Source organism: Bufo bufo, chromosome 2, assembly GCF_905171765.1.
Source record: "Bufo bufo chromosome 2, aBufBuf1.1, whole genome shotgun sequence".
NCBI classification, from domain to species: Eukaryota; Metazoa; Chordata; class Amphibia; order Anura; family Bufonidae; genus Bufo; species Bufo bufo.
In genome coordinates this window covers 723,688,502-723,822,323 of record NC_053390.1, presented here as the reverse complement: position 1 = coordinate 723,822,323, position 133,822 = coordinate 723,688,502, and the positions used below count along the sequence as shown (strand labels likewise).

General features: G+C 45.2%; 1 protein-coding gene across 3 annotated transcripts; it reads left to right on the top strand.

The window, feature by feature from the left end:
* Positions 1–15,059: 15,059 nt before the first annotated feature.
* Positions 15,060–111,830, top strand: CEP135 (centrosomal protein 135). Of its 3 annotated transcripts, XM_040418827.1 has the most exons (26): positions 15,060–15,323; positions 30,903–31,055; positions 34,058–34,248; positions 35,707–35,874; positions 48,095–48,236; positions 48,388–48,472; positions 48,663–48,791; positions 50,171–50,386; positions 50,912–50,977; positions 58,309–58,459; positions 58,997–59,220; positions 59,563–59,718; positions 61,160–61,321; positions 63,295–63,372; positions 73,605–73,756; positions 84,215–84,330; positions 84,883–85,037; positions 85,132–85,187; positions 87,452–87,620; positions 88,365–88,475; positions 88,770–88,955; positions 90,060–90,269; positions 93,281–93,483; positions 102,246–102,350; positions 107,109–107,264; positions 111,572–111,830. In XM_040418827.1, exons 2-26 carry the CDS (start codon positions 30,943–30,945, stop codon positions 111,591–111,593), a joined length of 3,522 nt encoding a protein of 1,173 aa, XP_040274761.1. In that variant the 5' UTR covers positions 15,060–15,323; positions 30,903–30,942; the 3' UTR covers positions 111,594–111,830. The 3 variants fall into 3 exon arrangements, with proteins under 3 accessions (XP_040274761.1, XP_040274762.1, XP_040274763.1); XM_040418828.1 differs by lacking the exon at positions 50,912–50,977; XM_040418829.1 differs by lacking the exons at positions 15,060–15,323; positions 30,903–31,055 and having other exon boundaries at positions 34,141–34,265.
* Positions 111,831–133,822: the final 21,992 nt, after the last annotated feature.

Here is a 133,822-nt window from a genome sequence, read left to right as displayed (position 1 = left end):
TAGCCACTGTGATAAATTTGGCAGATCTTTAGGATAAGTTCTCACGGCTGATTAATGTGTGGTGAATGGGGACCTATGGTGCCGTCAGTGCTGCCACGTGGATTTCCAGACCGCACCAAGAAAGGATATGTCCGTTCTTGGCGTGGTGTCCGCCTGCGGATTTGCCTCATCGAATGGGTCTGAAGCCACAAGTGGATCTGCTGCATTCAGATTGCAAAACTGCCATTTAATTTTTCCATTGGGAAAAATCCCCCATGTGAACTTACCTATGGCCTCTAGTCCCATGCCGCTCTTGCACACATGACCAATGAGGCAAGTGAGTGGCTGTAACGGTCCCAGGTGAACATTATGTGTAACACCTTGACCGTATATATGATGACTCCGCTTAGGCTGGGTTCACATCACATTTCTGTCATATGTTTAAAAAAAAGTATACGTTAATGGATGCCTCAGACAGATGCCATAGAGTGGCATCCGTCACCATTGAGATCCACTTTAAAGTCCATTGCTGATCCATCAGAAGAAAGGGAAAAAAAAAAAAAAAGGATCTGTTATTTTGAGCATCCGTTATGCTTATTTTGCATCAGTTTTAGCCATTTCTGTGTGAAGATCCGTTATATTTGACAGAAGGAAAAGTCCTCCACAAGGGACTTTTTTTAGTAACATAGTACATAAGGCCGAAAAAAGACATTTGTCCATCCAGTTCGGCCAGTCATCCTGCAAGTTGATCCAGAGGAAGGCAAAAAAAAACTGTGAGGTAGAAGCCAATTTTCCCCACTTTAGGGGAATAAAAAATTCCTTCCCGACTCCAATCAGGCAATCAGAATAACTCCCTGGATCAACAACCCCTCTCTAGTAGCTATAGCATGTAATATTATTACACTCCAGAAATACGTCCAGGCCCCTCTTGAATTCCTTTATTGTACTCACCATCACCACCTCTTCAGGCAGAGAGTTCCATAGTCTCACTGCTCTTACCGTAAAGAATCCTCTTCTATGTTTGTGTACAAACCTTCTTTCCTCCAGACGCAGAGGATGTCCCCTCATCACAGTCACAGTCCTGGGGATAAATAGATGATGGGAGAGATCTCTGTACTGACCCCTGATATATTTATACATAGTAATTAGATCTTGTGCGGAATTGGCTAAATTGGACGCAAAATGAACATGACTGATGCTCAAAATAAAGGATCTGTATTTTTTTCTCTTCTGATGACTCATAAGAATGAAGACAAACGGTGATGGGGAAACTACAGAGAGTCCAGGAAAAAAAACCTTATATGGTGATGGATCCCACCGTATGGCATCTGTCTGAGGCATCCGACAGACACGTGATATGAACCCAGCCTTATTCACACCTCAGTGATTTCCATCAGTAATTGTGAGCCCAAACCAGGATTGGAGCCTCCACAGAGATAAGGTATAAGGGAAAGATCTGCACTTGTTCTGTGTTTAGAGCCGCACCTGGTTTTGGCTCAAAATCACTGATGGAAATCACTGACCAAACACTGACGTGTGACTGAGGCATAACTTTTACTGGTTTTCAGCAATACACTCCTGATGTACATCTTTCTGAAACAGAATTTAAAGGTTCCTCTTGTAAATTGAACTACACTGCCAAGGATCTTTCACTGAGTGTATAAGGAAGGAGCTTTGGATATTATTCTTTTTATTGATGTAAATGTTCTCAAACACTGGTTAATGTCGTAGCTGTTTTCTTTATTTTCTTTTGGCCAAAATTAAATTATTTGGTTTAAGTGTCTGTTTTGCATTTCAGGTTACTTTCATTTATTTAGTTATTGCCTACCTCTAGTTTGCACCCATACACTGTAATGGGAGTGACGGATCCGTAAACATGGACAAAAGAGAGCAGGCACCCGTGCTAAAAACATGGACCCACGGACCGTGCTAAAACCCTGATGTGTGAATACACACATTGAAATGAATGAGTATGTGTGATGTCCGTGAAGAACATGTACAGCACACGTCCATGGAACACGGACGTGTGAATGAGGCTTTAGGCCAGTTTCAGAGGAGCGTGCTTGCGCGAAACACTTTTTTGGGTGCTTTTTTTTATGGAGAAAGAGATGTCAAAATGCCCAAAAAAAAAGAAAAAAAAAAGATTCAACAAGCTTAAAAAAAATTCCAGCGATCCAAAAAACACATAATTAACAATAATGCCTGCAGAAAAAAACCGCTTGTGTGTCCCGTGTGTCATATTTCCCATAGACTTTCAGCTAACATCTCGAGCTGCTGTTTGAACCCACACTAAGGCCTATTGCACACGACCGTATGGCTTTTTCAGTGTTTTGCGGTCCGTTTTTCACGGATCCGTTGTTCCGTTTTTTGTTTCCGTTGTGCTTCCGTTTCTGTTCCGTTTTTCCGTATGGCATATACAGTATACAGTAATTACATAGATAAAATTGGGCTGGGCATAACATTTTCAATAGATGGTTCAGCAAAAAACGGAACGGAAACGGAAGATATATACGGATGCATTTCCGTATGTGTTCCGTTTTTTTTTTGCGGACCCATTGACTTGAATGGAGCCATGGAACGTGATTTGCGGGCAATAATAGGACATGTTCTATGTTAGAACGGAATACATACGGAGTACATTCCGTTTTTTTTTGCGGAACCATTGAAATGAATGGTTCCGTATACGGAACGCAAAAAACAGCCAGTAAACGGGGAAAAAAAACGGCCGTGTGCAGGGGGCTTAAGGCTGGATTCACACAGTTTTTTTGTGGAGTTTTTTCAGTCTGACTGCAAACTCTTAGTCATCATTCTCATTCTTCCCAAAGAGTTCTGATGTGGTTGAGGTTAGGACTTTGTGTGGGAAGTCAAGTTCTTCCACACCAAACTCGCCCAACCAAGCCTTTATGGACCATGGTGGAACAGAAAAGGGCCTTCCCCAAACTGGTCCCACGAAGTTGAAAGGATACAATTGTCCAAATTGTCTTCGTATGCTGAAGTATTAAAGGGGTTTCCAGTTACACAAAGAACCATCACAGCAGCATTCAACCTTTCTCCAGAAGCCAGTGGTGGCATGCTTCACACCACTCCATCCAGTCCTTGGCATCATGCTTGGAGATGTAGAGCTCATGGACCCCCGTGCCATGCAGTTCCCAGAACAGCACAGTTTTTGTTTTGGACTATGCTCCTCAGCACTCGACTTTACCTGGTCTCCACTTTGTGGCCGAGTTGCTGTAACCCCTAATCGCTTCCATTTTACAATAATACCACTTACAGTTGATGATGGAATATCTAGAGTAGTGATGAGTGAAGCGAGCTTCGGACGCTACGTCCAAAATCGCTTTATTCAAAACTTCGGAATAATACAGTACGGAGTATTATAATGTATGGTCTCTGATGAGCCAATGTTAGTTATTCTCGAAGTCGCGCGTAACTTTGTTGAATTACTTGAGTAGTTGATTTTTAAAGTGGAAAACCACTAAAACTTGGAACCGAACTCTGCTTCAGTTCAATCTGGTACCTCGGAACCGAAGCTGAGTTCACTTTCAAGTATTTTTTTTTCTTCGGATCAGTTTTCTTTGCAATGGATCAGTAAAAAGTGGACCACACATGGATGGTATCTGTATGCTGTCCATGGTTTTCCTGACATATTAGGATAGCCACGTTCTGTCCTCAAAACTGACCAAACTAGTGCGTCCTGTGTGTGAATGCACAAATATGAATTCAGCTTTACCGCAGGTTGCTGCAGTATTTGACCGCACTGCTTGTACAGGTGGAGCACAGTGAACTTATGATGGTTTTCCATGGTTCCCATGGTTTTCGATTCAGGTTTTTTACCTGTCAGGTGTAAATACCCCCTTAGGTGCCAGAAGTGCAGCAGAGCAGGCAGCTGGACCAGCAGTGAGCGACCTGCGCCGCCAGGCTTTCTGCATGCATCACATTATGGGGCTGTATACAGAACGAGGGTTTAAATCTCACACGCACTACAACATAACTGGGCATCGTCGGTGCAGTGTGGAGCAAGCAATGACCGCTCCTGGTCATTTATGTTTCAAATGCTTTATTGAAAAGTGAAATGCCATCGAGTAAAAGCATCTTGACATAGCAATATGTTATACATTTTGGACATACATAAAGTATAGAAAAATAAAACAATAGTAACAATATCAATCATCAAATGGAGATCCAATAGCAATTATAGCTAGGAAAAAAAAGAGCAAGTCAAAAGCGTCTGACATACGAACACACATAATCAGCATGCCTGGAATATCCTTATACAATATTGCCATCATTATAATGACAGACTTCGTTGTACGTTGGCGGAGTAGGAGGAAGAAACCCAGGGTTCCCAAAGCTTTTTAAATGCTTCAAAAGTATCCATACGAATGGCTGAAAGCTTCTCATATAACAGAATCCTATTAATTCTATCCAAGACTGCTTGATAGCTTAATATACTAGTCTTCCATTTGAACGCTATATGGATTCTGGCGGCCATTAAGATATATTGAGACAGTCTGAACTTGGCAAATGTCAACCAAGGGGGCTTATCCCCTAAGAGACAGTAAGTGGGAGTTGATTGGTAATTACAATCTAGAACTGAAGAAGGCAATCTACATACTTTAGACCATAATAGCTGGACATGAGGGCACGTCCACCAGATATGATAGACTGTTCCGTTCTCGGCACATCCCCTAAAGCAGAGTGGTGATACCTCTGGATAAATGTGATGTAACCTGTAGGGTACTAAATGGGTTCTATGGAGAACTTTCACAGAGGTCTCTGCCAGTGTGGTTTGCCAAGAACTTTTAGTTATAGTTTGGGAACGGAAGAACCAATCTGAAAGGGGGTATTCTACCTGTGTATCCTTCTCCCACTCCACCATATACGGGAGGCGAACCCCATCTGGCGAGGGATCTAGCATTCCGTATAGTCTAGACAATAGTCCTTGCCTACACAGAGAAAAGTTAGCATAACGTTCAAAGGGAGTGAAGTCTAGATTCACATTATTGATCCTTAAAGAGTGGAAGAATGAGAATATTTGATTGGCCCTGAATGATTCGCTCCTAGGGAGGACAGTTTTATCTTTAAAATCTTTCAAGGCAATCAATTTCCCTCTGACCAAGAATCTGTGTAGAGTCACATATTTGTTGTCAATCCACCAGCTAAAATCAGAGGCTTTCAATCCCGGAGGGAAGGCGGGATTACCTATAAGGTGAAGAAGGGGAGAGATTTTCGATTGTAGGGCCAGCTTAAACCTAACAGATCTCCACAGTAATAGGGCCTGGTAGGACAGTGGTGAATTGGAGCTTACCCTAATCTGTAGGGATAGTGAGGTCCATAGTAGGGCTCTCCACGACCAAGGCGAGAGGAGGGACTGTTCTATTGACACCCATAAGGGGTGTGTCTCCGACTTAGTATGTGTCAAAAAAAGCTGGGCCAGTCTAGCAGCTTTATAATACTTTATGAAATCAGGAACAGAGAGACCCCCTTGTGTTTTATGTCGACACATGGTAGTCCGAGCTATGCGGGCACGTTTATTGCCCCAAATAAACTTCAGTACATGTCTCTGCAGGTCGCGGAGATCTCCACCCGGGACTCGTAAAGGTATAGTACGAAATAAGTATAATAGCCTGGGCAGAACTACCATTCTAATAACATGTATCCGACCTATCCATGATATGGGTAATGAACTCCAGGTCTTAAGGTCCTCTCTGATAGCCCGATATAAGGGGGCATCGTTCAGCCTGTACATCATTTGGAGGTGAGTGGGGACTACCGTACCCAAGTATGGAATATGATTAGGCAAGTGGTGAAACAGAAAATCTTGCTTTAAGAGTGACTGCAAAGTGGGGGGAGTGTTACATAACATGAGCTCAGATTTTTGGTGGTTAACACGAAGCCCAGAAATTTCTGTAAAGGACTTTAGCAACTTAAGGAGGTTCGGCAGGGAAATGAGGGGATTAGTAAGTGAAAGGAGGAGGTCATCTGCAAACAAGCTTAGCTTATGCTCGGTGTCGCCTACTTTGACTCCTGAGATATTTAGGTCATTTCTGATAGCAATGGCCAGAGGTTCCATCGCCAGGGCAAAAAGCTCCGGAGATAGAGGATATCCTTGACGAGTACCCCTAAGGATTTGGATGGGGGCAGGGTTCATGGACGGAAGCTTAAGATATGCAACTGGAGAGGAGTAAAGAGCCTTGACGGCCTGTACAAATGGACCCCAAATACCCATAGAATGAAGGACCAGGTGCAGATAATCCCATGTGACAGAGTCAAAAGCTTTTTCTATGTCAAGGGCTAGGACAGCTAACGGTGTGTTCTTAGTATTTGCAACCTGGATCAGATTAAGAATTTTACGTATGTTGTCCGGAGCTTCCCTACCCGGAATGAACCCTACTTGATCCTTGCCAATAAGGGTGGGAAGTAGAATGTTTAACCGACGCGCAAGAGTGGACGTGAGAATTTTCGTATCCAGGTTCAATAGCGAAATTGGTCTATAGTTGGATGGGGACAAATGATCCTTTTTGGGTTTGGGAATGACGGTTATGTTGGCCTCCAAGAAGTCAGGGTGGGGAGTATTGCCTTGCATTATGTGATTACAGAATTTGGTGATATGAGGAGTTAACAGGGGGGCAAATTTTTTATAGTACAGGGCTGTCAGACCATCTGGACCCGGCGCTTTGCCTAATTTTAATGTTTTAATGGACAGCTCCACCTCCTTGCCTACAATTGCTTTACCAAGATCACACACTGCTTCATGAGAGGCCTGTGGTAATCTTACAGAGTCCATAAAGCTGCTATGTACTTGTTCCTGATTACCTGACACTTTGGTATAAAGTTTTTGATAGAATGTATGAAAGGTCTGATATATGGTTTCTGGGTTGGAGGAAACTTGGCCTGCGCTAGTTCGAATCTGGAACACCTGATTGATTTTTTGCTTAGCTTTAAGTTGACGGGCCAGCATCTTATCGGGTTTGTTAGCATATTTATAGTAATAGGACGCAGTCCAGCGCAGTGCTTTTTCTGTTTGATTCGAGAGAATCATGTTAATTTGAAGTTTGGCGGTTTTAATCTCTTTAAGTAGGTATAGTGAGGGTGATCTTTGATGAGCTTTAACCAATCTGCTAAGTTTAGATTCAATATCTAGTAGGGTAGTATGTCTCTCTTTTTTTAGGCGTGAGGCCTCTCTGATAATTTGACCTCTCATGTAGGCCTTGTGAGAGAGCCAGACTAATACAGGATCTATATCTGGGTCGGAGTTATCCAGAAAGAATTGTTCTAACTCGTCCTGAAGTCGGTCGCGAATTACAGGTCTGGTCAATAATGACTCGTTAAGCCTCCATGTAAATAGTCGGGTGGTTGGGGTAATATCCACAATAACCATGTCATGGTCAGACCATGACGCAATTTGGTGTCTACAATAGGCTAGGTGTGGAAGAAGGGATGTGGAGATTAAAATCCTATCTATGCGCGAGTACAGACCGTGGGCAGGGGAGTAATAGGTATAACCCCTCTGAGTACCATTATATTCCCTCCAAGAATCAGCTAGAGAGAGAGACTTTATAACCCTCGAAATCTGATGTCTCAAGGCGGTTGGGCGTGGCGTATTAGGCTGTGAGGAGCGGTCTAACAAAGGGTTCATTACAAAATTGAAGTCTCCTGCCCAAGCTATTTCATCATATTGTAATGCCTCAAGCTTCTGATATATATAAGTGAAGAAGACAATTGGATCCTCGGTTGGGGCATACACGTTCACTATACACAGAACCTTCCCTTTATGTTCCCCCATTAATATAACATAACGTCCCTCTTGGTCAATGATTTGGTCATTAACCTGAAATGGGAATGAGTTCCGTAGGAGAGTGATGACCCCCCTGCATTTAGAGCGGAAGGTGGAGGAGAAGAATCTGGAATATCGGGGATGGAAATATTTGGGGTGGGAAGAAGGTGTGAAATGCGACTCCTGAATACATATTACATCTGGGTCATGTCTAACATAAAATGTGAATGCTGTTTTACGTTTGCCTGGGGAGTTCAGGCCTCGTACATTGTGTGACAATATCTTACACATTATCCCAACAATATAAGGTAAAGCTTAGTATGTCAGTCCGTCTAGACCGCCTAGCATAGATAGTAGTGAAAGCATAGATCTCCATATAGACAATAAAATTGAATAACATAAACAAAAACAAATCCAACATTACTGTTAGACAGCATAACTGGCTGGGCCTAACATGGCCCGCAGTAATTAGTGGGTCTAGTGTGGAAGTCAAGGACGCAATAATCATCCCTGGATCCACAATCGGTAACCCATTAGTGAAGGGCAACAATGACATCCGATTCGCTGTATCCCTAGCGAAAGTCCTGAACTGAACCCGTACAGATAGACACATGTAACCAGCCCCAACATCAAACTGGATCCTGGAAATAAAGAATAAACATTCTCAAGGACTTTTTAGGAAACTATTCTGAACATCACCGTCCGTGGGTGTGCAAAACAAGACTGTGTTTTCAATGTCCCGGGGACTTGGAGGTGGTGGGTACCTGCGACCAGACTCTGGCAGGGCGCTGAGGCCTAGGAGGCGCAGCAGATTTCTCCAGGCGGTCCACCTTTAAACCGGCTTGTCGCAGTTTCTCAATCCCCTCATCAGGTGTATGGACCGTATACAGTCGCGAATTAAGTTGGAATGAAAGGGCGAAGGGGAATCCCCATCTGTAGCGCACCTGAGCTTGCTGTAGTGCCTGAGTCACAGGCTTCATCTCCCTACGCTTCCGGAGCGTCGTGGGAGCCAGGTCCGTGTAAATGTGTACCTCAGGTGGAAGATCCGGCATGGCCGTCAAATTTCGCGCAGCATTGAGGATCAAGTCTCTCATCTCTGGGTAATGTAGTTTTAGGACCACATCCCTAGGAGTATCAGGGATGCGCGGTTTCCCCAGGGCTCTGTGGATTCTGTCCATCCGTAATTGAGACAGTTGGGCCTGTGGGAGCAAGGCGCTAAACAGCGCGCCAATTGTGGCTGAGAGGTCTTGGAAGGATTCAGGTAAGCCCTTTATGCGCAGATTCCCTCTTCTAGACCTGTTCTCCAGGTCTTCAATTTTCGTCTCTAGAGCTTGTAGCTGAAGGGAGTGTGCGTCAATGTCCGCCCTATCAGTCCCAATGGCGTCAGCTAATTCATCTGTCCTGGTCTCCAGGTCAGATACTCTGTTCCCCAGCTCGTTAATCTGGCGGGAGAATTCTGCGACCGCCTGTGACAGCTCTGATTTGAAAAGGGCTGCTATATTGGTATATAGTTCTGCCTGACCTGCTTGCGGTGGTGCCGCTTCCACGCGGAGTTCACTTTCAATAGATGAGGCCGGGCTCGCCAGGGAAGCTGCCTTGTCGGCCATGATGGAGTGCCTCGTGGTCCGGAAGATCTCCGGTATTGTCTGTGAAGCGGTCGGCGTTCCCGGGATTTTCGTTCCCCTTTTGCCTCGGGCAGTCTTCTGTGACCCCTGCATGAGTGTTCAGTGCTTGTGGAGCCGAATGAACAGCGCTAATGAAGGGAAAATGCCAGCGGTCGGAACAGAGCTCACAAAGACATGTCTGCCCTGCAAGCCGCGCGCATGCGCCCCGCTCCTGGTCATTTAACCCCTCAGCTTCCACAGTCAATAACCACCATGGAATCTGAGGGGTTAAACAGAGGGAGGGGGGAGCCTTTTTGTCCTGACTGGAGCCCCTACAGCAAAATCAGGAGATCACATTTACAAGTCCCCTAAGGGGACTAAAAAGTACAATGAAAAGTAAAAAAAAAATATTATTCAAATCATAGCAAAACAGGATGGGGCCCACACCACCTACTGTAAGATAATTAAAATGGCAGCATAAATAATGGTAATAATTAGGGATGAGTGAAGTTCATATTTTGAAATTCGTTTGCAATTCGTTGGAACTTGGAATTGGCTTTTCACATCCAAATCACAACTCTAAAATGGGTCACACAATAGTAAGCTAAAGGCAAGTTGCACCTAGTTTTCTGTTGGGCAACTTTTCTGCATCTTTCTAACATGCAGCACATGTTGCCATTTAGCTCCCCCCTAACCCAATACTTACAGTCATGTGAAAAAATTAGGACACCCTTTGAAAGCATGTGGTTTTTTGTAACATTTTTAATAAATGGTTATTTCATCTCCGTTTCAACAATACAGAGAGATTAAAGTAATCCGACTAAACAAAGAAAACTGAAGAAAAGTCTTTTCAAGATCTTCTGTAAATGTCATTCTACAAAAATGCCTATTCTAACTGAGGAAAAAGATAGGACACCCTTGCCCCTAATAGCGAGTGTTACCTCCTTTGGCTGAAATAACTGCAGTGAGACGGTTCTTGTAGCCATCTACCAGTCTTCGACATCGGTCTGAGGAAATTTTACCCCACTCCTCAATGCAGAACTTTTTCAGCTGTGAGATGTTTGAGGGGTTTCTTGCACGTACAGCCCTTTTCAAGTCACCCCAGAGCATCTCAATGGGATTCAAATCTGGACTTTGACTTGGCCATTCCAGGACTCTCCATTTCTTCTTTTTCAGCCAATCTTTGGTTGATTTACTAGTATGTTTTGGGTCATTGTCATGTTGCATGGTCCAGTTCCGCTTCAGCTTTAATTTTCTAACTGATGGTCTCACATGTTCTTCAAGCACCTTCTGATACACAGTAGAATTCATCGTGGATTCTATGATGGTGAGCTGACCAGGTCCTGCTGCAGCAAAGCAGCCCCAAACCATGACACTTCCACCTCCATGCTTCACAGTTGGTATGAGGTTCTTTTCTTGGAATGCTGTGTTTGGTTTACGCCAAACATGTCCTCTGCTGTTGTGTCCAAATAATTCAATTTTGGACTCATCTGTCCAAAGAACATTATTCCAGAAGTCCTGGTCTTTGTCAACTTTATCTCTGGCAAATGTCAGTCTGGCCTCGATGTTTCTCTTGGAAAGCAAAGGTTTCCTCCTTGCACACCTCCCATGCAAGTTAAACTTGTACAGTCTCTTTCTGATTGTAGAGGCATGTACTTCTACATCAACAGTAGCCAGAGCCTGCTGTAGTTCTCGAGATGACACTTTAGGGTTTTTGGAGACCTCTTTTAGCATCTTGCAGTCTGCTCTTGGGGTGAACTTGCTGGGGCGACCAGTCCTGGTCATGTTGGCAGTTGTTTTGAAAGCCCTCCACTTGTAGACTATCTTCCGGACAGTGGAATGGCTGATTTCAAAATCTTTTGAGATCTTTTTAAATCCCTTCCCAGACTCATAGGCTGCTACAATCTTTTTTCTGAAGTCCTCTGACAGCTCTTTTGCTCTCACCATGGTGCTCACTCTCACTTCAACAGTCAGGAGCACACCAAACTAAATGTCTGAGGTTTAAATAGGGCAAGCCTCATTCAACATGCAGAGTAACGATCTACTAATTATGTGCACCTGGTGTGATATACCTGTGTGAGATCTGAGCCAATTTAAGAGGGAATACATGTGAGGGTGTCCTATCTTTTTCCTCAGTTAGAATAGGCATTTTTGTAGAATGACATTTACAGAAGATCTTGAAAAGACTTTTCTTCAGTTTTCTTTGTTTAGTTGGATTACTTTAATCTCTCTGTATTGTTGAAACGGAGATGAAATAACCATTTATTAAAAATGTTACAAAAAAACACATGCTTTCAAAAGGTGTCCTAATTTTTTCACATGACTGTATCTGTACCTGCCCCATCCTGTCCAGTCCCCTGTGTGCCCCCACACAGTAGAACACCCCCTTAGTGCCCCCCTCCTCCTTACCTACCCCCATCCCCCCACATCCAGCCCCTCCCAGCAGCAGGTGTGATGCAGTGACATCATCGCGCCTGCTGAGCAGGAGAGCGCACAAGCTGGGGGATGATCCCTGGGCTGCGCACGTTCCTGCTCAGCTGGAGCGATTACATCACTGCAACAGCAGGGAAATGGCCTCAGCCCTCCCTGAACCACAGGAACGCAGCTGAAATCTGGGACTGCCCCGCAAGATCTGGAATTGTTGGGAGGTGTGCATTTCCTGACATGTCGAGACAGTAGCCAGAAGTGGGGACCGGGCACCGGCAGGACTGCAGCAGCAGGGGACTGGTAAGGGGAGTATAAATTCAGCTATTTTTTTTTTTATTGAAAACTCCTTTAAGGCCTCTTGCACACGACCGTATGGCTTTTTCAGTATTTTGTGGTCCGCAAAAAATACGGATGACGTCCGTGTGCATTCCGTTTTTTTGTGGAACAGAACAGCTGACCCATGATAGAACAGTCCTATCCTTGACAATAATAGGACATGTTCTATCTTTGAACGGAAATACGGAAACGAAATGCATACGGAGTACATTGTGTTTTTTTGGGCGGACCCATTGAAATGAATGGTTCTGTATGCGGAACGTAAACAGAAAAAAAATTGTGCCAAATAATAATACACAAGCTGCAGTATTATATTAGAGAGGCAAAGGTTTAAAAGTAATATCAGGAAGTATTACTTTACTGAGAGAGTAGTGGATGCATGGAATAGCCTTCCTGCAGAAGTGGTAGCTGCAAATACAGTGAAGGAGTTTAAGCACGCATGGGATAGGCATAAGGCCATCCTTCATATAAGATAGGGCCAGGGGCTATTCATAGTATTTAGTATATTGGGCAGACTAGATGGGCCAAATGGTTCTTATCTGCCGACACATTCTATGTTTCTATATACAGGTAGTTTAGTAAGTTTACTAATACAAATTTACTTTCCAGGTCGAAAAGAGGGACATTTAAGGGTCCATTCACACGTCCGTGGTGTATTGCGGATCCGCAATACACCCGGCCGGCACCCCCATAGAACTGCCTATTCTAGTCCGCAATTGCAGACAAGAATTGGACATGTTCTATTTTTTTCGGGAGCCGTGGACCGGAAGATCGGGGGCGTGCTCCGGAAATGCGGATGCGGAGAGCACATAGAGAATGAATGGGTCCGCACAATTGCAGAACGGTTGCGGATGTGTGAATGGAGCCTTAAGGGGTTATCTGGGCCCCTCACACTCATTCTACTTATATGGCTCCCCGTGCTGCACCTGGTCCCCGCACCGCCGCCACTGCTTCTCCACATGCGCAGTTGAAAACATCCGGTGTTGTGAAAGCAGCCAATGGCAGACAGGGACGAACCTCCCTAGTGGCACCTGCGATGCTAGGGAGGCTTGTCACCGCCTGCCATTGGCTAGACCCCCTTCACCAGCTGCGGCGGTGGAGAGACCAGGTAACAGGGGCGGACTTACCGCCTGTGCAGCTGGTTCAGCTGCACAGGGGCCCAGCGTGCGAGGGGGCCCATACAGCTTGGACTGGTCCACTAGTGAGTGGGCTCCCTCCCCCTCCCGCCCTCCCCACCTTGTGTATGTGACAGTGCCTGCATGTGTACAAGTGTGTATGTGACAGGGCCTGCATGTGTGAGGATGTATGACGGTGTGTATGTGACAGTGCCTGCATGTGTGAGGATGTATGTGACAGTGCCTGCATGTGTGAGGATGTATGACGGTGTGTATGTGACAGTGCCTGCATGTGTGAGGATGTATGACTGTGTGTATGTGAGTGCGCCTGCATGTGTACAAGTGTGTATGTGACAGTGCCTGCATGTGTATGTGACAGTGCCTGCATGTATGACAGTGTGTGTGTGTGTGTGTCAGTGCCTGCATGTGTACAAGTGTGTATGTGACAGTGCCTGTATGTGACAGTGCCTGCATGTATGACAGTGTGTGTGTGTGTGTGGCAGTGCCTGCATGTGTACAAGTGTGTATGTGACAGTGCCTGCATGTGTATGTGACAGTGCCTGCATGTATGACAGTGTGTGTGTGTGTGTGTGTGTGTGTGTGTGTGTGTGGCAGTGCCTGCATGTGTACAAGTGTGTATGTGGCAGTGCCTGCATGTGTGAGGATGTGTGGAGAAGAGCGGTTGCATGTATGACAGTCCAGTATGTGTGTTAGGGCTCATTCAGAGGGCCGTATGAAGGAGTTTGCATCTGTTCTGCAATTTTGCAGAATGGGTGTGGATCCAATCATTTCAACGGTTATGCAGAAGATGCGTGCGTCAGATTGTGTGTTGTCCACATCCATGTCCTTTCCGCAGCCCTGCAAAAACGATACAACATGTCCTATTCTTGTCTGCAATTGCAGACAAGAATAGGCGTTTTCTATCATAGGACGCACATGGCCGGTCTCCGTGTTTTGTGGATTTGCAATTTGCGGACTGTAAAGCACAGACGTCGAAATGGGCCCTTAGGCTGGCACCACAAGGTGGCCGTGGCTGCAACACGCACTATGCAGCGATGCTACCGTACATCACAACTAGTAAGAGTAAAGGAGGTCTTGACCTGACGGTCACAAAAAGATCCAAACTGCTGAAATTCTTGCAACTTTTCAATTGTGATTTTAAGATACTTCAAGTTCACAATGCGACCCCGATGCATTGCAGCGTTGTGTCTGCTGTGATCCTTGGCTGCACCACACATTGTTGGCCAAAAGCCCTGTGCAGCCTTAAAGGGGTCCCTGTATCTATTGTCTGTATGTGTGGTTTGGGGAGGGGGGGCCAAGGGGCGCTCTGCTGTCTGTGTCCGCCCCTGCCAGGTAAGTATATTCAGTGTGAGGGGCCCAGGCGTATGGGGGACACTTTTTAGTCTCGGATAACCCCTTTAAGGAGCAAAGAGAGACTTGGGTCAAAAAGAGGGAAGTATACTATTAGCTGACAGTCCTGCTCTCCCCAGTGCAATCACTGAGGGGCGTGGCTTCACCCTAGTTTTCACCACCTCCTATCTCAGTCACATGACCTAAACCTCTCCAGAGCTCATACACTCTAGGTCTATGGTGGTTGTGGCTAGATTGTATGCGCTGCTAGGAGAATCAAGCCCCGCCTCCAACTAATTCAATTTCTCACGTCTACTTTTCAGGCAAGAGCGACACGTGGGCGGGGCTTTGTCGTTCCCCTTTTCTCATCCACGTGGGCGGGGTTAAGCGCTGTCACTGCAGCCCTCATCCACGTGGGCGGGGTTACGCCCTGTCACTGGCTGCTGTCTCTAGTGCAGCCAGTAAGGAGCGCGTGAGAGACGTTAGGTGACGTCACACGGCTTGGAGGGCGGACAGGGAAGCGTTGCTATGAGTAACGGGTAGCACTCTCCGCAGGCTCTGGCCGGGCTTCCTGCGCGCCATTTTCAAACCGCGTCTCTACCCGCCGTCTACATCCTAAACAAACCCCATAGTCCGTCCCTGTGGCCTCCGGCGTCTATGTCCGTCCCAGTACAGCAGCAGCCGGCATGAGGCCTTAGAGTCCGCTGTGGCCATAGACGTCCCTGTCCTGAGCCGGTAGGTCATATTCATTATTACATCATCGCCCTGTTATATTCCGCAGCGGTTTCATTACGTCCTAGAGGCGTGCGGGAGCGGATCTTTCCTCTCAAGCTGCCCCTATAGAAACATTGGTCGTAATGGCCGATTTGAACGATTTCTGTCTTCTTGTTTTGTATGCACATGATCGTTTACGATGGCCGACATGTGTAAGATAATCGGCCGATCGTTGGTCCTCCTGCTGAAGTACATGATGTGATTGATCTGCCAGTGTAGCCAGTCTTATTGCTGGTGAGATCGTTCCTACAATCTGATGGTAGTGTTCTGTATGTGGCAGCTTTCCTGTGCAGGGACATATATCAGCCCTATGCTGCCGGGGGGCCTCATCCCTGTGTACTGGTCTGCCCCAGGGGTGGGATTCCCTACTCAATGGTGGACACGCGGTGTCACGACACATCTACATGGTACACATAAATACACCATATACATGGTACACATACATATATACACTACACACACATACCACCCAACTAAGGAGCTAAACTATCAGCGGTGCGCGAAGCAATGGAAGCGAACATCTCCAGCTGCTCTGCCTCCGCCAGAGCACCGGATCGGGACTCAGCCGGTAACAGGGTTCTCTGATCCAGTTGTAATCTTAACAACCGGATCTGGAGAACTGGAGGGAACTGGCTGAATCCCATGCCTGGTCTGGAGGGTTAATTTTAGGGGTCTGCAGAGGATTGAATAAAACATCGTAACTTGCCAGAGCTGCCTATACATAAAAGGGGTTCTGCAGTTATTTTAAACTGATGATCTATCCTCTGGATAGATCATCAGCATCTGATCGGCGGGGGTCCGACACCCAGGATCCCCGCTGATCAGCTGTTTGAGAAGGCGGCAGCGCTGGCAGTAGCGCCGCAGCCTTGTCGCTGTTTACCGCAGGCGCAGTGATGTCACGACTAATATCCAATGGCCTGGGCGGGGTTAAGCTCCATTCAAGTGAACAGAGCTTGGCTCCGCCCAGGCCAGTGATACTAGTCGTGACGTCACTGGACCTGCGGTAAACAGCGAGAAGGCCGCGGCACTACTGCCAGCGCCGCTGTCTTCTCAAACAGCTGATCGACAGAGGTCCCGGGTGTCGGACCCCCGCCAGTCAGATGCTGATGAGCTATCCAGAGGATAGATCATCAGTTTAAAATAACTGTAGAACCCCTTTAAACAGAACCTGTCACCACTCCTGACATGTCTGTTGTAGTGACTACCGTATTTTTCGCCCTATAAGACGCACCTAGGAAAATAAGAAAAAAAATATTTTGAACCAAAAGGTGTGCTTTTGGTGGGCTTTGAACAAATGGTAGCCTGTTAATGACACTATTATGGGCGTCTGTGGATGATGCCCTGTTATGGGGGGGGGTCTGTGGATGATGCCCTGTTATGGGGGGGGGGGGGTCTGTGGATGATGCCCTGTTATGGGGGGGGGGGGGGTCTGTGGATGATGCCCTGTTATGGGGGGGGGGGGGGGTCTGTGGATGATGCCCTGTTATGGGGGGGGGGGTCTGTGGCTGACCCTGTTATGGGGGGGGGGTCTGTGGCTGACACTGTTATGGGGGGGGGGGTCTGTGGCTGACACTGTTATGGGGGGGGGGTCTGTGGCTGACACTGTTATGGGGGGGGGGTCTGTGGCTGACACTGTTATGGGGGGGGGTCTGTGGCTGACACTGTTATGGGGGGGGGTCTGTGGCTGACACTGTTATGGGGGGGGGTCTGTGGCTGACACTTATGGGGGGGGGGGGTCTGTGGCTGACACTTATGGGGGGGGGGGTCTGTGGCTGACACTTATGGGGGGGGGGGTCTGTGGCTGACACTGTTATGGGGGGGGGGGGGGTCTGTGGCTGACACTTATGGGGGGGGGTCTGTGGCTGACACTTATGGGGGGGGGGTCTGTGGCTGACACTGTTATGGGGGGGGGGGTCTGTGGCTGACACTGTTATGGGGGGGGGGGTCTGTGGCTGACACTGTTATGGGGGGGGGGGTCTGTGGCTGACACTGTTATGGGGGGGGGTCTGTGGCTGACACTGTTATGGGGGGGGGGTCTGTGGCTGACACTGTTATGGGGGGGGGGGTCTGTGGCTGACACTGTTATGGGGGGGATCTGTGGATGACAGATAAATAGCATCTTATGCTATTTGATATCCACAGACCCCCCCCCATAAGTGTCAGCCACTGTGAATGACCCCCAATACAGGGGGTGGGTGCTGGCATCTACACTAGTTTTTAAATGGCAGCGGGGGCCCAGTGCAGTCATTGTATTCCATTGCATCGGGCCCCGCTCACTGTACTAATGGTATCTACTGTAACTGCAGACATGCAATGGTTAACTACACTCACCTAAAGAATTATTAGGAACACCTGTTCTATTTCTCATTAATAGAGATGAGCGAACTTCTGTTTTAAGTTCGGCGTCTAAAGTTCGGCTTCCGGTTAGCGGAGGATCCCGATATGGATTCCGAATTCCGTTGTGGTCCGTGGTAGCGGAATCAATAATGGTCATTATTGATTCCGCTACCACGGACCACAACGGAATTTGGAATCCATATCGGGATCCTCCGCTAACCGGAAGCCGAACTTTAGACGCCGAACTTAAAACAGAAGTTCGCTCATCTCTACTCATTAATGCAATTATCTAGTCAACCAATCACATGGCAGTTGCTTCAATGCATTTAGGGGGGTGGTCCTGGTCAAGACAATCTCCTGAACTCCAAACTGAATGTCAGAATGGGAAAGAAAGGTGATTTAAGCAATTTTGAGCGTGGCATGATTGTTGGTGCCAGACGGGCCGGTCTGAGTATTTCACAATCTGCTCAGTTACTGGGATTTTCACGCACAACCATTTCTAGGGTTTACAAAGAATGGTGTGAAAAGGGAAAAACATCCAGTATGCGGCAGTCCTGTGGGCAAAAATGCCTTGTGGATGCTAGAGGTCAGAGGAGAATGGGCCGACTGATTCAAGCTGATAGAAGAGCAACGTTGACTGAAATAACCACTCGTTACAACCGAGGTATGCAGCAAAGCATTTGTGAAGCCACAACACGCACAACCTTGAGGCGGATGGGCTACAACAGCAGAAGACCCCACCGGGTACCACTCATCTCCACTACAAATAGGAAAAAGAGGCTACAATTTGCACGAGCTCACCAAAATTGGACTGTTGAAGACTGGAAAAATGTTGCCTGGTCTGATGAGTCTCGATTTCTGTTGAGACATTCAAATGGTAGAGTCCGAATTTGGCGTAAACAGAATGAGAACATGTATCCATCCTCTGATGGCTACTTCCAGCAGGATAATGCACCATGTCACAAAGCTCGAATCATTTCAAATTGGTTTCTTGAACATGACAATGAGTTCACTGTACTAAAATGGCCCCCACAGTCACCAGATCTCAACCCAATAGAGCATCTTTGGGATGTGGTGGAACGGGAGCTTCGTGCCCTGGATGTGCATCCCTCAAATCTCCATCAACTGCAAGATGCTATCCTATCAATATGGGCCAACATTTCTAAAGAATGCTATCAGCACCTTGTTGAATCAATGCCACGTAGAATTAAAACGCAGTTCTGACGGCAAAAGGGGGTCCAACACCGTATTAGTATGGTGTTCCTAATAATTCTTCAGGTGAGTGTATATATGTTCGATCCAGCGCTGAGCAGCCTATACTTACGATCATAGCGGGCACTGGCAGCGTAACTTCCTACGTCACGTGCCTGCGCTGCCTGCTTCATTCATAAAGTGGGCGGAGCAGGCACGTGACGTAGGAAGTTACGCTGCCAGTGCCCACCTGCCCGCTATGAGTATAGGCTGCTCAGCGCTGGATCGAACATATCTATAGTTAACCATTGCATGTCTGCAGTTACAGTAGATAGCATTAGTACAGTGAGCGGGCCTGATGTAATAGAATACAGTGACTGCACCGGGCCCCCGCTACCATTACAAAACTAAAGGCCGGCCCCCAGCCCCTCCTCGCTGACCGCGCTGTGCAGCTTGCGGTCGGCGGTGTATCAGTGTAAAAATGGCAGCCTTCGCCCCATAAGACGCACTGCCGTTTTCCTTCTACTTTTGGGGGGGAAAAAAGTGTCATATAGGGCGAAAAATACGGTACTTGTATTCCCCTTGTTATAATTCTGGAGCGTTTTTTCTTATCGCTTTGTTGTGCGGTTCCTCTATTATTCCTGCTACATGGTATGAATGAACAGTTTACAGTTGGGTTGGGGGGTGTCCTTACACAGTGTGAGTCTGCAGGGACACCCCTCCCCCCATCTGGTAACACCCTGCTGGACACTGCTAGTAATTCATTCAGCAGGTCTGTCGCTACACAGTGCAGTCCTCAGTGAGAGCGGCATAGTACAGATCACAGGTTCCCTTTAAACGTTTTCTCCATGTTTTAATAATTGATGAACTATCCGTAGAAGAGGTCATGATTGTCAGATCACTGGGGTCCAGCTTGCAGCGCCCCCTCCAGTCAGCTGTTCTGCAGTAGCTCTGGCATCGGACAGTACAGATTTTCCAGTAACCAGCTCCATCCACTAGACAATGGGGGGGGGGGGGGGGGGGGCTGTGGAGTTCCCAAGTTACACTTGTAAAGCTGATCGGTGGGGTGTCCGACTCGGGTCACCAATAGCTGATCGTGGGGTGTCAGACTCGGGTCACCAATAGCTGATCGTGGGGTGTCAGACTCGGGTCACCAATAGCTGATCGGTGGGGTGTCAGACTCGGGTCACCAATAGCTGATCGTGGGGTGTCAGACTCGGGTCACCAATAGCTGATCGGTGGCGGTCCGATTCCTGGCACCAGCCACTGATCAGCTGTATAAGGGCCACATCCCTCTGCTGAGCACCATGCCCTCTTCCTAGGCCAGTGACATCATTAATGCCACTTGTCACCCTACCGTCGTGCTGGGCAGGTCAGACAGTTCACAGTTCTGGTGGCATCCTATGGAAGAAGAACATCCAAAATATCGGGCCCAAATAATTTTAAACAAAATGTATTTGCCAAGAATCTCAAATTTACTAAATAAGCGTAGCATTAGCACTAGAATATTTTCTATTACTGTGGCATTATTGTACTTTATTTGGTTTGCAGAGTGCTGTTGCATTGTGTTTCTAGCCATGGCAGCGTGCACCTGTGCATTGGGATGTGCTGACTGACCCCCTTTTTCTTTGCAGTTTGTGCTGGAGGTGTGGCTGACTCCATTTAGTCTTGCACCCCTGACCAGCCTGTCTGCCCCATAGGCTGATTTTAATTAGTGTAAGTATGAGGCCTCATGCACACGACCGTTTTTGTGGTCCGCACCCGAGCCGCATTTTTTGCGGCTCGAGTGCGGACCCATTCACATCAATGGGGCCGCGAAAGATGTGCTGTCCGCATCTGTTGCCCCGCAAAAAAAATATAGCATGTCCTGCTCTTGTTCGTTTTGCGGACAAGAATAGGCATTTCTACAATGGGCCGCCCCCGTTCCGCAAATTGCGGAAGCCACAAGGACGGCTTCCGTTTTTTGCGGACCGTAAAAAACGGCACGGTCGTGTGCATGAGGCCTAAAGCTCTCCCTGCATTCACTGGAAGCCTTTTGGCACCAGGAGAGGTATAGAGTGTACCCAGCATGCATGTAGAACCTGCACTCCCTGAATTTTATGGTGGCCGTTATGGCACATAACAGGTAGCATTTAGTGTTAGGTTCCCGTCTTACAGAGATCGCCTTGACGTTTGGCAGACGTGCCAAAATAATTTTGTACAGAATGTATTTGCCAAGAATCTCAAATTTACAAAATAAGCGTAGCATTACCACCAGAATATTTTCTCCTAGGGCACTTTAACACTTGCGTTTTTCTTTTCCGGCATAGACTTCCATCCTAAAGGCTCTGTACTGGAAAAGAACTGATCAGGCATATCCCCATGCATTCTGAATGGAGAGCAATCCGATCAGGATGTCTTCAGCTCAGTCTGACTGATCAGGTAAAAGATAATACCGCAGCATGCTACGGTTTTATCTCCGGCCCAAAAAACTGCAGACTTGCCGGAATGCCGGCATTTTTTTCCATAGGAATGTATTAGTGCCGGATTCGTCCTTCCAGTCTGCTTGCCGGATCACTCTGCCGCAAGTGTGAAAGTCGCCTAAATATGGCATTATTGTACTTTATTTCGTTAGCAGACTGCTGTTGCATTATGTTTTTTATTTTTTTGAGTTTCTAGCCATGGCGGCGTGCGCCTGCGCATTGGGATGTGCTGACTGACCCCCTTTTCGTTGCATCATCCAAAATATCGTCGTGAAGAATCTTATTATTTATGGGATGTCCCACACGACTAAAATACTATGTTTTTCCCTGTTTTTGTCAAGCTTTTTATACTTAACCATTAAAGGACACCTGTCAGCCGCGTCAGCCCATATAATACCCGATGGGGCTGATCCTGCTGAGAAATACAGTGCCTTATTTATGTTCCTCTGTTGCACTATTCCTGAGAAAAATAACTTATTAAAATGTGAATGAGGTATTCTGTGCTCTTGATAGGAAGGACCACACATCTCGCCTTCCTTGTAGTCTACAATATCAGCATTTGTGCATCGGCCTCAGCTTCCCCAGTAGCGCTGATGACATCACCCTCCACACAGAAGGGAGATGTTCAGCTTCTTTCAGGTGAAGGATGACATCATCTGCACTGCTGGGGAAGGCCGATAGTGCAGACTGTGGAGCTGGTGTGAGATTAGAGGGCTAGTCGAGATGCAAGGCCCTGTCAAGTGGGTCGGGGACATGGTCTAAATGCAGAGCGAAGGGGCTAGGGCCCACCCCACTGTGCACCAAAGACCTAATTCACATTCACAATGGCGGAACATAGATGAGGTCAGAGGTCGCGCTACATTTTTTCTGGAAGAGTAAAAATACTCCTCTTACCATTATTGAGGAGTATTTTCAGCCGATGAGGAGTACGAAAGTTACAGTAATTCAGATAGTTAATACGAAGGCCTGTATAACATTAAGGGGTTTCCATTTATGCAGGGAAACCATTACTAGTATCCAGAACTGTCTTCCATGCATAAATGGCAAATTTAGACAATTTTTTATTTAGCTGAGGTCACTGTTGCTCTGGAGGGTCGGTACCACTGAGGACACTGTTGCTCTGAGGGGTCGGTACCACTGAGGACACTGTTGCTCTGAGGGGTCGGTACCACTGAGGACACTGTTGCTCTGAGGGGTCGGTACCACTGAGGACACTGTTGCTCTGAGGGGTCGGTACCACTGAGGACACTGTTGCGCTGAAGGGTCAGCACCATTGAGGTCACTGTTGCAGTGATTTTATGAGGTTTAATGGGTTTGTCCTAAGATCGCTATTTATCACATATCGTTAAAGAGGACCCCTCACCTCTCCTGACTTGTCTGTTTTGGTAACAACTTGCACCACTCCATGTAATAACAATCCTGGAGGATCTATTCTTATGACCTTATGTTGCACCAATCCTCTGTTATTCCTGTTATTAGTTATGAATGACTTGCTGGCAGTTTGCAGTGAATGTCCAGATGGGGGTGTCCCTGTATAGCTTGACATTATTCAATCAGTGCTGTCAACTGGTAACATCCAGCTGGACCCTTATTGCAGACTACAAGCAACTCGTTCATAAGTTCTAGTAGGAATAATAGAGTAATGGTACAATATAGAGTCACAAGAATTGACTCCCCAGAATTGTTATTGCATGGGAAATGCAAGTCGTTACTAAAACAGACATGTCCCCTTCAAGTACATGATCGCTGGGGGTCCCACCATCGGGTCTTACCATGTTCTAGTGTTCTCTGGTTCAAGTATGGACAGGTAAATAGTGTTGATCTTGGGACAATCTCTTTTAATTTTTGCTGCTGTTTCTGTGCCGCTGGTCACGTGGCCATTGCTGCCCACCAAAGTTACGCCCTTGTAGATGAGCTCTCAGGTGGGTATGTCGGTGCCACCGGGGCTGTTGGTAGACTCTGAAGAGACCTGAGGCACTGGCGGAGCAGGACACAGGCACAATGGATGGTGGTGCATGCTGGTGCCAAGGACACAAGCGAAAGACCCGGGCACATACCTTGCAGGGCCACAGTCACATGTTGTGGATCTGGATGATGTCATCACGCAGTGATAACCACTGATCTAGGGTGCAGCAACCTTTGGCATTCCAGCGCTGCTGTGAAACTACAACTCCCAGCATGCACACTTGCTCAGCTGTTCTTGTAACTCCCAAAGAAGTGAAAGGAGGATACTGGGAGTTGTAGTTTCAGAACAGCTGGAGGGCCAGAGGTTGCTGATCCCTGATCTAGAGGCTGTCATTTTGTCTTATGCTTGATCTCGCTATAAGGAGTTTGTCTTCCATGGCCAGGTTGCCCTATCTCATGCCACAAAAGTGCCACCACCGCTGTGGTTATTGCATTATACAGTCTTACAGCAAAGACTTCATGCGCTTGGCATGTCCTGGAGGCTGCAAATGGCCACATGCAGTCCTTGTAGCACCATGTGCCGCCGCATTACAGAAGAAATCCTTATAGCAGCGTCTGGTGGAACATGCAGCAATGAATCCTTGATGGATTCATAAGAAAGTTGACAGGTCTGTTGTAATGGAGGTCTCCTGTTGGCGTGTCCAGCGCTAGGACCCCCGCTGACTTCTATAAGCAGGAGTCTGAAGCGCTCAGCCACTTGTCCTCACTGCTGAGCGCGGTAGTGAAGACGGTCCCGTAGACCTTCTATTGAGGCCGTCTTCAGTACCGCGCTCAGCAGGGAGGAGAGACCGCGCTCGGCTGAGCGCTTCAGACTCATCATTCTAGGGGAAAAACAAGGCGCTCAGATCCCCACAAAATCTCACAGATCACCACTTACCCCGCCAGTGAGGATCGCGCGCGTCCTTCCTCCCTTCAGAGCGGTGTGCCATAAGCTCCAGCAGCCGCTCAACCTGACCAATCACAAAGCTCCTCACTGTAAGGAGCCTTGTATTGGTTGTTTCAGGCAGCAGCAGCATCGCTGCGCTGCCTGCGCCGTTCACAGCATTCACTGCGCTGTTGAATGGCAGGGAAAAGTCTAAGGCGTATTGGTACGCCTTAGACTTTTTCCAGGGAGTAAAATGGCCTGAACAGGCGTCTATAATGCTTGTACAGGCGTTATTGCGACCACTGGATGAGGTATTGATTTACTCAGCAGGATCAACCCCACAGGGCACTGTGTCTGATTTAATACGGTGGATCCTCTTGAAATTATTATATACACTCTTCAACATTGACGTTGCATCACCAAGAAGAACAATCCATAAGATTATGCAAATCATAGAAGTAGCAGGAGTTGCTAAGATCTGCAGAAGATCGCTTTTTCAAAAATTGCTTAAAAAATTCTAAACCTTCTAACATCCTAAAAATAAATTACATTACCAAAATAAGGCCCACATAAGTAGATATATGGCTAATGATTATTAATGAATATTTTATGAGGCATCACTATCTGTCTTAAAGGCAGAGAGATTCAAATTTAGAAAAATTTTCGTTAACTTTTGGATTTTTTTTTATAAATAAAGGTAAAACAATATTGACTTAAATTAACCATTAACATGAAGTACAATCTCAGAACGGCTTGGATAAGTGAAAGCGTTCCAAAGTTATTACCACATAAAGGGACACATGTCAGATTTGCAAAACTTGGCCTGGTCAGGAAGGGGGTAAATGGCCCGGTCTGGAAGTGGTTAATTACACTTGATTTGTGTGTAGAATAAAAATAGTTTTTTTCTTGTTGGGCTCTAAGTACCTGTGAATTTGTGAAGAATAAAGTGACTTAGGGCTCTTTCACACTTGCGTTTTTCTGTTCCGGCATAGAGTTCCGTCGTCGGGGCTCTATGCCGGAAGAATCCTGATCAGTTTTATCCTAATGCATTCTGAATGGAGAGAAATCCGTTCAGGATGCATCAGGATGTCTTCAGTTCAGGACCGGAACGTTTTTTGGCCGGAGAAAATACCGCAGCATGCTGCGCTTTTTGCTCCGGCCAAAAATCCGGAATGAATGCCGCAAGGCCGGATCCGGAATGAATGCCCATTGAAAGGCATTAATCCGGATCTGGCCTTAAGCTAAATGTCGTTTCGGCACATTGCCGGATCCGACGTTTAGCTTTTTCTGAATGGTTACCATGGCTGCCAGGACGCTAAAGTCCTGTTTGCCATGGTAAAGTGTAGTGGGGAGCGGGGGAGCAGTATACTTACCGTCCGTGTGGCTCCCGGGGCGCTTCAGAGTGACGTCAGGGCGCCCCACGCGCATGGATGACGTGTCGCATGGATCACGTCATCCATGCGCATGGGGCGCTCTGACGTCATTCTGGAGCGCTCGGGGAGCCGCACGGACTGTAAGTATACTGCTCCCCACTACTACTATGGCAACCAGGACTTTAATAGCGTCCTGGCTGCCATAGTAACACTGAACGCATTTTGAAGACGGATCCGTCTTCAAATGCTTTCAGTTCACTTGCGGTTTTCCGGATCCGGCGGGCACCTCCGGCAAATGGAGTACACGACGGATCCGGACAACGCAAGTGTGAAAGAGGCCTAAGTCGGCACGAATGCTGGCTGTCAGACAAATAACCATTGCATGCAGCAGTTTGTGTCTGGCCAAAACCCGCAATTTATGCCGGGAAGCGGCTGGATCACCACCGCACCTTATTACAGTAAGTGAGGATTCGGCAGTACACTACAGAAAATCTGGCAGGTATTCTGTGCCTTAGTCAGTATTTGTTGACTATAGAAGAAATTGTCGCCAACTGACGTTTGCCCTCATACGGCTTTACACCCTCGGAAGAAGATTTAGGAATAAAAATATGCCTGAATTCTGTAATTTGCCCACATTTATTAAGTGTTCTAGATGCCTTTTGTTAGATTTGTCCGACCAGGAGGGGGCGGTATAGCAGAAAGGGGCGTGGCCTACAATTTCACTATGCTTCAAAAACGTGCCAACATTTTGGCGCATGATTCTGGTGTAAAGTAAGCCAACCAATAGGTGGTGCGCCAGATCATCATCCAGAATCAGCCACTTTGATAAGTCTTGCACATTTAAAGGGCCTCTGTCAGCAGATCTGTACCTATGACACCGGCTGACCTGTTGCATGTGTGAAGACATCTGTGTTGGCCCCATGTTCATATGTGTCCACATTGCTGAGAAATATTATGTTTTAATATATTCAAATCAGTCTCTAGGAGCAATGGGGGCGTTGCCATTACTCTTAGAAGTTCAGCTTTCTCTGAAACTGTGGCACCTTCTGAACTTTGCCAGGGCCAGACATGATGATCTTTTCACTGCTAATCAAAGTAGAGAGGGCGCGGCAGTTGCAGAGAGAGCTGAGTCTCTCGGTGTAACGGAAATGCCCCCATTGCTCCTAGAGGCTCATTTGCACATGTTAAAACATAATATTTCTCAGCAATGTGGGCACATATGAACCTGGGACCAACACAGATGCCTTCAGCTGCCAAGCGCACATGTAACAGGTCAGCCAGTGTCATAGGGACAAATCTGCTGACAGAGGCCCTTTAAGCTGGCCATACACACAGGGCTGTGGAGTCGGTAGATAAATGTTCTGACTCCGACTCCTCTGTATTAATATGCGAATGTATTTTATACATTCCTTGAGGGAAAGAAACGCAACCTACCATTTATTCTAAAACATGATTTCCCTAGTAGAATCCCATAGTCATGTTTAAAGTTTAAGCTAACAATCGGAGTTTACAAGTTTTATAGCCTTAGCTAAATTAGAGCAGTTTTTCCAATGGTTTACAGCTTCAGTCTTGAAGTATTGGCCCTCCATTCCCTTCACTTATACAAGTGTCTCACTCTCTAGTCCTGCAAAAAACATATTTATTGAATCCCTTATCAGTGAGAGGCGAGGTTACACATGGACGCTGCGTTCCCTGTAAAAGCAGAACACAACACTATGGAAAGTATAAGTATTGCAGCTCCTAATTGTGCGTTGCGTGCCATATAGTTAGGGATGTCCCGATACCATTTTTTTAAGACCGAGTACGAGTACTGATACTTTTATTTAAGTACTCACCGATACCAATTACCGATACTAATTTTAACAATAAAATACACACACATGTATTTTCTGACCACTGACCAACCAAAAGGCCCAAAAACAGAACTATAACATTCCAAGGAGACATTATACTGTATGGGGGCCACAAGGAGACGTTATACTGTATGGGGGCCACAAGGAGACGTTATACTGTATGGGGGCAGCCACAAGGAGACGTTATACTGTATGGGGGCAGCCACAAGGAGACGTTATACTGTATGGGGGCAGCTACAAGGAGACGTTATACTGTATGGGGCAGCTACAAGGAGACGTTATACTGTATGGGGGCAGCCACAAGGAGACGTTATACTGTATGGGGGCAGCCACAAGGAGACGTTATACTGTATGGGGGCAGCCACAAGGAGACGTTATACTGTATGGGGGCAGCTACAAGGAGACGTTATACTGTATGGGGCAGCCACAAGGAGACGTTATACTGTATGGGGCAGCTACAAGGAGACATTACACTGTATGGGGGGCAGCTACAAGGAGACGTTATACTGTATGGGGCAGCTACAAGGAGACGTTATACTGTATGGGGGCAGCCACAAGGAGACGTTATACTGTATGGGGGCCACAAGGAGACGTTATACTGTATGGGGGCAGCCACAAGGAGATGTTATACTGTATGGGGGCAGCCACAAGGAGATGTTATACTGTATGGGGGCAGCTACTAGGAGACGTTATACTGTATGGGGCAGCTACAAGGAGATGTTATACTGTATGGGGGCAGCTACTAGGAGACGTTATACTGTATGGGGGCAGCTACAAGGAGACGTTATACCGTATGGGGGCAGCTACAAGGAGACGTTATACCGTATGGGGGCAGCTACTAGGAGACGTTATACTGTATGGGGCAGCTACAAGGAGACGTTATACTGTATGGGGCAGCTACAAGGAGATGTTATACTGTATGGGGGCAGCTACAAGGAGACGTTATACTGTATGGGGGCAGCCACAAGGAGACGTTATACTGTATGGGGGCAGCCACAAGGAGACGTTATACTGTATGGGGGCATCCACAAGGAGACGTTATACTGTATGGGGGCAGCCACAAGGAGACGTTATACTGTATGGGGGCAGCCACAAGGAGACGTTATACTGTATGGGGGCAGCTACAAGGAGACGTTATACTGTATGGGGGCAGCTACAAGGAGACGTTATACTGTATGGGGGCAGCCACAAGGAGACGTTATACTGTATGGGGGCAGCCACAAGGAGACGTTACACTGTATGGGGGCAGCCACAAGGAGACGTTAGGCTACTTTCACACCTGCGTTCAGGTGTCCGCTCGTGCGCACCGTTTGAAGGGGCTCACGATCGGCCCCGAACGCATCCGTCTGGCCCCAATGCATTCTCAGTGGAGGCGGATCCACTGAGAATGCATCCGCCTGCCAGCGCTCAGCCTCCGCTCCGCTCAGTGAGCGGACACCTGAACGCTGCTTGCAGCGTTCGGGTGTCCGCCTGGCCGTGCGGAGGCGAGCGGATCCGTCCAGACTTACAATGTAAGTCAATGGGGACGGATCCGGCTGAAGATGACACCATATGGCTCAATCTTCAAGCGGATCCGTTCCCCATTGACTTACAATGTAAAGTCTGAACGGATCCGCTCAGACAACTTTCACACTTAGAAAATTTTCTAAGTTTTAATGCAGACGCATCCGTTCTGAACGGATGCGAACGTCTGCATTATCGGAGCGGATCCGTCTGATGAAACATCAGACGGATCCGCTCCGAACGCTAGTGTGAAAGTAGCCTAATACTGTATGGGGGGGCCACAAGGAGAGGTTATACTGTATGGGGGCAGCCACAAGGAGACGTTATACTGTATGGGACGGCCACAAGGAGACGTTATTGTAAGGAGTCAGGACAACAATTTTTGAAGCCCCCCTCCTCAGTATAATAGTCTTGTGGCCATCATACAGTAATGTATATTTCTTCTTGCCCTAATGCCTACTTTTAGAGATCAATGTGCAGCTTGCAGGCAGGAAGGGAAGGACCAGGGCCATAGAAGACAGACACAACACCTTTAGAGGGACTCGCTCCTGGCAAACACAGCTCTGCTGCAGTGAATGCAGTGGAGCAGACTGTGATGTAATTATAGTTATTGCAGGGACTCAGAATCGTCTGAGAGTTTATTAGTTAAAACGAATCGAATGAGTCAGAGACTGTGTCACCCCAGACTTCCTGCTCTGCTACATGCACCCTGTACACACACAGCCCCACTACATGCTATGCTAATAATGCCCCCCCCCCTTCCCCCGGACGGACTTACAGGGAGCCGCAGAGCAGGAAGCCTGGCAGGGACTCGGTGACACGGTCTGTGACTCATTAGATTCTTTTAACTAATAAACTGTCAGACGATTCTCTGAGTCCCTGCACTGTGAGTCAGTGCTGGTTGCCTCTGATTGGTTGGAGGGCGGGGAGGGGCGGGGCGGGCCTAGCTTCCACTCTAGGCTCCAATTACACTGCCTGCTGCTGCCTGTGAAGCTGTTAGCTGTGGGAGATGCAGGGGCCGCGGACGGACACATAGAAGCGGTGCACAGGTATCGGCAGTGGTATCGGGGACATTTACACGAGTACATGTACTCGTGCAAATGCCCGGTATCGGTACCGATACTGGTATCGGGACATCCCTACATATAGTGAAGCACATGAAAAGCACGCTTCTTCACGGTCACTTAACGTGTTCGTTTTGCGGTTACGTGAGGCACTGCATGCATTGGTCTTTATTCTTACAGTAGAGAAGTCATTAATTATAACTTTTTGTGAATTGGGACATTTAAACTTGCTTTTTTTTTTAATTCCAATCTAAATTTAGTAGGAGTCGGAGTCGGTGCATTGTTTGCCAACTCCGACTCCAGGTACCCAAAATTTCCCCCGACTCCTTGACTCCGACTCCACAGCCCTGCATACACATTAGACTTGCATTTCATCTCATTTGTATGACATCCTCCCGACTTTCCCCAATGGCTTATGTTGGGGGGGTAAGGATCAGGCATGTTGGATTTCAACAGTATTAGTGAATCTGCCCTTCAGTGTCTTTACTGCTTTAGGATTCATGCACACAGCCGTGTTTATATTTTTAGTCCGCATAGAAAGCAATGGATCTGCAAAATACGGATATTCTGTATCCTTGGAAAGGACTATACTCCTCAGCAATACAGACAAGAATAGGACATGTTCTATAATATATAACGCCCACACAGATCCACAAAAACACGGATGTGTGCAAGACCCCATAGAAATGAACGGGTCAATGTCGGATGAAAAATACATGATTGTGCATGAGGTATTAGCGGGAGGGATAGTCGCAGTCATGTGAAGGGGCACTTCGTCATCTAGCAAACAGAGCATTTCTTATCCCACTCCTTTTTTATAGAATTCTGCAAACAGTATCGGCCATTGTGTGTTCTGGTAACTGGTAACAGGCATGAATCTGAAACCCCAGTAACTAATACCGGTATCATCCTAACATTTCTGCCTAGACACTGAACTCGGGATCATAGACGCCTGAGGATCGCTACAATGAGTACTGCCGCAGAAAGGAAGTTCATCAACCTCCGCAAGCGTCTGGACCAACTGGGCTACAAGCAGCCGCTGGGCATCGAGTCCTTACCACTTGTTGAGAAACTTTTCAGGTATCTCGGAGCTGGGGATGTAATTGTCAGAATATTTATATTGCTCTGAAAAACCGTTTCATTTACTTATGGAAAAACAAGCTAGAATCTATAATAGAGGAGATTCCGACTTATTTCCACAAATAAAACGAGAGCTAACGAGAGCTCATGATCTGCGCTAAGTTGAAGACAAAAGGAAGACCATTTTGTACAAAATATATATATATAGATTTATTAATAATATTTCAGTGCAATAAAAAAATGTAACATATAAGACGATATAAAATTGGTGACAATTCAAGAATAATAATCAATTATATGCAATAAAAAAGAGAAGATAACCTATAGGATATAGATATAATCAAACGGGTATCTTAGTAATAACAGAAAACTAAATTTACACTTGATTTTCCTAATTTAAAATGTAACCGTGCATGATAACATCATTTCCTCATGCATGAGTTTTGTTATAACTCTAGATTATAATCCAAAATAAAATTAGACCTCCACCATGTTAAGTAATATATATAATAATTCAATTAGACCATCTGACTAGAAATAAAATCGGTTCTTTGGAGATCATACAATTGTAGATACAACACGTCAGAAGTTTTGAACAGTAAGGGGGGCTGCACAAAAAACCCCACATATAAATCCCATTATTCATTGCGTTTTTGTGCTTTTTTTATGCTGTATTTGATAGATTTTGCACAGATCTCACCCTTCCATTGAAAAGGGCGAAATCCGCAAAAGATAAACGCAACAACAATTGACATGCTGTAGATTTCAAAATCCGCACAGTAGGTCGTTTTTCGCACCTAAGAAAGAAAAAGCAAAATGTACGTGCGATTTGTCTAATATCATACAATTTCCTGGTACTGGATTATGCTGTTTTTCCGCACGTAATCCAGACCATGTGCAGACACCCAAAGGGACTGGATGCTGAGACCCCCACCCATAGCAGAAGTGCACATCATAGTGCTTTGCCCCTTCGTCTGTGTCAGGCTCTGCGCGGAGATGTGAGCAGGGCAGTGTGCCAATTTATGGATCAGTACACTGCTAACCCCACAACTGCTGGGATCCTATGTGCAGAACCAAACATGCCGGGAGCACTGCGCTCTGATGAGGGTGCTTCTTCCCCTTTGTTTCAGCAGTTGGTGGGAGTCTTGGTGCTTGAACCCTCACAGAGCAACACATATTGGTATGAAACTACTTCAATTCACTAGCGAGATCACCGGCGCGATCACGAAAGCAGCTCACAAGCCAGTACCACCCGCCGGCTCAATGAAAACTAACAGCGTACTGTCACTGCGCTATCAATGTCCAGAATCCAACTAGCATACCCGACCGCTGCTCCCTATACTACTTGTGGCGAAGAGGAAGAAGTCCTCTGTATGTGGCGCCCTCTTGGATAGGCATTGTTTAATTCTGTAAATGCCTATATAATTAGGAGAAGAACAAGGATCTTTATCCCCAAGGAAAGAAAAACGTGACCATTTTCCGAAACTCATTGGATTAAGTTTGATCCCTTGAAGATTCTGCAGCTTAAGTGACGTCACTGTGTGCTCTGTACGGAGCGCGAGCTATGAGGAGGATAAGTGTCCTTCCGGCCAGGACACTCTTCAAGCATCGTCCAGAATTGCACTGACGTCACCAGTGCTGTGGATTTTTGTCTATACAAGAGGACGCCGCATACATAGGGCTTCTTCTTCCTCTCTGGTGCCACCAGTCCTGGTAGATGCCTGATGGGCTTCTTTATGTGGGAAATATCCTGGGTGTATTGTTTGGACACACCTTCTCATTCAAAGAGTTTTTTCTTTATTTTCATGACTATGAAGGCATCAAAACTATGAATTAACACATGTGGAATTATATACATAACAAACAAGTGTGAAATAACTGAAAATGTCATATTCTAGGTTCTTCAAAGTAGCCACCTTTTGCTTTGATTACTGCTTTGCACACTCTTGGCATTCTCTTGATGAGCTTCAAGAGGTAGTCCCCTGAAATGGTCTTCCAACAGTCTTGAAGGAGTTCCCAGAGATGCTTAGCACTTGTTGGCCCTTTTGCCTTCACTCTGCGGTTCCAGCTCACCCCAAACCATCTCGATTGGGTTCAGGTCCGGTGACTGTGGAGGCCAGGTCATCTGGCGCAGCACCCCATCACTCTCCTTCATGGTCAAATAGCCCTTACTTTCAAAGTTTTCCCAATTTTTCGGCTGACTGACTGACCTTCATTTCTTAAAGTAATGATGGCCACTCGTTTTTCTTTACTTAACTCCTTTTTTTCTTGCCATAATACAAATTTTAACAGTCTATTCAGTAGGACTATCAGCTGTGTATCCACCTGACTTCTCCTCAACGCCACTGATGGTCCCAACCCCATTTATAAGGCAAGAAATCCCACTTATTAAACCTGACAGGGCACACCTGTGAAGTGAAAACCATTTCAGGGGACTACCTCTTGAAGCTCATCAAGAGAATGCCAAGAGTGTGCAAAGCAATAATCAAAGCAAAAGGTGGCTACTTTGAAGAACCTAGAATATGACATATTTTCAGTTGTTTCACACTTGTTTGTTATGTATATAATTCCACATGTGTTAATTCATAGTTTTGATGCCTTCAGTGTGAATCTACAATTTTCATAGTCATGAAAATAAAGAAAACTCTTTGAATGAGAAGGTTTGTCCAAACTTTTGGTCTGTACTGTGTGTGTGTGTGTGTGTGTGTATATGTATGTATGTGTGTGTATATATATATATATATATATATATATATATATATATATATATATATATATATATATATGAGAGCAGCGGTCGGTAATACTGGGTGGATTCTGGACATTGATAACTGGCACAGTCACAATATACACTTTATCCATGAAAATACTTCAGTAGTGCAGCCTCCCATTACAAGTTACAGTAGACAGCGCCTTAACACACACTTCTGCTCCAGGATATGGAGTTCTGTGTAGACTATTTCAGGTACGTTGTATCATTCTGCTTTTTCTGCACTTTACAGTGACCTGGTTCATACTACAGAAAGTCTTCGCAACGCAAAGTTAAACGCTGGCAAAACTGAGAAGGAGACCAAGAATTTTGATTCAGTGATAGAACCTTACAAGGCAGAAAATGCCAGGCTGGTCAGAGAAAACAATGAACTCCACTTAGAGCTCCTGAAGATCAAAGAAGAATCTGATCGACACATTAAAGGTCGGCCACCGCCCCAGGTTGTCTGATAGTAACTACTTTGGTGAACAGCCCAGCAGCTTTCACAAAAAGAACTATGAAATAACGGATCAGCTCACTAGAAGGGCTCATGCACACAAACGTATTTTCTTTCCGTGTCCGTTCAGTTTTTTGCGGACTGTATGGAGAACCATTCACTTCAATGGGTCCGCAAAAAAAATGGAAGTTACTCCGTGTGCATTGAGTTTCTGTTCCACAAAAAATAGAACATGTCCTATTATTGTCCGCATTACGGAGAAGGATAGTACTGTTCTATGAAGGGACAGCTGTTCCGTAAAATACGGAATGCACACAGATGTCATCTGTATTTTTTGCAGACCGCAAAATACATACGGTTGTGTACATGAGCCCTAAGGGTACATTCACACAACTGTGTGTAATGATTAATCCGCAAATAATGGAACCGTGCGTCCGTAATTTTTTTCCGCCTCCGTTCCGTGTGTCCGCATTTTACAATGGTAATATCAGAATATTTAGCACCAAGGTCAGGGAGCAGGGACTTCAATTACACGGAAACGGATCTGCAAAAAACGGATGACATACAGAATGGTTTCCGTATGTCTTCCGCAATTTGCGGCTCTATTAACTTCCATGGGGTTTCAGACCGATCTCTGCGGACAATACTAGAACAAGCTTCATATTTTTGCGTATGAGAAATGTGGAAACACTGATGCGGACAACATACTGAATGTTGTCCGCACATTTTATTCACCCATAGGAATGAATCGATCCACATCTATTCCGCAAAATGTGTACTGGATGCGGATCGGACGCGGATAATATTATACGGTCGTGTGAATGTACCCTTAGGGTCCATTCTCACGTCCGTAGTGTATACCGGATCCGCAATACACCCGACTGGCACCCCCATAGAACTGTCTATTCTTGTCCGCAATTGCGGACAAGAATAGGACATGTTATATATTTTGTGGACCGGAAGATCGGCGGTGCGCTCCGAAAATGCGGACAGCACACTGTGCTGTCCGCATCCATTCCTGCCTCATAGAGAATGAATGGGTCCGCACCTGTTCCGCAATTTGCGTAATGGATGCGGACCCATTCTACGGACGTGTGAATGGACTCTTGGGGTCTTCACACACGGCAGGTTTTGTGGCAGGAATTTCTGCGACTGAAAATCAGTTCCATTATTTAGAATGGGGCAGAAAGCACATGGATTTCTGCAAGCCCCGTTAAGGTGAATGGAACTGATTTTCAGTCGCTGAATTTTCTGTGAAGGTACCTTAAAAGATCCATATTTTTTCCCCCTGTTCTTCTGATGGAGAGAGAGGAGCTCCCCATACACTTTAGATTATTGGTGGCTCCTGCTGAAAATGGCAACTTCATCCAACAATAGTCTATTGTGAGATTCTGTGGATTCTTCATTTCATATAGTCTCTTTGAATTTACTATTCTTCCTTTAAGATTTGAAAGCCTCTCTGAGAAAACTTGAACACCAAACCGCTGACCTGAAATTTTTAAATAACCAATATGTCCATAAAATTCGATCAATGGAGAAAGAAAGCAAAGCAAAGGCTGAAAGGATTCAGCAACTTCAGGAGAAGAACCTGCAAGCTGTGGTGCAGACACCAGGTTAGTTGTGGATTACAGCACTGCTCCGATCTTTGTGCTGCTCGGACAGCCCCTTGAAGGAACCCTGTTACATGAAGGCTGCAGGAGCTGAGCAGATTGATATATAGTTTTTGGGAAAATATTCAGTAATACATATAATTTATTCATTTCTATCTGTCCTCATGCGGGGCTTTGAAGTCCAGGAGGCGGTCCTATCAGTGATTGACAGCTATCTGTGTATACACAGTCATAGAGGGAAGGTTGTCAATCAGTGATAGGACCGCCTCCTGGACGTTAAAGCCCCGAATGAGCAGGAATTTAAATAAATTAAACACAAGTTTAACTAAATCTTTTCCCATAAAACTATACATCGATCTGCTCTGCTCCTCCTGCTCTATAACCTGCTGCCTGCAGATTGCTTCTCATTTTCATGGTAACAGGTTCCCTTTAAAAGCGGTTGCTCAGCTGATTTTATTTTCTTTCAAATGGTCAGAATAGCATAACAAAATAAAAAAAAATGCTATCCTGGGTTCGGTCCTAGGATATTTGCGGGGACCTGCCTCAGACCTAGATTGGGAATTTCCTGCATGTTGAGAGAAACCAGCATGGCCCATGTAAGTGTCAGAATGGGAACACTGGGGGATTGGTTAGGTGAGGACTCCTTTATCTTGTTGTGCCATTCTGACCCTTCAGAAGAAGAAAAAAATCTTAGTCAGTCAACCCCTTTTAAATTGTCGGTTAGGTTTGTGGGAAATAAAAGGAATACCTGTTTAAAAATTAAAAAACCCACAAACATGCAGAGGACATACAAACTTTAAATGGATGTTTCTCATGGCTGATCCCAGTAGCTCCTGTGCTGCAGGGCAACATTGCTAAACACTAAGCCACCGTGCTACCATAACTCATTCAGGGGCGGATTGGCCATAGACCTTACAGGGAAATTTCCAGACGGACCGATGTCCAGGAGGCCACCTGAGCCCTCCTCACGGCTGGCCAGTGGGAGTTTTTGGGGATGTATTTTGTGATGGACATTTGGCTCTGTTGGGGTGGTATAATGTGCCACAATATAGTATTTTTGGACCTGAATACAAAATGGGGCCACTTTGTAGTATTTTTTTCCAGGGCCAATTTGAGTTCCCAGTCCGCCCCTGAACTCATTGGTTGGGTGTCCTCCGTCCTCCACCTCAAGTGACTCACAACATGTAAGGCAATGCTGACATCTGTGTCACAGATTCCCTCATTTATGACCAGAAGAATAGTGCTGCTCGCAGTGTTATTATTCCCGTTGAACTGACGGACGCCGTGAAGAACCCAACAGACACCCGTATAAGGCCTCTTGCACACGACCGTATGCCCTCCGAGACATATGATCTTATGAGTGCGGGACAACGTGCACAGCATCATTGTAATCTATGGTGCTGTGCGCACAATTAATGCCGCTCCGGGACATATGGCCGCTCAAGGACAGTATGTCTCGGAGAGCAGACGGTCGTGTGCAAGAGGCCTAAGTCATGGATCCAGCACTGCTGTGGTTTTATGATGGAAACCGTGCTAGAAGTGTGAGCAGAACCATCAGAAACCAAAGAGTTACTTTTCCTGTTTTCCATGTTGTACGGATGGTGTAAATGTGCAGATACTTGTTCCTAATGGGGGATTATAACTCCACTCCGCGTGCAATGCAACTGCTATTTTCCTATCATTCCGGGGCAGCTACCATGTAAAGCATTCTTAAAGTGGTTGTGTCACAGCTAAGGCTACTTTCACATTCGCGTTTGGTGCGGATCCGTCATGGTTCTGCACAGACGCATCCGTTCGGATAATACAACCGTCTGCATCCGTTCAGAACGGATCCGTTTGTATTATCTTTAACATAGCCAAGACGGATCCGTCTTGAACACTATTGAAAGTCCATGGGTGACTGATCCGTTTTCTATTGTGTCAGTGAAAACGGATCCGTCCCCATTGACTTACATTGTGTGCCAGGACGGATCAGTTTCATCAGACGGACACCAAAACGCTGCAAGCAGCATTTTGGTGTCCGCCTCCAGAGCGGAATGGTGACTGAACGGAGGCAAACTGATGTATTCTGTGCAGATCCTTTTCCTGTAAATTCTTTTTATTTTGATAAGTTTTAAGATTACAAACATGAAAGCATTAGGGCAAAACTGATCCGTTTTGGACCGCTTGTGAGAGCCCTGAACGGATCTCCCAAACGGAAAGCCAAAACACGAGTGTGAAAGTAGCCTTAAAAATCTCTTAATTAAATGCAAAATCTACTCTAGGAACAGTTTTCTAATGTAAGTACTGGAAGAACTCCATGCTATGGAGACTTATTGGCAATGCTCGATGGGAAACAAATATGTAAAGAGGTATCTCCCAAGGAAGAGAACCATCTTGCTAGTGCCACCTTGTGGAAGTGGCTCCCTACGTGCCAGAATCCATCTTTTTAACAAGGCTTGGGACATGATGAGGATAGGTCATCAATATAAACTGGCTGCACAACCCCTTTAACAGCTCATATCATTGGGGGACACAGGACCGTGGGTATAGCTTGCTGCTGCCACTAGTAGGCGACACTAGGCTAAAAAAAAACTGTTAGCTCCTCCCCTGCCAGCTATACCCCCTCCAGCCTGGAGAGAGCATATCAGTTTTTAGCTTAGTGTCGTAGGAGGCAGACCTCCCTGCTTAGCAGGGTGGCTCTTGTGATTTATTTTATTTTTATCTGTTTCTCACAGGTTTCTGGAGGGGACATAGTCGCAGGGCTTCTCTGTCTCCCTGGGAGTCTGGCCGGTATCTGTTGTCCCACCGCCTTGCCTCCCCCAAGAAGACAAGTGGATCAGGGCAGCCTAGCTCCCCTGCTTCCCGCCAGCAAGAGGGCCACCTGCTCCAAACCCTTTACTGCCCTGTCCCCTGCCACTTCGGTGCCAGCGGCCGTAGAGGTGGCACTGCTGGTCTGACAAGGAAGTGTGAAGATCACAGATGAAGGCAGGTGAGTATGTTACCACCGGCAGCCCTTTCTACTCCTCGCAAGTCCCAGAACAGGCCTGGAAAGGCGGTGGCGTTCCTGGCCACATTTCGCTGGACATGTGGGGGTTAACTGCTGCTGCGCATCTTGCGTCGTCAATTCTCGCCCGTGGCATGCTTGGACGCAGGCGTCCCCTTCTGCGTTCCTCCTGCAGGCATGGCAGCACTCCTTTTTATTTCCTACGGGTGCATAGGAGCTTCCATGCGCAACAGAGTGGACATTCAGGGGGCATGGCTTGAAGAAACTCACTCCAGTCATGCTCCTCAGCGCCCAGAGGGGGAGGAGCCATCTTTCCAGCCGCAACAGTGTTCCCCCCTTCTTCTGCTCTGCTCTCCTCAGCATGGTGAGATACAGGACCTGCTTTACCATTTCTGGTAGGACTATCGCTACCCCCTCCAGGGTAGAGTAGCTGTGGCACACATGTCTGAACCAGCCAATACCTCCCCTCAGGCCCCCTGCAGGGCCACCTGCTATGCCTGCACTTCGCGCAGGGTAAAATTCCCTCGTGGACAGGCGACATCTCTATGTTCTGCATGCCATGCTCCCGCACAGAGCCATCCCTTCCCTCTACAGCCCACAGAAGTACAGGACCATTCTGGCTGTGTGGAACCTGACTGGGCAAAGGACCTGTCCCGGGCAGTGGAAGACCTTTCTAAAATCTCCCACTCCACCCTTTCTCTAATGGGTCGTTTGGTTGAGAAATCGCCACCGGTAGAGTCTACACTGTCTCAGGGCGTACAATCCAGGAGCAGGCTTCTTAGCAAGCGTCCTAGAGAAGGTCACCATTCCTCCTCTGACTCCTCAACATCCCCCCTCCTCCTGGTTCCCAATCACAGGCGTCCTCCCTCTTAGGTGACACGCTGTTGGAGGGGGAGATTATGGATTCGGATGCTGAGATAGATCCGGTGCAATCTTCCCAGATTGCATCCATGGTCGATAGTCTAGTATCTGCTATCCGTGACACTTTCCAGGTACAAGAGGACCTTCCCGCCACCAGGGGGTGTCATTTTTGCGTGCGGAGCAGACCCCTAAATCTTTCCCCTTACACGACGATTTTTCTGTGGTTGTAGCAAAAGCTGGACCTGCTCTATCCTTTTTCCAGCTGAGCTCTGGCTTACAGTTTGGGTGGCAGATTCCTCCTCTAAGTGCTCGCTTTCGAGCCTCCCTTTTACCGGGTCTCGACAATTTTGGTTCCTGGAATATATATATCGGAAGCGACTGGTGGGAAGAGCACACATCTTCCACAACCCAAGGCGAAACGTTATTTTCGTCCTAGAGCTTCTTCCTCCTGTTATCCGTCCTTTCTGCGGTTCTCTGGCACCCGTCCAGCAGCTACCTCGGCAGCCAGACCGCCTACACAGGACCAGCGTAAAAAGCCATCCTTTAAGCCCCAGCCGGCCTGGCATCCGCGGACTCAGCCACCACGTTCTTCTTCTGGAAAACAGTCTTCTGCACGAAGGTGTGCCGCCTTCCCCCCCGTCTCCTCCTCTTTCAGGAGATCTGGCGAGCTCACATCTCTGACGCATGGACACTTAAGGTCGTCACCTCGGGTTACAAAATAGAATTCGAGTCCATCCCTTCCAGCCGTTTTTTCCTCTCACAACCCCCCAGGGATCCAGTTCGGGCTGCGGCATTCTTTCAGGCAGTCCAATCCCTTCTCACATGGGGGGGGTGATAACTCCGGTGCCCCTAGAGGAAAGGTTTACGTTTTTTTGGGGAACTACAAACAGGTTTAAATAAAAAGAGGGCGAGGTCCATCGGGTGCTGGACCTCAAGGTGGTAAACCGCTTCCTCCGGATTCAACGGTTCAGGATGGAGTCCCTTCGCTCCGTGGTTGCTTCATTGGTCCAAGAATAATTCATGGCGTCCATCGCAGTTGTTCATCAACATTTTCTTCGTTTCGCTGTTCAGATGTGCCATTCGGGCGCGGCATTGGTACGCCTACCACAGGACAAGAGACTAGACATCCAGCAGGTCGGTGCGTCTGCTACTCCGGCGCCGCAGTACGTCAATCCGTAATTTCTCGCCCATATTCCTTGGGGGACACAGGAAACCATGGGTATAGCTCTGCTCCCTAGGAGGCGTGACACTAAGTGAAAGCTGTAAGCCCCTCCTCCATCAGCTATACCCTTCAGCCTGGAGAAGAGACTGCCAGTTTTTGCTTAGTGTCCAAGGAGGCAAGACACCTCCTGCTTATGCAGGGTTGTTTTCCTATGATTTTTTTTTTATTTTTTGCGTTATTTGTTGTTTTTTAATTCGATTTTTTTCTACCTACAGGGACAACAGAGGCGCATTAGACCCCTCTGTTTCTCCCGGGGTTGAGTTGCGCCAGTGCCGGTAATTCCGCACTGCCGCCTCCCCCACAGAAGACAAGGTGGACCAGGGCAGCCTCGCTCCCCTGCGTCCCGCCAGCTCAGGGCGAAGACAGCGTATGGTGAGAGTGGCTGCTCCAGCCTCCCCTTCCTCCCTCCCACCGCTGCTACATCCCCCATGGCCGCTGCTACATCCCCCATGGCCGCTGCTACATCCCCCATGGCCACTGCTACATTCCCCATGGCCACTGCTACATCCCCCATGGCCACTGCTACATGGCCACTGCTACATCGACCGCCCCCCCCCCCCCCCCCCCCCCCCCCCCCCCGGGCATATCGGGACCGTTACCGGGCAGGGGAGTTTATCTGGGCAAGTCCTTGGCAGGGACGCTGCCTTCAGGGGACGGCTGCAGGCAAAAGCAAGCCGTCTGCCACATCCAGGCGCGGCGGGGGCCGCTTACTTGGCGTGAACGGCGCCATTTCATCTTGGCCGGCACTTCATCACCTTGGGGGTTAAAATCATTTTGCCGCGCGCGCGCGGCTCTGCTTCTTCTTCAGCGCGGCAAAGGGGGGGTGGAGCTTCCTACATGCGCTCCGCTACTTCCGGTTTCATCGGGCTCCACTTCTCAGTGCTGCGTGGAATCCTCTCTGCCGTGCGATCCTGAAGCCAGTCATCTCCGTGCTGCTGCCTCTCCTCCACAGCCTCCTCAGTCTGTTCCCCTTACCGCTGCCGCTTGCATCATCCGGGTCTGGTAGGACTGTTAACCCCCTCTGTGCCACCACTTTTCTTTGGGGTCTCCCACTTTAAGTGCAGCATCTTTTTTCACCATGTCAGACCCTTCTGCAGCCGCCAAGCCTTGGTACCATGCCTGTACTGCTTGTAGGGAACCCTTTCCCCGGGGGCAGTCTGATCCGCACTGTACTGCATGCCGAGCTCCACCGCAGCCTCAGTCGCCCGCTGTGTCGCTCCCTGCTTCCTCTGACCCGCCTGACTGGGCTAGATCCCTGTCCCAGGCCGTGGAAAGCCTCACTCATGTTGTGGGCCGCCTAATAGACAGGCCACCTACCCCGCTGACTGTCGCGCCCTCCGGGTCCACTGCTTCTGCCGCTGCAGCGGGTTCACTCTCTCTTAGTGACCCCTCCCGAGCTAGGCACTCTCAGAAGCGTATTAGAGTAGAGCGAGCCTCCTCCTCTGAGGCCTCACTCTCCCCGCCACGCGTGCGCACCCAGACGAGCCTCTCCTCTCCAAAGGATTCGCTCTCTGAAGGTGAATTGGCGGTTTCAGATTTGGAAATGGACTCGGCCCTGCCGTCCAAGCTAGCCTCAGCGATGGGTCAACTCATCTCTGATATTCGTGACACCTTTAAGGTGCAGGATGATCCCCCTAGCTCTGACGCAGCTAGCGTCTCCTTTATCAGACCCACGCAGGCCTCAAAAGTCTTTCCAATCCACTCTGATTTCTCCTCTGTGGTGTCTAAGGCTTGGGCTCGCCCGGACGCCCGTTTTGTCAACCCCAAGAAGCTGGACATTTGCTATCCTTTTCCAGCCGATGTCGTGGCCACATGGTCTTCCCCACCCAAGGTGGACCCCCCTGTGGCCCGGCTGTCAAAGAACACGGCCATCCCTGTTCCCGACGGGTCCTCTCTTCAGTCAGCGGAGAACCGTCGCATGGAGACCCTTTCCAAGGGCATTTTTGCTGCCTCCGGTTCTGCTCTCAGACCGGTTTTTGCCTCTGCTTGGGCAGGGAAAGCAATCTCTGCTTGGGGTGCGCAGCTGGAACAGGAGTTGGACTCGGACGTCCCCATCCAGGACCTACGTTCCTTGGCCCAACTTATTATTCGGGCCGGGAATTTTGTTTGTGAGGCCTCCCTTGATGCGGGAGCCCTTATTGCACGCTCCTCCGCCCTGGCAGTTTCCGTCAGGAGGGAGCTCTGGCTGAAGGTTTGGAAAGCGGACGCTGCCTCCAAACGTTCCTTGGCGGGGCTACCGTTTGCGGGTTCCCGCCTTTTCGGGGTCCGCCTAGACGAACTTATTTCGGAGGCCACGGGTGGTAAAAGCACCCATCTTCCTCAACCCCAAGCCAGGGGCGCCCCCCGCGGACGCCCTGGTGCGTCTCGTTTTCGGTCCTCCCGCAGGGCCTCTGGGGCTCCCACCACAGCTGCCGCTTCGGCTCCTCCCCAGGACAAGCGCAGGAAGCCGTTTTTTCGGGCGCAGCCCTCCTGGCGCAAGCCGCAGGCTGCCCGCACACCCGCAGCAAAGCAGTCCTCTGCCTGAAGGCGCGCCCCCACCCACCCGGGTGGGGGGCCGGCTCCTCCTTTTCAGGGACGTCTGGATGGCTCACGTCTCCGACGCCTGGGCCCTCGAAATTGTGTCCTCCGGATACAAAATCGAATTTGCATCCTTCCCTCCAGATCGGTTCTTTCGCTCCCGCCCGCCGCGGGACCCGAAAAGCGCGGCTGCGTTCTCCGCGGCCGTTCAAGCCTTACTGGACAGGGGGGTGATTACCCCCGTTCCTCTAGAGGAAAGGTTCCAAGGATTCTACTCGAACCTCTTTGTAGTTCCCAAGAAGGGAGGTTCGGTGCGGCCCATTTTGGACCTCAAAAAGCTCAACCGTTTTCTCCTCCTTCGACGGTTTCGGATGGAGTCCCTCCGTTCCGTGGTGGCTTCCCAGGAGCAGGGAGATTTCATGTCTTCCATCGATATACAGGATGCCTACCTCCATGTTCCGGTAGCCCGGTGTCACCATCGCTTCCTCCGATTCGCCGTGGGGGACCTCCACTTCCAGTTTGTCGCCCTTCCCTTTGGGCTGGCAACAGCCCCCCGGGTGTTCACCAAGGTCCTGGCCCCGGTTTTGGCCTTACTCCGTTCCAGGGGTGTTTTTCTGCTACCGTACTTGGACGATATCCTCATCAAGGCTCCGTCCCTTTCTCAAGCGGTTGCCAGCGTGGATCTCACTCTAGAGACTCTGGTGAGGTTCGGTTGGGTCATCAACTTCCCCAAGTCCTCCCTTCCCCCCTCCAGACAACTAGTCTTCCTGGGAATGCTTTTAGACACAGGAGCGGCGGAGGTACGTCTTCCCTCGGAAAAACGTCTGATCCTCCGTGGGGCGGTTCGGGGTCTCCTTCTCCACCGTCGACCGTCCTTCCGCTTCTGCATGCGGGTCTTGGGGCAGATGGTTGCCTGCTTCGAGGCGATCCCATTTGCGCAGTTTCACTCCCGCCCTCTCCAACGGGCGATCATCTCCTCCTGGGACAAATCGCCGGAGTCTCTGGATCATCCCTTCCATCTATCGCCTCCGGTGCGGTCATCTCTCCACTGGTGGTTACAGTCCCCTCTTCTGGGCAGGTCCTTTCTGCCACTCAACTGGTTGGTGGTTACAACCGATGCCAGTCTCTTGGGCTGGGGAGGCGTGTTTCCTCCCCGATCCGTCCAGGGCATTTGGTCTCCATCGGAGTCCAAACTCTCGATCAATGTTTTGGAGCTGAGAGCGGCCCTTCTGTCTCTAGGACACTGGACTCATCTGCTGAAGGGTCATCCTGTTCGTGTACAATCGGACAACGCCACGGCTGTGGCGTACATAAACCACCAGGGGGGCACTCGCAGCGCTGCTGCAATGCGGGAGGTCACCAGCATTCTCCGTTGGGCGGAAGCCCACGTCCCGGCTCTATCTGCAATTTTTATTCCAGGGGTGGACAATTGGGCGGCGGACTTCCTCAGTCGCACCACCGTCGACCCCGGCGAGTGGTCTCTTCACCCGGAGGTATTCGAGGCCATTTGCCTTCGTTGGGGCATTCCGGACGTGGACCTCATGGCCTCAAAATTCAATCACAAGGTCCCCGCCTATCTGTCCAGGGCCAGGGATCCGGGAGCTTGCGGAGCCGACGCCCTCATTCTTCCTTGGCGAGGCTTCGCGCGCCCATACATATTCCCTCCCATCCCTCTCCTGCCCAAGGTCCTTCGGAAGATCGCGGCGGAAGGCGTCTCGGTGATTCTGGTCGCTCCGGACTGGCCCCGCCGGTCTTGGTATGCCGACCTCATGCTGCTCCTGGCAGACGCGCCCTGGCCGCTGCCCGCCAGGGAAGATCTTCTCTCTCAGGGACCGATCTTCCACCCGCGTTTAGGGTCCCTACGTTTGACGGCGTGGTTGTTGAGACCACCGTCCTGACACGTAGGGTTTTTTCTGCGGACGTCGTCCGCACCATGATCCGCGCCCGTAAGCCGTCCTCTTCTAGGATCTATTATAGGACCTGGAGGACCTTTTTGGGGTTCTGTGCCGATCTGGGGATTCCTCCGCTCCGCTTTTCTCTCCCCACCGTTTTGTCCTTCCTGCAGAGCGGACTGGCCCAAGGTCTGGGCCTTAGTTCTTTGAAGGGTCAGGTGTCTGCGCTGTCCATTTTGTTTCAGCGCCCACTGGCCCCCCTTGGTCCTGTCAAGACCTTCCTTCAGGGCGTGGCTCACGCGGTTCCCCCGTACCGTCCTCCGGTACCGCCCTGGGACCTGAACCTGGTTCTCTCAGCGCTCCAGGCTTCCCCTTTCGAGCCTCTGCGGACGGTTTCCTTGCGACTTCTGTCCTGCAAGGTTATTTTCCTTGTAGCCGTCACCTCTCTTCGGAGGGTGTCCGAATTGGCTGCACTCTCCTGTCTGGAACCTTTCCTAGTGTTCCACCAGGACAAGGTGGTTCTTCGTCCGGTCCCTTCCTTCCTTCCTAAGGTGGTCTCCGCCTTTCATCTGAACGAGGACATCGTTCTCCCCTCTTTGTGTCCTTCCCCTTCCCACCCGCGGGAGAGGAAGCTTCAACGCCTGGACGTTGTCAGGGCGCTCAAGATTTACCTGGAAGTAACCAGCTCTTTCAGGCTTACTGACTCGCTCTTTGTGGTCCCGGAGGGGTCGCGCAGAGGGATGGCGGCATCCAAAATTGCTATCGCCCGTTTTGTCAAGATGGCTGTTACTGAGGCTTATCTCGCCAAGGGCAAGGTTCCGCCCCTTGGTGTTACCGCTCACTCCACTAGAGCGGTCGGGGCTTCCTGGGCTCAGAGGAATCGGGCTTCTACGGAGCAGATTTGCAAGGCGGCCACTTGGTCCTCCTTGAACACCTTCACCAAGTTCTACAGGGTGCATACTCATGCGTCGGCTGACGCTGCTTTAGGCCGTCTGGTGTTGCAGGCGGCAGTTGATTGATGCCTCTGGTGTTGGTTGAGTTCGTTCTGGTCCCTCCCTTCTGGGACTGCTCTGGAACGTCCCATGGTTTCCTGTGTCCCCCAAGGAATATGGGCGAGAAAAGGAGACTTTTGTATTACTTACCAGTAAAGTCTCTTTCTCGCTCTTCCTTGGGGGACACAGCACCCGCCCTTCATTTGGGTTACAGTTGTGGTTCCGGCTTGGTTGCCCCCGTTGGGGCTCGACAGTTCTTTTTCCGGTTGGTGGTTATCTTTCACTACTTGGACACGCAACTGGCAGTCTCTTCTCCAGGCTGAAGGGTATAGCTGATGGAGGAGGGGCTTACAGCTTTCACTTAGTGTCACGCCTCCTAGGGAGCAGAGCTATACCCATGGTTTCCTGTGTCCCCCAAGGAAGAGCGAGAAAGAGACTTTACTGGTAAGTAATACAAAAGTCTCCTTTTTAAGGGGGTACTGGGGTGATGGTGGCTTCCTTCGAGGCTTTCTTATTCGCTCAGTTCCACACCAGGTCCTTTCAGCGTGCCGTTTTGTCCTCTTGGGACAAATTTCCAGATTCGCTGAATCGGGAGATTCATCTGTCTCGGCAGGTACGGTCGGCACTCAGTTGGTGGCTTGCACCTGTGCATCTGGATATGGGGAAATCCTTTCTCCCAGTCACATAGATTGTTATTACAACCAATGCCAGTCTTCACAGTTGGGGCGGGGTCTTCGCCACCCGGACGGTCCAGGGTGTTTGGTCTCAATCGGAGTCCAAACTGCCCATCAACATCTTGGAGCTCCAGGCCATTTATCTATCCCTTCACCATTGGACTCCCCTCCTGCAGGGCCGTCCGATCAGAGTGCAATCGAACAATGCCATAGCGGTGGCTTATATCAACCACCAAAGGGGGACCCACAGCCTGGCGGTGATGAAGGAATCCGCGAAGATTCTGCAGTGGGCGGAAGACCACGTATCGGTGATATCTGAGGTCTACATTCCGGGAGTGGACAATTAAACGGCGGATTTTCTCAGCCGGACGACGGTGGTCCCCGGGGGAGTGGTCTCTCCATCAGGAGGTGTTCGAGGCTCTCTGTCTCCGGTGGGGACGTCCGGACGTGGACTTGATGGCGTCCAGGCTCAATCGCAAGCTCCAGTCCTTCTTCTCTCGCGCAAGGGATCCCGAGGCACACATATAGTGACTTCCATGAGGGAGTTGCTTTCTTGGGGGTTTTGTCTTCCCTCCCCGGGGACTGCTTTAGGGCGTCCCACGGTCCTGTGTCTCCTAATGATGACAATGAGCGAGAAAATTCGATTTTTGTGAACTCGCCTGTAAAATCTCTTTCTCGCTTTATTCATTGGGGGACACAGCACCCACCCAATGTTCTTAGTGCGGCATGTGTGGTCCATGGGTTGCCAGTTGGGACCTTGTTTTGGGTTTGGTCTTATGGCAGTGTGCAGTTCTTGTTTGGTTTTCAGTTTCATTTCTGCTTCTCTTACTGCTGGAGCACAAACTAACATGCTCTCTCCAGGCTGGAGGGTATAGCTGGCAGGGGAGGAGCTAACAGTTTTCAGCCTAGTGTCACCTCCTAGTGGCAGCAGCAAGCTATACCCACGGTCCTGTGTCCCCCAATGAATAAAGCGAGAAAGAGATTTTAATGGTGAGTTCACAAAAATCTCTTTTTAGGCTTAGACCACATGCATTTTTTTGTATATTCAGGGTAAATGCTCATTTTCTTATTTTATGCAGGTGGAAAGAAAAGAAACATTCCTTTTCGCCGTCAGCGCATGCAAATTGATCAGCCAGTCCCACCCTCAGAAATAAGTGGACACCCTGTCCCACAGCCAGAGGATCCATATGTTGCTGATCTACTTCAGGTGGCGGATGACAGGTATATCTTTATATTTCTACCTCTAATGTTCTCGATTGATTTAGAAGGTATCATCCATTGTTGTGTGTCTTGAGCAGTATTTTCAGCATGCTGTGTTTTGTCCCTGTATTGTCATAAAGTAATGTGGTATTCAATATACTGTGCTCTTCAGAATTCGAGAACTACAGCAAGATGTCACCTCCCTGCAAGAAAAGTTGGAGTCCTCAGACAGAGCAGTGAAGCATCTGACCCATCAGGTTTGTCTTTAGTATATGCTGTATTTGATGTTGCTAAGAGGTAGCTGCTGTGATTTATTGGGATCCTTCACTAATCCTATGTTTCTAGTTGTCACTGTGACCCTTCTGTGATCTCAGCTTTATTATACAATGACTGTAGCAGATGACTAGTTTTATATTGTATTTTCAATCTGATATTTCTTTAATTCAGGTGGAATTAAGAGACAAAGAATTAGAACGACTGGCACTAGCTTTGGATGGTGGGCGCTCTCACGATGTTATTTCTCTAGAAGCCAGATATAGAAGTAATGAGAAGCTTGTCGCTCATCTCAATCTGCAAGTAAGTTGTCCCTTTTAGGGTTACATGGTTGTATTTAACTACGTAGACTTTGATAAGACTTGTCAGTCTGTCCTTTGGCTGTATACCTGATGGACCCATAAATATAATGGGCGTGAAATAAAATAGATCCTGGTAGACCATAATGGATTCGTCATATTCTTCATAGAGCCTGTTTAAGCAGACACTAATGTGTACAGTGCCTTATAGTTCGATAACATTTTACAGAGGTTTTGTGTTGCAATTACTATATACTTGTGGATATATTTCCACTGGAAGGCACAATTTTACATCTATTTATTATACTGATATAATGCTGATATATTCCGCAGCGCTTTACAGACATTATCATCACACTGTCCCCAATGGGCTCACAATCTAAGCTCCCGATCAGTATGACTTTGGAGTGTGGGAGAAAACCAGAGTCCCCGGGGTAAACCTACGCAAACATGCAAACTCCATGCAGATGTTGTCCTTGGTCAAATTCGAACCTAGGACTCCAGCACAGCAAGGTACCAGTGCTAACCACTGAGCCACCATGCTGCCCATGAATTACATAGTGTGGGGATTTGCTCTGGTAGACGGGCTAGAGGACGCAGTATACAGGCAACCACAAAGTCTTTAACTTAAACAGTTCAGTGTTTTAGCCACACATAAGGAAAAACAAAAAGTGACATTTTGCAGTCTAGGTGTTTGTTCACACCATGAAAAGTCCACAGAACAAAAACCTTCACCTGGTTTGCAGTTTCTCCACCTGTGGTCCACAGCAGGCTTTAGGGGCCTGTTTCTCAGCATGCGGCTCCCAGCCCTTTTGCACGGCACACGTTTTCAGATCCCAAAACACCCAGGGACTGACAGCGCTCCACTGTCAGAGAGGAGTAATCCACCCACAGCTGAGACTGCTGGCTGGGTTTGATATAGGCCGGTATAGACCCGGCCTGGAGCGTGGGGAGAAGCCACCCACCCAGCACTTTGGCTACTCCCAGTAAGAGCCGGCCCGGATCAGCTTACAGCCATACTAACATAGCAACGTGTCAACCAGCACTAGCTGCCGCTGACACATGCGAAAATACCGGCTCTTACTTCACTGAGGCCAGGAACCTCGGTGACACATACCTTCCGTCAACTACGGACCCTTGTGCCTTCCTACAATAGGCATTAACGTTTTACGGGAAGATGAAAAAATAAATACACAAACTGAAGTTTGCTGGTGCCTGAACGGTTCTATGGAGTGTCAACTATACATTCACATTCAGTTTGCTCAGCAATGGGGACTTACGACAAGCTGCAAAATGATGTGTTCAGATGAGACAGAAGCTTCAGTCATTCATGTGGGGTCAATTTTAATTTTCATGGATTTAGTGATGTTTGTGTTTTACCAGATCGAATACCTTCAGCAAGCAAACCAGGACCTTGAAAAACGTGTGCAAGAGCTCCTAGAAACGAGGCAAAATGTCACAAGTGAAGTGGTGAATCTAAGTACCAAAAATGAAGAGCTGTGTCAAGAGCTGTTGGAGATAGACCAAATGGCCCAGCGGCTGGAGAGGGACAAGGAGCGGGTTCTGGTGACTGCAGATGCCGAAATTGAAGAGGCAAAAGTAAGTGACGCTGCACAGAGTTAGTTTATTTTTAATCCTTATTTAAGCAGGAATCTTGTGTCCGAAATGGAATTTGCATTATTGATAAAACTGTGACTTTATATTATTTATCGATCAAATAATTTATTGGGGTTGTCCTGGCGAATTCTCCCCCTGATCTGATATGGTTAGACATAACTGCGCACTGGGTGGTACAGCTGCGAGGCAGTCATACGTCACCCAGCTAGTAATGTGCACAGGTCATATTCTAATGGGTGCACGACACTCGCTAAGCATTGGGCTGGTGGCCTCGGCAAGTGTGCAGTGGTCTCCTTCCACTCCTGATGTCTGACTTTAGCCATCGGAGAGCTCGTCTGACCGATTCACACTCAGCAGCCTGCAGTGTTTGACAATACATGTTGGCTAATCCTGAGATCTCTGCTTATCAACTGCATTTTGTAAGCTTTGGATTAAAGAGAACTGTGATGTTTGTGAATACTTAGGAAAGGGACTTCTTAACTGGGTTGTTGTATTTCTGCCTTCTAGAGTGAAATAAAAAGGCTTCACATTGAAATCGACAAACTGGAAAGCACCTTATCTCAGTATAAGTCGTTATTTTCACACATGTAGACATTGAATAACCCATAATTGTTTTGTTTTTCAGCTTTCATATTGATCTCCCTAAAATGCCTTTTGTCACACAGGTCCTGTGTGGTTAAAGGACATCTGTCAGCAGATCTGTACCTATGAACTTGGCAGCTGAAGGCATCCATGTTGGTCCCATGTTCATATGTGCCCGCACTGCTGAGAAAAATATTTTTAAATATATGCAAATGAGCCTCTAGGAGCAATGTCCTGTTACTACATTGCAGCCTATGATAGTGGATTTGGTTGTGTTGCGACCCGCAAGGTGCTGCGATAACACTGCTGAATTTCTGCACGACTACATTCATTATCATTAGTTGCGACTATCAGCAGGATCATTTGCAGTCTATATGTTGCAGTGCTAAAAGTTGCCATATAGCACTAGCCTAAAGAGCAGACTTTGCCATCATAGGCCACAATACAAGTCTCATGTGATTTTGCTCTTTGTTTGCAACCATCACAGCTCTAAAATAGTCGTGACAGCAAGTTGCACAAATGCTTTTGGTTGTGTGATTTTTCTGAGACTTGTTACAAATTAAGTGGAAGTGAGACCCTTAGTGGCCATGCTTTACAGCTCTTTTCAGGTTGATGCAGCCATATTTTTTATTGAAGTGATTTAAACATTTGCTAGTTACACCATTCTCTTTTAAATGAGATTGTGTGAAAGTACAGTGACAGCGAATGAGCTTGTTCTCTTTCCACCATAGTTTTCCTCATCTATTATCTTTCCATCTATGATTACCATCTTTCCTGAATCCAGGTCTTAAAGGGAACTTGTCACCTGGATTCTGGGTATAGAGCTGAGGACATGGGTTGCTAGATGGCCGCTAGCACATCCGCAATACCCAGTCCCCGTAGCTCTGTGTGCTTTTATTGTGTAAAGAAAAACAGATTTGATACATATGCAAATTAACCTGAGATGAGTCAGAGCTTGAAAATATGACTCTTCTCTGGTCACACAAGTAAGATATGACTCTTTTATGTTAATTTGCATATGTATCAAATCGTTTTTTTTTTACACAATAAAAGCACACAGAGCTATGGGGACTGGGTATTGTGGATCTGCTAGCGGCCATCTAGCAACCCATGTCCTCGGCTCTATACCCAAAATCCCGGTGACAGGTTCCCTTTAACCCCTTAAGGACACAGCCTTTTTACACCTTAGGACCAGGCCATTTTTTGAAAATCTGACCAGAGTCCCTTTAAATGCTGATAACTTTAAAACGCTTTGACTTATCCAGGCCGTTCTGAGATAGTTTTTTCGTCACATATTGTACTTCATGACACTGGTAAAATGGAGTCAAAAAAAAATTTTTTTTTGCACCAAAAAATACCTAATTTAACAAAAATTGGGAAAAATTTGCAAATTTCAAAGTTTCAGTTTCTCTACTTCTGTAATACATAGTAATACCCCCAAAAATTGTGATGACTTTACATTCCCCATATGTCTACTTCATGTTTGAATTGTTTTGGGAATGATATTTTATTTTTTGGGGATGTTACAAGGCTTAGAAGTTTAGAAGAAAATCTTGAAATTTTTCAGAAATTTACAAAAACTCAATTTTTAGGGACCAGTTCAGGTCTCAAGTCACTTTGCGAGGCTTACATTATATAAACCACCCAAAAATGACCCCATCTAAGAAACTACACCCCTCAAGGTATTCAAAACTGATTTTGCATACGTTGTTAACCCTTTAGGTGTTGCCCAAGAATTATTGGCAAATGGGGAGGAAATTTGAGAATTTCATTTTTTTGTCAAATTTTTCATTTTAACCCATTTTTTCCACTAACAAACCAAGGGTTAACAGCCAAACAAGACTGTATCTTTATTGCCCTGACTCTGCCGTTTACAGAAACACCCCATATGTGGCCGTAAACTACTGTACGGCCACACAGCGGGGCGTAGAGTGAAAGGTGCGCCGTTTGGTTTTTGGAGGGCTGATTTTGCTGGACTGTTTTTTTGGCACCATGTCCCATTTGAAGCCCCCCTGATGCACCCCTAGATTATAAACTCCATAAAAGTGACCCCATCTAAGAAACTACACCCCTCAAGGTATTCAAAACTGATTTTACAAACTTTGTTAACCCTTTAGGTGTTGCACAAGATTTAATGGAAAATAGAGATACAATTTCAAAATTTCACTTTTTTGGCAGATTTTCGATTTTAATATTTTTTTTCCAGTTACAAAGCAAGGGTTAACAGCCAAACAAAACTCATTATTTATGGCCCTAATTCTGTAGTTTACAGAAACACCCCATATGTGGCCGTAAACTGCTGTACGGGCACACGGCAGGGCGCAGAAGGAAAGGAATGCCATACGGTTTTTGGAAGGCAGGTTTTGCTGGACAGTTTTTTTTTACACCATGTCCCATTTGAAGCCCCCTGATGCACCCCTAGAGTAGAAACTCCAAAAAAGTGACCCCATTTTAGAAACTACGGGATAGGGTGGCAGTTTTGTTGGTACTAGTTTAGGGTACATATGATTTTTGGTTGCTCTATATTACACTTTTTGTGCGGCAAGGTAACAAGAAATAGCTTTTTTGGCACCGTTGTTTTTTTTTGTTATTTACAACATTCATCTGACAGGTTAGATCATGTGGTAATTTTATAGAGCAGGTTGTCACGGACGCGGCGATACCTAATATGTATACAATTTTTTTTATTTATGTAAGTTTTACACAATGATTTCATTTTTAAAACAAAAAAAAAGTTTTAGTGTCTCCATAGTCTAAGAGCCATTGTTTTTTCAGTTTTTGGGCGATTATCTTAAGTAGGGTCTCATTTTTTGCGGGATGAGATGACGGTTTGATTGGCATCTATTTTGGGGTGCATATGACTTTTTGATTGCTTGCTATTACACTTTTTGTGACGTAAGATGACAAAAAATAGCTTTTTTTACACCGTTTTTATTTTTATTTTTTTGCGGTGGTCATCTGAGGGGTTAGATCATGTGATATTTTTATAGAGCCGGGCGATACGGACGCGGTGATACCTAATATGTATACTTTTTTTTTATTTATGTAAGTTTTACACAATGATTTCATTTTTGAAACAAAAAAAATCATGTTTTAGTGTTTCCATAGTCTAAGAGCCATAGTTTTTTCAGTTTTTGGGCGATTATCTTGGGTAGGGTATGATTTTTGCGGGATGAGATGACGGTTTGATTGTTACAATTTTGGCGTACATGCGACTTTTTTGATCACTTTTACTACCTTTTGGGAAGTAAGGTGGGCAAAATTTCAATTTCATCATAATTTTTTATTTTTATGGCGTTCACCGTTCGGGTAAAGTAACATGACCGTTTTATAGATCAGGTCGTTACGGACGCGGCGATACCAAACATGTGTAGGGAATTATTTTTTTTTTCATTTTTTATCAGTGATAAATGTGTTTTTTGATTTTTACTTTTTTTTTCACTTTTATTCACTTTTTTTTGACCCAGACCCTCTTGGTTCTCGAAGATCCAGTGGGTCTGATGTCTGTATAATACAGTACAGAACAATATATATTGTACTGCACTGTATTTTACTTACACTGAACAGATCTATGCCTTCAGCACAGATCTGTTCAGCACCATGGACAGCAGGATGCCTGAGAGGCGTCCTGTTGCCATGGGAACCTTCCCCGTCTGCTCAGTTCTGGTCAGAACTTCGCAGACGGGGAAGGGTAAGGAGGGGATCTGTCGGGGGGCTGTCTGGGGGCTCTCTCCCTCCCCATCGGGGGGCTGCAAAGGCACAGCAGCCCCCCCGATGGGAGAGGGAGGGAGCTCCCTGCGCTGTTAACATTTTCCATACAGCGGTCCGTACGGACCGCTGTATGGAAAGGGTTAAACGGCTGACATCGCATCGCAGATGTCAGCCGTTTATACCAGGGTGCCAGCAATGTGCTGGCACCCTGGTATACCCACTAGAAACCAACGATTATACCAGGGGAGGCGGGCGGGGGATCGCGATCCCGCCTGCCGCACCTCCCGCACCGCCCGCAACCCTCCCCCTGCACCTCCCGCCACCATAAAATCATTCGGGGGTGCAGGGGGGGTGAATAAAACGTTTTTTAAGGCATATAAAGTTTCTGATCCCCGCGGTCAGGGACCGCGGGGACCAGAAACTGCAGAAATCGCAGCAAACCGCAGGTCTGAATTGACTTGCGGTTTGCCGCGATCGCCGACATGGGGGGGTCACGGGACCCCCCCGCGCATTTAGCCTAGGTGCCTGCTCAATGATTTGAGCAGGCACCGGGTTCCGATCACCGCCAGCCGCACGGCAGTGATCGAAAATACACAGGGCTTACATGTACGCCCTGTGTCCTTAAGTACCAGGGCACAAGGGCGTACCTGTACGCCCTATGTCCTTAAGAGGTTAAAGGGGTTTTCTTGGATTTTAATATTGATGATCTATCCTCAGGATAGGTCATCAATATCAGGTTGGTGGGGGTGCCAGCTCTTCAGCTGGTTGGAGAAGGCTGTTTTCGTGCGACCGCTGCCTTCTCTTCATTGTTTACCTGCTTGCTGTCGCAGCGGTGAGCAGGTGTAACTACAAGACACTTGAATAAGGATCCTCCTGAGGATAGGTCATCAATATTAAATTCCCGTAAAACACCTTTAAGCGGGCCATAAACATGAAAATGATACATGTGAGCGATCATTCTTAATGTGTATGCCATGATTTGCCATATTTGGTTGATGAATTGTAAGGGGTTACACTCTCAGGCAGGGCGGCGATGACAGATTCTCGTGCAGACCACAGGGTTAAAGTCCAAATATTGCTTTATTCTTTTATAACACTCCGGCCATACAGGCAACCCCAGTTATAACTCAGTGGGTAAGGTCAAAGTCCAGCACTACAAAACAGAAACCAAACCAAAATAAACACCTGCCCATCTGGGCTCTGGCTAATACAGTGAAGATCCTAGCTCACCTATTGAACACAGGTCACACAGAGAATTCAGCTTCTCTAGCCAGCAGGGCAGCCATCTTCCCAGACTTTCTCTAGGCATTACTCTCCCCAGACTGACAGCCTGGACGGTGCTTTATTTCCCCTTAAAGGGAACCTGTCACCTGGATTTTATGTATGGAGCTGAGGACATGGGTTGCTAGATGGCCGCTAGCACATCCGCAATACCCAGTCCCCATAGCTCTGGGTGCTTTTATTGTGTAAAAAAAAAACGATTTGATATATATGCAAATTAACCTGAGATGAGTCAGAGCTTGAAAATATGACTCTTCTCTGGTCACACAAGTAAGATATGACTCTTTTATGTTAATTTACATATGTATCAAATCAGTTTTTTGACACAATAAAAGCACACAGAGCTATGGGGACTGGGTATTGCGGATCTGCTAGTGGCCATCTAGCAACCCATGTCCTCAGCTCTATACACAAAATCCTGGTGACAGGTTCCCTTTAACGATCCCAGCTTCACCTGGGGATCCCTCAGGCTAGGGGAAAACCTGCCCCGGAATGGGGTGGACTGGGGAGGTCCCTCTACCAAGCCTACCTTCTCCCAGTCCAATAAAATCCAGCCCATAAACTTAACAAAACGGTCTCAGCAACCTACACATTGCTGAGACCATTTTAACTTTCTGGATTTTATTTACCTCACCCAGTTGAGGAAGCGGGGTGGGGTATACACCACTTCCAGGACTTTACCATAGACTTTACTGTTATTTTTTTTATTTTTTTTTAAACTGCCCCTCCCTGGTGGCCTGTTTAGTCTGGTATTTTGCTGGTGGGAGCTTTCATACGAATGATCTCACTGTCCACAATTCTCCCATGTGTATGGCAGGCTTTAGAGTTACATCTGACTCTGATATCTGCTTTCTTAAAGGGGTTCTTCGGGAATTAAGAAAATTTAAATACTTATAACTTACTTTAGTATAAAGATATTTCCAAATACATTTAATTATTTATAATGGTTCATTTTTTCTGGGGAGCAATCATTAGGAGAAATAAAATGGCTGACGTCCTATTAGTCTACACAAAACCTGTCCTAATCACACAGGAGGACAAGTTACTTCACAACACTGAGGTAAAGAGCTCCCTCATCTTCCTCTCTGCTCTGCTTGTCAGGAATTATGATCCTGAATACAGCTGATAAGATCTTCAGATAAATCTTTGTAGGAATGGAGTTCATGAGGAGACATGAAGTACAGAGAGGAAGGATAGGATTGGACAGGCTGTGGTAATGGAGACTGCATACAAGAGCTGCTGCTCATTATCTACACCCCCACTATCCTCTCTGTACTTCATGTCTCCTAATGAACTCCATTCCTACAGAGATTCATCTGAACATCATATTATACTGTATTTAGGATCATAATCCCTGACAAGTAAGAGAGGAAGATGGCGCAGCTCTTTAACTTGTCCTCCTGTGTAATTAGGACAGGTTTTGTGTGAACTAGTAGGATGGCAGCCATTTTGTTTCTCCTAATCATTGCTCCCCGGACAAAACGAGCCATTATAACTAATGAAAGGTATTTGGAAATATATTTATAATGAAGTAATATTTAAGTATTTTCATTTTCTTAATTCCCAGAGAACCCCTTTAATCAGAATCAGTTGGTTTAAGTCATGTTTCTTTAACCTGTAGAACATTTCTTACATATAGAACACTTAAAATGTCACTCAGACTGCAGACGTGTGGTAATTACAATACATATACATAAAGTGCAAGTGCCTATATAACCTTACAACCTCACCCCTTGAAAAAGCTGACGGCGAAACGCGCGTCGGGGCACGGACTGCTGCTGCTGTGGTAGATACATTGGTCAGTATGCTTTATTCTTTGTTTATTATACTACTCTTCAGATAACATAGTGTGAGTTGATGTCCATACAGTCTAGGGTCCATAATTTGACCTTTTGATAATGTATCATAGACAGGATAATACTCTCTGTTAGGCACTGACTGTATCCTATTGTTGTAAGGTTATATAGGCACTTGCACTTTATGTATGAGTATTGTAATTACCACACGTCTGCAGTCTGAGTGACATTTTAAGTGTTCTTAATGTCTGTGTGGCCAGTGGTCGCAACTCTATTTTGTACTAATAAACATCAGTGATTTTGTATAAAGTCTTGTTGTTGGAGTTGTGATTTGTAATTTAAATAGATCCATATATCTTTTATTGGTTGCGCTATGGGTGATATTGGGTCACATACTTGATTAATAATAGGGAAACAAGTGTTGGTTTATCTATTTCTTACATATATCCCTCCCTCACTACAAACCTCACACTCACCTTGATTGATTACACTTGATTTGTGTGTAGAATAAAAACAAAATGTTTCTCTTGTTAGGATCGAAGTACCTGTGAATTTGAGAAGAATAAACTAGCCGATGAGTTAGAGGCCAGAAAGGATGAGAATCGCAAATTAGAGTCTCTCCTGAACCATGCAGAAAACGAAAAACAGCGACTTTCAAGTAAACTTGAAAAACAGATGGTAACAGGTGAACCTTTTGTGTCACTACCTGTCTTAGTAGCTCTAAGTGTATGTTTTCTCCTGTAACCTGAGGTTTATATGGTGTATGTTCTGGTGCCTACATATCTTTCTCGTTAGGGTTTTGTTTGATGGACAGATATTTTTCATTAATGAGCGGTAACCACCAATTGGCAAGTCATTTGCATTTAAAAGGCATGCAACTAGACAAGACAGTATTTGCTATTGTGATCATTGCTCGTTTGCCCCCTAGAGCAATTTTATCACAAAAAACTGGCATTTTTCTTGTTAGACAGGCATGCGGCAGCGACTAAAGATAATCTTTCAGTCAGATTGAAACCTTCAATCAACAGAAAACGAATGATTCCTCGCTTGTCATTAGATGACTAATGGCTTCTCTATTTTTGAATCCTATAATTTCTTCCCACCTACTGGTTTTTCTAAGTACTTCGGCTGATCTCCAAGTCAGCGGGATATTTAGTACGGAAGAACCCCTTTGTGTCAGTGAAGAAGGTAACATATTTGTTCTGCCACTTTCTGCTTTCAGAACGGGAGTTTGTGCTGGAGATTGAAAGGATGCGGACACAACATGGCATTTTGCGAACTGATCGTTCACCTTCTCGGCTGGATTCGTTTGTTAAATCCTTGGAAGAAGAAAGAGACCATTATAGAATGGAGATGGAAAAATTGGAGCGAGCACTTAATCTAAAATCCAGCACCAGGAATAGTTCCTTACAGGAGACTAGCAGATCGCAGAGTTCTCCAGAAAAGGTCTGCCCCATGCACTAAAGTAAACATCCAAAGACCCTTTCCCATAAAAAGATCCTTTGTTAGATCTTTCCCAATCAATAGAACCAGTGTGTGTTTGTCACCACCTTATTTCACCACTTACTGTAGTTATATCATGCCCAGGTTTGTTCTCTTTTATGTTCCCTCTTCATTCACCAGGATCACTGTTTTTGGTGGCAAATCTGATGGAATTGCCTCCATTGCAGAAGTGACCAGTGTCTACCTTCTATGAAGCAAAGATATTTGCTGTACTACGAGGCTATAGCAGATTATAATAATATGCATTTATAATCATATATTTATTTGTTGTTTTCTGCGGTCTAGGACTCAGGATTGAACGCACACCTTCGGCGTCTCACTAGGGAACGAGATGATCTCCAGAACATGTTAGATCGCTTTGAAAAACATATGGTTGAGATCCAGTCCAATGTCAAAGTGCTGACAATGGAAAGAGACAAGTTCCGGGTACTTTATGAGCAGGTAAGGTTTGAATGAAGCTTTAAAGTTCCTTTTTTTTTTGCTGGTGACAAAAAAATAAAAATACTCTAAGAGTTAAATAAATGAGAATGAGAAATCCTTAAAGGAAAAGGTTGTTAAAAAAAAACGCAATTCCACTTAAAGGGGTTGTCTTACTTCAGTAAATGGCATTTATTATGTAGAGGAAGTTACTACAAGGCAGTTACTAATGTATTGTGATTATCCATATTGCTTCCTTTGCTGGCTGGATTCATTTTTCCATCACATTTTTACACTGCTTGTTGTCATGGTTACGACCACCATGCAATCCAGCAGCAGTGGCCATGCTTGCACACTATAGGAAAAAGCAACGCCCTCTCTGGTGGCTGGGACCAGGACATTGCACATAGGCTAGTGCTTTTTCCTATAGTGTGCAAGCACGACCACCACTGATGGATTGCAGGGTGGTCGTAACCATGGAAATAAGCTGTGTATAAGGTGATGGAAAAATGAATCCAACCAGAAAAGGAGGCAATATGGACAATGACAATACATTAGTAAGTGCTTTTGTATTAACTTTCTCTACATGATAAATGTCATTTGCCAAAGTAAGACAACCCCTTTAAGTATTTTCTATAGAAGTGCATGTGTAAATGTTAGCAATCCCCCAAAAAAACAACTATAAATGCCATACGTGAATGTGGCCAAGTCATGGACATTGCCATAAATATATAAGTAAATATCCATTTTTCTGTTGCTGTTAACGTACCTGGATTGCAGGTGGTTTTCATTGCACTTACTCAGCTAGAACCAAAAATGTATAGTTTGGATGATGATAACATTGCAGTTCGATGTATTTATGAGAGTTTTCACCCCCATGTCGTCTTCCCTCCTGAATGATGAACGATGCTGGATAAACCTTTCTACAGTCAGTGGTATGCTGTAGGAAAAATAGCTCTTCATAGGGCCACATTATGCAAGACATCATTATGCTTTCCGCATCCGTATGTCCATTCTGCAAAAGTTAGATGGCTGCAAATGTGGGACACGTACCTATTGAACGCATTGGGTCCGCAAAAAAAAACAAAAAACTGATGCAATACGGACTTTATCCGTATTTTGTGAATCCATATTTTGCAGCAAAATACATATGGCAATGTGAATGTACCGCTACTAAGATATGTAGACCACTCTACTCGGGGGTCAGAAGCCGGACCCCCACAATCAAAACTTGTGACTTGTCTCTCTAACATGTCAGGTTTTCTGGAACTGGAGGTACAGTACACTGTACAACTATTATAGCAACCATATTGTTGTGAAGCCACTGTGTTATCAGTCTAATCGGAGTTTGACTATGTTCATCATCTGCTACTTTGCTGTAGAGCCGTCACATTGTTTTACATCATGATTATACATTTTTTATAGAGTCTTTTGTATAAAATATTTTAAATCTGCTTATTTGCAGGCCCAGAACGAGCTGACCTTGACTAAGCGAGACTTGTCTCCTCTCCGCAAGAGTGCCTCATCAGTCAATGAATTGCGCCATCTAGAGGAGGAAAGAGGTCTAGTCCAGTCAGACTTACGAAGAGTTCAGGATGAGAATGATGGGCTCAGAGACAAAATTAAGGTTAGGATGTTTTCTTTGTCATTACAAAAGACAGAACATTTAGTAAGCCGCTAAAGGGCAGGGCCTCCGTACATGGTATGCTTTGACACTTGCATATACTACACATTGGTGAGCATTACTGTCAGGCTGCTCAGCCATGACTAGATATCGTAGGCAGGACTGCATAATTACCACCTATTGTAGAGCAGTATAGTGAGCCTCCCTTCCCACAGGCAGCTGTACAAGTTGAAGCAACCACATACCCATTTCTTTGACTAGTTGCTTGTGGCCATTTTAAATCATTCCTGGTGAACCTCTTTAAATAAATTTGCACTGATGTTTTTTTTTTAATTGTACATATGCTTTCTAAATGCAAAATTAAGTACCTTCATTAAAAATTTCCCACCACTGTGCTGTCACATAGCTGACCTGGCTAAATCTGACAACACACTGCTCCTGGTTTTGTTGGCTCTTTCTTCGCCCTTCCTCTTTGTTTATCAGTGTTCGAGATGACAGCAGTGAAGGAAAGTAGCTGGTACATGGTAGATCAAAGTTTGGAGATGGAGGAAAGCATCCAAGTCTTCAGAAAGTAAATATAATAGGCGCACACATGGCAGTCTACAGGGTGACGGGCATCACACAGGCTGTGTATTAGTGTAGAGATACAGGAGAGAATTGTTGGCTGTAGGAGGAGAAATCAGTATAGGAATTAAACTGTGCTTTTACATGAGAGAAGGTGAGGGCAGGAGCATCCTGGACACACAGGCCTCATATCCAGCATGTATTACTGGGAGGCACGTGTCCTCATGTAAAAAAGACTGAAACAGGGAGCAAGCTGTAAACTGTTTTTCAGTTTAGTTAAATTCAGAAGGTGTGAAATTGAATGAAGGAATGTAGTCTGCAGTTTGAAGCTCACAGTAACCATTGACATGTAAAAATATTTTTTTCCATGTCAAAGGTGTCCATAGCCTTTAAACCTTAGAAGTATTATGCAGGAGTATTTTTTATGTATATTGCCAGTGTGTATACTTGGAGGTTGCAGATGTTGTAATACGCATATGCATATTTGTCTGCTGTGAGCGGCTACATACAAGTATACATTTTGTAGCTGCTTGCAGCGGCTGAATTTTAAAGTGGTTATCCGGTAAATTATAGTGGTGACCTATCCTCTGGCAACACGAGGACCCCGCAGATCAGCTGTTCGAAGAGGTCGGTACTCCGTGAGCGCCATGGCCTTTTCCTAGCCCATATGTCACCGTACATTGGTCACATGCTCAGCCCCATTAAAGTCAATAGGGCTGAGCTGTACTGCCACTATACGATGTACATCGCTGTGCTTGGAAAGCTGCCAGAAGCTGGCTGCGCCCACCAGAGCTCCGGTGAGCCTGGCGACTCCCTGTAACATCTGATCGGGAGGGTGTCGGCACTCCTGCCAATGTGATAGCTGTCCTGATAATATTATTATATTTGCCAGGATAACCCCTTTAACTTATTAGACACATTTACCAAATGGCTTGCCTACATATATTTACCACATTCTTTGCCGTTGGCCTTTAATGCTAAGACTGATGTTTGTAATGCGAGTTTTGATTATATCTGCCCCCTCAGTGTCGCATCTTATTACCACAGTCTGTGTGGGTACATAAATAGTGTATGAATTACCGGTTTACGAGATTACGTTATACACTTCGCTATTAGTAAAACTGCTGATCATCTTTATGTTTATTACATTCACTATCATATATGTGAATTCAGCATGGCAGCACTAGAAACCTATGCATCTACTATTTAACATCATGCAGCCCATTAAGAGCTGTTGTCGGAGATCTTCATTTATGTTGCTCATAATAATTGCTTAATTTTTAGGATTGTTGGCAGGCTGCTGATTATTTAGGAGCTTATGCTCCATCTGAAGTATAGCATTTATATTGTCTGATATAATGCTTGATCTCAGAAATAAGGTATATCTTTGTTTTCACTGGTCTCGTTCAAAGGTTCAGCAGGAATTTTCTGCCTCGGAGAGATTTAAGCTCACCCAAAAAATTGCTGACTTAGAAAGCACAATACAAATGGTAAGTCATGGGAATTTAATTATAAATTCTAATATAACGATAATACTAATTGACTATTTTGTCTAAATAATATATCTGTAAAATAACTAACCTTTTCTTACCAAAGATGATTAAATGTATGTTTCTGTGTATGCATGTGTATATGTGCATATATGTAAAATTTATTTTCAAAAATATAATAAAAGCTCCTGGGCAGCACCACCAAACCAAGGTAAAGTCGGAGTGCCAGCGGTTAAGGCGGCGGTCCTACCACCCGCACATACAGCAAAAAATAAAGAATACCGCGGCACCTCCAATAAAGTGACGTGCTTTATTCACCAATAAGGCGCGACGTTTCGTTTCATGGAGTGAACCGAAACATCGCGCCTTAATGGTGAATAAAGCATATATCTATATATATACATCAAAAGGATGAGGCAGCACTCCAAATAAAGTGGAAAAAATGGTGGATCTTTTATTCCCTTCTGCAGAGGGGAATAAAAGATCCACCATTGTTTCACTTTATTTGGAGTGTCGCCTCATCCTTTTTGATGCTATACTTACCTATAGCCGTTTGAGCCTGCGGCTGTGAGGATTACCTGTGTATGTGTATATATGTATATATATATATATATATATATCACATATATATTTCTATATATATATATATATATATCACATACATACATACACACAGTGGATATAAAAAGTCTACACACCCCTGTTAAAATGTCAGGTTTCTGTGCTGTAAAAAATGAGACAAAGATAAATCATTTCAGAACTTTTTCCACCTTTTAATGTGACCTATAAACTGTACAACTCAATTAAAAACAAACTGAAATCTTTTAGGTGGAGGGAAGAAAACCAAAAAAAATAAAAATAATGTGGTTGCATAAGTGTATGTACTTATAACTGGGGATGTAGCCGTGTTCAGAATTAAGCAATCACATTCAAAATCATGTTAAATAGGAGTCAGCATACACCTGCCATCATTTAAAGTGCCCATGATTAACCCAAATAAAGTTCCGCTGCTCTAGTTGGTCTTTCCTGAAATTTTCTTAGTCGCATCCCACAGCAAAAGCCATGGTCCACAGAGAGCTTCCAAAACATCAGAGGGATCTCGTTGTGAAAAGGTATCAGTCAGGAGAAGGGTACAAAAGAATTTCCAAGGCATTAGATATACCATGGAACACAATGAAGACAATAGTCATCAAGTGGAGAAAATATGGCACAACAGTGACCTTACCAAGAACTGAACGTCCCTCCAAAATTGATGGTCTGGGAGGCTACCAAGAGGCCTACAGCAACTTTTAAAGGAGCTGCAGGAATATCTGGCAAGTACTGGCTGTGTGGTACATGTGACAACAATCTCCCATATTCGTCATATGTCTGGGCTATGGGGTAGAGTGGCAAGACGAAAGCCTTTTCTTACGAAGAAAAACATCCAAGCCAGGCTACATTTTGCAAAAACACATCTGAAGTCTCCCAAAAGCATGTGCGAAAAGGGGGTAGCGCTCCTGGCCATGTCTCCCAATCATGCAAGGTTAAGTGCCGCACGCGCCGCGGCTCCGGCATGCCGTGGCTGGCAGGGGTTAATGTCTCGGTGCGGGGGGTCTCTACCGCTTCCCCCTGCAGTCACGGTGGCAATCCATTTCAGTTTTTCTGCATGAGGGCATACTGAGCGGCCATTCAGGGGGCGGCTTGAGGTTCTTCCCTCCGTTCAGGCTCATCAGCGTCTGGGCGGGGCAGGAGCCGTCTTTCCCGCCACAACAGCGTCCCTCCCACCTTTTTTTTCGGCTCGCCTCTTCGTTGGTGTGACACAGGACCTGGGTGACCGACATTATGGTAGGAAATCGCTACCCCCTCCAGCCTAGAGTAACTGTGACAATGTCTGAACTGGCCAATACTTCCCTTCAGGCACCATGCAGGGCCACCTACTATGCCTGCACTTCGTGCAGAGTTAAATTCCCTCGTGGACAGGCAACATCTCTGTGTTCTGCATGTCATGTGCCTACACAGAGCCATCCCTCCCCTCCACAACCCACAGAAGTTCAGGACCACCCTGGCTATGTAGAACCTAACTGGGCAAAGGCCCTGTCCCGGGCAGTGGAAGACCTTTCTCAAATCTCCGACTCCACCCTTTCTCTATTAGGCCGTTTGAGAAATCGCCACAGGTGCAGTCTACACCGTCTCAGGGCGTACGACCCAGGAGCAGGCTTCCCAGCAAGCGTCCTAGAGCAGGTCACCATTCCTCCTCTGACGCATCAACATCCCCACCTCCGCCCGGTTCCCATTCACAGGTGTCATCCCTTGGCGACGCGCTGTCGGAGGGGGAAATTGTGGATTCGGATGCGGAAATGGATCTGGAGAAATCTTACCAGATTGCATCCATAGTGGATAGTCTGGTATCTGCTATTTTTTTTTTGCGTGCGAGGCAGGCCCCTAAGTCCTTTCCCTTGCACGATGATTTTTCTGTGGTCGTAGCAAAAGCTTGGGAACAGCCAGGTCTGCGCTTCCTGGTTCCAAAGCGGCTGGACCTGCTATATCCTTTTCCAGCTGATTGCGTGGCGAAGTGGTCCTTTCCCCCGAAGGTGGATCCACCAGTCGCTCGCCTAGCGAAGAACACGGCCATTCTGGTGGCAGATGGCTCCTCTCTCCAAGAACCGGTGGACCATCGCATTCAATCGCTGTCCAAGTCCGTGTTTACGGCCTGTAGATCTGCCCTGCGACCCATTTTCGCCTCTGCTTGGGTGTCCAAGGCGGTCTCTGAGTGGGCCCTCCACTTATACCAAGACCTGGCAGCGGATCTCCCTATTGCGGAGCTCCAATTCTTGGCAGGCCAAATTTCTCAAGCTGAAAAGTACTTCTGTGAGGCGGCTTTGGACGCTGGTACTATGGTCGCGCGCTCTTCGGCTCTTGCAGTCTCTATTCGCCGGGAGCTCTGGCTTAAAGTTTGGGCGGCAGATTCCTCCTCTAAGTGCTTTCGAGCCTCCCTTTTACCGGGTTTCGACTCTTTGGTTCCCGGATCGACAAGATCATATCGGAAGTGACGGTGGGGGGAAGAGCACTCAACTTTAACAACGTTCCTTTCGTCCCAGAGCTTCGACCGCCCGTTATCAGTCCTTTCGGAGGTTCTCTGGCACCCGTCCGGCAGCTACCTCGGCGGCCAGACCGCCCACACAGGACCAGCGAAACAACCCATCCTTTAAGCCCCAGCCGGCCTGGCGTCCGCGGGCTCAGCCGCCACACCCCTCTTCAGGAAAACAGTCTTCTGCATGAAGGACATCCAGCGGTCGATCGGTGCCTCTGCTACTTCGGCGCCGCAGTACGTCAATCCGCAATTGTATGCGGGTACTGGGGATGATGGTGGCCTCCTTGGAGGCAGTCCCATTCGCTCAGTTCCACACAAGGTCTTTTCAACGTGCCATTTTGTCTTCCTGGGACAAATGTCCAGATTCGCTGGATCGGGAGATTCACCTGTCTCGGCAGGTACAGTCTGCACTCGGCTGGTGGATCGTCCCTGCACACCTGACGATGGGGAAACCTTTTCTCCCCATCCTTTCTCCATTAACGCCAGTCTTCACAGTTGGGGGGGGTGGTTCTTAGCCACCCGGACGGTCCAGGGCGTTTGGTCTCAATCGGAGTCCAAACTGCCCATCAACATCTTGGAGCTCCAGGCAATTGATCTATCCCTTCGTTATTGGACTCCCCTACTACAGGGCCGTCCGATCCGAGTTCAATCAGACAATGCCACGGCGGTGGCTTATATTAACCACCCACAGCCTGGCGTTGATGAAGGAATCCGCAAAGATTCTGCAGTGGGCGGAAGACCACGTTCCGGTGATATCTGCGGTCTACATTCCAGGTGTGGAGAATTGGACGGCGAATTTTCTCAGTTGGATGACGGTGGACCTGGGGAGTGGTTTTCGAGGCTCTGTCTCGGGTGGGGACGTCCAGACGTGGACTTGATGGCGTCCAGGCTCAATCTCAAGCTCCCGTGCTGCTGCTTCTCGTGCAAGGGATCCCGAGGCACACGGCGTGGATGCTCTCGTGGCGCCATGGGATGACTTCTCGTTCCCGTACGTCTTTCCACCCTTGCCTCTCCCACCCCGGATTCTGCACAGAATCAGAATGAAGAACATCCAGGCGATCCTGATTGCTCCGGACTGGCCTCGCCGGGCCCTGGTATTCAGAGCTCATTCGTCTTCTAGGGGATGCACCGTGGCCCCTTCCACTCAGGGCTGACCTTCTTTCTCAAGGTCCAGTCTTCCACCAGAGTTTGGATACACTACGTTTAACGGTGTGGCTATTGAAACCTTCATTTTTAGACAGAAGGGTTTCTCAGATGTGGTAATTAGGACTATGATTAGAGTCAGGAACCCTCATCATCCAAGATTTATTACAGAACGTGGAAGTCCTTCCTGCGTTTCTGTGAGGAGTGCGATCTTCCTCCTAGACGGTTTTTCTTTCCTAATGTTCTGGCATTTCTGCAGTCTGGATTGCAGCTGGGTCTGATGCTTAGTTCGTTGAAAGGGCAGTTCTCGGCCCTGTCAATTTTTTTTTCCAAAGGCCTCTGGCCGGTTTAGGTCCGATCAAGACGTTTATGCAGGGGGTGGCTCACACAGTGCCCCCTTACATACCTGGGACCTGAACTTGGTTCTGGGTGCTCTCCAGGCCGCTCCGTTTGAACCTTTTGAGAGAGGTGTCTCTTTGTTTGCTCTTCTGGAGAGTAGCTTTTTTAGTGGCCATCACATCCATCCGGAGAGTCTCAGAACTGGCGGCTCTTTCTTGTAAGGAGCCCTTCTTGGTGTTCCATCAGGATAAAGTGGTGCTTCGCGCCGTGCCATCTTTTCTACGCAAGGTAGTATCACCTTTTCATGTTATTGAGAACATTGTTCTACCCTCACTTTGTCCGCAGCCTTCTCATCCGATGGAGGTCTTGCTCCATCGTCTGGATGTGGTGCAGGCTTTGAAGTCTTACCTAGCAGTCGTGGCCCCCTTTCGCGTACAGACGCTTTGTTTGTCATCCCAGAGGGTCCTCGTAAAGGGTTGGCGGCCTCCAAGGTGACGATTGCCCGGTGGATTCGGTCGGCGATTGCTGAGGCTTAACGCGCCAGGGACAAGGCACCTCCTCCTGGGATCACGGCTCACTATAACAGGGCGGTTGGGGCTTCTTGGGCTCACCTACACCACGCTTCTGCGTCCCAACTGTGTAAGGCGGCGACCTGGTCCTCCTTACACACCTTCACAAAATTTTACCGGGTGCATTCTCTGGCTTCGGTAGATGCTGCTTTTGGCTGCAGAGTCTTGCAGGCCGCAGTGTAGTGTCTTCCATGAGGGAGTTGTTTTTCTTAGGGGTGTTGTATTCCCTCCCGGGGACTGCTTTAGGACGTCCCACGGTCCTGTGTCCCCCAATGATATGAGCGAGAGAACGAGATTTTTGTGAACTCACCTGTAAAATCTCTTTCTCGCTTTATTCATTGGAGGGACACAGCACCCACCCATTGTTCTTACTACGGCATGTGGGGTCCATGGGTTGCCAGTTGGGACCTTGTTTTGGTTTGGTCTTATGGCAGTGTGCAGTTCTTGTTTGGTTTTCAGTTTAATTCTGCTTCTCCTACTGCTGGAGCACAAACTGATATATGCTCTCTCCAGGCTGGAGAGGGTATAGCTGGCAGGGGAGGAGCTAACAGTTTTCAGCCTAGTGTCGCCTCCTAGTGGCAGCAGCAAGTTATACCCACGGTCCTGTGTCCCCCAATGAATAAAGCGAGCGAGATTTTACAGGCGAGTTTGCAAAAACAAGATTTTTGTGAAGAGTGGGCAAATCTTGCCAAGTCAAAATGTGCCATGCTGATAGAATCATACCCAAAAAGACTGAGTGCTGTAATAAAATCAAAAGGTACTTCAACAAAGTATTAGTTTAAGGGTGTGCACACTTATCCATCTATATTATTTTATTTTTATATTTTTTCTTCCCTCCACCTAAAAGATTTCAGTTTGTTTTTCAATTGAGTGGTACAGTTTATAGGTCACATTAAAGGTGGAAAAAGTTCTGAAATGATTTATCTTTGTCTAATTTTTTTACATCACAGAAACCTGACATTTTAACAGGGGTGTGTAGACTTTGTATATGCCATTAAATGTATGTTTGTGTATACATGTGTATATGTGCATATATGTAAATTTTCTTATATATATAAAATAATTTTTTATTTTTTTAACACAAAGAAAAAACAGCAGCACTAATTGGTAAAATCAGGTGCAAAAATCCTCCTACTTGAGAGACTGCAATGAGCAGTTGAAACGTTGCAGAGGGGAATAAAGCGGGTCATTTCACCTTTACATTGGAGTGCTGCCTCTTCTTTGGAAAACTACTATATATTTTTATATATATATAATTATACCGTATTTTTTGCTCTATAAAATGCCTTTTTTCCGCTGCGTCTTATGGGGCGAATAATAATGGAGCGCTTCCATTTTGGAAGCTCTCATTACTACCGGAGGACCGGGAAGCGGTGAAGGCTCTGTACTCACCGCTTCCTGGTCCTCTGCTTTGAAGGTAGCGCGCTGTGACCTCACACTGTGCGCGCCAGGTCACAACACAATAGTCAGCAGGAAGAAGACAGCGCGCTGGAGGTGAGGAGCGGCGGCGTCCAGGAGCAGGAGAGGTAAAGCCTCATGCACACGTCCGTGGAACACGGACCGTGAGATACCGGCCTGGATTCCTGCTGAGTGCAGGAGCGCATGGCGTGATTGGTTGCTATGACGCCGTGCGCTCGCTGCTGTACAGTAATACACTCGTATTATCTATACAAGTGTATTACTGTACAGCAGCGGTGGCACAAATCGCACGGTGTCATAGCAACCAATGATGCTGTGTGCTCCTGCACGCATGGGGGAAGTTTTTTTTTTAAAAAGATTAGTGTGTGTGTATATATATATATATATATATATATATATATATATTATATATGAGTGTGTGTGTATATGTATGTGTGTGTGTATGTGTATATATATATATATATATATATATATATCTATATCCCATATACTCACATAAGTGTTTGTTTTGTATATAGAAGGATTAGTTATTATATTTTTTATAGTATAGATATAACAGGTAAATAATGTTTTGAAACTTATCTACAACATACATAGTAGTACATAAGGCCGAAAAAAGACATTTGTCCATCCAGTTCGGCCTGTTATCCTGCAAGTTGATCCAGAGGAAGGCAAAAAAAACCCTGTGAGGTAGAAGCCAATTTTCCCCACTTAAGGGGGGGAAAATTCCTTCCCGACTCCAATCAGGCAATCAGAATAACTCCCTGGATCAACGACCCCTCTCTAGTAGCTATAGCCTGTAATATTATTACACTCCAGAAATACATCCAGGCCCCTCTTGAATTCCTTTATTGTACTCCCCATCACCACCTCCTCAGGCAGAGAGTTCCATAGTCTCACTGCTCTTACCGTAAAGAATCCTCTTCTATGTTTGTGTACAAACCTTCTTTCCTCCAGACACAGAGGATGTCCCCTCGTCACAGTCACAGTCCTGGGGATAAATAGATGATGGGAGAGATCTCTGTACTGACCCCTGATATATTTATACATATTAATTAGATCTCCCCTCAGTCATCTTTTTTTCTAACGTGAATAACCCTAATTTTGATAATCTTTCAGGGTACTGTAGTTGCCCCATTCCAGTTATTACTTTAGTTACCCTCCTCTGAACCCTCTCCAGCACTGCTATGTCTGCCTTGTTCACTGGAGCCCAGAACTGTACACAGTACTCCATGTGTGGTCTGACTAATGATTTGTAAAGTGGTAGGACTATGTTCTTATCACGGGCATCTATGCCCCTTTTGATGCAACCCATTATCTTATTGGCCTTGGCAGCAGCTGCCTGACACTGTTTTTTGCAGCTTAGTTTGCTGTTTATTAAAATTCCTAGATCCTTTTCCATGTCAGTGTTACCCAGTATTTTACCATTTAGTATGTACGGGTGACTTGCATTGTTCCTTCCCATGTGCATAACTTTACATTTGTCAGTGTTAAACCTCATCTGCCACTTATCTGCCCAAGCATCCAATCTATCCAGATCCCTCTGTAGTAGTATACTGTCCTCTTCAGTGTTAATTACTTTACACAGTTTAGTGTCATCTGCGAAAATTGATATTTTACTATGCAAGCCTTCTACAAGATCATTAATAAATATATTGAAGAGAATAGGGCCCAATACTGACCCCTGAGGTACTCCACTAGTGACAGTGACACAATCTGAGTGTGTACCGTTAATAACCACCCTCTGTTTTCTATCATTGAGCCAGTTACTTACCCACATACAGATGTTTTCTCCCAGTCCGAGCATTCTCATTTTATATACTAACCTTTTATGTGGTACAGTGTCAAATGCTTTGGAGAAGTCCAGATATACGACATCCATTGATTCGCCGCTGTCAAGTCTAGAACTTACCTCCACATAGAAACTGATTAAATTAGTCTGACATGACCGATCCCTCATGAAGCCATGCTGATATGGCGTTATTTGCTTATTTCCGTTGAGATGCTCTAATATAGCATCTCTCAGAAAACCTTCAAACAGTTTACCCACAACAGATGTTAAACTTACCGGCCTATAGTTTCCAGGCTCTGTTTTTGGCCCCTTTTTGAATATTGGCACCACATTTGCCATGCGCCAATCCTGTGGGACATTCCCTGTCAGTATAGAGTCCGCAAATATCAGAAATAAGGGTCTAGCTATGACATTACTTAATTCCCTTAGGATACGGGGGTGTATGACATCCGGTCCTGGCGATTTGTCTATTTTGATCTTTTTAAGTCGCTGTTGTACTTCTTCCTGGGTCAGACAGGACACTTTTACTGGCGAATTTATTTCAACATTCAGCATTTCATCTGACAGTTTATTTTCCTCAGTGAATACATTGGAGAAAAAAAATATTTAACAGCTTTGCTTTCTCCTCGTCGCTCTCTGCGACTCCCCCCTCATTACTCTCTAAAGGGCCGACACCTTCAGATTTATACTTTTTAACATTTATATAATTGAAGAACATTCTAGGGTTAGTTTTACTCTCTTTGGCAATTAATCTCTCGGTCTCTAGTTTGGCCGCTTTTATTTGTTTTTTTACATGTTCTGTTTTTTTCCTTATAGTTTTTCAGTGCTTCCGTGCCACCCTCCTGTTTTAGTGATTTATATGCTTTCTTTTTGTCATTTATTGCTTTCTTTACAGTTCTGTTTATCCACATTGGTTTCTTTTTGTTCCTTAACCTTTTATTCCCATACGGTATGTACCTCTCACAATGAGATTTTAGGATGTTTTTAAAGATGTCCCATTTTGTGTCTGTATTTGTGAGGACTTTGTCCCAGTTAGTTAGGCCTATGGCCTCTCTTAGTTGGCTAAATTTAGCTTTTTTGAAGTTTGGTATTTTTGTTCCTCCTTGTAGAAACGCTCTTTTGAATGATAATTGGAAGGTTATTACTTTATGGTCACTATTTCCCAGGTGTCCCCCGACCTGCACGTCTGTTGTTCTGACAGGCCTATTGGTTAATACTAAGTCCAGTATGGCCGTCCCTCTAGTCGGGTCCTGAACCAGCTGGGAGAGGTAATTGTCTTTGGTTATTGCCAAGAACCTGTTTCCTTTATGAGATATACAAGTTTCAGTTTCCCAGTCTATATCTGGGTAGTTGAAGTCCCCCATAATAAAGACCTCATTATGATTTGCCGCCTTGTCTATCTCATTTAGTAGTAGATTTTCTGTGGACTCTGGTATATTAGGTGGTTTATAGTAAACTCCTATTAGTAATTTATTGTTCTTTTTAGCTCCATGTATCTCTACCCACAGTGACTCCACATGTTCATGTCCCTCACTTATATCTTCACGAAGTGTGGGCTTTAGACAGGACTTTACATAAAGGCAAACCCCTCCCCCTCTCCGGTTTTGACGATCCTTTCTAAACAGACTGTAACCTTGTACATTAACCGCCAAGTCATAGCTATGCTTTGCTGACAAGAATAGGCATTTATATTGAAGGTTGTCCGTGCCGTTCCGCAAATTGCGGAACGCGCACGGACGCCATCCGTGTTTTGCGGACCGCAAAACACACCACGGTCGTGTGCATGAGGCCTAACGGTAAGGAAAGTCTGTGACTTGTATGGAAGAGAACTACTTACTGACACTGTTATGCCTTTATGGTCGGTAACTCAGCATCTCCTTTTTTTTATTCCAATTTGTAGCTGGAAACAGAACAGTTTGAATTAACATCCACTTTATCTGAGCTGAAGGAAAAGATATCATCTTTAGATAATGTAAACCGATCCCAGTCCATCACGTTGGCCCAGACTCAGGATGACTGTTCACAGTATAAAGCTGAATTAAGTTCCTTAAGGTGAGTCTGTTTAACAACTACATTGAGTTTAAAGGGCATCTGTCAGCAGATTTGTACCTATGACTCTGTCTGACCTGTTACATGTGCACTTGGCAGCTGAAGACATCTGTGTTGGTCCTATGTTCATATGTGCATGCATTGGTGCAAAAAATTGTGTTTTAACCCCGGAGGACCCTGGGATTTTCCTTTTTTTGCGTTTTCACTCTACACCTTCCCAAAGTCCTAACTTTTTTTTCATTCACATAGCCTAATGAGGGCTTATTTTTTGTGGGACAAGTTGTACTTTCTAATGGCACCATTTACAGTTGCATACCATGTAGTAGGAAGTGGAAAAGAAAATTCCAAATTGGGTAGAATTGGGGAAAAATGCAATTCTGAAAGATTTTTTTTTATTTTTTTTACACTGTACACTATGCGGTAAAATTGACCTGTTATCTTCATTCTCCAGGTCAGTACGGTTACAACGATACCACACTTGTATAATTTTTCTTGTGTTTTAATACAGCTTTTTTTTAAACCTTATTGAGGAAAAAAAAAAAATTATAACCATATTCTGACCCCTATAACTTTTTTGTAGTTATGTGTACGCTGTGTGAGGGCTAATTTTTTTGCGGGACGGACTTTTTTTTTCAGTGATACCAATTTGAAGTGCTTGCAACCTTTTGTTCACTTTTTATAAAAAAAAATTGTGTAGTTGAAGTGACAAAAAATGGCAAATTGGCTTTTATTTTTTTCCCGTTACGCCATTTGCCGTATGCCATTAATATTATTATATTTTAATTATATGGGCATTGTCGCACGCGGCAATGCCCATAATTTTTTTTTTTTTTTTATTGTTTAAAGAGGACCTTTCACCTGTATAAACTATGTGAACTGAGTATGCTGCCATATAGAGCGGCGCCCGGGGATCTCACTGCACCTACTATTATCCCCGGGCGCCGCTCCATTCTCCCGTTATAGGCTCCGGTACCTTTTGCTTTTTAAGTTATAGTAGGCGGGTCTTCCCTTGTCCTGTGGGCGTCTCCCTCTCCTAGGCTGCAGCGCTGGCCAATCGCAGCGCACAGCTCACAGCCTGAGAGGTTTTTTTCTCCCAGGCTGTGAGCTGTGCGCTGAGATTGGCCAGCGCTGCAGCCTAGGAGAAGGAGACGTCCACAGGACAAGGGAAAACCTGCCTACTATAACTTAAAAAGCAAAGGTACCGGAGCCTATAACGGGAGAACGGAGCGGCGCCCGGGGATAATAGTAGGTGCAGTGAGATCCCCGGGCGCCGCTCTATATGGCAGCATACTCAGTTCACATAGTTTATACAGGTGAAAGGTCCTCTTTAAGTATTTTTATTTGAAGAAAACGGGGGTGATTTGAACTTTTTTTTATGGGGCGAATACTAATGAAGCGCTTCCATTTTTTTAATTTTTTTTTTATATATTTGTAAAAACTTTTTTTTAAGTCACTCGAAGTCATTTGTTTGCCCATAGTGTTCATTGGTGTCTATATAGCCATCATTGAACACTTCATTTGGAATATAACAATAGAATGCTGCCACTTAGTGGCCTCTATTGGTATATTCCTGAAATAGGCACCGAAGCCTGCTTGAGGCTTCGGTGTATTTCAGCGATGTAACAGGTTCCGCGATCTCAGTCGAGGAATGCTGTTACCGGACCGGAATTGCGCGACTACCGCTTCCGGGCTGATCAGATGCCGTGGTCCCATTTGATGTGCCAGACATTTATGCTTAAAGGGGTTGTCTAACTTCAGTAAATGGCATTTATCATGCAGTTAATATAAGGCACTTACTAATGTATTGTGATTGTCCATATTGCCTCCTTTCCATCACATTATACACAATACATATCAGTGGTTAGGACCACCCTGCAATCCCGCTGCAGTGGCCGTGCTTACACACTATAGGGAAAGGCTGGAAGTGCGCATAGGCAACACCCTATACCATGGATACGAGCTGTGTATAATGTGATGGAAAGCCAATATGGAGAATCACAAAATTATATATATATATATATATATATATATATATATATATATATATATATATATATATATACTATTGGATCAAAAGAAAATTTATGCAAATTAAATTGATCCGTGAGGTTTACATATATAAACGCCTTCGATCGAGAACCTAATTATTTTGTGCAATCAGCAAGAACAGGGTACAAGCATCTATGGAAAAATATAAATGATTTATTATACAATAATTTAGAATACAATCAAAAATTAATCAATGTAAATTTCAATGATATGCAGTACCCAGAATTCGCAACTAGATGGTGCAAACAGAACACTACTCAACCAACACAAGAATATTATGCAATACTGCTTTCAATTAGGAGAGATATAAAATCAATTGATTATGCACAGAAACTCAATCAAGAAAATGACAGATTTGAGTCCTTTCTCTGCCCAAAACGATGACTAATCTCGGGTAATGGTAGTATTGCAATAAAACTTACAAATTATCAGCTTGATATCAGACTGGGGAATAAATATTCCCATGAGAGAGTTTCTCCAATATTATCTCCTTTATTCAGTTATATGCATTGTAACTGAAATCAGCGAAAATATTGATGTAGCAACTAACGTTACACGTCCGCAAATAAGCGTGTATCTGGCTTAGTATCAAGCCAATTAATTCATATCAATACTACATATAACAACAGTATACATTACCCAAGGATGTAGGTGATGGGCAGAGTCTAGGGGAAGTCAGCTCTCAAGAGTTTTTATGATAATCCAAATCTTTCTCCAGAGATCTCCCTTTCTGTCTTTATTTTTCTCCTCTTTTTGTGGTCCCCCCCTCTTTTTGGTATGTAGTTTCTTAACCAACACTTATCAGATGAGCACACCTTCCTAGTTTGGAACTTTCCAAACATTGTTGGATAGGCGTGTACATTGATAAGGAATGTGACGTCATTACGCTACCCAGAATGCACTTTTGCTACTGGTGTAGTATTACCTGCTCATACCTACGTGGCTCTGTTGTATAAGCTCTATAAGCATCATACCATTAAGGGTGAACTCATACATGCCTGACATCTTCAATTCTACACACCTCTGACATCTGGAGGCCTTGTCTGTCTCAGAGCTGAGGGACAAACTTTGATACATGAATATATACTTTGAGGAACATCTAGACAATTCTCACACTGAAATTCATGTTCAGATAAGAAATACAATGAAGCCTCTACTTCTGCAGGTGTTGTGTATCTTCTAACTGTCTAAATGTATAATAGATTGTTACAATAACACTAGTTCCTTTTGAACGATGCAGTAATCTTCCCATTGACTGACTTCGGCCTACGTTAAAAATCCATACAAAATAGTGAATATAAACCAACATTGCTCTTAACCCCTTCACGCAACATCACGTACATGTACGTGGGGGAATGTGGTGCCTCACCGCATCCCCACGTGCATGTACGTGATCGGGTTTCACTGTCAGCGCAGGGAGCGAAGCGCTTAAGCTTCAGTGAAGCCGGCGTGCTGGGGTTGCTAGGCAACCAGAGAAGCCGGCAGGAGCTGTATTGTAGCTCTGACCCGCCCGCGATCGCTGTGATTGGTCCATTACTGCAGAGGGACCAATCACAGCGCATCGGGGCAGGTAAGGGGGGGTTAGGGAGGGACTATGTGCTTCTCCTTCTCTGATCGCCCCAATTCCTGTCAGGGAAGCGATCAGAGAAGGAGAAAGTGTGAAAATATTCCCCACCTATGACGAGTATACTCGTCATGGCGCACTGCTACTTAGCGCGCCATGATGAGTATACACGTCATGGCATAAACTGTCACCATGTCTGCAGACATGGTGACAGCGCTGAGATCCCGGATGTCACACACAGCCGGGCACCTTAGGTCAATGCCGAGGGGGGTCCTGTGACCCCCCCATGTCGGCGATCGCTGCAAACCGCAGGTCAATTCAGACCTGCGGTTTGTAGCGCTTTCAGGGACCGCGGGGATCAGAAACTTTAGTATGCCCAAAATAAAGCTTTTTCACCCCCCCTGCACCCCTGAATGATGTTATGTGGGCGGGTGGTGCAGGGGGGGTGTCGCAGGAGGTGCGGCAATGTGCGGGAGGCGGGCGGTGCGGCAGGCGGGATCGCGATCCCCCGCCCGCCTCCCCTTCAATGATCGTTGGTGTCTAGTGGGGATACCAGGGTGCCAGCACATTGCTGGCACCCTGGTATAAACGGCTGACATCTGCGATGCGATGTTAGCCGTTTAACCCTTTCCATACAACGGTCCGTACGGACCGCTGTATGGAAAAGGTTAACAGCGCAGGGAGCTCCCTCCCTCTCCCATCGGGGGGCTGCTGTGCCTTTGCAGCCCCCCGATGGGAGAGGGAGAGAGCCCCCCTCAGCCCTGTACTTACCCTTCCCCGTCTGCGCAGTTCTGACCAGTACTGAGCAGACGGGGAAGGTTCCCATGGCAACAGGACGCCTCTCAGGCGTCCTGCTGTCCATGGTGCTGAACAGATCTGTGCTGAAAGGCATAGATCTGTTCAGACAAGTGTAAAATACAGTACAGAACAATATATATTGTTCTGTACTGTATTATACAGACATCAGACCCACTGGATCTTCAAGAACCAAGTGGGTCTGGGTCAAAAAAAAAAGTGAAAAAAGTAAAGTTTCAAAAAAACACATTTATCACTGAATAAAAATAAAAAAAATAAAATACACTACACATATTAGGTATCGCCGCGTCCGTAACGACCTGATCTATAAAACGGTCATGTTACTTTCCCCGCACGGTGAACGCTATAAAAAAATAAAAACTATGAGGAAATTTAAATTTTGCCCACCTTACTTCCCAAAAAAGGTAATAAAAGTGATCAAAAAAGTCGCATGTACGCCAAAAAAGTACCAATCAAACCGTCACCTCATCCCGCAAAAAATGAGCCCTTACATGAGACAATGGCCCAAAAAATAAAAAAACTCTGGGTCTCAGACTATGGAGATACTAAAACATGATTTATTTTTTTTTCAAAAATATTATTGTGTAAAACCCTGATAAATTATAAAAAGGTAGACATATTAGGTGTTGCCATGTCCGTAAGAACCTGATCTATAAAAATACCACATGACCTAACCCCTCAGGTGAACACTGTAAAAAAAATTAAATAAAAACTGTGTCAAAAAAGCTATATTTTTGTTACCTTACATCACAAAAAGTGTAATAGCAAGCGATCAAAAAGTCATGTGCACCCCAAAATAGTACCAATCTAACCGTCATCTCATCCCGCAAAAATGATACCCATCCTGAGACAATCGCCAAAAAACTGAAAAAACTACGGCTCTCAGACTATGGAGACACTAAAACATGTTTTTTTTTTGTGTCAAAAATGATATTATTGTGTAAAACCTAAATAAATAAAAAAGTATACATATTAGGTATCGTCACGTCCGTAAGAACCTGCTCTATAAAAATAGCACATGATCTAACCTGTCAGATGAACGTTGTAAATAATAAAAAATAAAAACAGTGCCAAAACAGCTATTTTTTGGCAAATTTTCCATTTTAATTCATTTTTTCCCATAACAAAGCAAGGGTTAACAGCCAAACAAAACTCAATATTTATTGCCCTGATTCTTTAGTTTATAGAAATGCCCCATATGTGGTCGTAAACTGCTGTATGGCCACACGGCAGGGCGCAGAAGGAAAGGAGCGCCATATGGTTTTTGGAAGGCAGTTTTTGCTGGACTGTTTTTTTGACACCATGTCCCATTTGAAGCCCCCCCGATGCACCCCTAGAGTATAAACTCCAAAAAATGACCCCATTTTGGAAACTACACCCCTCAAGGTATTCAAAACTGATTTTACAAACTTTGTTAACCCTTTAAGTGTTCCACAAGAGTTAATGGCAAATGGAGATGAAATTTCTGAATTTCTATTTTTTGTTACTTTGCCTCACAAAAAAGTGTAATATAGAGCAACCAAAAATCATATGTACCCTAAAATAGTACCAACAAAACTGCCACCTTATCCCGTAGTTTCCAAAATGGGGCCACTTTTTTGGAGTTTCTAACCTAGGGGTGCATCAGGGGGCTTTAAATGGGACATGGTGTCTAAAAACAATCCAGCAAAATCTGCCTTCCAGAAACCATATGGTGTTCCTTTCCTTCTGCGCCCTGCCGTGTGGCCATACAGCAGTTTACGACCACATATGGGGTGTTTCTGTAAACTACAGAATCAGGGCCATAAATAAAGAGTTTTGTTTGGCTGTTAACCCTTGCTTTGTTACTGGAAAAAAAATATTAAAATGGAAAATCTGCCGAAAAAGTGAAATTTTGAAATTTAATCTCTATTTTCCATTTATTCTTGTGGAACACCTAAAGGGTTAACAACGTTTGTAAAATCAGTTTTGAATACCTTGAGGGGTGTAGTTTATAGAATGGGGTCATTTTTATGGAGTTTCTACTCTAGGGGTGCATCAGGGGGGCTTCAAATGGGACATGGTGTCAAAAAACCAGTCCAGCAAAATTAGCCCTCCAGAAACCAAACGGCGCACCTTTCACTCTGCGCCCCGCTGTGTGGCCGTACAGTAGTTTACGGCCACATATGGGGTGTTTCTGTAAACGGCAGAGTCAGGGCAATAAAGATACAGTCTTGTTTGGCTGTTAACCCTTGCTTTGTTAGTGGAAAAAATGGGTTAGGGAGGGAAAATTAGTCAAAAAAATGAAATTCTCAAATTTCATCTCCATTTGCCAATAACTCTTGTGCAACACCTAAAGGGTTAATGACGTATGTAAAATCAGTTTTGAATACCTTGAGGGGTGTAGTTTCTTAGATGGGGTCACTTTTAGGGAGTTTCTACTCTAGGGGTGCATCAGGGGGCTTCAAATGGGACATGGTGTAAATAAACCAGTCCATAAAAATCAGCCTTCCAAAAACCAAACGGCGCACTTTTCACTCTACGCCCCGCTGTGTGGCCGTACAGTAGTTTACGGCCACATATTGGGTGTTTCTGTAAACGGCAGAGTCAGGGCAATAAAGATACAGTCTTGTTTGGCTGTTAACCCTTGCTTTGTTAGTGGAAAAAATGGGTTAAAATGAAAAATTAGACAAAAAAATGAAATTCTCAAATTTCCTCCCCATTTGCCAATAACTCTTGTGCAACACCTAAAGGGTTAACAATGTATGCAAAATCAGTTTTGAATACCTTGAGGGGTGTAGTTTCTTAGATGGGGTCATTTTTGGGTGGTTTCTATTATGTAAGCCTCGCAAAGTGACTTCAGACCTGAACTGGTCCCTAAAAATTGAGTTTTTGTAAATTTCGGAAAAATTTCAAGATTTGCTTCTAAACTTCTAAGCCTTATAACATCCCCAAAAAATAAAATATCATTCCCAAAACAATTCAAGCATGAAGTAGACATATGGGGAATGTAAAGTCATCACAATTTTTTGGTTATTACTATGTATTACAGAAGTAGAGAAACTGAAACTTTGAAATTTGGAAATTTTTCCAAATTTTTGGTAAATTAGGTATTTTTTTGTGCAAAAAAAATAATTTTTTTGACTTCATTTTTTTATTTTTTATTGAACACACAAAGTCAAGTATGATGACAGACCTTGAGCACATTCTATGACATAATGTACATCATTAGTTTAGCAATTACATATAAAATGATATGACTTTGCAAAATAAAAGAGAAAAAAGGAAAACAGAATAAACTTTTTTGCTGTATCCAATCTTTGTACATTTTTTCTATTCCAGACAAGAGATATTTGCATAGCCGAATAAAGTTCTTTAGTACCACACTCCTCATAGTACCTAATGCTTTTACCTGTACCCACAATTTCCACATGTCAAGGTTTTACTTCTATCCCACTTGTTCTGCATTTAAGGCTTCAATTAGTCTTCTAGCTGAATAGGCTGTCCTAGAAGACAAGCACCATTTCCCCCACACTTTTTGAAATTTGGATGAGCTGCCTCTGTTCTTGTACACTATGTTTTCATATGGTATGATAGTGTTAACCAATTGTTTCCACTGCGTTAGAGAGGGCGCCCTGTCGCCCATCCATCTCATAGCTATAGCCTTGCGTGCTAAAAATAATGTTTCTCTTAGAAATATCCTAGTATGATGTGAATATACAGTTTCATCCAGTATTCCAAATATGCAAGTTTTCGGATCTAGTGAGAGTGTGTTATCTATGAGATCTGCTAGTAAGTTTACAACCTCACTCCAGAATGATTGTAATACTGGACATGCCCAGATAAGGTGCCAGAAATCAGCTCCCTCTGATGTACATCTGTGGCATTCGGAATGAGCACGTCTGCCTATCCTGAATAGTCTGGACGGGGTTAAGTAACTTTGGTGTATTATGCATACTTGAATAAATTTGTTATTTAAGGCCGGTGACACTAATGTGGGGGATTCTAGTATATCCTCTATTTCTTCGTTAGATAAGTCAGGAATCTTAGCTTTCCATTTATCTAATGCTAACATCGGGGTACCTTTCAGCTTGGCATCCAAGAGGTGAGTGTATAATACTGAGATGAAGCCTCGCGGCCCTTGAGAGCGTATTATGCCAATCATTGGAAAAGAGGAAAAAAGGACTGGGGAATTCCGATAATGCGACTGCAGAGCGTGTCCCAACTGCAGATATCTATAGAATGCCTGCCTTGGTAGTGCATATTTACGACTCATAGATTCAAAGTCATTCAATACATTATTAGTATATAGATTTCCCATCGTGATAACCCCGCGCTCCTTCCAGAATGCTTTATCCTGTAGAATCAACAAATCAGGGAACATGGGGTTATCCCAAACTGGGGTCTCCAATAGATCCGTCTCCATCACATGTAAGCGCTTGCAGGCCGCCCTTTTTGACTTCATTTTACCAGTGTCATGAAGTACAATATGTGACGAAAAAACAATCTCAGAATGGCCTGGATAAGTCAAAGCGTTTTAAAGTTATTAGCACTTAAAGTGACACTGGTCAGATTTCCAAAAAATGGCCTGGTCCTTAAGGTGAAAATGAGCCCGGTCCTGAAGGGGTTAAAGGCAATGAATATCAACTAGAATAAGTAAATATAACTGTTTACACTTCTGAAAAGGCATAACACTATGTACAGAAGTATATAATCTTCTGAAAGCGAAATCCCCTCTTTCCTACTCCCTCTGTTAAGACCCATAATATCCTGCGACATAGGTACGCTATCAATTGCAAGAGCGAAAAGAAGAGGAGAGAGAGGGCACCCGTGTCTAGTTTCTCTACCCAAATTGAAGTATTCCGATACTCTTCCATTTACTTTAAAGGGGTTCTGCAGTTTGTTTAAACTGATGATCTTTCCTCTGCGTAGATCATCAGCATCTGACCGGCGGGGGTCCGACACCCGAGACCCCCAGTGATCAGCTGTTTGAGAAGTCATTGGCGCTGCAGCCTTCTCACTGTTTACCGCTAGCCCAGTGATGTCACGACAAGTATCAACTGGCCTGGCCGGGGCCAAGCTCCATTCAAGTGAACAGAGCTTGGCCCCGGCCAGGCCAGTTGATACTAGTCGTGACGTCACTGGGCTAGCGGTAAACAGTGAGAGCGCCGCTGCCTTCTCAAACAGCTGATTGGCGGGGGTCCCGGGTGTCGGACCCCCGCCGGTCAGATGCTGATATATCCAGAGGATAGATCATCAGTTTAAACAAACTGCAGAACCCCTTTAACCCTTGCCCTAGGGGCAGTATGTAGCAATTTCACCCATGAGGTAAACATGGTTTAGTTTATAAGGCTCAAAAAGACATCTGTCCATCCAGTTCAGCCTGTTATCCTGCAAGTTGATCCAGAGAAGGGAAAAAACACCTGGCCAAACCCCATGCATACCAGCTCCGGCCATAGGTAGTCCTACTCGACACAGTCAGTAATAATAATAATGTATGTTGTACTGTACATAATATATATTGTTCTTAAAGAGGACCTTTCACCGATTCTTACCCTATGAACTAACTATACAGACATGGAGAGCGGCGCCCGGGGATCTCACTGCACTTACTATTATCCCCGGGCGCCGCTCCGTTCTCCCGCTATGCCCTCCGGTATCTCCGCTCACTAAGTTATAGTAGGCGGAGATACCAGTCCCTAAGTTATGGTAGGCGGAGTCTGCCCTAGCGCTGGCCAATCGCAGCGCAGAGCTCACAGCCTGGGAGGTTATTTTCTCCCAGGCTGTGAGCTCTGCAATGCGATTGGCCAGCGCTAGGGCAGACTCCGCCTACCATAACTTAGGGAACGGAGATACCGGAGGGCATAGCGGGAGAACGGAGCGGCGCCCGGGGATAATAGTAAGTGCAGAGAGATCCCCGGGCGCCGCTCCACATGTCTGTATACTTAGTTCATAGAGTAAGAATCGGTGAAAGGTCCTTTTTAATCACCCTGTCGAAAAATACGATTGTTTGCTCATTCCCTTCTGAGCATTGTAACTACTTTTATCACAATGTAGTGTTATTTCTGATACAGGTTACTGACGGAGCAACTTCAGAAGTCTATGGAAGACCTCCAGCATCGCCTTACTGTGAAAGCTAACGAGTTGCAGTTCTCACAAGAAGAGATAGGCACTTTAGAAGATAGAATAGGTAAATCGAATACAGATGAAAAAGTACTTTCTGCTATCAGATATCCCCTATTGCATGATCTTCGCTCTCTCTTCTGATCACATTGAGTCTCATACAGTGACTGACTGTAAAATTTAAAGGGAACCTGTCATTTTGAAAATGCAGGCAACATGACCAGGAGGAACAAGGCAGATTGATATATAGGTTTGCGAGAAAAGATTCTGTTAAATCGCTATGCTTCCTATATATGTGTTGGCGAACCACCCACTTGATTACTATGCCTATCAGGAATTTAAATGTGCAACATATAAGTTATAATGAACCCCCAAAACTGTATATAAATCTACTCTGATTCTTCTGCTCTTTAACACACTCACTGGAGATAGGACTGTAATATACTATCTACATGGAACTGATGCTTTTATTTGGTATGTTTAAAGGGGTGTCATTATATATATATATATATATATATATATATATATATATATATATATAAATATAATATATTTACCTATCCTGAGGAAAAAAGCATACAACCCCTTTAACTTTTCTTTGCTTTTGTTTGCCTTTAAGGTGAATTAAACCACAAGGTGTCTGCTCAGGCAACTGAAATGACCGTTCTCAGGAACACCGTTTCTATCTTGGACAAGGAAAAAGATAACCTTCAGGATGAAGTTGATGAGAAGACGGAGCGTGTTGCAAGTTTAGATGAGAACATGGATAATAAAGTATGTTACACGACTTTCCTTGTGTCGATTTTCTCTGGGAAATCTTTCATATCTTTAAAACCGTTTGAGTTGTAAAAGCTTTTCTCTCTTCCAGCAAAAGACAATAACCAACTTACGGCTGACCCTGACTGAGCTCGAGGCTACTGTCGAGTAAGTCCGTGTAGTGGTTTTTATTATTCATATGGAGAGTTAGCGAGGCACGTTTTTCATATGGTTACGCCACCATAAAAAAGTTGCAAATTATGCAGCACACCATATTTGCGTCATAATTTGCAACATCGCTTTTCTCGGCACAAAAATGGCACAGAAAAATGGGAGGGGGCATAGCCTCCCACGGCCCACAGATTTCGGCTACATGCACACGACCGTTGTGTGTTTTGCGGTCCGCAAATTGCGGATCCGCAAAACACGGATGGCGTCCGTGTGCATTCCGCCATTTGCGGAACAGCACGGACAGCCATTGATATAACTGCCTATTCTTGTCCACAAAATGGACAGGTTATATTTTTTTTGCGGACCACGGAGCGGAGCAGCGGATGCGGACAGCACAATGAGTCCTGTCCGCATCTTTTGCGGCCCCATTGAAGTGAATGGGTCCGCATCCGAGCAGCAGTTTTTGCGGTCGTGTGCATGTAGCTTTACTTTCATTTACAGCAGAAACTGACATACATCATAGTGCAAATCTACTCCAGGTCATAGCTGTGCAGGTTTGAATTTCTGGAGTACGGACCGCTTGGAGAGGCACCAAATTTATTAATAGATGCTTGGCTTATTTTGTGCTGGAAGACTTTATACTAAGACTGGCATATGTAAAGTCAGTCTTTTAAATTGAATGTATTATCAGGAAAAAAAATCACGTTTTTATGTTAAACATATTTTTAACAAATTTTTGGTGGTTATTTTTAATTTTCCATGTCAATATCTATATTTAATTAAAAACATGAAATCCTGCAGTTTTCACACTGGCCACTAAGACTAATACTAGGCACCACTCCTTGCACTGTACAGATCTGTTTACTGCAGTCATCTGCTTATCCTTACTGGTAAGATTAGAATGACATAACACAGGATACACCATTCGCAATAGCTGATTGCCACAGCTTATCTACTCTCTCCTGACCTCTGCACAGAGTAATTGTGCTGTTACACATTGTATGTGACAGGCCTATGTAGTTCTCAGGCAGGGGCGGACTGGGAACTTAATGTGGCCCTGGGGGACAAAAAACGAGAAGCGGCCCCATGTTGTAGGTGGGTCCAAATTGACAGAAGGTGGGGCAACACACAGAAGTAGGCTGAGCCTGCAATACCTTAGTGCAGCAGAACCAACTACCACAGTGCAGCACAAAATACTGCCGCTCCCGCCGGAGAATGGCAATACGGTTTAATTCAAGAGGACATCTGCGGCCACCGGCCAAATGTAGAAGTACCTGGTGCTTCTCGCATTAATTAATGCCGAAAACATCAGATTGTTTTCTACCTGGCTGGTGTCCATGAAGAGGACTCGGGCAGCCCCCGGAGCATCAGACCACTGGGAAACTTGCCTGTGGGGTCTATGGCCAGTCCACCCCTGTTCTCAGGTGCACCAGGCATCCACATTATCCCCTCAATGTGCAGAGTCACTGCGTCATTACTAGGTGCCATTTTTAATGCCCTTGAAAAAACGAGGCGAAACCTGGGTTAGGCTTGCCTGTACAGCTGGCTTTTATGATGTGTGATTTTTATACATCTTTTGCAAGTAAAATAAATTACCTTGGCTGATTCCATCTGCTGCAGTGCTTCACTATTTGGATCCCCTCTGTTGTGTTTCTGGGAAGGAACATAGGAAGAGATCATGGGCAGATTGGCCATAGACATTACAGGGAAATGTCCCGGTGGGCCGCCTGGGCTCTCCTCACGGCCGGCCAGTGGAAGTTTTTGGGGATGTATTTTGTGATGCTGGCAGTATTTTATGATGGACTGTGGTATTTGGCTCTGTTGGGTTGGCATAATGTGCCACAATATGATATAGCTGGTCCTGCCTTCCAACAATTTGGACCTGCCTACAAAACGGGCCACTTTTAGTAGTTTTTCCAGGGCCACTTTAAGTTTCCAGTCTGCCCTGAGATTGGGAGTGTGGAAAGCATTGAAGTCCAACGACAATGATTATCTGTGTGATCGTGTGGAGAAGAAAGGAGGAGAAACTGAGTCCACCTTGCTTCTTCGGATTTTTATGTTCCTGACCTTGGCAGCGCGGATCTGAAAATTTTAAACTAGTATCGAAATACTGACCATGTCATTATGCAACCCTACTACCCTTTTTCGTAAGGGCCTCTTTCACAAGCTGCCAATGTGAACCTAGCCTAAAAGTTAGCACATTTTTAATTTTTTTTCCCTGGATTTCAAATAATGATGATTTTTAATATTTTAATTTGCAGCCAGTTAAAAGATGCGCTCAGTAACAAAGATCGCGAGCTATCCAGTCTTCGACGCCAACTTGACTCTGCCCATGCTGATCTTACAGAAAATGTGAAATCGAGAGAAATCTCTCTGAAGGAGAATAGAAGATTGCAGGATGATTTGGCCACCATGGCTAGAGAGAATCAGGTAGAGGTTAAAAAATGTCCTGCTAGATGTAATGATAATTATAAGATCCTGTGATATGGGCTAACTCTACATGGTATATAGTGCTTGAGATTTATTAACCCCCCCAACCTATCATGGGGATATATGTAAAACCTGTTGAAGGTGTTTCTATACAGGAGATACATAAAAAAGTAAAAATTTTTTTTTTTCTTTTACACTATGATTTCCTTTTTTTTACTGCACTGCATTCCTTAGTCACTTCTCATAAATAGCACAGAGAGCACTACGAGCCTGACAGACTGCTTCATCTTATGCATGCATATGTGATCACATCCCCTGTTGATATGATCTGTGAAGCAGTTTGCTTTTTGTGACAATAATGGTTATCGATTTTCCATATATTTAGGATACAGCTACAAGGTGATTTTGGTGGCAACACGTGTTGCAAGTCTACGTCACGCCCAAGTGTAGCAGAGAAGCCATTGGAATGAATGGGGTCACAGGGCGACTCACACATTTGCTGCAACCGTGACATCCGAATAGCAAAAAATCCAGCTGTGTTCGAGTTGCACAGAGACCCCATTCATTCCTATGACTATACTGAAATACTTGGGCGTGACACAGGTGTGAAACACGTGTTGTGCCCCAAATCACTGTGATTCAGAGAAATCAGTGGCATCCACGTTGTTCAGCTGCTGCAGTCTGTATGCGGATTTACAGTGTGACTTTTCTTATGTAATGTGCTATATCTTATTATTTTATTAGACTGTTACACTGGAATTAGAAACTGCAATACACGAAAAAGAAGAATTAAAACTTCGAGTGCATGGTTACATCTCTGAGGTTTCTAGAATTGAAACCTTAATGGCTGCCAAGGTGAGCGCTGTTCAGTATTCTGTTAGACTCAAGCTTTTGTTCACTGTAATCTTAGCTGTTCTGTAATGGATTGATATTTATAACCGTACATGATGGTGTAGCAGACGTCGCTGCAACAGATGGCGTAAAACACGAGCATGCTGTACGAATAGAAGCTGGCCCAAATGTTTTGTATTCAGATCGTATATTCGATCAGCTTTATAGTAAAAATGAAACCATTCTCTATAGTTTTTGTGCTTCTTGCATACGAGGTTGGGGTCAGTAGTGGAAACGTTCACATACCTTGCTTTTTAGGAACAAGAGAATCGAGATCTTCTGGATCAGTTCAGAATGGTTCATAGCCAGGCTGAGGAATGGGAAATTAAGGCACAAAATGCTCTTGGTGAAAGCAGTTCTATAAAGATGGAGCTGCTCTCTGTGGATACTGATAGAAGACATCTTCGAGACCGACTAGAAGACCTGGAAAACGAAGTCCAAGAGGTAGGGCTCAGTAATGCAATTACCGTTTTCTTATGTTCCACATATCTATTATTTGTTCTGTTAAAGGGGTTTTCCAGGACTTAGAGAGTGATGGCCTGTACTCAGGATAGGTCATCGATATCCGATCCGAAGAGGTCCAACACACCACAGCCCCACCAAACAGGCGCCAGAGGCATAAGGTTCCATCCACTTGTGGTGACCTTTCCAGGATACTGCAGCTCAGCCCTCAGTCGAGTGAAAGGGTGTTGAGCTGCCTTACGCTGGTCCCCGAAACAACACAGTGGACGGAGCCTAAAACAGCTAATCTGTGTCTTTGTGCAATCATGAGCTAAGGGAATCTGTCACCAGTTTTATGGTGTCCTAACTAAGGGCAGCATAAACTAGTGACAGATCCCCTTAGCAAAATGCTGGGTCACTTTCTTTTGATTCTGCCGCCAAAATCTTGTATTGAACAGCTCCAATGCATAAGGATGAGTCCTGAATATTCATTACCTCCTGATGTTCTCCAGGAGCCCACAGTGCTGGAACGGAGGGACCTTTAGGGTCCATTCACAAGTCTGTGTTTTTTTGCGGATCCGCAATACCCCCGGCCGGCACCCCCCATAGAACTGCATCTTCTATTTTTTTTGCAGAGCCAAAGCCCGGAAGTTCGGGGCCTCGCTCCGGAAATGCGGATGCGGAGAGCACATAGTGTGCTCTCCGCATCCATTCCTGCCCCATTGAGAATGAATGGGTCCGTTCCCGATATTGCGGAACGGATGCGGACCCATTTGCGGACGTGTGAATGGACCCTTGAGTTGAGCTTTTTCTTTTTTTCTTTTATGGGTGCTTCTCTGAGAAATGTAAAAACTGCCAGACAAGCTTTTTAAATTCAATACAAATGGAGAATATACCGTAGGATACATAGAAACTCCATGGGTTCAAGCGCAAAAACCCCCCCCCACTAATTTGACATTGTGTCCCTAACGATTCCCTAACCGCCCTGAGAACCCCAAGCCTGTGTCTATTGTAGACTACTCTTGCTGCCAGTAAGTTCAAGACACCTGACAGAAAGGTTTAGACTGTTGCCAATTATACGCTAACATATGAATTTTTCTTTTGCAGCACATGAACGCTCATCAGGCCTATGAAACTCAAATATCTTCTATGGCCAAGGCCTTGTCCAAACTTGAGGAGCATCTCAGACGTGAGCAAGATGAGAAGGCTCTGATACTGTCTGACTTGGCATCAGTGAGGGAACTGTGTGTTAAGCTGGACTCTAGTAAAGAGCAGTTCTCCAGACAACTAACTGCACGAAATATGGAGTATGAAAGAGTAAGTCCCGGCCTTCTAGTGCTAAACACAACATTTTTGTCTAGGCATGTTGGGGAAGCTTTCTTTAAAAAAAGATTAGTTTTTCAGAAATAGCTCCTCTTATCTACTGGTTTTGTTTGCTATGCAAAACAAAACCACTGAAATTATTGGCTACTATATGGACAAGAGCAGATCAATTTCTGAAAAAAGCTGACTATTTTCTTTTCTAATCTGTTTCTCTGCTGCCAATAGGTTGCGCTCTTTCCCATTTTATGTAAAGCAATACACTTAGGATACATTAACACGACAGTGAAAAAGAACAGCCATTAAAAATGAACACACTGGCCATGTGTGCATCCATTTTCTGCCCATTTGTTAGTTTTTAATGACCGTTTTTCAAAGACGTTTTTTTGGAACATTCCAACTCCTGAACTGTCCTCAGTTATATTATACACACCAGGGTGCCCAGAGTATAAATAATAGTCATTATATGGCCCTCAGTATCTATAATGCTCCCTGTATATAAAATGCCACCCAATAGTTCCCTCCAGTATAAATATAGCGCCCAGTAGTGCCCTCGATTCTGCTGGGTCCTAAAATAATCGTGCAGCTGCAGATCGGGTTGCCCGCTGTCAGTGACAGCAGGGCAACCCTTAGAGAAGGGTGTCCCTGCCTTCTAGATCGCTGTAAAAATAAATAAATAAAAACTGTGCTAAAACAACAAATTTTTTTGTCACCTTGCCCCATAAAGTGTTATAATGAATGGTCAAAAAATCATATGTACCCAAAAATAGTACCAATAAAACTGGCATCTTATCTCCTAGTTTCCAAAATGGGATCACTATTTGGAAGTTTACTGTAGGGATGCATCAGGGGGGCTTCAAATAGGACATGACATCTAAAAACCAGTTCAGCAAAATCTGCCTTCCAAAAACCATGTGGAGTTCCTTTTCTTCTGCGCCCTGCCGTGTGCCCGTACAGCAGTTTATCACCACATGTGGGGTGTTTCTGTAAACCGCAGAATCGGGGTAATAAATATTGAGTTTTGTTTGGCTGTTAACCCTCGATGTGTTTAAAGATAAAAATGGAATAAAATGGAAAATCTGCCAAAAAAGTGAAATGAAAAAAATGATCTCCATTTTCCTTTAATTCTTGTGGACCACATAAAGGGTTAACAAAGTTAGTAAAATCAGTTTTAAGTAACTTGAGGGGTGTAGTTTCTACAATGGGGTAATTTATGGGCGTATCCACTATGTAGGCTCCACAAAGTTACTTCAGACCTGAACTGGTCATTAAAAAGTGGGTTTTGGCAATTTTCTTAAAAATTTTAAGAATTGCCTCTAAAATTCTAAGCCTTCTAACGTCCTAAAAAAGTAAAATGACATTTCCAAAATGATGCCAACATAAAGTAGACATATGGGGAATGTCAAGTAATAAATATTTTATGAGGTATCACTTTCTGTTTTAAAAGCACAGAAATAGAAATTTTGAAAATTGCGAATTTTTCTAAACTTTTGGCAAATTTGTAATTATTTTTTTTTTGATTATTATAATTTTTTTATTAATAAAGGTGAAATATATTGACTCAAATTTATGACCATCATGAAGTACAATGTGTCACGGGAAAACAATCTCTGAATGGCTAGGATAAGTAAAAGTGTTCCAAAGTTATTACCACATAAAGTGAGATATGTCAGATTTGCAAAATTAGGCCTGGTCAGGAAGGGGGCAAATGGCCCGGATGTGAAGTGGTTAAAAAAAGCCCATTAATTTCAGTGGGGTCCGTCTGGCCTTGAAAACGGACCAAAAAAAAATCCCCATAGACTTTTATTGGTTCTAAAAATAATCGCGTGATGGCCGTCGCAAAAACAGCCATCACACCGCGTTTTTCCCATTTGTGTGAATGCAGCCTTGGGCTACATTCACACGACCATATGTATTTTGCGGTCCACAAAATGCGGATCTGCAAAAAATACGGATGAAGTCTGTGTGACATCCGTGTTGCATCCATTTTTTTGCGGATCCGTTGTAATAATGCCTATACTTGTCCGCAAAGCGGACAGGAATAGGACAAGTTCTATATTTTTTGCGGGGCTACAGAATGGACACACGGATGCGGACAGCACACGCATTTTTTGCGGACCCATTGAAATGAATGGGTCCACATCCTATCCTCTAAAAAAACGGAATGGACACGGAAGCAAAATACGTCCATGTGAATGTAGCCTTGCTGTATCAATTGCAATATTACAGAAGTTCAGTTTTCCACTGCCCATACATTTAAGGAGAATAGTTCCACAATGAACAGATAATTGATATTCAGCTGTTTATACATCTGCAAAATTGGGTGATCTATGAAAAAGTGTCAAAGATACATGAATGCCTGCCTCAATGTTTCTTCATTGAATAAATGGCAAAATTGTACTCAAGTATCTGCCTTTCGCTATACCTGAAATGCTATTCCCATCTTAGACATTTGGTATATCCCCCGGATATCTCTAGGACAGGGGTCCCTGCTGGCTGTCTCCATTCACTACGATGGGAGTTATGGGAACAGCTGAGCAGCTTGCTTGTTTAGAGGGGTCGGGAGAAATAACTTTTGGGCGACAGTTATTTAATATCTATGGCCGACTTTAGGCTGGGTTCACACCTGAGCGTATTCGATGAGCGCTTTTTACAGGCGTTTTTGAGGCGTATTTTGGGGCGTTTTTGTATTTTGGAAACGCGCCTAGTACGCGCGTTTGTGTGATTAATCCAATGAAAAACTGCCACAATACGCCCCAAAGAAGCTCCTGTACTTCTTGGGGCGTAGGGCGTTTTACAGCGCGTTCGTACGCGCTGTAAAACGCTCAGGTGAGAACCATGCCCATAGGGAAACATTGTTTTTTGCCTGTTGAGCGTTTTACAGCGCGTAGGAACGCGCTGTAAAACGCTCAGGTGTGAACCCAGCCTAAGTCTTTTGCATACCTCTAGTAAAAACGCTGATTTGCTCATCTTTTTCATAAATTTATATTATTTTGTATATTTTCCAGCTGTTAGATGAACTGGAAGATACGAAGTCTGAAACTGAACTTTTAAAGAAACAGCTAGCAAGTGAGAGGCTGACCATTAAGAACTTGGAGACTTTGCTGGCCACTAACCGAGAGAAGGAGTTCCAGAGTCATTTAAGTACCCATGAGAAAGAATCCGAGATTCAGCTGCTGAGAGATAAACTCACCCTATCAGAGAGTAAACTGTGAGTATCCTTTCTTCATGTGATATTTTATTTTATTTTATTTTTTAGCAATTTCACTTTCTTCCTTAATGTATTATTTACCTTCGAAAAAATTTAATTGATAGAAAAAAGTCTTTGAATGTTTTGTGAATGCAGTAAACCTAAAATACCTTGTGCTTTACAAAACGAACCTGTATATACTATATTTGACCTCTTCCCGACATCCGCCCCACATGTACGGTAGATCTTCCCTGATCTCCACCATACATGTACAGCCAAAGTTGGGTCTTTAAACATGACACCCACTCAGAAGCTGAGCGGACACCATAGCCGCCAGGTTTCTGCTGTTTCTAAATAGCAGACAACTGAAGCTGATGTCTGTGATTAGCAAGAACGCTGATTACATGTTTACACCCTCGGGTGCCATGGTTGGTTGTGACCACAGCATCTGAGGGGCTTTTCTCAGGGAGCGCTGCGCTCCTGGGCCCTGACCTGCCCCCTTGTGCGGAGATCGAGGAAGTTGTTCATTCGTTGTGATGGCCTCAAGCCTTTGGAAGGCTCGGGGCTACCACAACAATACGTTCCTCTGGAGGCCTGTCTGCAGAACGTATTGAATGATGACTCATTGCAGTCTATGGGACAAACTATCTAAGGCTACTTTCACACTTGCGTTCGGAGCGGATCCATCTGGTGTCTGCACAGACGGATCCGCTCCTATAATGCAAACGATGGGATCCGTTCAGAACGGATCCGTCTGCATTATCTTTCAGAAAAAATTCTAAGTCTGAAAGTTAGTCAGACGGATGGATACGTCCAGACTTTGCATTGAAAGTCAATGGGGGACGGATCCGTTTGAAATTGCACCATATTGTGTCAACTTCAAACGGATCCGTCCCCATTGACTTACATTGTAAGTCTGGACGGATCCGTTTGGCTCCGCACGGCCAGGCGGACACCTGAACGCTGCCAGACTGAGGCATTCTGAGCGGATCCGCATCCACTCAGAATGCATTGGGGCTGTACAGATCCGTTCGGGGCCGCTTGTGAGAGCCTTCAAACTGAACTCATAAGCGGAACGCAAGTGTGCAAGTAGCCTAACAAGGGCATGTTCAAGTCTCCTAAGGGACTTAATAGAAGTGTAAAAAAAAGTTTAAAAAAATTCAAATCACCTCTTTTCCCTATAATAAAAATAAACATCATTTGCACCACCACGTCTGAAAATACTTGTAACTATTAAAGGGGTTATCCGAGGCTGGAAATGCCCCTACCCCCCCATATGCCCAGGCCCCTAACACAGATTCTACTTATCGGAAGACGCTAGGGAGTCAAATCATCACCGCACCCCGGATGTTTTCATCCGCGCACGGGGAGAAGCAGCTGCGGCAGTTCGGGGACCAGGAGTGGTGCGGGGAGCCAGGTAAGTAGAATCAGTGTGAGGGGCCCGTGTGTATGGGGGGGAACATTTCCAGCCTCGGATAACCCCTTTAGGGTCCATTCACACATCCGCAAATAGGTCCACATCCGTTCCACAATATCGGGAACGGGTGCAGACCCATTCATTCTCAATGGGGCAGAAATGGATGTGGAGAGCACACTATGTTAATTGTTTGGGCCACAGTGGTAATTTGCGTGTTGATGGGATGTCAGAGCAGCAGAAACAGGAGCTCGGCACTGGACCTAAAACAGTTTGAAAAGGTGAATTTTTTATTTTTTTTGTGTTTGTCTTTTTCATTTACCGTATATACTCGAGTATAAGACGAGTTTTTCTCGCCCATATTCCTTGGGGGACACAGGAAACCATGGGTATAGCTCTGCTCCCTAGGAGGCGTGACACTAAGTGAAAGCTGTAAGCCCCTCCTCCATCAGCTATACCCTTCAGCCTGGAGAGAGAGACTGCCAGTTTTTGCTTAGTGTCCAAGGAGGCAAGACACTCCCTGCTTAGGCAGGGTTGTTTCCCTATAATTTTTTAATTTTTTGCGTTATTTGTTGTTTTTAATTCGGTTTTTTTCTACTTACAGGGACAACAGAGGCGCACTAGACCCCTCTGTTTCTCCCGGGGTTGAGTTGCGCCAGTACCGGTAATTCCGCACTGCCGCCTCCCCCACAGAAGACAAGGTGGACCAGGGCAGCCTCACTCCCCTGCGTCCCGCCAGCTCAAGGGTCGCCCGCACGCCAAGTCCCTCCCCCGGCTTCCTGCCACTGCGGTGCCAGTAGCTGAAGGGGCGACCCTGCTGGATGGATTGAGGGCGAAGACAGCGTATGGTGAGAGTGGCTGCTCCAGCCTCCCCTTCCCTCCCTCCCACCGCTGCTACATCTACGCTTGAAGGCAAGCGTTTTTTCCATCATCAACCCCCCCCCCCCCCCCCCCCCCCCACATGGGCATATCGGGGCCGGCAACTGTATCGGGCATCATTTGGGGGGGACTTCGTCTTCTTTAGCGGCAGGGCATCAGGGGGACGGCTGTAGGCAGGAGGCCGTCTGCCACATCCAGGCGCGGCGGGGGCCGCTTACTTGGCGCGAACGGCGCCATTTCATCTTGGCCGGCACTTCATCTACCTCGGGGGTTAAATCATTTTGCCGCGCGCGCGCGGCTCTGCTTCTCCTTCAGCGCGGCAGGGGGGGGCGGAGCTTCCTACATGCGCTCCGCTACTTCCTGTTTCGTCGGGCTCCACATCTCTAGTGCTGCGTGGAATCCTCTCTGCCGTCCGATCCTGAAGCTATTCATCTCCGTGCCTGCTGCCTCTCCTCCACAGCCTCCTTTAGTCTGCTGCCCTTGCTGCTGCCGCTTGCATCATCCGGGTCTGGTAGGACTGTTAACCCCCTCCGTGCCACCAGTACTGTTGCTTGGGTGTAATCCCCGTTCCGTTTTTTCCCTGGGGTCTCCCACTTTAAGTGCAACATTTTTTCCACCATGTCAGACCCTTCTGCAGCTGCCAAGCCTTGGTACCATGCCTGTACCGCTTGTAGGGAACCCTTTCCCCGGGGGCAGTCTGATCCGCACTGTCCTGCATGCCGAGCTCCACCGCATCCTCAGTCGCCCGCTGTGTCGCTCCCTGCTTCCTCTGACCCGCCTGACTGGGCTAGATCCCTGTCCCAGGCCGTGGAAAGCCTCACTCATGTCGTGGGCCGCCTAATAGACAGGCCGCCTACCCCGCAGGACGCCACTCTTACTGTCGCGCCCTCCGGGTCCACCGCTTCTGCCGCTGCAGCGGGTTCACCCTCTCTTAGTGACCCCTCCCGAGCTAGGCACTCTCAGAAGCGTTTTAGAGTAGAGCGAGCCTCCTCCTCGGATGCCTCCCTCTCCCCGCCACGCGTGCGCACTCAGACGGGCCTCTCCTCTCCAAAGGATTCGCCCTCTGAAGGTGAATTGGCGGTTTCAGATTTGGAAATGGACTCGGCCCTGCCGTCCAAGCTAGCCTCAGCGATGGGTCAACTCATCTCTGATATTCGTGACACCTTTAAGGTGCAAGATGATCCCCCTAGCTCTGACGCAGCTAGCGTCTCCTTTATCAGACCCAGGCAGGCCTCAAAAGTCTTTCCAATCCACTCTGATTTCTCCTCCGTGGTGTCTAAGGCTTGGGCTCGCCCGGACGCCCGTTTTGTCAACCCCAAGAAGCTGGACATTTGCTATCCTTTTCCAGCCGATGTCGTGGCCACCTGGTCGTCCCCACCCAAGGTGGACCCCCTGTGGCCCGTCTGTCAAAGAACACGGCCATCCCTGTTCCCGACGGGTCCTCTCTTCAGTCAGCGGAGGACCGTCGCATGGAGACCCTTTCCAAGGGCATTTTTGCTGCCTCCGGTTCTGCCCTCAGACCGGTTTTTGCCTCTGCTTGGGCAGGTAAAGCAATCTCTGCTTCGGGTGCGCAGCTGGAACAGGAGTTGGACTCGGACGTCCCCATCCAGGACCTACGTTCCTTGGCCCAGCTTATTATTCGGGCCGGGAATTTTGTTTGTGAGGCCTCCCTTGATGCGGGAGCCCTTATAGCACGCTCCTCCGCCCTGGCAGTTTCCGTCAGGAGGGAACTCTGGCTGAAGGTTTGGAAAGCGGACGCTGCCTCCAAACGTTCCTTGGCGGGGCTACCGTTTACGGGTTCCCGCCTTTTCGGGGTCCGCCTAGACGAGCTTATTTCGGAGGCCACGGGTGGTAAAAGCACCCATCTTCCTCAACCCCAAGCCAGGGGCGCCCCCCGCGGACGCCCTGGTGCGTCTCGTTTTCGGTCCTCCCGCAGGACCTCTGGGGCTCCCCCCACAGCTACCGCTTCGGCCCCTCCCCAGGATAAGCGTAGGAAGCCGTTTTTTCGGGCGCAGCCCTCCTGGCGCAGGCCGCAGGCTGCCCGCACACCCGCAGCAAAGCAGTCCTCTGCCTGAAGGCGCGCCCCCACCCACCCGGGTGGGGGGCCGGCTCCTCCTTTTCAGGGACATCTGGATGGCTCACGTCTCCGACGCCTGGGCTCTCGAAATTGTGTCCTCCGGATACAAAATCGAATTCGCGTCCTTCCCTCCAGATCGGTTCTTTCGCTCCCGCCCGCCGCGGGACCCGAAAAGCGCGGCTGCGTTCTCCACGGCTGTTCAAGCCTTACTGGACAGGGGGGTGATTACCCCCGTTCCTCTAGAGGAAAGGTTCCAAGGGTTCTATTCGAACCTCTTTGTAGTTCCCAAGAAGGGAGGTTCGGTGCGGCCCATTTTGGACCTCAAAAAGCTCAACCGTTTTCTCCTCCTTCGACGGTTTTGGATGGAGTCCCTCCGTTCCGCGGTGGCTTCCCTGGAGCGGGGAGATTTCATGTCTTCCATCGATATACAGGATGCCTACCTCCATGTTCCGGTAGCCCGGTGTCACCATCGCTTCCTCCGATTCGCCGTGGGGGACCTCCACTTCCAATTTGTCGCCCTTCCCTTTGGGCTGGCAACAGCCCCCCGGGTGTTCACCAAGGTCCTGGCCCCGGTTTTGGCCTTACTCCGTTCCAGGGGTGTTTTTCTGCTACCGTACTTGGACGATATCCTCATCAAGGCTCCGTCCCTTTCTCAAGCGGTTGCCAGCGTAGATCTCACTCTAGAGACTCTGGCGAGGTTCGGTTGGGTCATCAACTTCCCCAAGTCCTCCCTTCCCCCCTCCAGACAACTGGTCTTCCTGGGAATGCTTTTAGACACGGGAGCGGCGGAGGTACGTCTTCCCTCGGAAAAACGACTGACCCTCCGTCGGGCGATTCGGGGTCTCCTTCTCCACCGTCGACCGTCCTTCCGCTTCTGCATGCGGGTCTTGGGGCAGATGGTTGCCTGCTTCGAGGCGATCCCATTTGCGCAGTTTCACTCCCGCCCTCTCCAACGGGCGATCCTCTCCTCCTGGGACAAATCGCCGGAGTCTCTGGATCATCCCTTCCATCTATCGCCTCCGGTGCGGTCATCTCTCCGCTGGTGGTTACAGTACCCTCTTCTGGGCAGGTCCTTTCTGCCGCTCAACTGGTTGGTGGTTACAACCGATGCCAGTTTCTTGGGCTGGGGAGGCGTGTTTCCTCCCCATTCCGTCCAGGGCATTTGGTCTCCATCGGAGTCCAAACTCTCGATCAATGTCCTGGAGCTGAGAGCGGCGCTTCTGTCTCTGCGACACTGGACTCATCTGCTGAAGGGTCATCCAGTTCGTGTGCAATCGGACAACGCCACGGCCGTGGCGTACATAAACCACCAGGGGGGCACTCGCAGCGCTGCAGCAATGCGGGAGGTCACCAGCATTCTCCGTTGGGCGGAAGCCCACGTCCCGGCTCTATCTGCAATTTTTATTCCAGGGGTGGACAATTGGGCGGCGGACTTCCTCAGTCGACCCCGGCGAGTGGTCTCTTCACCCGGAGGTGTTCGAGGCCATTTGCCTTCGTTGGGGCATACCGGATGTGGACCTCATGGCCTCCAAATTCAATCACAAGGTCCCCGCCTATCTGTCCAGGGCCAGGGATCCGGGAGCTTGCGGAGCCGACGCCCTCGTTCTTCCTTGGCGAGGCTTCGCGCGTCCATACATATTCCCTCCCATCCCACTCCTGCCCAAGGTCCTTCGGAAGATCGCGGCGGAAGGTGTCTCGGTGATTCTAGTCGCTCCGGACTGGCCCCGCCGGTCTTGGTATGCCGACCTCATACTGCTCCTGGCAGACGCGCCCTGGCCGCTGCCCGCCAGGGAAGATCTTCTCTCTCAGGGACCGATCTTCCACCCGCGTTTAAGGTCCCTACGTTTGACGGCGTGGTTGTTGAGACCACCGTCCTGACACGTAGGGGTTTTTCTGCGGACGTCGTCCGCACCATGATCCGCGCCCGTAAGCCGTCCTCTTCTAGGATCTATTATAGGACCTGGAGGACCTATTTGGGGTTCTGTGCCGATCTGGGGATTCCTCCGCTCCGCTTTTCTCTCCCCACCGTTTTGTCCTTCCTGCAGAGCGGACTTGCCCAAGGTCTGGGTCTTGAAGGGTCAGGTGTCTGCGCTGTCCATTTTGTTTCAGCGCCCACTGGCCCCCCTTGGTCCTGTCAAGACCTTCCTTCAGGGCGTGGCTCACGCGGTTCCCCCGTACCGCCCTCCGGTACCGCCCTGGGACCTGAACCTGGTTCTCTCAGCGCTCCAGGCTTCTCCTTTCGAGCCTCTGCGGACGGTTTCCTTGCGACTTCTGTCCTGCAAGGTTATTTTCCTTGTAGCCGTCACCTCTCTTCGGAGGGTGTCCGAATTGGCTGCACTCTCCTGTCTGGAACCTTTCCTAGTGTTCCACCAGGACAAGGTGGTTCTTCGTCCGGTCCCTTCCTTCCTTCCTAAGGTGGTCTCCGCCTTTCATCTGAACGAGGACATCGTTCTCCCCTCTTTGTGTCCTTCCCCTTCCCACCCCCGGGAGAGGAAGCTTCATCGCCTGGACGTTGTCAGGGCGCTCAAGGTTTACCTGGAGGTAACCAGCTCTTTCAGGCGTACTGACTCGCTCTTTGTGGTTCCAGAGGGGTCGCGCAGAGGGATGGCGGCGTCCAAAGTTGCTATCGCCCGTTTTGTCAAGATGGCTGTTACTGAGGCTTATCTCGCCAAGGGCAAGGTTCCGCCCCTTGGTGTTACCGCTCACTCCACTAGAGCGGTCGGGGCTTCCTGGGCTCAGAGGAATCGGGCTTCTACGGAGCAGATTTGCAAGGCGGCCACTTGGTCCTCCTTGCACACCTTCACCAAGTTCTACAGGGTGCATACTCATGCGTCGGCTGACGCTGCTTTAGGCCGTCTGGTGTTGCAGGCGGCAGTTGATTGATGCCTCTAGTGTTGGTCTAGTTTGTTCTGGTCCCTCCCTTCTGGGACTGCTCTGGAACGTCCCATGGTTTCCTGTGTCCCCCAAGGAATATGGGCGAGAAAAGGAGACTTTTGTATTACTTACCAGTAAAGTCTCTTTCTCGCTCTTCCTTGGGGGACACAGCACCCGCCCTTCATTTGGGTTTACAGTTGTGGTTCCGGCTTGGTTGCCCCGTTGGGGCTCGACAGTTCTTTTTTCCGGTTGGTGGTTATCTTTCACTACTTGGACACGCAACTGGCAGTCTCTCTCTCCAGGCTGAAGGGTATAGCTGATGGAGGAGGGGCTTACAGCTTTCACTTAGTGTCACGCCTCCTAGGGAGCAGAGCTATACCCATGGTTTCCTGTGTCCCCCAAGGAAGAGCGAGAAAGAGACTTTACTGGTAAGTAATACAAAAGTCTCCTTTTTGGCACATATTTTTGTGCTCAAAAAGCCCCCTCGTCTTATACTCGAGTCTAGGTCTGTATTATGGCAACTTACATTGCCATAATACAGACCATGACATGTTGGGGGCCGAAGAAGCTGTTACTTACCTTTTTACAGCTGCTCCGGTCAGCTCCCAGCACGTCCGCGCGGCACCTCGGTTAAGCTCCCAGTGTAAATCGCGCGAGACACACGCGGGCCGCGAGATTTACACTAGGAGCAGACCGCGAGATTTACACCGGCAGTAAGTACCGGCCCCTGCACAGCCTCCCCTCCCCCTGGACAGCCCCCCCCTCCCCCTGGACAAGTATGAAGTAGGGAGGGGGGACAAAAAAATAAACAACCTGATAAATATAAAAAATAAATAAATAAATAAATGCCCAGTTGATGGGAGTCTGACTCCCTGTATTTAATGCAGTGTGTGTGTATATAATGCACACACTCTGCATTAAATACAGGGAGTCACCCTCTTGCAGATGTGTGTATATAATGTAGAGTGTGTGCATTATATACACATATACTCTGCATTATAGCTGCATTTCCCACCCTAGTCTTATACTCGAGTCAATAATTTTTACCATTTTTTGGGGGTAAAATTAGGAGCCTCGGCTTATATTCGGGTCGGCTTATACTCGAGTATATACGGTACACAGTGTCTGGCCCCATGGAATTCACTTTCCACTCTCGGACAATCCCCTTTTAGATTCAGAAGAATCCATTATAGTTATTGGGGTGTTAAAAACTTTCTTCTTGGACTTTGGTTTTCTGATGCACAGATTGTAGATTTGGTGCTGGAGTAGACTCTGCGGAGGGCCCAGTCTACTACTGCTCAGATAAAATGTTTATTGAAAAACAGAATCTTCTAAAATGGATTTTAAGCTGAAATTTGACTAAATTCTGTAGATCTTGTGTTTGCTATAAGCATACTTAAGTATTTAATTTCTCTTCATTCACAACCATTTACAGTAAATATAAAATGGCATTAAAACGTGTGTATATTAGCTGTTCTACAATGGACTTTACTACCTGCATTATTGTAATGGTAAATCTCTATTCTGGCAAATTTGTAGCAACAGTCACACCCGGGAAGCGACAATGCTTCGTAACAAGCTTACACAGATGCAGTCCGACTATGATATTGCAAAAAGACAGCTTACAACAGAGCGGTTTGAAAGGTAAGTGTACACGTTTCCATTGATAAATGCGCTTAACAAAATGTGAAAGGGTTCATTTTAGGAGTTTTCTGGGTTCAGGACATTTATGACCTCTGCCTAGGAGCACCTAGTGCGAGCGCTGCAGCCTTAATTGTTTCCATGGGCCCATCTTCCTGCACACCATCTACTCAGTAGCGGTGATGCAGCTTTGTCCCGTTCACTTGCATGCCATCGATATCCTGAACCTGAGGTCTGTCAGCAGTGTTGTTGATATAAAACTGCTGACTGACACTGATTTTAATTCAAGGATTGATGTAAAAGTTACCTGATTACCTTGGGTGCCGCTTCCGCAGGCACTGCGATTCAGTGCCAAGGTCTCCACAGCTCTTCTGTTATTGACTTCTGTAGCGGTCTTCTGGATGGACGCTACAGCCCTCACAGCAGAAGGCAGGGGATGTGTAGCAGCTCATACACTGTTGCTTTGCAGGCTGTGGTCCTTCAGGTACAACCTGCAGTCTGCTATAGCCGTCACTTACAGCAGGGGGTGCTGTGAAGTTTGTGGCACTGAGCCCTGATGCATCTGCAGAAGTCAGAGTTCACTTTCACATCACTTCTTAGATTAAAAGCAGTGACAGAGGTATGTATTACATCCTATCCCCTGACCCTACCTGCAGTATGTCTGTCAGCAGATTCACACTGCTGATCTACTCACTGTCACCAGGATAATCGCTATTGAAGTAAAGCCATATACTAATAGCACTTAGGACCTTATTCCCAGATGTGCCTTTGTTTCAGCAATATCTTCTGAAAATCCAATTTATGTGGTATGCAAATGAGCCAGTAAGGTGCCCAGAGGGGCGTCACTCTTGCAGGAAGGGGCCCAGGTAGGCCTTCCGCTTGTGCCCAAGCCCGCCCTCATGGTGGGAGCAGGGAAAAGGGGGGCAGAGTCATGGCTTGAATGTGATGTAGGAGGGGTGGGTGGACACATTGTGGCAGGGGGCATGTCTGGGCTCCTTCCTGCAAGAGTGACGCCCCTCTGGGCACCTTACTGGCTCATTTGCATATCAAATAAATTGGATTTTCAGAGGATAGAAAACATCTATTGCTGAAATAAAGGCACATCTGGAAATAAGGTCCTAAGTTCTATTAGGCCATGGCTTTACTTCAATAGTGATTATCCTGGTGACAGATTTCCTTTAACCCCTTAAGGACTCAGCGGCCCTATTTCACCTTAAGGACTTGGCCATTTTTTGCAAATCTGACCAGTGTCACTTTAAGTGCTGATAACTTTAAAACGCTTTGACTTATCCAGGCCGTTCTGAGATTGTTTTTTCGTCACATATTGTACTTCATGACACTGCAAAACATGGCTTCAAAAAAGTTTATTTTTTTGCATAAAAAAATACCATATTTACCAAAAATTTTGAAAAATTTGCAAATTTCAAAGTTTCAGTTTCTCTACTTCTGTAATACATAGTAATACCCCCAAAAATTGTGATGACTTTACATTCCCCATATGTCTACTTAATGTTTGTAGCATTTTGGGATTGATATTTTATTTTTTGGGGATGTTACAAGGCTTAGAAGTTTAGAAGCAAATCTTTAGGGACCACTACAGGTCTGAAGTCACTTTGCGAGGCTTACATAATAGAAACCGCCCAAAAATGACCCCATTCTATAAACTACACCCCTCAAGGTATTTAAAACTGATTTTACAAACTTCGTTAACCCTTTAGGTATTGCACAAGAGTTATTGGCAAATGGGGATGAAATTTGAGAATTTCATTTTTTTTGCCTAATTTTCCATTTTAACCCATTTTTTCCACTAACAAAGCAAGGGTTAACAGCCAAACAAGACTGTATCTTTATTGCCCTGACTGTGCCGTTTACAGAAACACCTCATATGTGGCAGTAAACTACTGTACAGGCACACAGTAGGGCGTAGAGGGAAAGGTGCGCCGTATGGTTTTTGGAAGCCAGATTTTGCTGGACTGTTTTTTCTTTTGACACCATGTCCCATTTGAAGCCCCCCTGATGCACCCCTAGAGTAGAAACTCCATAAAAGTGACCCCATCTAAGAAACTACACCCCTCAAGGTATTCAAAACTGATTTTACAAACTTTGTTAACCCTTTAGGTGTTGCACAAGATTTAATGGAAAATAGAGATACAATTTCAAAATTTCACTTTTTTTGGCAGATTTTCCATTTTAATATTTTTTTTTTCCAGTTACAAAGCAAGGGTTAACAGCCAAACAAAACTCATTATTTATGGCCCTGATTCTGTAGTTTACAGAAACACCCCATATGTGTTCGTAAACCGCTGTACGGGCACACAGCAGGGCGCAGAAGGAAAGGAATGCCATACGGTTTTTGGAAGGCAGATTTTGCTGGACTGGTTTTTTTGACACCATCTCCCATTTGAAGCCCCCCTAATGCACCCCTAGAGTAGAAACTCCAAAAAAGTGACCCCATTTTAGAAAGTACGGAATAGGGTGGCAGCTTTGTTGGTACTAGTTTAGGGCACATATGATTTTTGGTTGCTCTATATTACACTTTTTGTGCGGCAAGGTAACAAGAAATAGCTTTTTTGGCACGTTTTTTTTTTGTTATTTACAACATTCATCTGACAGGTTAGATCATGTGGTAATTTTATAGAGCAGGTTGTCGCGGACGCGGCGATACCTAATATGTATACTTTATTTTTATTTATGTAAGTTTTACACAATGATTTCATTTTTGAAACAAAAAAAATCATGTTTTAGTGTTTCCATAGTCTGAGAGCCATAGTTTTTTCAGTTTTTGGGCGATTATCTTGAGTAGGGTCTCATTTTTTGCGGGATGAGATGACGGTTTGATTGGCACTATTTTGGGGTGCATATGATTTTTTGATCGCTTGCTATTACACTTTTTGTGACGCAAGATGACAAAAAATGGCTTTTTTTACACCGTTTTTATTTTTTATTATTTACGGTGGTCACCTGAGGGGTTAGATCATGTGATATTTTTATAGAGCCGGTCGATACGGACGCGGCGATACCTAATATGTATACTTTATTTTTATTTATGTAAGTTTTACACAATGATTTCATTTTTGAAACAAAAAAAATCATGTTTTAGTGTTTCTTTAGTCTGAGAGCCATAGTTTTTTCAGTTTTTGGGCGATTATCTTGGGTAGGGTATGATTTTTGCGGGATGAGATGACGGTTTGATTGGTACTATTTTGGCGTACATGTGACTTTTTTGATCACTTTTATTACCTTTTTTGGGAAGTAAGGTGGGCAAAATTTCAATTTTCTCATAGTTTTTATTTTTTTATTTTTATGGTGTTCACCGTACAAGGAAAGGAACATGACCGTTTTATAGATCAGGTCGTTACGGACGCGGCGATACCTAATATGTGTAGTGTATTTTATTTTTTTAATTTTTATTCAGTGATGAATGTTTTTTTTTTTTAATCTTAACTTTTTGCACTTTTTTTTTTAATTTTTTTTGACCCAGACCCACTTGGTTCTTGAAGATCCAGTGGTTCTGATGTCTGTATAATACAGTACAGTACAATATATATTGTACTGAACTGTATTTTACTTACACTTTGTCTGAACAGATCTATGCTTTTAGCACAGATCTGTTCAGCACCATGGACAGCAGGACGCCTGAGCAGGCGTCCTGTTGCCATGGGAACCTTCCCCATCTGCCACAACTTCGCAGACGGGGAAGGGTAAACACAGGGCTAAGGGGGGCTGTCGGGGGGCTCTCTCCCTCTCCATCGGGGGGCTGCAAAGGCACAGCAGCCCCCCGATGGTGAGGGAGGGAGCTCCCTGACCGATGACAGTTAACTTTTTCCATACAGCGGTCCGTACGGACCGCGGTATGGAAAGGGTTAAACGGCTGACATCTGCACAGATGTCAGCCGTTTATACCAGGGTGCCAGCAATGTGCTGGCACCCTGGTATACCCACTAGAAGCCAACGATCATTCATGGGGAGGCGGGCGTAGGATCGCGATCCCGCCTGACGCACCTCCCGCAACGCCCCCACCGCATGCGACACCCCCCTGCACCACCCGCCGGCATCAAATCGTGCAGGGGGGGGGGGTGAAAAATATTGATTTTAGGCACTCAAAAGTTTCTGATCCCCGCGGTCAGGGACAGCGGGGATCAGAAACTGCAAAAAGCGCAGCAAACCGCAGGTCTGAATTGACCTGTGGTTTGCTGCGATCGCCGACACTGGGGGGGTCACATGACCCCCCCTGGCGTTGTCACAGGATGCCGGCTGAATAATTTCAGCCGAAATCCCGTTCTGATTAACCCCTGGGGCGCCGGAATACTGATTTCAAGTTAGGACGTACTGGTACGCCCTGAGTCCTTAAGGACTCTGGAAATAGGGCGTATCGATACGCCCTGCGTCCTTAAGGGGTTAAAGGAGTCATAAAATTTGATTTATGGTTTCTGGGTATTTTTATGCATCGCTTTTCTGTGTTGGCTATGATTGTTTTTAATAAGGGTGTTACCTGTGCTAATTGAGAATACCAGTGTAGTAAGCACCCCCAACCTGCCTCCTCAAATTCTAAGGCCTCGTGCACAAGATGTTCCATAGGATGCCATATATTAGTCCAAGGACTCCCCTAGAAGCACTGATTTCAATACTTATAGAGGAAAGGTCAATCTGTCAAATAGACTCTCATTGGCTAAAACTAGCTAATATGCACGTGCAGGTGTATTTGTGGCGTAATGCAGCCAGGAGCATGCAGGCTTTATATGTTTATATTCATTATAACAGGGAGCGTGCAGTTCAGGAGTTACGTCGTCATGGTCTGTCTACATCATCCATTCGTTCTTCTTCACCACTTACTTCAACAATGAAGTCACCTGCATTATCTCCAGAGCGCTCCATATTAAGATCAATGGATCGAGGATCTGATAAGCCAGCAGAAAAGTAGGTTTTATTTTACAGTCACTTTAAAGGCTATGGACACCATAGGTTGCATTTGTTTACTATCACTTCCTAATTTGGAGTTAAAAATCTTTTTTTAATCAGTTGGTCTTTATTAACCCTTAGGATACCAGAGGTTTTTGCGGTTTCATTTTTCTTCCCCATCTTCCTTGTGCCATAACTTTTTTATTGTTCTGTTCACATAGCTGTACGAGGGCTTATTATTTTCAGGACAAGTTGTACTTTCGAATGCCACCATTTAATATGGCATACAGTGTGGTGAAAAGCGGGAAAAAAAATTGTAAATGTGGTGGAATTGGAAAAAAACGCAATTCCTCCACAGTTTTACAGGGTTTGTTCCCATGTTTCGTTTGTGGCAAAACTGATCTGTGCCCTTCATTCTCTGGGTCAGTACCATTACAACGATACCACATATGTATTATATCTAAATGTAAAAATAAATTTCAGCTTTGAAACTAAATGTTTTTTTTTTTGTTTTGTTTTGTTTTTTACATCACCATATTCTAAACCCCATAACTTTTTTATAGTTATATCTACTGAGCGTGTCACTTTTTATTACATTTTTTGGGGTAAGAGAAGCGATGAAAAAATGGCAAATTGGCCATTTTGACCCTTTCTGTTACTCCATTCGCCGTATTGAAAAAATTTTAATAGTACGGGCATTTCCGGTCACGGTGATGCCCATGATGTTTATATTTTTTATTTATGTATTTTTTTAATTCCATGGAAAGGGGAGTGATTTAAACATTTGATTTTTAAATATATATTAAGTTTTATTTTTTTATGATTTTGAAGCTTGTATTTGAGCCTACAAAATCCTTTTTTTTTTTTTTTTTTTTTATTCTGAACAGTCATTGGTCTTTTAGAGCCATCATTTGAGCAGAATTGCTTATTTCTTATTTTGACCTGTCACCTGCTGGCCCAAATAAGAATTGTCCAGACCCAGGGTATTGAAATCAATTACTGGCATCCTCATTGGCCGCAGAGGATGCTGGTAAGAATCCCAGAAGTGCGAGCTTCCGGGTTTTTCACCCTTTAGGTATTGTGATCACAGCATCTAAAGGCTTTAATGACTGCGATCACCATTATTGCCGGCCGCAGTCATTAGCCACGGGTCTCTGCTGTTTGCACTTCACTCCAGCGCCGTACATGTACAGCGCTGGTAGCGAAGGGGTTAAACATTTTCAAAATCTGTCTTCTGCAGCTTTTTTTTTTCTGAGCATTTGCAGACTAGCAGGCTCTCTGCCTTACTCAGGGAGTTGTTCTGTGGGTTGGACTTGTAACCTTCATCTCTGAACTCTTGACAAGCTCATAAACACTAATTTAAAGGGGTTGTGTAATCTTAAGCATTGGTGCATATCGTTAGGACTTGCCATCAATAGTCTGATAGATGTGGGTCTCACCTCTGGGTTCCCTTCATTCATTTCTATTGGACTGCCAAAAGTAGACAAGTGCTAGCTCAGCTATTCACATCAGCCCCATAAAAGTGAATAGAGCGGTGGCTGAGCTTGCAAGGTGTGCTTCCCTATGATTTCTGTGGGATTTCTAAAAATAGCCAAGTGTGCTGCTCTGCTATTTTCCACACCCTATAGAAATGAATGGAGAGTGGATGCACATTCATAGTACACCCTCCTTCACTTTGCGGGCTCCATTTTAGAGATAGATCCAGGTCCTAGAGGTGGGACCCGCAGCTGTCAGTCATTGGTGCCATATCCTACCGATATGCCACCAATGCTTGAGATGGCACAATCTCTTTAAAGAGGACCTTTCACCACTCCTGACATTCCTGTTTTAATAGCTTCATGCATTCCCCATGTAATAACAATTCTGGAGCATCTATTCTTATGGCTGTATGTTGTGTCATTCCTTTATTATTTCTACTAGAAGTTATGAATGAATTGCTAGCAGTCTGCAGTAAGGGTACAGAGGGGAGGTAACCAGGTGGCGGTGTGAACCTGCACAGACTGACTCTATCCAATCAGTGCTGCCATTTTCATATTGTGCAGGTTCCCACCCCCAACTGGTTACCTCCCCTCTGTACCCTTACTGCAGACTGCTAGCAATTCATTCATAACTTCTAGTAGAAATAATGAAGGAATGGTACAACATACAGATATAAGAATAGATGTTCCAGAATTGTTATTACATGGGGAATGCATGAAGCTATTAAAACAGACATCTCAGGGCTCCAGATGGCGACCAAAATGGTCGCCAATGCGACTTAGAATTGTAAAATGGCGACAAGACTTTGTAGCCTAGATCCTCCCCTGCTCTGCCTCTTTCACACACAAGTTAAACTGACATGTGCGTGCCATGTTCTCCTCAGCTGCACATGGGAGAAGGAGGCAGTCCCTCCCCCCTGTAACGCTGCCACCAATGGACTGATAGCACGGAGGAGGAGGGGAGGGGCTGTGGCCACTGCCCCACCAATGAATATAGTTTATGCCTGAATAGAAACACGGGCTGTGGGTGCCAGCCATATCCCATACCCGGCCTCTGACTGCGCGCTGTAAGGGGCTAATTGCGACGGATCACAGCGCACAGTCATAGAGGCTGGGTATGGGATATGGTCGGCACCAGCAGCCTGCATTTGTATTCAGGCATAAACTATATTCATTGGTGGCACAGTTCGCCCCCCCTTCCCCCAACCCCAGTATTATAAAGTATCATCATTGGTGGCAGTGGTCACATGGTCCCCTCCTCCTCATTGTTGGCAGTGGCAGCTTCTGATCGGAGCCCCAGCAGTGTAAGCCTGGGGCTCCGATCGGTTACCATGGCAGCCAGGACGCTACTGAAGCCCTGGCTGCCATGGTAATCTCCCTGCTGCTGTGTGCACAAAGCACAGGGCAGCAGGGAGAGTGTGAAGTCCTATTCACCCTAATAGAGCTCTGTTAGGGTGAATAGGACAAGGGATGAAAAGATCCCAGGTTCTAGCCCCTAAGGGGGCTAATAGTTAGTAAATAAAAAGTAAAAAAAAAAACGCCAAAATACTAAAAGTTTAAATCGCTCCCTTTCCCAATTTTACATATAAAATATATAAACAATAAAAAATAAACATATTACATATCTCCACGCCTGAAAAAGTGCGAACTATTAAAATATTAAAAAATATCTCCTATGCAGGGAACAAAAAAAAAAAAGAAAACGTGTAATTTGGCTTTTTTTTTTTTGTCACCTTGTCCCGACAAAAATTAGGATCAGACTGTTCTATTATGGTCCAGACGTTCCATAAAATGCGGAATGTATGTGGCTTTTTTTTTTTTTTTTTTCACGTGATCATGAGTATCGCAATACTTTTTATGGTATTGAAAGAGTCAAAATTTTGGTATCGTGACAACCCTAGGTAAGACATGTCATTTTTTTTTATTATACTGTAATTATATATTTTAAATTTGGCTCCTAAATTTTTCAGGTTAGGCTACTTTCACACTGGCGTTTTGAATTCACAAACGGTTCAAAACAGATCAGTTCAGCCCCAATGCATTCTGAATGGATAAGGATCCGTTCAGAATGCATCATTTTGTCTCTGTTCAGTCTCCATTCCGCTCTGGATGCGGACACCAAAACGCTGCTTGCAATGTAAGTCAATGGGGACGGATCCGTTTTCACTGACACAATATGGTGCAATTGAAAACTGATCCGGCCCCCATTGACTTTCAATGTAAGTCAGGACGGATCCTTATTTTAAAAAGAATAATGCAAATGGATCCGTTCTGAACGGATACCAGCGTTTGCATTATAGGTCGGATCAGTCTGTGCAGATACCAGACAGATCCGCCCCTAACGCAGGTGTGAAAGTAGCCTTAGGAGCCAATGGCTCCTTGATATTTTTTTTAGTCTGGAGCACTGCCTCTTTAACCAAAATTCTTATCAAACCGATATGAGTTTAGCTATAATGAGTGTTTATGAGCTGTCAGGAGTTCAGCAGCTCTCTCATGGATTCAGGGTGAAGCAGAGAGCCTGCTAGTCTGCCAATGCACTGAAAATGAAAACTGTTGAAAATGTTTAAAAAAGACCAACTGAAAATATTTTTTTTTTTTCCAAAATGAGTAGAATGCAATAATAAAAAATGTACCCCAAAGGTGCCCATAGCCTCCAGGTAATGCCTTTTGTTTAGCCTACATGGTAGATGTTACATACGGTAGAAGTGTGACTGTCTCTCTGGCAACATTGCTAAGATTTCTGTAGGGCAGTGTTCACACCATATCCCGGTAGAAGTGCTGGCTATATGCTGATACTTGATGAATCCCTGCCATTGGAAAGCTTACTGCTATTTTCTCTCCACGCAGGAATGTAAGTTTCAAAGACTGATGATCTGGAGCGATGACGAGAGACAAACGCTGAATGTTTCCCTATTTGTAGGTAGTCTTGGCTCGCATTCATTTTTGTCTTGTAATTTCATGCTGCATTTGCTCAGTGTAAACCTCCTATAAAGCAGGTTAGTAATACTTCACCACTGTTCTTGTATTACTATACAGACCTGAACATACCTTCATCTTATTACAGCAATCTGTTTAATCCATGGAGCCACAGCATGCCCCATTAAGTAAGGACATTATGGGGGCTGTATAGTTTCATGCCCCATTAAGTAAGGACATTATGGGGGCTGTATAGTTATTGATTAGCTGAACATGGGGCTGGTCCTGTTGGCTCAGGCGGTAGGAGAGGACCACTGACCCAATACATTGATATTTAAAGTTTGGAACCTCCTGATCTAGTGCTGGTGATATTTGGAAAGGCCTGTCATACACATTAAAGGGGTATTCCCTTCTCTGTCATACTGGCACGGGATCCGAATACCTGTAAAATGAGGTGGCGGGGTGGAAACACCCGAGCGGGCTGTGCGTCGCTGTTTCTGTATTCCATAGAAATGAATAGGAGTTATAGAAACCGCACAGCTAGCTCCACTGCTTATGTAATCCCAGCCATAACTGGCTGCGATGGGAACACCCCTTTAATAGTGAACAGTTGCTCTTTTAGCGGAATTAAGAGATCTCAGGTGATTAATTTGCACTATAACATTTATAAGTCTATGGTTTCCGGTTTGATCACTTCATGTAACCAGTATTCACTGCAGAAATGGAGCCTTTTCTGCATAAATTCCCATAATTGCACCTGCATGTCTACCGGATGGGACCCGACGGCTGGCAGGCTTCTATACTTCTACTGTCTATGTATGTAGGTTCTTTTTTATGTGCTAAAATGCATTTTATATATTGATATGAATTAAAAGTGTGCAATACATTCCCAAATGTCCATCATATTCTGACCACAGTATTGCTTGATACCGGCCAGGCCCACGTTCACCACGACTTGAATAACGTGCGCTGATGCCAGAAACGAGTTACATGTAAAACACGGATTATGTATTTCTCCGTCTGACTGGGATGGAACTTTTATCTTTCACCGTTTGTAAATGCGAATAATGTAAACTGTTTTAATGTAATCCCAGTCAGTTGTGAATTTGTACTGCATTGTAATATATACGTCTGACTGTGTATTTATTTTTATATTAATTACTATTTATAACAAAATAAATTTGGTATTTTTTTCATCCACGCATCTTGTATTCGTTTAAACCCTTCACTAACTAGGATGTATAAATATAATACGGTATCTAGCTTTCATCTTGATATCTTTATTAAAGCCCAGAATCTCGGGTTTCAAAACCAATATTCTAGGTGCAATACTTGGACGCAGCACTGTGTGAAGTCGGAGGGGGTGATGGCGGGAATACAGGGTGCAGTCTTCAGGGGGGGGTGCAGGACCTTTCTTCGTGTTATCACCACCCTTATGGAAAAGAGAGAATATATCACTTTTTATTAAAGTTGTGAACATGAACAGTTGCACATATCATCAGCCTAATCAAAGTTTATGGCATCTGGATAACTGAGATTTTTGATGTTTTCACATCTGGCTATTATGTGGTGATACCTACATGCAAACCTAGTGACTTGCATGGACTCTTAACATTTTATTTTAGGAGATGTTGTCCTGTGGTCCACTCCGTTACAAGCGATGGTCTTTCCTCGGGATAAGTGATCACTATCTCATCGGTGGGGGTCCGACACCATGCACTTCTGCTGCAGTAGGTCTATCCTTTGTGCACTGGACATAGCTTGGTTACTACAGTGTTGCTGCATGTGCGTCAGTGGAAGCGGTGCTGCAGTAACCAGCTTCGTCCGCTGCACGGTGGAGTTTCGGAGATACTGCAGGGTGTCGACCTCCACCGATCAGCTAGTGATGTCACACAATGAGGATAGGTCATTACTTTTAAAGGAATGGGCAATCCTTTTTAACTACAAACTTTTTATTTATTTTTTACACTGTGTTACTCTATGATGTAAAATAAAAATGAATGTGCCCATGATTTTATAGTGCTGGGTGGCATATTCACAATACGCCTGGCGTCGGCATGTAAAAAAGGATTTGGGGGGTATGATGTCATTTTATTATTATTGTAAAATTCAGGTTTTATTTATGCATGTCAATATGTGAAAATAGTTTCAGCAGTTATAGGGGTAAAAATAGACTGCGCAGAGTGAATATGTGTAACAGCTGGCTGTCTTCTGTTACTGGTGATGAGCGCCTACTTCTTGACACCTTTGCTGAAGGCTTATCTGGCGTGGCTTATACAATATACAGTGTATTGGAACATGGTGGCAGAAAATGGTGTTCATTGAGATGCAAGAGCATTAAATGCCAATACAGAAAAGAATGAGGCAGCTTACCATATGTTTTATGTTATAACGCCCCAGACAAGGCTGACCCAGGGAGGAATAAGGTCCACATTTGCATCAGGTCTATGCACTGTATTAAGGAATGCCCCTGACCAGCACACATCCAAAATGATAAATAAAACCAATTATTTATTATACCTTGGTAACAAACCTGGTAGAAAGAAGTTTACACATTTCGAACCAACATGCATGTGGAGTATTAAGTAGTTGGTTTTATTTAGGGCAGGGGTGCACAACCTTTTCTGGTCCATGCATCGCATTGACAGATTGAACTAACCCCAAGGGCTACAATAAAACCTTAAAGGGGTACTACCAGCTGATACATTTGACATATCAGAAGTATATGAGCTAAATGTCTGATAGGTGCCAATTCTACTTCCTGAACGCCTATGTATAGAGAGAAAGAGTGTCCCCTTCTCCCCGTTTGCACTCAAAAGATCATGCATTGGGCTCTCTTCATTGTAGTACGAGTTGCTAAAAAGCCAAACTACTCCCAAAAAAACTAACTACAAAGAAGGTAGGTTCAGGTATGTTCTCCTTTCTTTTTTATCTACACCTTTCTTGAATGCCACACACTGCACAAGATGGACATGCAGTGCACCATTACCTATCTCTACTACCATGCTGCCCACCACTCCTCTCTGATAAATATTTTCCCTTCCCCCACGACAGCACCACAGAGAGAGGATCTGCCTCCAGGGACAGGAAACCTACAGAATTAGGCGGAGCCTCTCTCCCACCTCAGTGGTTTCCTGTCCCTGGAGTAGGAGACCTACAGTGTTTTTTCTCACAGGTCACCTACCGCTGGTCTTTCTTTTCCTAGGGGTCCCTAGAGGGCCGGCGGTATCCTGCCGGGGTCCATCATGCGGCAGTACCAGCTTGTCAGGACCCTAGGATTCTGGGGGGCTCCAGGGGATCTCCGGTATCTCGCGGCAGGTGCGTGGTCTGGTGGAGTAATGCTACGCCATGGGCTCCGGGCCTGGATCTGGACATAACGTGGTAGCAAAGGCTACTTCCGGTTTACGGTACAGCGGGATGATGTACTTCCAGGAATGCGGTGAATCATGATGACGCACTTCCGGTCTACGGCATATGAGAGCGTCCAACGCCAGGGACGCCGGAACTGTAAGCCGGCGTAAGTCCTGATCAGATTAAGTTGGACGCTGACACTCAAGCTTCCAAGGTTTATGGGGAGCTCAGTTATGTGCCTGTTTTTTCTCTCTCTCTCTCCTCCTATACATCTGGTCTTAGGCAAAGAAGGACCCAGGGTATCAATCTGAACACGGTGATAAGTTAATTTTTTTTTACCTCATAAGAAGGTTCCCTTTCTGAGGAATAATCCACTGGCATAATGGAGGAGGACAAGAGACAGGGTCTGCTGAGAGGGAGAATGTGACACCGGTCCTGGTATTTTAGGCACAGTGGAGTTCTAGGTGAGTTATCATGCAGCTGCATCTATTCTTCTTCGGCAAATAACCCTCCCAACAATGACGCCAGGCTAAGAGTTGGGATGAAGGTTACGTTTTTTCCTCTCCACCTGGGAAAAAATGTCAGGACAATGGGCTTTAAATGTTATCCGTTTAAGACCAGAGTTTCGTTCCTTACCGCCAAAAAGGTTCGTTATTACAGCGATACGTTCTGTAAATCAGGGAATTTCCGCTATAATAAAGGAGGTTCAAGAAATAGTCAAAGATGTTTTAGTTCCAGTTTGGGAACAATTAGAAGGATATTTCTCCCCTCTTTTTCTGGTACCAAAGCCAGACGGTTCCTTCAGAATTATAATTAATTTAAGGGATCTAAACAAGTTTCTGGTACTGAAAAACTTCTTTTTCCGGATTGTTACATGGCGGTTATAGATCTGAAGGATGCCTACTACCACATCCCGATCCACCTGGACTTTCAGAAATTTCTCCGGATTGCAGTATACATGGAAGGTAGTCTATGCCAGGGATGGCCAACCTGCAGCTCTCCAGCCTACAGCTATCAGCCTACAGCAGGGCATGGTGGGAATTGTAGTTTTACAACAGCTGGAGAGCTGCAGGTTGACCAGCCCTGGTCTATTCCAATTTCAAGCCCTTCCTTTCGGCTTATCTATGGCTCCAGGGATTTTCACAAAAATCGTATCAGAAATGGCGTCCTTCATAAGGCTAAAAGACATTCTGCTGATTCCATACCTGGATGATTTCTTGATAATAGCAAGGACCTATCAGAGCTGCAAGGATGTAGTTCAAGAGGTAGTGAGTACCTTTCAGGGGCTGGGATGGATAGTCAACGAGAAAAAGTCCAGACCAATTCCAGAAAAACGTCAGAAATTTCTGGCGCTCATTCTAGACTCGAGGTCTCAAAGTATTTTTGCCAGAAGAAAAAGTGGTCAACATTCACTCTCAAATATGATCCTTAACATCCCCCAGTTTAACAATTCGAAAAGCTATGTCAGTTCTCTGTTCTCTAGTGTCCTGTATTCCAGCAGTCGAATGGGCCCAGCTACACTCTTGTCAGTTGCAAATGGAAATTTTGACAGCCTTCAAAATGAACAGCGGGTTCCTAGAGGCCAGACTTCATATTTCAGCCAGAACAATAAGGAATCTAGCCTGGTGGTAGGACAGAGAAAATCTAGTTCAGAGAATCCCATGGAGTTATCCGGATCCTGTAGTCCTTACTACGGATGCAAGCCCCTGGGAGTGGGGTGCTCCTAACCTGGGTCACAGTTTTCAGGGTCCTTGATCCCAGGCTCAGAAGTCTTAGGGATGGAAGCCTCCCAGACCTTGGTAGGGTCAGGCCATATAAGAGTCCTATCGGACAATCAAACTATGGTGGCATATATCAATCATCAGGGAGGTACAAAGTCAGCCACCCTCTGGTTAGAAGCGAATAGATTGTTACAGAACTTGGAAGGGCAGGTGTGCCATATCTCGGCGCTTCATATAAAGGGGAAGGAGAATATTCAGGCAGATTTTTTGAGCAGATATCAACAGACAGGGAGAATGGTCTTTTAACCAATCAATATTTTCAAGGATCACAGAGCTTTGGGGTACGCCTGTAATAGATCTTTTTGCCTCCCGCCAGAACAAGAAGGTAGATCATTTTGTTCACTAAATCCCAGGGAATCCCTTTATGGGGTGGATGCCCTTCTAAGATGGGACTTCTCTCTAGCATACGCCTTTCTCCATTCAAGTTATTGTCCCTGGTGTTAAAGAAAATAAGGAGAGACAAGGCAAGATACATGATTCTGATAGCTTCATAGCTCCCTTCTGGCCCAGAAGGGCTTGGTTTACTCTTCTCAGAACAATGTCTGTGTCCGATCCTTGGGTCCTTCCGGAGATCCCGGACTTGCTGTGTCAGGCCTTTGTTGGTCATCCAGCGGTCCGGGGTCTTCATTTGACGGCATGGAATTTGAAAGGGGCTTATTAGCTAAGAAGGTTTTTTCTCAAGTGCTTATTGCCACCCTTCTTAAAAGTAAAAAGCTGGTGACTATATCTATTTATGCTAGGATATGGAGGAAGTTAATTGATTGTTATCTAAATCCCAACAGTTTGCCTAGTTCTGTGTCCACATCTCAGATTCTAGAATTCCTTCAAGGGGCCTAGCTTTAGGGTTAGGTACAGGTTTCTGCCCTTTCTGTTTTTTTATCAGAATTTTGCTAGAAATCCCTGGGTAGATTTTTTAAGGCAGTGGATAGAAGTGCTCCAATTCGTATTCCAAAAGTTCCCCCTTGGGATTAGAATTTAGTTTTGAAAACCTTAACTTAGTCTCCATTTGAACCTATCGAGTCTTATAGTATTAAGCATCTGACCTTGAAGTTAATCTTACTAGTGGCACTAACTTCGGCCCGTAGAATTCGTGAATTACATGCAATCTCCAAGAATCCTCCTTTTACAACCATTTTGGAGGATAGTCATTATCCACCCAGACCCAGCTTTTTTACCTAAAGTTCCCTTGCAGTTTCATAAATCTCAAGAAATAGTGCTTCCCTCTTTCTGTAATAATCCTAAGTCCCCCATGGAAAGAGAGTTTCACACTTTAGATGTGAGACGCTGTTTATTGCACTGCTGCTTGTCTTCAGTCTACTGAGGGTTGGCGAAAGACTTCAGCCTCGTTTGTCCTTTTCTTTGGGCCAAACAAGGGTAAGAAGGCTACAAAGAGTTCCTTGTTTAGATGGATTAGACTTGAGATCTCCCTGGCTTACTTAGAGGCTGGCCTGTCTTCTCCAATGCTAGTAAAGGCACATTCCACTCGTTCTGTCTCTACATCTTGGGCTGAGAGATCTTGTGCAACTACTGAACAAATTTGTAGAGCTGCCCGTGGTCTTCTCCCTCTACCTTTTTTCGCCACTATCGTTTGGATCTCGACTCCTCTTCTGATCTTTCTTTTGGTAGAAAGGTCCTGCAAGCGGTGGTCCCTCCCTAAGGAAAGGTTCTCTTCTCTGTAATTCTCTCTGTGGTGCTTTCGTGGGGGAAGGGAAAAATGATGATTACACTTACCGATAATCGGATTTTCCAGACCCCACGACAGCACCCTTCCTTATTCCCTCCCTGGGTTTTCCTTTCTGTTCTTTCTAGTTGCACCTGGGTGTTGCGGAAAAAGAAAAAAAAAAGTATTATTGTGTAATGTAAACTGGATTAACTAGGGTTGGAGTCCCTCTCTTGCTCTGTAAACCACCTTTTTATTCTGTAGGTTTCCTGTCCCTGGGGGAGGATCCTCTCTCTCTCTCTGTGGTGCTGTCGTGGGGTCTGGAATATCCGATTACCGGTAAGTGTAATCATCATTATCTGTGAGCCAATGGTTGGGGCTGCACAGAATGGGGTTTCAGGATTCATGTAGCCTCTGATCCACAGGATGTGCACTCCTGTTTTAGTGTTTTGGATGTGTTCTTGAATAGAATCTTCTTTAATGGAAGAACATTAAAACAGCACTAAGCCTCAGTCACAAAAGTAGACAAGAAATATAGTTCAAACCACCCATCTTGGGCACACCCATGAAGGGAATCCTACTTACCTGCTTCTTCATGGTGGCTCCACACTCCTCTCTCCTCCACTGTTTGCTGCTTTCACATGACCATGGACATAACATCACAGGATAGAGCTGCATGGACATGGTGACCACAGACCAAAGCAGAAGATTAGGAGCGATTAAGGTAAATACGTTACAAGATTACAGTTACCTTCAGAAATGGTTATTTTAAAGGATGTTGAATCAAAGCGGAAAACCCCTTTAAGGCGCAGCTTACTTGTCAGCAGCTAAATAATTATTTGGCCCCCACCAACTTCTAGAAACAAAAAAACAAACAATTTTTCCAAAACATAAACCAACATTGTCTGTGAAGGTTCTCATTTATCCAGGTCATGGTATATCTGTAAAGAATAAATCAAGGCAACTGGACTTACTGTAGATTTCTTGAAAATGTTTCACTCGTTCTTCGTTGGAAGAACAAGTGAAACGTTTTCAAGAAATCTACAGTCTGTCCAGTTGCCTTGATTTATTCTTTACAGATATAAACCAACATTTAAAAACCAGTTGGGAAAATTAAGTGCACCATATAAATCATTAACATGAAGTAAATCTGGGTGTTTATTGGTCTCTTATATCATTTTGATGACATTTTAGCCCGATCTCCTTTACCCTTTCTTTGCTTCAGTTTATGAATGGGTTTATGCACAATGTTCTTAAAATCCTACTGCAGCATCTCAATCAGATACCAATTTCCATGGTGCTTGGAATCAACGTCCTGGTGCATGACTCAGTTTCAGCCCGGCTGAAGTGGTGCAGTCCACAGACATGTTTCACTCATATGTTCCATGTTATGCAATACACTCTTGATAAGTGAATTTCACTTTGTAACTATTTGGATATGATACGACAATGTAAAGAAAATATCTAATGCCTTCACAGAGTTACCACTCAACAGCAGTGCCTGATCTGACCGACATACCTTCAACTGCTCTTCTTTCAATTCCCCTTACCCATGCATACTGTGTGTGCTCACACTGAAGAGACGAGAATGAACTGCTGCCAGACACCACTTCCCACGAGAAGGAAGGATTGGGCATGTTGAAATCCAAAATATCCAATCTTTCTTTCCCCTGAGATCATCTGTCCAGGGGAAGTTCACACACTCCTGTACACATAAGATTGTCAGACATTGGTGCGTTCATCCAGGATTTTACAGTAGCAGCAAGGTGGATTAGAATTTAATTTATTATGTGACTTAGAGTCGTTTTATGTCCAAAACACTTTTGGGATAGATATTTTTGTCACGTACAGATTGCACATATATTACACTTGCTTTTGAATCATGTTTATTTGGATTTTGATACATGAATTTATGAAGTTTATCATGTTTTATACTTAATGATGTTGTTGATTAATTGATATGTAACACGCTATATATACACTATGTGCACCTCCCCTTTTTGTATCACTGCTTGAAAAAGGTTCCAGTGTGCGAACCGAAACGTTGCGGTTTGGTGAATAAATTACACGCTTTTACACAAGGAAGTGCCGTGGATTCTCTTGGATTATATATCTAATATATATATATATATATATATATATATATATATATATACACTCACCTAAAGAATTATTAGGAACACCTGTTCTATTTCTCATTAATGCAATTATCTAGTCAACCAATCACATGGCAGTTGCTTCAATGCATTTAGGGGTGTGCTCCTGGTCAAGACAATCTCCTGAACTCCAAATTGAATGTCAGAATGGGAAAGAAAGGTGATTTAAGCAATTTTGAGCGTGGCATGGTTGTTGGTGCCAGACGGGCCGGTCTGAGTATTTCACAATCTGCTCAGTTACTGGGATTTTCACGCACAATCATTTCTAGGGTTTACAAAGAATGGTGTGAAAAGGGCAAACATCCAGTATGCGGCAGTCCTGTGGGCAAAAATGCCTTGTGGATGCTAGAGGTCAGAGGAGAATGGGCCAACTGATTCAAGCTGATAGAAGAGCAACGTTGACTGAAATAACCACTCGTTACAACCGAGGTATGCAGCAAAGCATTTGTGAAGCCACAACACGCACAACCTTGAGGCGGATGGGCTACAACAGCAGAAGACCCCACCGGGTACCACTCATCTCCACTACAAATAGGAAAAAGAGGCTACAATTTGCACGAGCTCACCAAAATTGGACTGTTGAAGACTGGAAAAATGTTGCCTGGTCTGATGAGTCTCGATTTCTGTTGAGACATTCAAATGGTAGAGTCCGAATTTGGCGTAAACAGAATGAGAACATGTATCCATCATGCCTTGTTACCACTGTGCAGGCTGGTGGTGGTGGTGTAATGGTGTGGGGGATGTTTTCTGGGCACACTTTAGGCCCCTTAGTGCCAATTGGGCATTGTTTAAATGCCACGGGCTACCTGAGCATTGTTTCTGACCATGTCCATCCCTTCATGACCACCATGTACCCATCCTCTGGAGGCTACTTCCAGCAGGATAATGCACCATGTCACAAAGCTCGAATCATTTAAAATTGGTTTCTTGAACATGACAATGAGTTCACTGTACTAAAATGGCCCCCACAGTCACCAGATCTCAACCCAATAGAGCATCTTTGGGATGTGGTGGAACGGGAGCTTCGTGCCCTGGATGTGCATCCCTCAAATCTCCATCAACTGCAAGATGCTATCCTATCAATATGGGCCAACATTTCTAAAGAATCCTATCAGCACCTTGTTGAATCAATGCCACATAGAATTAAGGCAGTTCTGAAGGCAAAAGGGGGTCCAACACCGTATTAGTATGGTGTTCCTAATAATTCTTTAGGTGAGTGTATATATAATTTATATATATAACACATTGTATAGCGGCTGTGCTTGGTATCGGAGCTCAGCCCCATTCACTCAAATGGGACTGAGCTGCAGTAATGTCATATGACCGATAAATGTGAAGTCATATGGCCTAGGAAAAGCTGTGAGAAGGCTAAGGTGCTTACAGGAATGCTGGTGCCTTCTCAAACAGCTAATGGGCAGGGGTCCTGGAAGTCAGACCCCTCTGGTCAGATACTGATGACCTATCCAGAAGATAGATCAACGAAAAATGCTGTGCATGTACAGCGGGGGATGCTGTGCCAGAACGCATTCCACCATACATGCACGGCGGGCTGATCAAGCGGGTCTTGTACGGGTGCCCAGAAGATCCAGCCTCAAGCCCGATCTCCTAGGCAACCTGTTAGTGTATTACTCAGTGTAATACACTAAGAGGCAATTCATTACAATACAGATGTACTGTAATGGTTTAAATGGAAAGGAAGTCCAGCTCAGGTCAGGTGTGAATACGTGGCTTCTTTATTACAGCGGTTATAAAATTCCACACAGCAAGGTGCCACAAGTGACGCATTTCAGATTTATCAGGGGGTGCTCCCACAGCATTTTGTGTCCGTCATGAAGAAGGACCCTGATGCTATAGAGGTATGAAACGCGTCACTTGTTGCACCTTGCTGTGTGGAATTTTATAATCGCTGTAATAAAGAAGCCACGTATTCACACCTGACCTGAGCTGGACTTCCTTTCCACTTAAACTGTTCACACATTCCCGCATCCAGGTGCGGCGTCCGTGCCCGGAGGGTGACGTGGAGCAGGTGAGAGCTGCCTTACACCGAATTATCTAGATGTACTGTAATGCATTGCAGAGGAGGTCAGACCCCCAAAAGTTGAAGTCCCAGAGTGGGACAGAAATAAAGTTTAAAGTTAAGTTTTCAATTTAAAAAAAAAATAAATAAATTCAAGTTAAAAAAAGAAAAAAAAAACCCTTTCCCCTGATTTTTTAAATAAAAATAGAAGAAAAAAAAACAACAACCGGCTCTATAAATATATCACATGATCCACCCCGTCAAAAAAGCCATTTTTGTCACCTTACATCACTAAAAGTGCAACACGAAGCGATCAAAAAGGCGTATGCTCCCCAAAATAGTACCAATCTAACCATCACCTCATCCCGCAAAAAATGATCCCCTACATAGGACAATCGCCCAAAAAAAAAATAATTGCTCTCAGACTAAGGAGACACTAAAACATGATTTATTTATTTTTGATTTTTTTTTTAAAAAAATGCTTTTATTGTGTTAAATGTAAACAATAAAATAAAAAAAAGTATACATATTAGGCTACTTTCACAATTGCGTTCGGGGTTCCGCTTGTGAGTTCCGTTTGAAGGCTCTCACAAGCGGCCCCGAACTGATCCGTACAGCCCCAATGCATTCTGAGTGGATGCGGATGCGCTCAGAATGCCTCAGTTTGGCACAGTTTGGCCTCCGTTCCACTCAGCAGGCGGACACCCGAACACAGCTTGCAGCGTTCAGGTGTCCGCCTGGCCGTGCGGAGCCAAACGGATCCGTCCAGACTTACAATGTAAGTCAATGGGGATGGATCCGTTTGAAGTTGACACAATATGGTGCAATTTCAAACGGATCCGTCCCCCATTGACTTTCAATGCAAAGTCTGGACGGATCCGTCTGACTAACTTTTACACTTAGAATTTTTTTCTGAAATATAATGCAGACGGATCTGTTCTGAACGGATCCCATCGTTTGCATTATAGGAGCGGATCAGTCTGTGCAGACACCAGACGGATCCGCTCCGAACGCAAGTGTGAAAGTAGCCTTAGGTATTGCCACCTCTGTAACAACCTGCTCTATAAAAATACCACATGACCTAACCCCTCAGGTGAACGCCGTAGAAGGAAAAAAAAAAAGCTATTTTTTTTTTGTCACCTTGCATCACAAAAAGTGTAATAGCAAGCAATCAAAACGTCATACGCACCCCAAAATTGTACCAATCAAATCGTTATCTCCCACCCTGCAAAAATGATACCCTACCTAAGACAATTGCCGAATAAATAAAAATAAAGTATGGCTTTATGGAGACACTAAAACATGATTTTTATTATTTTTTTTTGTTTCAAAAATGATATTGATGTAAAAACTTAAATAAAATATTAGGTATCGCCGTGTTCGTAACAACCTTCTATATAAATATATCACATGTTTTAAACCCCTCAGGTGAACACCGTAAAAAAAAATGTCACATTACATCACAAAAAGTGAATAGCAAGCGATCAAAAAGTCATATGCACCCCAAAATTGTACCTAACAGTTATTTGTTTGTTTAAAAAAATATATAATTGTGTAAAACTTAAATAAAAAAAAGTATGCATATTCGGTATTGCCACATCCGTAACGACCTGCTCTATAAAAATATCTCATGACCTAGACCCTCGGGTGAACACCGTAAAAAAAAAAAAACTGTGTCAAAAAAGCCTTTTTTTTTTGGTCACCTTACATCACAAAAACTGTAATACCAAGTTATCAAAAAGTCATAAGCACCCCAAAATCCAATCAAACAGTCACCTCATCCCGCAAATAAATGAGCCCCTACCTAAGACAATTGCCCAAAAAATAAAGAAACTATGGCTCTCAGAATATGAAGATATACTAAAACATGATGTTTTTTATTTTGTTTCAAAAATGCTGTTATTGTGTAAAACCTAAATGAAAAAAAGTATACATATTAGGTATTGCCATGTCCGTAACGACCTGCTCTATAAAAATATGACCTGACCTAGCCCCTCAGGTGAACACCGTAAAAGTAAAACTATCAAAAAGCCATTTTTCTGTCACCTTACATCACAAAAAGTGTAATACCAAGCGATCAAAAAGTCATATGCCCCCTATAATAGTACCAATCAAACCGTCATCTCATACCGCAAAAATGAGCCCCTACAAAAGACAGTCACCCAAAAAAACAAACTATGGCTTTCACAATATGGAAAGACTAAAAAATATTTTTTTTCAAAAATGCTTTATATAAAACTGAAACAAACAACCAAAAAAAGTCATATTTGGTATTGTCGCATCTGTAAAAATCTGCTTTATAAAAATAGCTCATGAGCTAACCTGTCAGATGAACATTGTAAATAGAAAAAAAATAAAAATAGTGCCAAAACAGCTATTTTTTTGTTACCTTGCCTCACAAAAAGTATAATGTAGAGCAACCAAAAATCGTCTGTACCCTAAAATAGTACCAGCAAAACTGCCACCTTATCCCGTAGTTTCCAAAATGGGGTCACTTTTTGGGAGTTTCTACTCTAGGGGTGCATCAGGGGGCTTCAAATGGGACATGGTGTCAAAAAAAAACAGTCCAGCTAAATCTGCCTTCCAAAAACCATATGTCGTTCCTTTCCTTCTGGGCCCTGCCGTCTGGCCATACGACCACATATGGAGTGTTTCTGTAAACTACAGGACAATAGATATTGAGTTTTGTTTGGCTGATAACATTTGCTTTGTTAGCGGAAAAAAATGATTATCTGCCAAAAAAGTGAAATTCTGAAATTTCATCTCCATTTCCATTAATTCTTGTGGAACACCTAAAGGGTTAACAACGTTTGTAAAATCAGTTTTAAATACCTTGAGTGGTGTAGTTTCTAAAATGGGGTCATTTTTGTGTGGTTTCTATTATGTAAGGCTACTTTCACACCTGCGTTAGGTGCGGATCTGCAACTATAAATGCAGACGCTGGTATCCGTTCAGAACGGGTCCATCTGCATTATTCTCTCCAAAAAAAAAAAAATCTAAGTCTAAGTGTAAGTCAAACCGATCCGTCCTGACTTACATTGAAAGTCAATGGGGAACGGATCAGTTTACAATTGCACCATATTTGTGTCAATGTAAACGAATCCGCATCGCCAGGCGGACACCAAAACGCTGCAGACGGATGAGGATCCGTCTGACAAATGCATTGAAATGCTTGATCTGTCTCTAGTGCTATCCGGAAAAACGGATCTGGTATAAAAAATTTTATCCATTTTGCCAAAACACTTAATGCCGGATCCGGCACTAATACACTTCAATGTAAATTAATGCCGGATGCGGCATTTCGGCAAGTGTTCAGTCTTTTTGGACGGAGATAAAACCGTAGCATGCTGCGGTATTTTCACCGTCCTGAAATGGCAAAAAGACTGAACTAAAGACATCCTGATGCATCCTGAATGGATTGCTCTCCATTCAGAATGCATTAGGATAAAACTGATCGGTTCTTTTCCGATATTGAGCCTCCAGGACGGAACTCTATGCCAGAAAAGAATAACGCTAGTGTGAAAGTACCCTAGCCTGCCACTTGTGGACACACTTTAACAATACCATGGTAAGGCTCCATTTACACGTCCGCAAAATGGGTCCGCATCCGTTCCGCAATTTTGCGGAACGGGTGCGGACCCATTCATTCTCTATGGGGACGGAATGGATGCGGACAGCACACAGTGTGCTGTCCGCATTTGCGGTGCGCGCCCCCGATCTTTGGGTCCGCAGCTCCGCAAAAAGATAGAGCATGTCCTATTCTTGTCCGCAGCTTGCGGACAAGAATAGGCATTTCTAGGGGGGTGCCGGGCTGGTGTGTTGCGGACCTGCAATTTGCGGGTCCGCCACACACAACGGACGTGTGAATGCAGCCTAAGTGACTCCCCTGTTAAACTGAAGTGCTCAGCTCTATGCCACTTATTTCTTCTTGATCCTCTTGGTCTTTATATAGACATACTGGTTATATTTTAATTACTGTATAGTGGACTTCTTGTATTCAGGTCATACTAGTCATACATATCTCACAGTGTGTATCAATGGAGGTTGCTCCATTCATTTGGAATGTATAGAATTCTTTAAAACTCATGTTATTCTTGCAAGTGGCACAATAGGCCTTAAGTGAATTTCTCTGTAAGTTACACCCACGTAATATAAATGAATACCGGCCCTTGTCATCATGCTAAATCAATGTAGGATGCTCATTAACATGTAATACCATGCAGAAAATGAAAACAATTTTCTTTTGTTTTATTGCACAGATTTTATTACAATCCAGTGCTCAAGTATTTTAGATTATTTTGGTTTAATCCACTCACATTTATTAAATTGCATATAAATGACATGGGTTAGAGAAAGACTAGTTGCTTATGTGTATGTAACAGCCAGTATGCAAATGAGATCCTACTGTATAGTGTGTGTGAATTCCTCTCGGTTTATAGCATAAAGGTCAGTGTGGCACGGAGGGTTGTGTATATGTCCTCTCCTGATACCACATATAATCAATATGCTGTTAAATTCAAGCTCAAAATCTAACAGGGTCTTACACAGTCCTCACGTAGCATCTAGTGTATATAGACTATAAATGCATTTTACTACAAGATTTACTTTTCTTCTCTACGTTGTACAGCTCAGGTTATCAGTATATAGAAATAGAATTTCCACCCAAAATGTTTAAACATATTCCATATATTTTACTAAATCAGAGGTTGGTGCAGTAGCCAGACTTTGGTTTTACTTAGGCCTCCTGCACACGAACGTGTGCTGCCCGTTGCCGTATTGCGGACCGCATTTGCAGATCCGCAATACATGGACGCCGTTCCCTGGGCATTCCGCATCACGGATGTGGACCCATTCACTTTGATGGTTCCACAAATCCAGAGATACGGAACCCTACGGAAGCACTACGGAGTGCTTCCGTGGGGTTTCGTCCCGTACTTCCGTTTCACAAAAAGATAGGACATGTTCTATCTTTTTGTGAAACGGGCGGACTGCGGACTCATTACAGTGTATGGGTCCGCGATCCGCTGCGGCTGCCCCACGGTCGGTGTTCGTGCATTCCGGTCCGTGTGATATTGGGGAGATTTATCAAACATTAAAGATGGAATCTGATTTGTTGTTATGGGCAACTAGGCCAGTTTTCCTTTACAAGATTTTGATAAATCCCCCTCATTGTTATTTTTCTGTTTTTGTTGTAGATGTTGTTTTTGCAAGGAACAATTTAAGTGATACCATATTGATTGTCTGTTTTCGTTTAAAGAGGACCTGTCCCCAAGAAATGCAATGCAAACTACATGCAGCATGTAATAGAGCAGGAGGAGCTGGGCAGATTAATATATTGTTTTGTGGGAATAGATTCAGTAAAACTTGTAATTTATACATTTAAACCTCTGCTTTTTCAAAACTTTAGTCTGCCCCTGTGTACAACTATCTGTGACTGACAACTATCTATGTTTATACACTTACACAGAGAACACTATCAATCACTGATAATACCTACCTCATGTACAACTATCAGTGAGTGACAGCTATCTATGTATATACACTTACACAGAGAATGCTATCAATCACTGATAATACCTTCCTTGTGTACAACTATAAGTGACGGATAGCTAGCTACACTACTCACAAAAAGTTAGGGATATTTGGCTTGTGGGTGAAATTTTTGGATGAACCTATAATGCACCCTAACAATTACGGGTGAACTTAATGTGACCTTCTCTAAACTTTTGAATGCACATGTCCAACTGTTCAATGTTTCAGTACTTTTTGCAAAACTTGCTGTTCTCTAACAAGAGGTGTTTGATCTATGAATCGCCCAATAAATTTCATCATGCTGTTCACATTTTGACATCATGAGACCAAGACGACACCTAACAATTGATCAACAGTACCTCACCTTTGCGAGACTTCAAGCAGGATGTTCTCAGACAGAGGTTGCCACTGAGCTTAGAGTGTCACAGAGTGTCATAAGCAGATTGCAACAGAGAGATAGGAAGAGTCACAGAAAGGCAAAGAAGTGGACGTCTTTTGGCCACATCCCACACTGATGCGGAACCAGATGATGAATGCCACACAACTCCGGGCACATTTAAGGGAGGCGAGAGGCACCGAAGTGTCACGTCAGACCATTCAAAAATGTTTTCCTCAGCGTGGTCTGCGTGCTAGATGACCTACAATGGTACCTGAGCACACAACCAGACACATGTGTAATTATCTTGCATGGGCCAGGAAGCATCTACATTGGACGAGGGACCAGTGGGCCTCAGTGGTGTTCACTGTTTAAAGTTGATTCACGCAGAGCAGAAATGATGGCCGCCAACGATGTTGGAGACGTCAAGGAGAGTGCTATGCATCAGCCACTGTTGTCACAAGATGAGCCTTTGGTGCTGGTGGTGTTACAGTGTGGGCAGCTGTGTCTAGTCAATACAGAACTGCCCTACACTTTGTGAATTATACAGCGCCAAGCCCATACTACTAACATCATTAACTCCCTCCGGACGATTGCGGAGGCGGCGCTGAGGTGAGGAGGAAGGCGGCACTATAGACAGGGAGGGCGGCGATTTCTAGTGGGAAGGCGGCGAGCACCCAGTATGAAGCGACATCCCCTTGGGTAGGTGAATGACAGGTTATAAAAACCTGTTTTATGTGCTAATAGAGCCACAGTTTCTGATTCATGCTATTTGGACGGACCTGGCCATATGTTTAGGTTATAGGCCTAAAATGTCATAACAGAATCCCTTTAAACATTGCTTTGTTAGTGGAGAAAAATTTATTAAAATGGAAAATCTGCGAAAAAAGTGAAATTCTGAAATTTCATCTCCATTTTCTATTAATTCTTGTGGAACAACTAAAGGGTTAACAAAGTTTGTAAAAATCAGTTTTGAATACCTTGAGGGGTGTAGTTTCTAAAATGGTGTCATTTTTGTGAGGTTTCTATTATGTAAGCCTCACAAAGTGACTTCAGACCTGAACTGGCCCTTAAAAAGTGGGTTTTGGAAATTTTCTGAAATATTTTAAGATTTGCTTCTAAACTTCTAAGCCTTGTAACGTCCCCAAAAAATAAAATGGCATTTACAAAATTATCCAAACATGAAGTAGACATATGGGGAATCTCAAAAAAAAACAACTATTTTTGGAGTTATTACTATCTATTATAAAAGTAGAGAAATTGAAATTTATTATAAATAAAAATGAAACATTTTTGGACTCCATTTTACCACTGTCATGAAGTACAGTCGTGGCCAAAAGTTTTGAGAATGACAAAAATATTAGTTTTCACAAAGTTTGCTGCTAAACTGCTTTTAGATCTTTGTTTCAGTTGTTTCTGTGATGTAGTGAAATATAATTACATGCACTTCATAAGTTTCAAAGGCTTTTATCGACAATTCCATGACATTTATGCAAAGAGTCAGTATTTGCAGTGTTGGCCCTTCTTTTTCAGGACCTCTGCAATTTGACTGGGCATGCTCTCAATCAACTTCTGGGCCAATTCCTGACTGATAGCAACCCATTCTTTCATAATCACTTCTTGGAGTTTGTCAGAATTAGTGGGTTTTTGTTTGTCCACCCGCCTCTTCTGGATTGACCACAAGTTCTCAATGGGATTAAGATCTGGGGAGTTTCCAGGCCATGGACCCAAAATGTCAACGTTTTGGTCCCCGAGCCACTTAGTTATCACTTTTGCCTTATGGCACGGTGCTCCATCGTGCTGGAAAATGCATTGTTCTTCACCAAACTGTTGTTGGATTGTTGGAAGAAGTTGCTGTTGGAGGTGTTTTGGTACCATTCTTTATTCATGGCTGTGTTTTTGGGCAAAATTGTGAGTGAGCCCACTCCCTTGGATGAGAAGCAACCCCACACATGAATGGTCTCAGGATGCTTTACTGTTGGCATGACACAGGACTGATGGTAGCGCTCACCTTTTCTTCTCCGGACAAGCCTTTTTCCAGATGCCCCAAACAATCGGAAAGAGACTTCATCGGAGAATATGACTTTGCCCCAGTCCTTAGCAGTCCATTCACCATACTTTCTGAAGAAGATCAATCTGTCCCTGATGTTTTTTTTGGAGAGAAGTGGCTTCTTTGCTGCCCTTCTTGACACCAGGCCATCTTCCAAAAGTCTTCGCCTCACTGTGCGTGCAGATGAGCTCACACCTGCCTGCTGCCATTCCTGAGCAAGCTCTGCACTGGTGGCACTCCGATCCCGCAGCTGAATACTCTTTAGGAGACGTTCCTGGCGCTTGCTGGACTTTCTTGGACGCCCTGAAGCCTTCTTAACAAGAATTGAACCTCTTTCCTTGAAGTTCTTAATGATCCTATAAATTGTTGATTGAGGTGCAATCTTAGTAGCCACAATATCCTTCCCTGTGAAGCCATTTTTATGCAACGCAATGATGGCTGCACGCGTTTCTTTGCAGGTCACCATGGTTAACAATGGAAGAACAATGATTTCAAGCCTCACCCTCCTTTTAACATGTCAAGTCTGCCATTTTAACCCAATCAGCCTGACATAATGATCTCCAGCCTTGTGCTCGTCAACATTCTCACCTGAGTTAACAAGACGATTACTGAAATGATCTCAGCAGGTCCTTTAAAGACAGCAATGAAATGCAGTGGAAAGTTTTTTTTTGGATTAAGTTAATTTTCATGGCAAAGAAGGACTATGCAATTCATCTGATCACTCTTCATAACATTCTGGAGTATATGCAAATTGCTATTATAAAAACTTAAGCAGCAACTTTTCCAATTTCCAATATTTATGTAATTCTCAAAACTTTTGGCCACGACTGTACAATATGTGACGAGAAAACAATCTCAGAATGGCTTGGATAAGTAAAAGCGTTTTAAAGTTATTACCACATAAAGTGACACATGTCAGATTTGCTAAAAATGGCCTGGGCAGAAAGGTAAAAAATGGCAGGGTCCTGAAAGGGTTATTCCAGTCATTGTGCCTCTGCATGAAAAATACAGGCCTAATTTCATCTTCATGAATGACAATGCGCCAGCTCATTGAGGTCGCATCATTAGTGAACAGCTGCTGGAGACTGGGGTACCACAAATGGAGTGGCCTGCACTTTTTCCAGACCTAAATCCAATGGAAAACCTATGGGATCAGCTGAATCGCCGTGTAGAGGCTAATAACTCTGTACCTCAGAACCTCAATAACTTGAGGGCCGCCCTTCAAGAAGAGTGGGATGCCATGCCTCAGCAGACAATAAGTTGACTTGTGAACAGCATGAGACGTCGTTGTCAAGCTGTAATTGATGCTTAAGACCACATGATAAGTTGTACATTGACATTTTTTGTGGGGTATACCCACCACTGGTGTTGGCTTTTGTTTCAATAAACTGTTCAAGATGAGGAAATCACCGTTGCATGCTTCTACTTCTACCTAAATGTCCTACTTTCATGATATAATATCACTGTAGCATAAATTTTTTATGTTTTCCATAAATTTCACCTGAAAGCCGAATATCCCTAAATTTTTGGGGGTACTGTATGTATACACACTTACACAGAGAATGCTATGAATCACTGATAACATCTCCCCCATGTACAGATATCAGTGACTGACAGCTATCTCTGTATACACACACACAGAGAATGCTATAAATCACTGATAACACCTCCCTGTGTAAGGGTCCATTCAGACGTCCGTAGTGTTTTGCGTTCCGCAAATTGTGGACCGAAAAACACTCACACCGCACATCACCGGCACTATATAGAGGATTCCTATTCTTGTCCGCAGCTGCAGACAAGAATAGGACATGCTCTATTTTTTGGGCAGAGCCCCGGACTGGAAATGCATGTGCGGACAGCGCACTGTGTGCTGTCCGCATCTTCTCCGGCCCCATTGAAAATGAATGGGTCCGCACCCATTCCGCATAATTGCGTAACGGATCCGGACCATGCATACGGACCTCTGACTGGACCTTACAGCTGAGATCAGAAAAGCAGAAACTTAAATGTTTAAATTAAAAGATTTACTAAATCATTTATCCCAAAAAACTATCTATCAATCTACTCAGCTTCTCCTGCTCTATAACATGCTGCCTGCAGATTGTACTGCATTTCGTGGTTATAGGTTCTAGGGGTTCTCCAAGACTGAGAACCCATGTCAGCTAACAGGGCAGGGTACAAAGGTGAAAAAAAATGCTGTTGGGGTTCAGACTGAGCTCCTTTCTTGTCTCTGCTGGTCTGGAAGTGTGACGTGTTGTCTACATGCTGCTGCCAACCAATTAGTGGACTCAATGGTGAGCTGTGCAGGAACGGCTTTTGAACCCTATCTAGCCCCTTAACCATGGCATCCTCATCTGGTAGAACCTCTTTAATCTCTCTTCACATTGGCATCATGGCTTCCGTACTTAAGATCAAAATGCTGCCCAATAGACTCCTTTGCAGTATTATAAGGTACACGGTGTTCCTCTGAGGTTTCCTCTGTTTTGCTGATGTGTGCTGTGCTGCACTATTCTTGCCATCAAAGGTGATGAAACCCCTAATGGAAAGCCTAAACATAAATGTGAATGTAACCTAAGCTTCTTTGTAATAAACGATTGAATTGATTGAACATACCAATAAAGTTGATTGTCAATTGTTAGAATTCACAGGTGGCAACCAATATGGCTGCACTTCCTGTTGTCTTCTTTGCAAATCTGGCTGTCTCACTGAAACCGAAAACCAACAATATCTCTCTGTAAATCTTCCTTCACACATAGTTTTGTGGGGGGAGGGGTGTGTGCATGTAAAGATGTGTTGAAACTCATACATTTCTTATAAACTTGCAAAGAGGATGTGCCTCTTACTAATTTTGCCGCATATGCCAGTGGCCTTTAAGTACTCTTTGTGGACCTACCCTAACTAATACAAACAAAATTGCTGCTGTAACTTCTGGTTCTATTTTACTGCCCATTTGACGTTCCGGTGAAAATCTTCTTTAACAATGCTCATTAACTGATATTAATTTTTAAGTTTTTATTGATGCACACTGTGGGTTATCTTATTACTGTCCATGAAGTAATGTATCTTGCTAAAACAGTTCCAACAAATGCATTGCTAATGACCTCTTATAGCTGCCTTATAAAAATCTGTTTTAACATATTAATGGATTGATGTATTTTCTAGGGAAGCAAAATCACATTATGTGACCACACACCTAATAGAGAAGTCATACTTGATAAACTGTTAAAATGATTTTATTCCTGCAAAACCCAGCAACAAA

Excerpts from the sequence above, each read along its gene's own strand:
- CEP135 (XM_040418827.1), top strand. The coding sequence starts at position 30,943 with ATGAGTACTGCCGCAGAAAGGAAGTTCATCAACCTCCGCAAGCGTCTG. Across the intron at positions 73,757-84,214 it reads GCTGAATTAAGTTCCTTAAG|GTTACTGACGGAGCAACTTC; the intron begins GTGAGTCTGTTT and ends TTTCTGATACAG. Across the intron at positions 88,476-88,769 it reads AAACCTTAATGGCTGCCAAG|GAACAAGAGAATCGAGATCT; the intron begins GTGAGCGCTGTT and ends CTTGCTTTTTAG.